This window comes from Gallinula chloropus (assembly GCF_964237585.1).
Source record: "Gallinula chloropus genome assembly, chromosome: 7".
Classification (NCBI taxonomy): domain Eukaryota; kingdom Metazoa; phylum Chordata; class Aves; order Gruiformes; family Rallidae; genus Gallinula; species Gallinula chloropus.
In genome coordinates this window covers 5754729-5856682 of record NC_140092.1, presented here as the reverse complement: position 1 = coordinate 5856682, position 101954 = coordinate 5754729, and the positions used below count along the sequence as shown (strand labels likewise).

The window sequence follows — 101954 nt, the reverse complement described above, 5'->3', positions numbered from 1 at the left end:
TCCAGCCTGGATGCAGACCACTGTCCCTCACTCTCTCCCCCTCTCTTATAAGAGAGTCCAGGCCCAGGAAACAGAGTCAGCACAATTATCTCTGGCCATACTGTAGTTCACAAACTGAATATTAACTCAAAGGGCCGTGAAATTCAGCATATGTTTATATTCTGAGGCCCTGGACAATGAGGAACGGGCATGTTCTCTCTTGTTATTTCTACCAGATGGGAGTGGTAACTTCCAGCAGAAGAAAGGTGCAACAGGCAGGAACATTACTCCCCTGTTATTACTGGGGCATGAATGTACCCATTTTGTATGACTTCATGATTCAGGTGTGAGAACATGACCTTGGAACTGCTCGTATTATAACAAACTCCTCCGTAAGCAACAAACTTCACCAGTGCTTCTGGAGGGTTTGAGTCTTTGGTGCGAAATTCCAACTCCAGCTGTAATGCTATGATACACCCTCTGTGCAAGAAACACAGGAGCCAAACACTGAGCTGTGCCAGGCAGCAAATGCAGCCATGTGCTGGCTTGGCCAGCTGCATAAGGCCGGTGCTTTGCCTTCCTTCTCTTCTCTCATGTGTAACAGCCTCTTTATGTTTGTTTGTTTGGTTTTTTAATCCTTTCCCAAAGGTGTATGAATTTAACACCCCAAGATTATCTGCAAATCTGATTAAGTAGGCCAGCGTGTTCAAAAGTCCTTGGGGGTGTAAAGGATGAATGGAAAAGGAAACGCCCGATACTGGATTGCTTAAGCCTCGTTCCCTTAGATAAAGAGATAAAAAAGATTATAGTGCAGGTGTGATGTAGATAACCCTCATCACATGATCACACCTTCCCACTTCTTTATCTGCTACTTTTATCAACCATTTTGCATCTTATTCCCAGGCATTACTACATCGAGGAATACTGGACTAAAGATGTACCCGTGCCTTTGCTTGAAGTATTTCTATCTGTTCGTGATTAATTGCTAACATCTATAATCCAGCCAGCCTTTACTTGGTGTCTGCAACACGGGTTTTGTACAGGAACAGTTTTCAGTCAGCAGGGTCTGCAGCATTTTCGATGTGTCTCATTGCCGGCATTAGTTTGGGGACATTAACTGCACATGGGCATGCTTGGTCGGTGGTTTTAGTACTGGTTTAGTACTGGTTTTAGTACACTGTTGGCTGACATGTACACCTTTTGCCAAACTGAGGTGTGATCTCAACTCTGCTCAGTGTTCCTACTTCTTTTGAAACGCCTCATGGGCTGATGAGTATGCAGCAGGCTGGCATTCCTGCTCCTTTTGTCTGGGATGTTAAATAAAGGGAAGCACTTAACTCTGCTTATCTGGCACAAGTGCTGCAAAAAGTTGGGTAGGGTTGCAGCCCAGTTTGGGAGACATCAACTGTGCCGACCCACAAACACCATTTACCCTCAGACACTATTGCTTCCTCACATCATCATCTCCTCAGTTTATTTGGGTGAAGCGAGTTTTCTTCTTTCTCTACTCTGCCCCGATGAGATGGTATCTGGACTATCGTGTCCAGTTCTGGGCCCCTCAGTTCAAGAAGGACATAGAACCCCTTGAAAGAGTCCAGGGCAGGGCCACCAAGATGATTAAGGGAGTGGAACACCTTCCTTACGAGGAAAGGTTGAGGGAGCTGGGTCTCTTTAGCTTGGAGGAGACTGAGGGGTGGCTTTATTTATGTTTATAAATATGTAAAGGGTGAGTCAGGAGGATGGAGCCAGGCTCTTCTCAGTGATGGCCGGGAACAGGACAAGGGGCCATGGGTGCAAGCTGGAGCATAGGAAGTTCCACGTGAATGTAAGGAGGAACTTTTCCATTGTGAGGGTGACGGAGCACTGGGACAGGCTGCCCAGGGAGGTTGTGGAGTCTCCTTCTCTGGAGACGTTCAAACCCGCCTGGATGTGTTCCTGAGTGATTCAGTCTGGAAGGGGGGGTTGGACCGGATGGCCTTTCCAGATCCTTTCCAACGCCTAACGCTCTGTGATTCTTCAGGCAAAGGCACAAGGCCATTTTTAACTCCTTCCTATTAAAGGCACAAAAGCCGCCCAGCCCTCGGCGCGCCGGGTGACCCGGTGGGCGCGGAGACCCGCTACCGCGGGACAGCGGCCGTGCCCGGGGCGCAGCCCGGGAGGAGCCCGCCCACGCCAGCCGGCCCTCCCGCAGCTCTGGGTAGCTTCCTGCAGCCCAGCATCCTGCAGGCCAGACCGCCGGGCGCTGCTCACCGCGCACAACCGCGGGGCAGCCACGCTCCGCCGGGCCCGGGCGGAGCTCCGGCCAGCTCCCCCGCCGCCGCTGAGGGGCAGCCGCTCTCCCGGCCGCCGCCTGCCCGCCCGCCCGCCCGCCCGCGGGGATCTGTGTGCCGAACTGCGCATGCGCGGGGAGTGGAGCCGGGCGGCGGCGCTGGCGGGGCGGCCGTGGTCACGTGGCTCCAGGTCGCTCTCCGCGGCGCGGCGCGCATGCGCGGGTGCGGTGTTACCGCCGTCGTTAGCGCCGCGGCTCTATGGGGAGAACATGGCTCCTTTCCCCGAGGAGGTGGATGTCTTCTCGGCTCCGCACTGGCGGATGAAGCAGCTCGTGGGGCTCTACTGCGACAAGGTAGCGGGTGGGGGTAGCCTCTGCCCCCCCTCCCCCGGGGCGGGAGGGAGTATTTCGGGAGTGCGCAGCTGTCAGCGCTCCGCCGCCCCGGCCCCGCCGGCAACTTCTCACAGCTGCCGCGGGGCTCCCGGGCGCGCCGCGAGGCAGCCGCCTGCCCTACCGCGTCCCGTCAGGTGCCTTCCGGGCCGGGCCCGGGCTCCCCTCGCCTCTCGGTGGCTGCGCGCCGGCCCCCGGCGGGGTGTCCCGCTCCCTTCTGCTTGGAGGACCGGCGGTTCCTCACGGGGACCACGCCTTCCCGGCGCCTTCCCTCTCTCCGGCCGTGGGAACGGGGGCCGCCGGCGCTCACCTCCCCGTCTGGCCGCTCCGGGGCTGGCGAGGGGGGGGCGGTGGCCAGCCGCGGCGGCGCAGCCACCCCCTGGGCCCCGGAGGGGCCGTGGCGCTGAGGGGGGCGGTGGGGGGGGGGCAGCCACCAAACCCTCTCGTTTTCTACTAATTAATCGGTGCCAAGCAAGGCGCTGGTGCTGTGCGTAGTGTTGGTACCAGTCTGCAAACGGCCGTGCCTGTGGTTTTATCTGGTGAGTAGGTTAAAGATACCCTGGGTAGGTTTGGGGTTTTTTTTCAAACGTGAAATTGGTGTATAACTTGTGTACAAAAGTAACTTTTATTCTTGCATCGGGGTGCTTAATAATCAGGGCTGCTGTGCCGCCTGAAATGCGAGCTTTGCTTAACAGCTTTGAGTGTATGCTGAAAAGAAGTAGTGCTTCCCGGGTCTGTTTGGAGAGCCAGATTGCCTGTCAGGCACTTAAAAGGAAGGTGAAGCTACATGAGAGACACTGTAATACTTTACTGCTACCAGGAGGATAAGGGAGTTCTCTTCCTTCCCCGTTTTTCACATGCCACCTTGTACTGCCCTGGGGCTCGCCAGATCCCTTTCTTTGAGCCTGTTCAGTTTGCTGATGGGGTAAAGAAAATGTGGGTTGTTTTTTGCTGGGTTAGCCAACTGGATGTGCTAAACAGAGGGGTCTGGGAGGAGGAGAAGGCGAGAACTGTAATTTAATTTTGCCTTTTATCTCTGAGTGCATTTGCTGTTAACTTTCTTCTTAATCTGTGGCAGCATGAAAACCAGTGATATCTGAACAGAGTGGATCTTCTGTGAAGGGAGGCAAACACCTGGGACTCTTCTCCCCCGGCAGCAGTGTTAGTGTGTTGTTGATAGCAGCTGAATACATTTTGTTTCTATCTCCACATGTTGTGGTCATCTGGGCTTGTTTTTTGTTTTTAGGGAGGCATTTCCCTCACTTTTACAGAGCCTCCCACAAAGTTTTGACCAAACTTACCATGACTTGATAAAAGTAGAACTGCATGGGCCAGGGAATGGTTGGTTTTCCTAAGTATTAACAAATTGAATTAAAACTATGAAGGTAATCTCTAATTTTCTAAAAAAAAATATACTTTCTTCCTTCTTTTGAAGAAGTGCAAGCAAGAATGAAAAAAGCAAGCTTTTTGAAAAGTATTCAGTCTTGCATCCTTTAACCCTGTTTCAGAACTTGGAGGCTGTGCCTGGCCTGCGACCTTTGTATTAGAGTAACACTGCTTTGCATCAGAAAAAACTCTCTGAACTGTGTTTGACTTTCCTTCTTGTGTGATTGAGGTGCTGTAATTAGATAAGACTGCAGTTCTTGCTTACATAGCAATTATAATCTGTAAAGCCATGTCTTTAAAAATGTAGTTTGTCCTTGAGGGGTCTTTAATTTTGTGAATTACAGGTTACCTGCTGTTCCTCCTGTTCCCTCTGACCTGTAGTATTGTTGCTGTGTGTTAGCTGCTGAATGTAGTAAACTCCACCAAATGCTAGTGAGGGTGGAGTGGATGTATCTGTGCTTTGCTCTTCAGGGGAACAACTATAATGTTACTGATGGGTGAAGTATGCAGGTACTTCCTTTAGAACAGAGAACACATTTTAACTTGTTCTTCCAGGACTTGCTGTGAGATGGGACAGTGAATTGGATGTTTAGATGCGTTAGGAAAGTTATCCTACTTCTTATTTAACTGTTGCTAGCAGAGATCTCACCACATGTTGGCTGGGTTCTTAGGTGGAGTTTTTACCTGTGTTGTTGTATCCGGATTTGGATAATAACAACTGAAATTCTGTTTTGCAAGAAAACCTGCAAAGTTACCACATCTATTGCCTGCTGTGATCCTTTAAGTCCTCCGAGCAGGTACCCCCTGTAGGCAGCGGAGTGCTACAGCAGGCAGTCTTCATAGTCACAACGCTTCTCCTAATGCCTGACGTCATCTTCGCTACAAATAGAGCGGATTCTGTTGTCCTGTCCCTAGCGAATCGTTCTTCGTTTTCAGGAAGACCTTGTGCAGGTTGCAGCCGTGTCCTCCATCTTACTTACCTGTTTTCTGGGCTAAGCAAACCTGACTCACTCTCTCTCCTCCACCGTGTGGGTCGGGCGCTCTGTACCTGGGTGTACTTGTTGCTCTCCTCAGAGCGGAGTGGCTGCTCTGTAACCGCTGAGGCTCTCTGACCGCCGCTGTTACAACTGCCTGCCTGTCTTGCTCCCATCAGCACTCCAAGTGAGTCATAGAAGGCTGTAAGCTGCCAGAAAACAGGTTGGTTTGTTTTTTTTCTGAAGCAGGGTAGTTTTTCTGCTGATGCAGTGCTGCCAGTAAGCACTGGTCAGATGAGTGCTGAAGCCAGTGTGAGGAGGAGGGTGGAACCATGATAGCCAGCAACTAGATTGGCTTAATAACTACTGTGAAACCTCTGCCTGATGACGTCTGTTTTCCTGATGTCTGTTGTGCAAAATAGGGTTTTGGATAGAGTAGAACAGATGTGTTTTGGATGATTTACTTGATGTGCATTTTTTTTTTAACAGCAGCATACTTGTTTTGTGCCTCTCTGAGGACTGATAATCGAATTTCCTATTTCTGGTTAAGACTCATGTCCCATACGTAGAAGTATGCACTTGTCTGGGTCACTGTGTGGGTTTCCAGCAGAGACTGTTTCTCTTGTTGCATTGTGATCTTGTAAAACACCACTGTGGTTTGGCTGGAAACACAGGTAGCTATGGCTTCGGAGCATTAGTTGCAAGTGCTTGAGCTACCTTGTGATTTTCTGTGGACTGTAGTAGCTTGTCAGGCAAAACAGTATCAAAAACCTTAATAGATACCATGTTCTATAGCAAAGATTGCCTCCCTCTCAAGTAGTTTAGTTATAAAAATGAAATCAGATTGTTTTTTGTTGTTGTTCTAAACTAATCTGTGCTGGCCGGTTGTTTTACTTATTAGCTTCAAGATCAAGGCTACTCAAGTAGCAGGCTCTAGTCTAGATGAGTACTGCTATTAAATTTTGGCAGGGCCTTCCCCAGAGACAAGACACCTGGTGTTGCTCTATGGGTTCTCAAACTTCCTGCTGTCTTGGGGAGTTAACTGCAGCTGAAGAGCATGTTTGCAAATCTTCCTGCTACAGAATCGTCCAGCAAACTTTAGGAAAAGGGGAAAAAAAACCCCTCATCCTCTTAGTTAATGCTGTAATGCAGTTACCAGTGATCCATGACTTGTTCTCACGCCTTTCTGTCCTTCTCCAAAACATAGTGGGAGATGCCCTACTGTGGCTGAGTAGATCTAAGACCTAGCTGCTGCTGGAAGGGTTAGTTGTTGATGATACCCTCAGTGCTTGTCTGGCCCTTTGAGCAGTTAGTTCTTCTAGTGCGTTGAAGCGAAAAATGATTTAGTAGAACAGGCTCACTAAGAGGTCAAACAAGCTCCAGAACCAGGTTGGCAGTATGAGAGGAGGGAAGAAGACTAAACCATTGGAGAAGTAAACAGCTGCTTTATTAGCTCAGCTTTATTGCGAAACGTTTGGGTGTTTGATCAAAATCATCTCAGGTCCTTCCTCTTGTTTGCCTGACTTAAGTCTACTGACCTCACTTTTCTACAAAAGATCTTTGCAGTTATTTTTGGTGGTTCAGTAATTGTTGGCTAGTTCTTCCAGGAAATTCAGACCAATTTTGTCATGTTCTGCTGACTTGAATGCATTGAACTTGTATACATATTTTAACTATTTTTTCTACCCTATATTTTGGTTCCTTGTTCAAAATTAATTGCCATAAGACTTTTTGCTAATTTTCTTCCTTATGAAGACTTGATCAAAGATATTTAATTTGCTGTTGTCATCTCTGCCCTTCTTGTCAAATAGTGGACTTCAAGTATCCATTTTCTTTTTATCTAAGTATATATAAACTTTTCCCCTGTTTTTCTGCATCTTCTGTCCTGATTGTTTGAAGTTTAAATGCTGTTCTGCTCACCCACAGTGGGAAGTTTTTGGTTACCTTTAGCACTCATTTAAAAACTTCTATGAAATTAAAAAACATTCCTCTGTCTTTCATAATAATGGTTTCTTTTGATAACTTGCACTTCTCTGTGTCTTTCTTCAGTAGCCATCTGTGGTGCTTCAGTTGTTTTCTCTTCCTTGCAAGCTTTGGCCTTGGAAAATGAGTTGTTTTCATGTGTTTAAATTTTGTGATCTTGCAGTAAGGATAGTGCAGATGAACCATTTTAGGAGTGAAAAATACTACTGAATTAAGTAGCACTAACATTGTAAAGCATTGGGCAGGGAGTTAGGTAGAAAATTCATGTACCATGAAGAATGTCTTTCTGTTTCTAATCAACAAATATTGATAAACTTTTGTTCTACTTTAGAAATCCTTTTTCAGTATTTTGGTGTGCTGCCATTCATTTTCCACTGCCATTTCAAATATGTAATTCATAGTATTTGGTTATTGCCAATTAACATTCTGGAGCAGTAAGCAGTTGCCTTCACCTATGTTTAGAATGAATAAACAGCTACTCAGGATGCTTAATGCTAATAAGTTTGCCCAGGGTGGGCTACGCTGTCACTGCAGGCCGGAGATGGAAGGAAATTCCTCCTTGATGGAAGGGAATTAAACCTCCTCCTTAGTGTCCAGAGGTAGGTGAGCCATTGGCTCTCCATGCCTCTGGGTATTAAATCAGACACTCTACCACCTGTCTTTCCATTTTAGCTTCTGGAGGATGTATTGTTCAGTAGCTCCTTGATGTACCTGTTGGGAAATAAGACCTCTCAATGAATTTTTCATGCGTAAGAATATTTTGAAGGTTAATCAAAGTAATAACGTCTTTTTAAACATCGACATTTTAAAGCAAATGCTTTTCAAGAAAAGTGACAAAGGAGGTCTAAAATGGAGGACAAACAGTGATAAAACATTTTTGGAGTTTAAGTGAGGCTCCTCAGACCTGCATAACAATTTTGCTTATATTTTTTTAGGACGCTTTTAGCTCTTGCTGCCACTGCAAACATTCTCACAATTTCCCGCCCCTCCCAGCAAAATACCACCTTTTTTTTCTTAACAGTCAGATGCTTTGGCCTTTTGTGACTTCTTTTTGGCCTTCATAAGAAAAAACTGAGGGTATTTTCTTATGCCAGAGACAGTAGCAGTGTTTGTTCCAGGTAATTGCCTAGAACCTATTTTTGCTCTTGATTTGTAGGAAGTTTTCTGTTTACCTTTTGCATGTTGCTCTCTTGTCCTCTCTTCCAGCCTGCTTTGGAGAGCAGTAATAACCCACCTTTGCCCTTCTCTGTTTTAAGCAACAGCAATTTGTTCTCTCCTCCTCTGTAGTGCAGGGGAAAAAAAAAAAGCTTTCTAAAAAGGTAGAGCCTGTAGTGTCTGTTGGTGTCGGTACAGGTTTTAAGTGGCTATTCTAGGATATGCTTTAACGGCTTAAATAGACCATGAGTTGTAATTCTTGAGGAACTTGGCTTTTTATTTGTTTTTGCAGTTCATGCCCAAGGTGGATTAAGCTGGAGTGGTGAATTTTTCCAGTGCCCACCTTCAGTTCTGCTAGGAAATTGCAGTGAGACTGCTGCAGAGGAGTGTTTTGGTGATGTTTGTGAGTTACTGCAGTGGGAGAGTGGAGAAGAGCCTTGTGGCTGCTGCTGTTTCACCCCTGGGACCTTAAATCTGTCCTGGCAGAAGGCCAAAAGACCAGGTTTTAGCAGGAAGCATCTGTGTCAGGATCCAAGACAGGAAAGAAGCCTTCTGTGGCAGCTAGAATGTGTGAGAGATGTGCTGCAACATCATTAGAAGTGTTTGTCATGCTTTCATTTAAGGCCTTTTCTTTCACAGCCTTACACTTCTTTTCTTTAATGTTTTGTTGGGTTCATCTCTGCAGGCCTGGTGACAGCCCATCTTCCCTGGTAGATAACTTCTTGTGGAAAGCATATGGGGGAGGAGGTTCAGCTGATTTACCAGTGCTTCCTGAGTTGTGCTTTCTGATGTGGTCCCTGAGGGGGTCTGACCCTCCTGGCTATTTCATCACTGAGAATCTTGATGCAGTCAGTCCCATGTTGTTTTGTCATTTTTTGAAACCCCTTAATGATTCAAAAACTGATCTACAGGTGCCAATTAGACAAAATTAATATATTGTGAGAGTGTGATATCAAAGAACCCAAACAAAAATGAAAATACAGGAGTTTGTTTCTACCTTCACTGTGCTTTTATGCCTGGTATTTATCAGCTTGACCGTAGCCTTTCAAAATACAGAGTACAAGATTTTACCTACCCTGTTGCCTGTACTCTTTGGTGGGGAAAAAACTCTACCTTAACTAGAGTCTTGCAACAGCCTTTCAAAAAGAAAGGGGAGGGGGGAACACAAACACTGTATTAACTCAAAGGCTAAGATGCAAAACAAATTATGAGATTACACAGAGAACAGGATTATATAGACAAGGTTTAGAGATGGGCGTTTGAAAAGTTTTGATTTCTTGTTGAGTTCTGCCAGATCCTGTCCTGCCTGCCTGCCTAATTACTGTTATTTTGGGTTGACCCACAGCCAAGAAAAGCACCCAGGGTAGAAAACCTGTAGTACTCCTCTGATTTAAGGCTTCATACATCCGAACAGCCAGAGTGTGAAGTAGTTTAGCTAATTCTCATATTGTTCACCTTCTATACCTCTATATAGAGATCAGCCAAGGAGCTGGTGATGCTGAGAGGGCAGTCAGCCATTTTTGCTAGGCTATCTTGGCACTATAGCTCTTCACTGGGGAACAGTATAAGATGAATTTACTGTGGATTCCTAACTAAGATGTTGCATGTAACTGTCTGGCTGTAAGGCTGGTGCACTGACCAGGGGAAGAAAAACCCACTGCAAATGCATGTCTCTTTACTGGGTCAGTACACCAAATGGATTCATCTCACAGCTGCATAATTTCTAATGCATATTTGAGGGAAGTGGTAGGAATGTACAGCTTGAAGCAGGGGCAGGGCTGCTGCTTCTGGTTGTTTCCTTCCATCCCCACGCCCTAATTTACAGCAGATTAAGCATAGCATGAAACTGCATGCTCTTGGTGTTGATGCAGGCACACCTTGTTATGCTCCCTCCATTTTCTTACTCATAAAAGTGAGATAATATCTCTGCACAGTCCAAGTTCTTGTCCTTTAAATCTTAGTGCTATTGCATATGCATAGGGATTATACCTAAAAATGTAAGAGTGAAAGGTTGTAGATGACTGCTGATGCCATGCTGCTTTTTTCTTCTTCCTAGTGCTATTCAATTCTAAAAACGTTAGCTTTTTTAAATCCAAGTGGCCTGACAGCTCCATCATGAATAATACTTTACAATTTTTTAATGAGTTAGTGTAGCAGTGCATTGTGAGAGGAATGGGTTTTGTGGCCCCTCCAGGTTTGTTGCTGACCCCCATGTCGTCAGGCCTGGGGAGGCTGGTGGAGACATGTTGGTGTGCAGTAACAGGAGAGCAGATGTCTGTGAGAACAGGAGCTTGCAAGAAAATCCATGAGGTAACAAACTGCAGGAATGCTGACAACTGCCTTAAAAACAAAGTAAGTGACTGTGTCATCTTAATCAATTATTAGCAATAGTGAGACGTTTGTAAGGCAGGTGAACAGAGCATCTAAACAACAGCAATGTACTGTAACTCCTGCACTGATACAGGAACCTGTATGAGCTCTGTGTGTGTTTCAGTAAAGGAGCTCAGCACTTCATCACATTGATCTGAGTTGAGTCCACAGAACTTTGGCTCCAGCAAGTTTTGAATGTGCTGAGTTAAGCAGTGATAGAAATCTAATCTGCACTGATCATCACGAATACTGTATCTTTATTTCACCTCCAGTCACTATCAGCTGCTTGTGTAGCTCTTACTGAACACAGTGGTTATACCCAGAAAGCAGAATATATAGAATATGTATCAAAATCTTACTTGTGATGATACATGAAAAGGAAGAAAAATTACATTTCTTTGTTTTTGTTTACATTCCAGACAGTTTTTAGTGCTAGTTGTTGAGAAGTTACAGGTGCTGTTGGGAGATACCTTCAGTTGAAATAGAGCAGCTTGTGAGTTTAGCCACTTCTAACTTACTTTGAGTAATTATTCCATTTTAATTCTGTGAAGTCTTTGGGCAGAGTGGAAAAATCAGTTTTGCCTTCCCTGTTCTCTTTCCTTGTGTTTTTGTTGTTTTCCAGCTTGTAGCTGGGAGTAGAGAGATACTTCTAACTGGGAAGGTTAGAACACTGCTTACTGCTGAGCTAGTCTGATAAGAGCAGCATACTTTTTCTTTATGCCTGTTTACTACTTTCTCCTTGCTGGTTAATAGTAGGCTTGGATACTTGTTAAGAAAGAAACAAACTTTTCCACTCATTAAGAAAGAAGCAAACTTTTCCACTCATTTATTGTGTTTTTGGCACAAATATTACAAAATAACTTTCAATTTACCTGCTGAAAACTTAACATTTCTGGAAAATTAATTTGCTTCCTGGAAGACACTTTTCCATGTTGGCAAATATGGAAAATGCTTCCAGAAACCAAATATTACTGTGTTTTGCTAGGTGATTTTAAGTAGCAGTCACGAGTTTTTTTTAATTTCTTCATATTTTGGATAGAAATATCTCTGTCTTCATCTATCAGGACATTTAGGTTTTTTTCCATGGAAGCACTAGAGCCACACAGGAGATGCAGGACTTGAACACACAATTACCTTCAATTGAGTATAATGAACATGAAGCACTGTATAAATAGCATTTACTGTTCATCTTGCTGGTACTGCTGTCTTGTTCTTGAAGCATGAAAATGAAATAATACTTTACAGTAAGGAAGGGTGTTTTTTTGCTATATCTCTCTCTGCTGTCACCTTGACCACGTTAATGGCTCTCTCAGTCCAGTGGAGTTGTGCACTCACCTAAAACTGGTATAAGATTGAAGTACAGAGATTTTTTTCAAGCATAGCTATTCTTTGTGTAATTTGAGGCTTAAAAAAGATGTCCGTAAAGTGATTTCTTAATTCAGAATTAGTATTTTCTTCCTTGGAAGGAAGGGTGGATTCCCTAGATCTTAAATCAATGGCAGAAAACTTGTGAGAGCTTCTTAATAAGTATAAGGTTAGTGCACGTGTCACTTCTAACCTAATTTTTTTAGTCATGGTTTTAAGTATTGTGTATGGCAAAACCTGCATGGACCAGATGAGTATGAAGAACTTCAGAGGGGAACAGCAGTTAGTGTGACTGTTGCCTTGTCATGCTGTTACTTGGAACCGATTTGGTGCATTTCGTGACCTCATGCTTTACTTCACTGCTGGCACCACAGTGACCCTTAAATCATTGATGTGCCTTCCCCAGTGCACATGGAATAAGGTTGATGTGTTCTGGCTTTTTTTTTTTTAAGAGTTTAATAAAGCTAGTACTGAGTTTAACAGCTCCTGGCTACTTTTAGAGTATCCCAGCATCAGCCAAAGGCCTCTGAAGTTTCTCAGAGTTTGCAATGGGATTGACTCTTTGTCGTTTCTCCTGTTGCTCAGGCTATTTGGATTTTGTAGAATTCTTAAATGTCACAGAATGTTAGGGGTTGGGAGGGAATTCAGAAGATCATCTAGTCCAACCCCCCTGCCAGAGCAGAGTCACCTAGACTGAATCACTCAGGAACACATCCAGGCAGGGTTTGAATGTTTCCAGAGAAGGAGACTCCACAGCCTCTCTGGGCAGCCTGTTCAGTGCTCTGTCACCCTCACATTGAAAAAGATTCTTCTTATGTTCACATGGAACCTCCTGTGCTCCAGCTTGAACCCATTGCCCCATGTCCTAACACGAGAAGAGCCTGGCTTTGTCTTCCTGACACTCACCCTTTACATATTTATAAACACCTCAGTCTCCTCCAAGCTAAAGAGACCCAGCTCCCTCAGTTTGTCCTCATGACAAAGGTGTTCCACTCCCTTAATCATCTTGGTGGCCCCGCCCTGGACTCTTTCAAGGGGCTCTATGCCCTTCTTGAACTGAGGGGCCCAGAACTGGACACAATATTCCAGATGTCTCATCAGGGCAGAGTAGAGGGGGAGAAGGACCTCTTTTGACCTATTAACCACACCCCTTCTAATACAACCCAGGATGCCACTGGCCTTCTTGGAAAATTGGCTGGCTCATGGTCTTCCTCCTGTCTACCAGGACCGCAGGTCCCTTTCCCCTGTGCTGCTCTGCAACAGATCTGTCACCAGGCTTCAGGAGGCACCATGACTGTTTCTCTTGTGGTGCCACTCCTCAGTTCAAGTTTGCATTCCAAACACAAAAGCAGTTGTGTTGTAACTTAAAATTGTTTAAATGTACTGTCTTCAAAAGTCTAGACCACCCCCAGGTATCTCTAACACCTGTGGCTGTGATAATCTGTTTGGTGTGGTGTGTTTCAAGCCTGCTCAGGGGTCACACATGTACTGTGGTTTATTTTTTTGACCAGCTGGCAAATATCCTTAATGTAATCCATTTTCCTCCCCTTGCCATTGTCTTGGGATTGTTCTTCAAAGTTTGGGATGTGGGAGGGTGGCTTTCTTTTTGCACTGCTAAACTCCTGCACTAGTTTTCCTTGGGGTAGAGCTGGTGAAAAGTGGACATCAGAGTGGAGCAGCTGCTGTCTGTTAATAGTCTTGGTCCCCTCTCATAAGACTTCATCAGTCCTGGTAATGAAATTACAGATCTGACCAAGTGATTTTGTTGCTAGGCTACCTGTCCTCTGAAAAGCCAGCTTTCCCTAGCTTAGGCTGACCTTTTTAGTGTACCGATCGCTGATTGAAGTACAGTCGTTAAACTTCAATATCCTCTCCAAAGTTCATAATCTCTTGGATATCTGCTGGAAGCCTCAGTAGCAGAGGTGAATATGCAAGCATTTCATTTTACAGTGGCTTCTATAACAATACACTTATACCCAGAACTCTTAAGATGGATGCACAAATGGATTCTGTGTTTATTCCAGGTTTGTGGATGATCATAGGTTCAACAGAAGTTTAAAGCGTGAAAAGCTTTTTGAGTCAGGAGGATGAGGAGGTGCTATTTTGTGTCAGAATCAATGTGTTGTTTTGGTCTGGTTTTGGGCTTTTCTTAACACAAAGGCAAAATATAACAGCTTTGTCCAACCTTCCTGTTGCACCTTTGGCCTTGTTTATATTTTTGTCAATCAGAATGCCAAGTGTTTGGGAGGAAAGGGGATTCAAGGGAAAAAGAGTCTCTGGGAACTGACTTCATGTATCTGTCCTTACGGGTAGAATGAATGATTTTGAGACAGTCCCTGATGAGGTGAAATGCTACCTTAGAAGCCAAACATCATTACTGAGGTCTGAATTACAAATGGGTGGAGGCGAGCAGGTTATCCTGAAGAGGTATTTCTGTTCCCATCTCCTGTGCTTGTTCAGACTTCTGCTGTTCAGTGTGGGAAGTCCAGCCTGTGGTTTCATCTTGTACCACTGCTCTGACTATTGCATTCTCTGAGCATAGCATAGGGCAGAAGAGATCTTCAGAATCAAGTCTCTTCCCGTTTGTGACACATCTGTCACAACGTGTGCCTCAAATCCTAACACATGAATTTTCTTCTGGCCTGTTAATAGTTGGCCTAAAAGCTACTGGGGGGGGAAAAAAACCCCTAACCTTTAACTTTGCCCTATTTTCTGTCACTGCTGAGGCTGAGTAAATGTTGGTTTTGTTCCATAATGACAGTCATTTTGTTCATATGTACAGCATGTAACGTACAACATGCACAGCTGACTTGGGGTTGTGTAAGCACTTGGCAGATGTCCAGCGTGTTTTGGTTATGTTGCTAGTAGCTGCCAGGAAGTGGCAATGCAGTGTCAGAGTGAATAAGTGTATTTATTTTATGATAGAAGCTTTGGATAGCTCAATTTATGGTTGTTTTCTATGTAGGTAAATATTATGTATGAGTGTATGTCTCATATTTCCATTTCTAGTAAACCCCTTAGCTTACAAAAACTATGGATGCTCCAGTGGTTTAAAAATTTAAATTAAATTTTAATTAAAATATTTTTTATTTTTAGAATGCTTGCTCATGTATATTGCTGGAGGCTATGATTCGTGAAGCTGCATGTGGAATAGAACATGATGGGGAAAAAATACTGTGTACATGATGGGGAAAAAAAAATCACCAAAGGAAAATGCAGTTTTAAAAATGTATTGTTGCTAATGCTGACTGTATGTATGCAAAACCAGCACTAACTTGTTACCTAGAAGTATGTGCTGTTGTGATTTATGGGTTCTTCCCTTGGAAACCTTATCTAACAGCCACTGTAGTTTGCATTCACTTGGTGATGTTCTTAGTGAATAACATGTCCCTAAAGGACATAGGCTCTGGGGCTGTGGTCATGGCTGCTTACTAAGGGGCTACAGTGTAGATCTGGGAAAGTGGCTGAGCCTTTCAGGTACCTGTTGGGCTGGGGGAGATGACATTGATTTTTATCAGGAAATCTCTCTACATCTGTTTATCTCAGGGTTTCACAAGATTGCTTTAGGTTCCTTAAATATGAGTTTGATTTCACTAGCTTATGGTGGAATGGGTTGGGTTGGAAAGGACCTTAAAGAGCATCTAGTTCCAAACCCCCTGCCGTGGGCAGGGACACCCTCCAGCAGCCCAGCCTGCCCAGAGCCCCATCCAACCTGGCCTTGAACGCTGCGAGGGAGGAGGCAGCCACAGCTGCTCTGGGCAGTCAGAGCTTTTCTTAATGCTAAAGCTGCAACTGCCTCCTTCTCTCAAGGATGATCTTCCTTTAATGAGTTGTCATGCTGCTTCACTGGTTTATTAAGCTCTTATTGTTTGTGTAGAATGAAGCAGTTGCCTTCAGAATTTGTGTGATCAAATATAACATGCTTTTCTTTATGAAGCACATTATTGCTTATATTAGGTTTTATTTAACTGCTGTAGTGACTAGTTTCCTGTAAAATTAATAAAACTTAGACCTTTTTTTCCTTAATCTGAGCCTGTGATAGGAAATGCAGTTACATAGTTACCACTGGAAATCAGAAAATTGTGCAGTTTAATTCCATTAGTTTACTTAAAACTCATTGGCAAAGCACTACACTGTTGGAAAATTGTTCTCTTAGGGTGTTTTGGGGAGTTAACAGAATTCCTAGTCTAAATGGTGTCCTGTTTTAATAATCTGTAAGAGGAAGCATATGTGAAATGACCATGTAGAATGGATTTCTGAAAGTTTCAAAACAAGTTTGAGGGTTGTATAGAGAATTTCTGTCAGTTCCTGTTAAATAGAAACAAATGGCAAATCAGTAAGGAAGATTAAAATAATTATGATTTCTGTCATAGTTCTATTAGTAGGGATATTATATCAGATCCATACATAAGTCCTATTAATAGGGATATTATATAAATGCTTCTTAATACGTAATCTTCACATGCCAATATTAATTCTGCCCACTTCTGGAATAAGTTTTATTAAATTATATATAATAATAATGAAATTATGGAAAAGTTACTATTCCAATGGAAGACTAGCTTGTGTATTGCTATCTATGCGCTTGAATCTCTGTTTTTTCTATTGTGCTTGAAGGTTGAAACGAAAAGCATTCTTTAATTTTTGATGGCTTTTGAGTTGTTCAAATTGCAAATTCATTTTTTTGCCAGTTTTCTTCATAAAACTGAAAGTTTTAAACTTTTATATGTTATGAGAGCTGTGAATAACAGGAGCCCAATACCTGTTCGAAGGATTTAACTTGGCATTGGTGCTATTTTAGTTTTTTTTAATGAGCTCTTCTCTTTTCTAGCTTTCCAAGACCAACTTCTCCAACAACAATGATTTTCGGGCTCTTCTGCAATCTCTTTATGCAACATTCAAGGAATTTAAAATGCACGAGCAGATTGAAAACGAGTGTATCATTGGTCTGCTGCAGCAGCGCAGCCGCACGGTGTACAACGTGCACTCGGACAACAAGCTCTCAGAGATGCTTAGCCTCTTTGAGAAAGGGTTAAAGAACGTGAAGGTAAGTAGACTGTAAGAAGGGCTTTGTGTCCAAAGGAAAATGGACACAAGTGATTAGGTATTAGTTAACCTCAGCTTGTCTTAATACTCTCTGTGTATAAACTGAGGAAGAAGAAACATTTGTGTGTTCTTGGTACAGTGGTGAAAACTTTCCAGTCAGAAGCACAAAGTCTTTTTCTGTTCATCATACGTGCCAAATTTCTAGTGAAAGTTCTCTGTGTTGTGGCATAATTGGAGGTGTTTTGGAGAGGCAGCGTGGAAATAGAAAGATTGCTCTGCTCATTGGTTATAACAGTTTCTGATTATAGAGATAATATTACTTATTAATTGGTTAGGAATCCTTGAGTATCGATTTTGTGGCACACAGCATTGTATTTTTGTAAAAAAAAAAGTGCAAAAAAAAGAGCTTTGCTTTATTCTGTGAGTCATGTACTCCTTCCAGTAATCGGTTCTTTGGTAATGCTGCTAATGTTTCAGTCCTCAGGAAATCCTGAATGTTACTCTCCAGTTGACTTTTTCACAACTTAAAGTTGTTAGATTCTTCTCCACTAGAATCCTACTTGAATTCTGTTCTGTCATTCCTCTGGGATACCCAGCTTGACTCCCCCTTCCTGTGCTCTGAGCTATAGTCTCCAGTAACAATTTTGTGTCCCATGTGACATTTCTGCTACACATGGTCCATATTTTCAGAAGAAAAATACTAAATATACTGTTGATTGATTCCATTTTGCTATTTAAGGCAGTTTTTAACCTGGAAATCCTGAAAATGTTTTTTTTTTTCCCTGTGCATATCCAAACTTTAAATTTTGTCTCATTTGCAGTAAGGAATCAGGAAAGAAAGGAAAGTGAAGGAGAGAGGAAATTTAACATTTAGCTTTGTTTTACACATTTTCTGTTAGGATGCTAGTGTTGCTCTGTTACTTAACTTACTGAGTTTGGAAAAAACATTTTTTTTCTGTCTTTAGATAATGTTAATGGTTTAACTTTTTTTTTTGAGAGTCTGGTTAGTTTAATTTAAACCAATACCATAAGCTTTTTTTCCTGCAATAGTCAGGGTTTCTTGATGTTATAGAAGTTTGAACAGAAAAACTTACAACACTTACTGTAAGAGCAAGGAGGAACTCAAGTGTGTTGTAACTGCTGGGCAGACTTCAGAACCAGCTTTTTATTACTGACACAGAGAACAAGCTACGTTTAAGTCAGTTACATCGAGTTCTTTCTGTTTCCAAAGTGAATGTCTGTAGAGCATGCCTGACTATAAATTCTGGTTATAATTTGGAAGCTAGAATTGTAGAGTAACTAATATAAAATGTTTGCAGTCTAAAAAAATGAGGTGGAACTGCTGTGTCCTGGAGTAATTCTTACGCAAAACATGCAAATACTCAGATTGGTCTCATACTTTGAGTGAGACTGCAGATTGGCAGAGCAGTCTTTGCTCCAAAGTAAATCTGTGATTAGACAAGTGAATTCATACCTAATAACAAAATGAATTGGACTCAGGCAGGAAGGGAATATGTTGTTCCACCTAGTGACAGGTCAGTACAGACTGTCATAAGTGAACGTGTTCTTACCATGAAATAGAGCAAACACAATGGGGAAGGCACAGTGGGCTTTACTTTGAAACACTGGTTTACTTAACAGTTCAATCCTTGAATAAATGGTGAGATTAGATAATAGTTAAATCTTTTCTTTCTTCTCAGAATGAATATGAACAGCTGAACTATGCGAAACAGCTGAAGGAGAGATTGGAAGCCTTTACCAGGGATTTCCTTCCTCATATGAAAGAGGAAGAGGAGGTAGGTAAAAATCGTCCTTGAACGTTGTGTTGATCTTCCTTGACATTTGGAATGTCTGAATAGAGACAAAGAGCTTAAAGGTTCAGGGTGGGTTTTATTTCTCATTTCTTTGTTTTTGTTGCTATGCTGATACCCATTCAGGACTGTGATGTCATTGTTTTGTTCTCTGACTGCAAAGTGGCGTGTTGAGAATCAGTGAACATATTGAAAATTTATGATGAAAATTGATGAAAATTTTGGTCCATTAAAAAATTTATAAGAAAAGTCCACTGGGGCTGGGATTTGTTTGCAGCAGGTAGTTACTTAAGAGGATGCGTAGCAAAACTTTAAGGGAAGAAGCTCTGTAAGCCAGTGCTTCGTGACTCAAGCTGACACTCCCAAACAGCCTCTGACCTATATTTTAAACATAGACTAGTACTGCCAGTCTGATGATTTATGGGTATCCAAAAACTGGGAAGCATATTCTCGAGAGAGTAAATCTTCTGAAGTTAGTCCAAGAGAAATCTTGTCTCGTGTTTTCCTACCTTGCCACTTTGCCTAACGTGTGAGTACATCGATAAGTTACATAGCTTAAGCAACTTGTAATCACTTCCCTTTTCTGTTGGGGAAAAAACAGTTAAGCAGCTTTCCTGAGACTGCAGTGATCCATTGGCAAGCAGGGGGTTGGAACTCCAAACTACTGTGGTCCTGTCTTTAGGTTCTCTTAATGCATGACGTGTTTTTCTTGGAGAGAGTTTTAAACAGGAAATTCTGTGTTAATAAGTCTCTGTAACGTTGTCAACTATCACTGTCAGCACCAGACTTATCAGAGTTTGTTCCTTTTTCCTCTGTGTTAGGTTTTTCAGCCAATGTTGATGGAATACTTCACTTACGAAGAATTGAAAGATATTAAGAAGAAAGTGATTGCACAGCACTGCTCACAGAAGGAGGCTGTGGAATTCAGAGGTCTTAGTAAGTGGAATCAAGCAGAAGAGCTTCAGAAGGTCTTTAAGTATTCTGTGGATGAGAAGGCAGATCAAGGTGAAGCATCTAATTTCACTTAAAGTAATGTTCAAACTGCAACTTTTATCTAAAAAGCCACAGCAGTGGCATACCTAATGTTAGGTACTAGCAGATAAAATGTGGAGATTTTTTTATAAAATGGGAATTTCTTCAAAACAGTCTTGTAACTTCAGGAACTCTACTGTGTAGATAGTACTTTACTGTTTACCTGTTCTCAACCTTCTTCCTCTCCCTTCCCTCCTGTGGTAATATTTGATATAATCAACAGGCATAAATGATAATTAACATCTAATTTCCTATTTCAATTGAAATCTTAACTTTTACTTGCAGATCTTGTATTAATTCTTGGTTTTCAGGGCTACTTTGTAAGCTCTTGTGTTGATGGTTTAATAACACAGAATGGTTAGCCAACTAGCCAACTGACAGTATTTCAAACTAAAAGCAACTCACCTTCCCCAACACCACTACCTGATTTCCCTGGCATTCTTGGGAATTGGAAAGGAATGCACTGTGTGTCTGGAGTGATGCAAGGGAATGAATCCATGCAGCATGGGAGTAGTCAGAGGAGAGGTGTGTTCTAAAAGTGGGTATTTAATGTGCACTCATCTGTAAGTGCCCTTTGGATGAAACTTAAGAAAAAACAAGTAACTACCAAAGCACACCTCAGCTTTGTTTTATGTCTCCTGAAGCAGCCTAAGTTGTCCATGTTTGTGGTTTTCATTCAACTAATAAAGAAGAGTTGATGCCCCAAAGAAGGGAATTAATGTACTGAAAGTGTAATACTGGAGTGTGAGAGTGGTGAGGAGAGCAAGCTCTCATGAACTGACATTGTGGTGTTGATAAGATGTGGTGCTCTCAGTAGAAAAACTTGAAAAAACTTTCTGTAATGAGATGATTGATTATTATTATTTTTTTTTTAATGAAACTTGACTTCTCTGAACTACTGAACTGGTCGTTTTCTGCCCTCCAGGTGAAACCTTCAGAAAAGATCATGATCCATGATGTGAAATGCTATTGAGTCTGAACAGATGAATGTGACAGAAGTAGCCTTACGGCGTTACTTGCTGTTGTCTAGCTGGAATAGCAGTTTGGGGACAGTAGTAACTCTACAATGGTGGTTTTCTAGACTTTAGGGAGAAGAATGTATTTGTCCTGCATCTGGGTTTATTTTGTTTTGGTTTTGGGTTTTTTTTTTAAATGGAAGTAGATAAACCAGCTTGCAGTCCTGTGCAATTTTAACTGCATTTTGGTCGGAAATTCTCTTTACCTGCAGTTACTTGCCAGGTCTATGAAAAAAATATATTGATTTATCAAGGGAAGTAACATTTAACTTTTTTTTGAAGTAGTAATAGATTATCACAGGATAAAGTTTACAGTATGCTCACTTCTGAAGCTTTTTTTCAAAGAAACTTGATCCTTGTCTCACTGTAAAATCTTACATACTTTGTGTCCTAACTTCAAAAGTAAATTTACTAATTTGTGGAATCTATTTCTTAGGCCCCCTGAAAACTATTTTAGAAATATTTTTTTCCTCAAGGAAATTGTCTTTAAACAAAACATTAAAATTTCTTAAAACAGCAATAAACCTCCACTAGCCATAGCACTGGATTTGGCATTTTATATGGTTTGCAGGTCTTTGTACTATGGGGAAAAAGGAGGGCTAATGCTTCCTACTGCTGTCCATTGAAGTATGAATTACAGTCATCAAATTTTAGCCTTTATATTTGCTATTGCTGTTCAGCCTGATTGGCTTGTAACTACTCAGGAGTTAAAATTAATTGTCTGTGCTAGCCCTTTAAATCAGAAATAAATACAAAGCAGCTGCAAAGAGTTAGGCAAGGACTTCTTGCTGTGTCCCAATCACAGAAAGGCTGAGCACTTTCACTGAGAGTGGTCCCAGTGGGTGGATTCTGTGGGCTAGCACTGTCTCCTGGGAGTGTGGTAAAGCAGGTGTATATATCATCTCTGTCATGAGGTGCTTTTTTAAAAGCATTTCATATATAGCAGATACTGCTTTCATCTTACTGTGGTGGGGTAGCAGCAGTTTACTTTTGTCCAGGGCTTTTTTGGACACTCTTTGGGGAGGCAGGGTTGGGAAAAAAAATCAGCAAATTGAGAAAGTAGAAAACAGAGAACTAAGCTTTTTTGTTTGTCTAAGGTGGTATTACACTGAAAGCTTTTTAAAGCTGAAGTAATACCTGGGTTTTTTTCAATTCCTTTGCCAAACAATTGTTTCAAATGTTTTTCAGATGTTTTTGTGGGTTTTTTTTCATTGCCCTAATCACTGTTGCTTAAAACTGTGAGGCTGTATTTCACTTAACACATGCTTTCTGTATTTCAGAAACTGAAGTAACAGGGCACACCACAAATATTACTAATCTTCCTCCTGAAGTAATGCTGACCATTTTCAGTTACCTTAACCCCCAAGAGTTATGTCAGTGTAGTCAAGTAAGCACTGAATGGTCACAGTTGGCTAAAACTGGATCTCTCTGGAAACATCTTTACCCTGTTCGCTGGGCCAGAGGTAAGTTAAATTTCATTCTTCCTTTGAAAGCATGTTGATGGTTAGAATTTCAGAGCCTATAGAAGAGAATCTATGGGCTGTCACATGCAGTGAACCTGACTGAGTATGCCTCTGTCAAGGGTAATGTCCTGAAATGTGGTTAAATGGTAAAAATCCCCAAAGCATGTTTCTATCTTGTAGAACTCAGAAACTAAAAGTTTTAGTTGTAGCTCATAAGTGTCTCTTGTACAGAAACTCATTAGTCTTACTGAGGTTTGTTTACTTGTATGAATGCTAGTATATATATTCATTAATACAACATCTTAATTTTAATTTAAAGATCTAAGGGATTTTGAATGATAAATGCTGCTGTTACACCTGTATCAGTAATGTTTTTATTTCATTAGGTTACTATGTAGAAATAAAATCTTTTTCTTTTCTTAATTCCTGATGAGTGTGCTCTCTTGAGAGGTCTGTCTTGTGCTTCAGGCATAACCACAGAATGGAAGGATAAAAAAAATGGAGTTCTAACATTGCCTCACAATCTATTTTTTCTATATTCAAAGAAAACTATATGAATGTTGGGGTTGGTATTGATTCGTTCCTGCAGTGTGGGCTGAATTTTTTCTATGACTTCCATTTCTCAAACTCTCCTGTTAATTAAAATTCCCTTGTTGAGTAATGTTTGCAAAAATACCTGTTCAGATAGACAAAATAGCCTGTACTCTGGTGGTGTCAGCTACAACTTCCCAGAGTATATTTGTAGCTTTAAGCATAGAGAAATACAAATAGAAACATTTATGTGGGTATTAAACAGTCTCTGGCCTATGATGTACAGGCTTCACAATTGCAATTGTAGTTGAGTAAAAAGGAGACCATCTGTACTGTATTTTAGGAGAAATCTAACAACATGTAACGTAAATTTTGAGACACATAAAAGCTAAAATTATCTTTTGGGCCAGACCTTTATGGCTTCCAGAAATCTCTACAATCAGAGGGGATTTAAGTGACTCTTAGGTCTGAATTAATATTTTGGTTGGATAAATCTTACAAAAAAAAAAACCCTAGATTTGTCCCTTAGCTGCAAATGAGAGTGGAGAGAAGAGGTTTCAGAGTTTCATTGGTTACACTTTCGTTTTAATCTGAAACCTACTTGCCTTGATACTTCAGTGGTATGCAAAATAGATAATTGGCAACTGCTTAAAATGTCTTTCTAAACCTGTTACTGGCACAACAGGAAGCGAGTTCGTGACGCACTGTCTGTCCTACTGCAGTAGTTTGTGCCCAAGTGCTCTAAACTGGATAGAAGCTTCTCAAATGGGATTTACTGCCAGAGGGCATAAAAAGAACATAAAACTACAGGCTTTAGTTAAACTAACTTTTTTTTTCTCTAATACAGAGAGAGCTTCTGAGGCTTTTTATGTATTAGATGGGTTAAAGTTGATGAGAAATGTTACTGAAGCCTTCTGCTTCAGTTGGCTGACAATCAATTAGTATTTCACTGTTACTGTGCTGCTTATTTAAGAAACCTTGTTCCTTTAGGTACCCTTCAACAGGGGCTGCTGTTGCTTTGGGGTTAGCAGGATCCCCTACTAGTGAGGTAGTAGGATAAGCTGTTCCTACATGTTCTCAGCATGTATGTGCTGAGAGAGGCAGCAGAATTGCTTATGTCAAGCCCCACACTAAAGTATACCCAAAGCAGAAATAAATTATGCCTGTGCAGTAACCCTTGGGGAGAGGGGATGCCCTACCAGCTAGAACAGTGTGTTCACCCAGATGTTCTAAAAGTGATTGCCTATTGATTTGGGTCATGCACACGCTGTAATTCAGTGTTGGATAGCTGTTGTAAGCAAGCTACTTTTGGGAATTGTGTTTCTTGATCCTGGAGTTGCCAAGTGCAATGACTAAAAGAAATTAACATAATATATCCTGGTTGAATGTATTTCCAGAGGAAAACGGAAAGGTGTTAAACCAACTGTTATACTAAAAGTTGATGGTTAATGTATCTGCCAGGAAGAACTTCAGCACCCACACAGTCCAAATATTACATAATAATTTCTTTTATTGTTTTCAATCGTATCGGTCCCTACCAAGGAAATAAGGACAACAGGCGTGTCTCAGGATAGCATAATAGGTGGTGAGTGCTGTAATGGTACCAGAACTATTCTGGGAATCTTTTGAAGCTTTACAATATAAATCAGGCAAGAATTATTTGAAGGGTCAGTCCAACCTTAGTTGAGATGAATGCAGAATTAATTTATAGCTTTAGGACAGGTCACTGTATACAGAGCAGCTTATCACTCCTTTCTGTAGTAACGAGAAGTTTATCTTTTCCTGTCCTTTTCCCCTTTTTTTTTTGTGGGGGGGAATTACTAGGTGATTGGTATAGCGGTCCTGCAGCAGATCTTGAGACAGAACCTGATGAGGAATGGGTGAAAAACAGAAAAGATGAAAGTCGTGCTTTTCAGGAATGGGATGAAGATGCTGATATAGATGAATCTGGTAGGTAGCTCTGATTTCTGGTGAGTTTTATTCTTTTTTTCTGAAGGTGCTGTAGCTATAAGAAAAAATGTATAAAATAGTGTCTTTTCTGTAAAATCAGTTTGAAGTACAGATTTTTTTCCATAGTTGGTTCCAGTACATTAAAAAAATGACAACTGTAACACGTTCTGTCTAAACTAAATGCTTACTAAGCCAAGTAGACCTATACTGGAAAAAGAGAACTTGGAAAGTTTTGTCTAGCAACTACTTAAAGTTCCTTAAAAAAATTCTTTTTTACTTCTTCTCATCCTGTTTCCCAGCTGGCTGATAAAAAGGAATGGGGAGGTGAAGGGCAGGAGAAGCAGGCAGCTGGCTATAATGAACTGAACTAATTATTCTAGAAGAGAGCAAACATGAGCACAAGTAGAAGAGGAGTTACAGGGATGTGTCTGAAGTTAGGAGGGAGCAGAGGCTAGGTTTCATCTGTTCAGGAAGTTCAGATGAATCATCTCACATCATAATGCATTCTAGTCTGAATATCAACTTTATCTTAAGTTGTTATATCATAGGATATGAAATGCTCTGTGCAATGTCTCAGTGTATAGGGTAAGTTGGTGGAAACTGTGGAAGCTGTCCTGAGCAGTACATAACCTGTAGTAAATATTTCTCCAAGTCCTTTAGTGGTAACTTTCTGTTTAGACTTACCATTTTTACTTGCTGTTGAAGTTTAACTTTTCAAGACTGTTAAAGCCAAGGAGATCTTTAAAAATGATCCTTAAGTAATATGTTGAGTGAAAGCTTTACGTATGCCTCATTAAGCTTTATTTATTTAGTTTCCACATAACTTGTTTGATGTAAGGTGGCAAGGTGAATTTCAAATCTTTCTCTTTTTGATTTTATTTTACAGAAGAAGCAGCTGAAGATTCACATGCCATTAATATAGCACAAATGGAAAAACGTTTACTTCATGGCTTAGTTCATAATGTCCTCCCACACGTAGGCTCCTCAGTGAAGACATTAGTGTTGGCCTACAGTTCTGCAGTATCTAGCAAAATGGTATGCAGTTTGAATCTGGCACTTCATAGTTATGGCTGTGCAGCCTCTAATTAATAATGGATGTGCCCAAGTTTAAAACACTAGGGCAGTGAAAATGAGTTGCAATTCAAGAGAATGTTAATTTGTATGTTGTCTTGTGATGCTGTGTGCAGCCTTACTGCCTTGTGTCTTTACTCTTCATTTTCTTTTCCAGGTTAGACAGATCTTGGAGCTTTGCCCCAACCTGGAATATTTGGATCTCACTCAAACTGATATTTCAGATTCTGCATTCGAAAGGTTAGATAATTGTTGTTTCCTTTAACAGATAAATAATCCAGCTTTTTGAGTGAGAAAAACATTCAAGCACATCTTGGTCCATTGCCTCTAGAGACTAATAGGGAAGCGTTCGGGATTCACACCTAATGAAGAGCTAAACCACAGCAGCAAGTGAATGAATTATAAGTGAAGAGAATAACTTCATAATGGCCATTTCAAATGCTCTGTCTTCACTACTGGATATGTATTATTAACCTGTCAGTGTGTAGCTATCTGTAACAATAATTGTGTTTTGCTGTGGTATTAACAACTTGAAATTTTCCCTGGATTTTGCATAGTCAGTCACACTCTTGATCTGATCGAGCTGGTAGTAGTGTTAGACACACTGCTATTCAAGGCACTGAGCGAATGCTATTTAAGGCTCTTATTCTAAGGCTTAGCTGTAGTAACTGTGGATTCCTGAGTCTCACTGGAACCTACAGCAATGCCACTGATGTCTGTGGGATAGTGCACGGATGCAGATCTTGCACCAGTGGGTCTTAATGTGGTACCTCAACTCAGTGGCTACTTCGAATTCTCTGTGTTAGCACAGAAAATGTTACCAGCACCCATGCTTGTAACAACACACTGCAACTTCTGCACCAGGTTTTGAAATAAATCCTTAGGGAATTTCTGTGGCTCAGAAACCAATCTTTGTGAGCTTTCTGTCAGTCTGTCATGAAGCTGCTCCACTTACTTCCAATTTGTAATTTCAGAAAAATTATTTTGGGTTGCTGTAAATAATCATTTATGGAAAATAAACAATAGTTAATATAACCTGTGGATAGGTTAAAATCACTCAAGCTACATACATTATTAGCTGTAAGACTACCAATGTTGTTGTAGATTTAATTTCTGTGTGAGTTGATAAGGCTGAAGGGGTGAGGTTTTGTCAATATAAAAATCTCCGATTTCATTGCCATCTCTAATCCTAGTCACTGTTATGGACTAATTAATGTTGTAAACAGAATGTGTTTCAGGAATCCAGCTGTCCTCTCTGAAAGAAATTGGAAATGACAGAAAGATATATGATCTGAGTACATTGATATTTCAATATGTGTAAACAGCCAGGGTTGAGAGAGTCAAATACTAGAAATCAGAACTGTTAAAATGCTTTGAGTATTACATGTCAGTTGTATTTTTTTGGGGGGTGAAATTTGCTAGTTTAGTAAGTTGGGGTTTTTTCCATCCTTCTGAGGAGTTGTGATGTCTAGTAACTCAGATGCCTCTTTAACTGCATTATATACAACAGAAGCTGTTTTTTGAAACTGTTGTCACGTATGCATTTGGTGTTTACAGTCTGATCTACTATATAAAGCCTTGTTCAGGCAAATTTGGACTTCTAAGTCTCAGTACATGGAACAAAACCCCAGGCTTACTCTTTTCAGATTTCTGTAGATGTAATTTTTTTAGGCATGTATACAGCATTCAGAGTATCACAGCTAACCTGTCAGGTATTTTCTTTAAATATTCTTTGAAATAATATATGTATTTTATTTCTGAAATACTCTTTTTTAATATCTAGCTTTGATACCTATTTCTGAACAAAAACTATAGTCTAGTTTTTGTTCAGAAAACCAAAACCAGCCTAACAAAAAAACCCCTCAACCAAACCAATATTTTTCCCTGATTTCAGTTGGTCTTCAGTTGGTTGTTGTCAAAATCTACGCCACCTTGATCTGTCTGGATGTGAAAAAATCACAGATGTGGCTATAGAGAGGATTTCCAGAGCCCTGGGCATCATATCAACTCACCACAACAGAGGGATCCTGAAAAGCTGCAGAAACAGGAATGCCAAGGCTTTGTGGAAGAACAGGGAGATTACGCTGCAGGCGGACAAGAAGTATCGTTTGCATGAAATCAGCAACGAAAGCCTCATCGAGGGAGGGGAGAGTAAGCAGCATTGGACTAGACCTGATGGCTCAGAAGACTTCAGCTCTGCCTACGTGTGGATGCTGGATGCAGAGGATTTAGCTGACATTGAAGATGCTGCAGAGTGGAGACACAGAAACGTCGAAGGATTTTGTCTTGTGGAACCCGCGTCGCATGTTAATTGCTCCGCCTCTTGCTACAGCAGAGACATTTATGGGTTAAGGACTAGAGGGTGGCAGCAGCACTGTGCTTCTACTGACTTCATTTACTGCGGTCACTCCTTTTGTTGTGCTGGGACAGCACTAAGAACTATTCGAGCACTTCCAGAGTCCTCTGCACTGTGTAAAAAACCACCAAGGACTAAGCAGTCAGAGCAAAAAGACTCTGTGTACTCTGGGAGTGAAAAAACAGATGAAGAGACTGCACGAATCCTTCAGTTTCTCAGTCTGTCTGGATGTTACCAGATCACAGACCGTGCTCTCAGGTGAGGAGATTGTTTTGAGCTATTTTTGCTGCCTTATGTGTTTTCTGATTTTATTTGTTGGGTCGTTCTGGGGTAAATCTGCCTAGTTTCAGTGGAAACACTTCTGTTGAAGAAACTCTGGTAAGTTTTAGGTGTTTTTTGAATTTAAAAATATTTATAGTATTAAAATATTTATAATATATATAGTATAGTAAAATATTTATATATAAAACTTTTGTGTAGTACTTGAAATATTTCTAGTACCAGACTTGAATGCTTTAGCTCTTCCTTTGGGTATTTTAAAAAAAAAATTAAAAAAATTCCTAGGTGTATCCTGAAGTCAGTTATTTTTGAATTTCTTGTTCTAGGTGGTATTAATGCTTGTGGATTTGATCTGTAGTGATTTCTTGTTAGGAAATTGTGCTGAATCTGTTTAGGGTTTGGGGTTTTTTTAGTGTATTATTATTATTATGCCTGTCACTATGCTTGAGATTTTATACCACTCGAGTAACATGTCATTTAACCTGCCTGGATAATGACATAATTTATGGACAGGCTGGCTGGATGGGCTGAGGCCAGCTGTGTGAGGTTCAACAAGGCTCGGTGCTGGGTCCTGCACTTGTCACAGCAACCCCCATGCAAGGCTACAGGCTTGGGGGTGTGTCTGGAAAGCTGCCTGATGGAAAAGGATCTGGGGGTGTTGGGCAACAGCCGACTGAATGTGAGCCAGCAGTGTACCCAGGTTGCCAAGAAATCCAAGAGCAGCCTGGCTAGTATCAGAAATGGTGTGGCCAGGACTATGACAGTGATCATCCCCGTGTACTTGGCACTGGTGAGGTTGTACCTTGAGTACTGTGTTCAGTTTTGGGGCACTTGCTGCAAGAAAGATGTGGAAGTGCTAGAGTGTGGTGAAAGAAAAGCAGTGAAGCTGGTGAAGACTTTAGAGCAAGTGTCTTGTTGTTCACCCCAGACAAAAGGAGGCTGAGGGGAGACCTTGTCACTCTATACAGCTATCTGAAAGGAGGTTGTAGTGAGGTGGGGGTTGGCGCCTCTTCCCAAGTAACAAGAGGAAATGGCCTCAAGTTGTGCCAGGGGAGGCTTAAATATTTGGAATATTCAGAAAAATTTTCTTCACTGGAAAGGTTATCAGGCACTGGAACAGGCTGCCCAAGGAGGTGGTTGAGTCACCATCCCCAGAGGTATTTAAAAGATGTGGTGCTTAGGGACGTGGTTTAGTGGTGGACATGGCAGTGCCAGGTTAATGCTTGGTCCTGATGGTCTTTTCCAACCTAAATGATTCTCTGATTCCACAATGATGTTCTGCACATACAAAATGATGTTCAATATAACTTCATGTAGCAATTAAAGGAAGAGGAAAAAATAGTTGACTTGAACATCACGATGGCTTCAAGAGTGATAAAATTTCCTGTGTGATAACACTTGCCATTGATGGTTTTGGACCATAATGAAAATGGGATGGTGCTGAAGTACTTGCTGCCTGTTCAGGTGTGCCAGCAGCACGTAAGGCTAGATAAAAGCTTCTTGGAGTGGGAAGGCTTCATGCCTACCTGTACTGTATACTGTAGGCAGGTGAGAGACAGCATGAGGTACTGCTGGCACTGATGTGCCACTCCAGAGACTTCATCACCCATTTGATGCTCAGAAATACCAGCTCTTCAGGTGTCTCCTGTAGTGGTTTGTCTGGTACTTAGTAACCCTGGTGAGTGAAAGAGTCTTGCCCAGAGTAAGCTTAGATAGCTGTGCTTCGTGTTTGAGCTTGTTGCTGTTCAAGTGGTGAACTGGTTCCTCTGCCGTGTTTGGCACTGGTGAAGCAGTGTGTGTAGTTCACATGTTACTGGGTGGCTTCTTCTCCTGACTCACTAATCTAGGACTAAAGGGAGGTTTGGTGACTGAGTCATGGGAATGCTTTGGTTATGGTGCCAGTTTCCCACTGGTGCTTTTGGATAAAAGACAGTGTTTCAGAGCTGAGTGTGTGCTGCAACAGTGCTTCTTGCTCTCATCAGGATAACCTGAGTCCCTTAAGAGAGAAAGTGAAGCCACCTAACAGAAACATTTGATAGAAATGTTAACAGACAGCTTTGTGGTCAGCAGTTCTACTCTGTCTGCTGGCAGGAGAAGGTTGTACAGTGATGTTCTGAAGGTATTTTTGGTTTGGATCTGTAGTGTGGTAATTCAAGCTGGTGGCTTTCTCAGGTGGGTGAGCCTGTTTGTGGTGGGACTTGGGCTGGCTGCCCCATGAGCTCAGAGGCAAGCAGCCTGACATGAAATGATTGCTCAGGTGTGAGGCTATTGCATCAGCAGCTAAACTCTTGCACTCAGAGGAAGAACAGGGAATTCTACTTGGATAACAAGGCGGTGTGGTGGTGGAGAGAGGCTCTGCTGCCAGCCCTAGGAAAATACAAATTTGGATTCCAAAATAATTTCAACAACAAAAAAAAGAGATGGTCAAACTTTTAGGAACGTAATACATCAGACTTGGGAGTGTGGTGTTTTCAGGGTGGTCTGAGGATTATACACCTTGGAAGAACTGTCAAAATCAGTGATGGTTTGGAGAATGCCATGGTGGTTCTTTGAGAGTCATACCTGGGGTCATTCAGAAACAGTGCTTAAGTCTGTCAGAAGGAATTGTTAGTTTGTCAAAATTGGCTTATTTTTCAGGTCTGTTATGCATCTTTGGGGTGATCCCCATTATTAGGGTATGAAACTGCTGTATTTAAAACTGCATGGTTGGCTAGAGGTGTTGGGGCTTTTGTTACAGGACGCAATTCAGTCTGACTTGGTGGTGCTGCAGAATACTTGTCCGTGGGGGGGCTGTTAACACCTCTGTTCTGTCTGTTAACAGGGCCCTGACTCTGGGAGGAGGACTGCCACATTTGGAACACCTTAACCTCTCTGGTTGTCTGACTGTAACTGGTGCAGGCCTGCAGGACTTGGTGTCTGCGTGCCCCTCTCTAAACGATGAACACTTTTACTACTGTGACAACATCAACGGTAATGTCGTTGCACGGAGACACGATGCGTTTCTGGGGGGTGGGGGGGTGATGTTTGCTTTAGAGACACTGCTGAACAAAACCCTCCAGAATGCCACACCTTTTCTTGGCTGTGAAGCACTGAGTTTCACAGACTAGTTATGTAGTGACAACTGTTAAGTCAGGTTTTCCTCATTTGTTCTTCTGGGGTGTTTTTCCTTGATGCAACTACTGTTCTGTGTTACCTAGAGAAGCATTTTTAGTCCATGTATCTCCTAATACAATTTAGTGTAAGTAATAAGGTTCAGAAAGGAGGTTTCCATATAACTAACACACACTTGCCCTCTTTATCTTCCCTGTAAACCACATTTTCTTTATAGTCGTAATTTCAGAGGCTTCGTTAGATTGGTACTGAAGTGGCGATTTTTAGGAAATAAATGATGTGTTTTGCTTTGCCATGCAAACCTCCCATATTTCAGTACTTCTGGTATAGGATACTTTTCATCCTACCATCAGGTGTCCTTATGGAAAAGGTAATTTGGTTTTTCTGGTTGTGCTTGGGTCACTACCTTCGGGATAGATCTGGATAAATGCATAAAATAGGCATTTAAGGTGCCAGCCTTGTCCGTGTTTACCACACTGGAATTCATTCTGTTATGTTAGGTCCAGTAAGCATTCATAGCATTAGAGATGGGACCCATGGTGTGACTTGTATTCTGTGTGTGAGTTTGAAACAGGTAAGTGCAACAGAGAGGAAGGGAAAAAGAGGATAATAAGAGCTCACAGGATGGTAAGAGCTAATTGTGTGTAAAACAAAATTATATTCCCTGGTAGTTTGTGGCTTTCAGCTGAATAATTTGCATCTATATTGAGATGCAGCCACACCAGGAACACAACATGCCAAAGCTTTGGTACTGCAAGCAAATCTGTACTGATGTTGGGGTCTTCAGTCCCCTGGAATTGATATATAATGATGTGCTTGGATTGGATCCCAATAGTAGAAGTGAAAGTATTAAACCATACTTTGCTTCTGTAAGTTTTGCAATTCCTTACATGCTTTTGACACTGCTGTTTCTTTGAGACACTTGCTGCTTCTTGTTTCCATTCAATCCAGACTACCACCTTAAAAAAATCCTTTAACATTGCAACCTGAAAAGTTTAAAGTTCCTTTTTAAAAACCCCTTCACTGACCTTCCTGCATTGTCTGGAGTTACAAGTTGTCTTCAAACACCACTTAAGAGCCTTTTTTTCCTTTTGCACCTGCTTCCTTGCTATTTTTCTTCTATTTTTGCTTCTGTCAGTAACACAGACTTGATGTTCTGGTTTGTCTTCAGACATTTGTTTCTCTCCTTGTCCCAAAAATACACTATGTCATCTTAGTACTAGCTAACAAAGCCTGAACGTCCTGCATGAGTCCTACTTTAAAGCTTGGCTGTTTCCTAATGCCCTCAAGAAATTATTTATATTTAAACAGAACACTTTAGGGGATTATTCTGCAGAGTTGATCTGATAAAGTTGATAAACTTCCTGTTTATTTCCCTCCTTTCTTCCCTCTGCCTGCTGGAAGCTGTGAGCCTATAAGCTCTGCTTGGTTCTATAAAGCATCACGTGTGCCTTGGGGCTCTCTACTCTCCTGTAGAGACAGAGCAGCAGGAGAGTGAGGCTGTGAGGGTCTGACTTGTCTAATCTGTTGAGGAATAGGAGCCTCTCAGAAGTTTGTGGCTGGTTTCTTTAAGAAAGAAGTCAAGTAAAAGCTTAGAGGGATGTCCTGGCAAAATCCTGAAACGGGAAATAACCTTTTCTAACTGCATCCCCTGCAGTTTATCTGGGTGCTGTCCCTTCTGTTTCTGCTCAAACTTCCATTTTAACAAGGGTGAAACTAATGCTTTACTTCACTCAGTGGGCAGCAGGTTTTGTGGCAGCTTGAAAGTGTTTCTCTGTGGTTTGGTATTTCTAAAGTAACTGTAGGAAAAGCAGCAGCTGTTCATTTAAATCAATACCTATCTGAAGCTGTTTGTTTTTACACGTATAGGCTGTGTTACTGACTGCTGTGCAAAGGTTACTGGTCTGTAAGGATGCAGGAATAACTTCATCATTTCTTTGCCCCCCAGCTTATCAGGGATTGGTTTTGGGAAGGAGATACCTTCTGGGATCATGTTGGAAAACCTGTCAGTCTGGCACAACAAAAAATGGAGCCAACAGCATGGAATTTAGCCATCTTTGAATAATAAAGATACTCCTTTGCCATCTGACACATAAGAGCTTTACTTTCTCCTACAGTATATTTTCAGATGATTTTTTTCTGTGATTGCTGAACCTAATTGGGGCCCCTACACACAGCTTCATTGGATTTTCTTTGTGGAGAGCTTGCTGGGCTTGTTTGGTGGGCGTTTTTGTAAGAAGTTTTCAGATTTTCATTGCAAGTGCTGCTCTAGCCATAGTTGCTTTACCGTTGTAGGAGGCTAAAACAGGGAAGACCAGCTCTAGTTGGTCAGACTGGGGTCTGTGACACAGTCTGTTACACAGGAGTGGTGTGATGCAGTTTTTATGAGCAGAGACCACAGATTTGTGCACGCTTCCAAATGTGTTTTCTGATTCTTTACTGTTAGTGTGGCTTCAGTTCTTGGTTTGTATTCTAGTGTGTTCAATCTCTACCTACGTTTTGCTCAGCTTCAGAGTCCTGGTGTTAGATTACCCTCAGCTGCAGCTGAAACCACATCTGTTAGTATGCACCCCTTCCAATTGCTGATTTTGTTTAATATCTAAACTATATTTAATTGTAAATCACACTGAACTTGAGTTTAATGTTTGAGTTACCCCTTGCCACTTAGAAGCTTCTATTTCCCACAGGCTGTTTTGTCCAGCTGTGTTCAGTCTCTCCTTACTGGGTTCTCAATTTAAAACTTGGAGTTCTGTCAGCTTCAAGATTAGAAAAATGGGGCTCCCTAACTTCTGTGGTGGTAGCTCTTTGCAGCTCTCAGGTACAATTCAGTTTCTAGAGTTCTTTATGTAGTCCTTAGGTGTTGTAATTAAAGAAATAGGGCATTAATGAAGTCAAGTTGTGGTATTTCTCACCATTCAGTCTTCTGGCATTTAGAGATCCATTTGATCTGCCTACTAGCAGTGGAGCCAAGACTCTGCAATCTCTGTTAAGATTTATGGATGCCCATGTGCAGATTTCTGTGGGAACCTCACAAGAGGTTGGTCCCTCTTAAGTTCTACAGGTAATCAAGGTGTTCTCATAAAGCTCTGCAAGTGTTGGGAATATTACTTTTGGATCTGAGCTTAATATATATATATGTGTGTGTATTTGAAAAGCTCATGCTGCACTTCATCACTCAGTAATGTCCCTGTGATGTATTACTGCCTTTGCTACTGTCAAGTACAGTGTGTAGTGTTTGATGAAGGAGCCTCTTGCTGGCAGTGGCTGTGACAAACAGGTATCTTTCCCTCCCTCCCTCCCTCCTCTGTTACTCCCAGCTCATTTGTGCTGCCTTCCCATGGCCATCATTCCTCTTCCTGCAGCTACTTGGTAAACTCCATCACGAACTGAGGTAGCTGAGAACCTTTAACTTTCATTTTTTATTATATTAATTACTATTTTTTAAATATTAGTATTGCTAGATGAGTCAGGGATCCATCTTGCTGTAGACAACATCAATGTTTCTGCTGCCACAGGCAAGAGCTGGAACAAGTGGCTAAGGGGATGTGGTGATGGCAGCCAGTTGTCCTGCCTGGAGTGTCTCTCACGATGGTCTTGGTCTGGGTTGTCATACATTCTTGGTGAAATGCCCAACTTCTCTGCAGGAAACTTTGACTCCTCTTTGTAATAAGGTGAAGTAATTGAATGGTTATGCTCCTTTCTTATGTTGGGAGATGTTTTTGTATGTACTTCATCTGCAAATGCTGAGAGCTGTCCATCAGGAGTAAGCAGACCTCCATCCCGGGTCACCTGAAGTGTTGGAGTAATCAGACTTGAATGCAAAGAGTATTAAAACAACCCAGTTCAGAAGTAACTAAACCAGTAACATAGACTGTGTCAGGTTAGATGAGAATCTTAATTGTGCTTTCCCAGGTTAACTGGCCCAAAAGGTGTTGCATGTAGGTACTTTGCTGCTAGGGCTCATGAAGCCTTCACAGGCAGCAGACACACACAGATAGCCCTCTGAAAGAGAGCACTGCAGTGATTGTCTGTCTCACTGGGGGCTATAAAGGAACAGGATACAGTTACCACATTGCTTAGCCTGGCACATCAGTGAGATGAGATGAATTGGAGACCTTGTACATAGAGTCCAAATCAAACAGAAGAGTACGTTTTTTGGCATGGTTAAAGAGGCCATTGAAGTTTAAACAGATAACTGCAAAACAAAGTCCATTCTAAACGAGGTCAGTAGCAGAGAGTGGGGAAATCAGAGATTGTGAAGCCAGAGGGGTGTGTGTAGCCAAAATAAGTTGTAGTAAAAATTCTATTAGGCTATCAAAAGCAAAGGCATTTGTGCTTTGCTTATCTGTATCAGACATAAAAAGAACAGGCTGAGGAGGGCTAGGGAGTAAATAACCTGTGATGGAGGAGATCAGTTGGCATGTCAGAGCACAAAGGAGTCATAACCAAACAGTTTTACTGTTAAAACAACCATTGATGACACTATTGCAAATGACAGGAATTGCCTGTACCTGCTAAGAAGGAATACAGGATGTGAGATTTCAGGATGGGAAGTTTGAACCCTGAATATTTCATTTCATCAGAGGCTGTAAAGAAAAGTTAGTGATGGTATGAGGATTAGAGGTGGGACAAGAAGTGCAGCCTAGGAAGAAGGGTGAGTTTCCACTGTGATGTGGTTAATGTCATTAGTACTTCAGTGCCTAATAAATTAGGAAACAAACCTGTGAACTTTTTAGATGATGTGGTTCACTTAAAAGTTTCTGAGATTAAGTTGCAGGAAGACAGGTTTAAATTTAAAACCTGAAAGCCAATTAAAGATGGAAAGAAATGGCAGAGCTTAAGGGCTGCTGTTCAGGATGGGTGGGAACTGGGGAGGTGACATCTCTCCCTGTTTCTCTCCCCCTTCCCCCAAGAGTTCTGAGCTGTGATCAGTCATAATCAGCATCTCCTTTGCTGCTGTGCAAACAGGAATCTGCCAAGTTGTTGAGTGGTGCTGAGCTGCCTCAAGTCACAGTGCAGGTGCTGGAGCACTCGTGTGCTTCGGTACCGCCGTGTGTATGGGGATAGGCTGGGTGGCTGGGGATGAGTTAAACATGATGGCATGACACTGAACTCAGAGGTGGAGGCTGCAGTGTGGAGGGAATGTTCAGGAAGCTGTTGGTGCTATTTCTGAGATCTTTCCTGTTTGCAGCAGCAGCCCCAGAAGCCACCAGTGTTATTGCATGATCAGGGTGTTAAGAACAAGATAGAGGTTGTTGCTGCATGGTCCTGGAAGCCTTGGGACACTCACATTTGGGGTACTGCGTGTGGTTTTGGTCTCCCTTTCTTGAGGAGTATATGGAATGGCAAAGGAAATAGAAGAGGCCTACTGAAGAGTTAGGGGACACTTGGAAGGCTGGAACATTTCAGTATGGAAATGAGAAGGCAGGTGGAAGGTGAGGTGAACGTGCAGCAGTGACTGTCCAGGCTCTGCAGTGCGAGAGCTCAGTGACAGGAGGAAGGGGATGTGCAGTGAACTTCTGGAACTTGGTCCCCTGGGGAACTGTGGAAGCAGTTAGTGGGTTTAAAATGAGACTAAACAAATGCACATATGGCTTAACCATTAGCAAATGCTAAAGGGGATGGACTCCAACATGCCTACTGCAACAGTTAGGGATGCTGGGGAGATAGGAAAGGGGTGCAGGAGGGGCCTGTATGGTCTACTTAGAGAACACTTACTGTTGCCAGTGATAAAGGCTGGGCTAGATGGACCATGGGTCAGACCTAGAGGGGTCATGTTTATGTTCCAGTTAAGGGCATGAAGAAGAACAAGAGAAGGATGGAAAACTCTATTGGAGTATACAGAGCATTCCCTTCCTTGGGATGTGGTGGTTCTGTATGCTTTGTCAACAAACATTTCACTGGAAATGTGACAGTTACTTCAATTCCTGATGCTCTGCCTAGCTGTGGTGGGGTAGGTCAGCTACTACTTAAAAACTGCTGCTGCACAGAACCAGCTGTTCAGAAGCACCAAGTCTCCCTTTTAAAGGACTTAGGAAGAAGATTTCAAACTCCAGCTTGTGGGTGACTGGGAGGATCAAAATTTAGTTCAGGTGAATGAAATGATTTGAAAAGGAAAATGAGTTTGACAAATGAATTGTTTACTATTTTGTGTACTGTAACCACTGCCCTTCATTATAACTTCAGGTTTGCTTTATTCAGTGTCATGCATGGTAGCTTAATTACCTTTTCTGAATATTGCTCATCAGCGTGTGGCATGAAGCAGAAAGTTGGTATCCAGACACCAGGTTCTTGGAGATTAATTGAATTATGACATGAGGTTATTGTTCTAGATGGACAAATACCCAAGTCAGACATAGCACGGTGCCTGAGTTCATTACATAATTTTGCTAGTCCTTTCTTAAATGTATTTAAAGCATTTTAACTCTATTTTGATTTGCCTCAAATACAAAGGGGTGGGGAGGGGATGAATGGGGGCTCACATTGTCCTGGTTAGGTCTTTTTTACCAGCTTGTTTTGGTTAACTCAGCAACGCTCTTCTAATTTATGTTGGGTGCCAGGTCAGCGACCGGGATGTAAATGCTCGTGTCACTGCAGCAGGCTTATGGCTGCAGGAGCCAGAGTCCTGTACTAATAAATTCAGTAGTTCCTTATCTCACCATCAGTTTAACACTTCGCATTAAAGGAGTGACAGTAAGCGAAGGTAAGTGGAGGTGGGTCAATTCACAGCCCTGGCTCATACTATCTGTGGTTGCACCTTTCTTTCTGAACGGCTCTGTTTTAGCCTTATGACTTCTGGGAACTGCAGCAAGAGATACTCAAGGTGACTTTTCAGGTTTTGAATTGCCAGTCAGCGTACATGAATCTAGCCAACTCTGAAGCCTTCATGGAGGAAAAAAAAGTTCCAGACTAAAAAAACTCTTTCCATCACAGTAGGAGTATTTTTGGAGATTATGGTTTCTTTGCTAATGCCAGGGAATTCATCAGGTGGACTCAATCTGGGCTGTAAACATAGATTGTGAAAATGTGCCTCAGCTGTGAGAGCTGGCCTGCCCTTCCTTCTCCAGTGGTGCTCATCGCACATCTGGGCCACTGTGACTGTGCTGGCTTGGTAGCACTAAGCTGTCAGAGCAAAATCTCTTGAGAAAGGCCTGTTCAGTCAAGGTTTCAGTGTTCTGGTCGTACCAGCGGCGTTCCAGGTATCACAGTGCTGGGCGAAGCGTAGCGTGCTCAAGGAAGAGACACCGTCTCCATGACCAGGTGATGAGAACTCTGAATGGCAGTGAGTGGCCTTTCCCCTTTTCACATCTGTTCTGTTTTTGTGCAGGTCCCCATGCCGAAACCGCCAGTGGATGCCAGAACTTGCAGTGTGGTTTTCGGGCCTGCTGCCGCTCTGGCGAGTGACCGCTGACTTCTGACCTTTCAGTCTACTTCATTTAGCTGAGCAGGCTTCCTCTCATGCACTTTACTTACAGTTCACATCTTGTGTTAACAACCCTGGGAGTGAGATCTGTTGATACTAGCCTGACCCTGCCCTCAACTTCAGAATCTTAATGATGAGTGTACTGTATACAGTGTTGTAACAATCTCACAGTCTCATTTGGTTTGAAGGGTGTTGGCTTTTGTTTTACTTAATTTGGGGAAGATGGGAAAACATTCAGAGGTGTGGGGCTTTTTTTTTTGGTTTTTTTTTTTGTTTTTTTTAATGCCACTTTCTTCCAACTTTGGCACTTAAATATACTTTACTGGATTATTTTGTGTTAAGTGAATGTTTTTATTTTGGATCCATAAGTACAATATAAAGCTCTGAAGAGCATTTGAATTGTATTGTTTGCATCTGGGTAACAAGTACAGATCTTTAGGAGCCTCGTTTCCCTCCTTTCCTCTCATCCTGAAGTAGTTCTTTCTATGGCAAAGTTAGGGAAATTCCCACCTTCCTTTTGCATTTGGTTTTGTATTTGGGCTTGAAAGACATACTCAAATAAAACATTCCCACCAACAAAAATATGTAGCAGTTGAATATGTGTGATTTGAAGGTGTGACATGCCATCAGGCTGCTGGTGTGGTTGCAGAGCTGTGAACCTTGCCATCTGTGTGGGGTGTGTGTGGGTGTGTGTTTCTTTCCAGGACTGTGTTAAGGTTCATCTTTGAAACTGCTTCAGGGGATGGCAGTTTTCATTCATATGAAATCCATGGAAGAGAACCATACCCCTTCCCTGTTGCTCTGATGTGTTGAGAAGACCCCTCATTGAGCAGTAATTAATTAGTAAGGTAGCTGAAGGAAGAGGGATATATATTTTTATCTGCATTAACAGTTAATGCCATTAGTTACACACTAATAAGCAAAGAGGATTATTTTTTTTAGCAAACTGTTCTTCTGATACAGCAACTTGCACATAAAGATTTCATACTCAGAAGTAATTTAATCAATTATCAAATTCTTGTATAAAATCAATGAGGTGCCACTTAAGGTTTTGATATAAATATTTATTAAATACTTTAAACTTTTAAAGATAATGTCATCTTACACCTCTAAATGGTGCTGGCATTGTACAAACAGTAAGTATGAAGTAGCAAAAGCAGCAGCCTCTTAAAAACTGAAGTGAGGCCCTCACTGATGTCTCCTTGGTACATGGGATTTATTCATGAGTGAATAGTTTTGGTCTTCATTCAGGAGCTTGGGTACTGGAAAACTGTAACCACTTATTTGGGGATGGAATAACAGTGTCTCAGATGAGGAAGAAGGGCTGTAGGTAAAAGACACTTGAGCTAAAGCCATGATTCCAGGAACTGAGTTTCACCTGAAAATAAGGCAGCCAAACTCCCATTTTACTCTGCAATGCTGCTAGATGTGCTAGATTTTCTGTACTACTAGAAAGTGCTGTATGAAAATCACCTCTTACACTAGAATTTTAAGCTGTCAGTCTCCTCAGCAGTAATAAGGGGGGGGGGGTGTGTGTGTGTCTTTGGTGGAAGTAGAGTGAATAAAGCTTCTCTGTTGGCAGCTACTAGAATAGAAATCAGGTTCTTGCTCTGTTCTTAAAATGCTTGGGATAGCTCAAGTGTGTAGAGGGGTAAATAAGATTGCTGCTCAGATGACTCCTTGAGGTATTCTGACTGGTCTCTGCTACCTGTTTCTCACAAGTGAAGCAACATAGATCCACACAGAGAGAACATTTTGAGGGTAAGCGTGAATATACACAGCTAGAGCAAATTCCACATTGGAAACATCAATGGTGTGAACTCCTGTGCTGTGTAAAGCTTCTATCAAAGGTCTGACTTCAGAAAATGGCATATGAATAGGAAATCCAGAGACCTGGGAGAAAGAAAGAGGAAAATACACATCAGGTAAGCAGAAAAGGTAAAGGCATCTGAATAAATACCCAGTCTTAGGAATCTGTGTTACTGTTTATGTGAATTTCTCTTTTCTATTGCTGGTCTGAGGAGATGCAAGAAAAAAGCCTGTGTTTTATTTTAACACCACCTCCCTATTTCATACACTCCAGGCAAAGGCCCTGCCCTTTCTCCTCTTTGGTCTGGGTCACATTCTAAGTGAAGATGTTTGGAAATCCACTAGAATAAAGTTCTATTATTGAACACAGACACCTAGCTTTGCTGCTTTTCTGCCTCTTAACTGGTTTTAATTCACTGTGTCCTGTCTGTGCTGGCTGGGGATGTGAGGTGCCAAACAGCTCCTGCCTGTAACAGGTTTTGAGTCTACCAAGAACCGAAACCTCATTTGAACAGGGCCAGTGCTGTGGTCCGTGCTGTTCCCAGGGCTGGGGGACCTCAGGACCTTCAGACCAGGCTGCTGCTGGCTGCAGTGAACACCTAAGTAAATCAGCTGCTTTAAAGAGGGGAGCAAATACTGGAAAGCAGAAGCAAAGCCAGTTGTTGTGTGGGCTCCAGCACCTGTACATAGGGTGTGTGTAGTGCTGCTTGGGAGCAGCACCAGATCCCCACTTGCCAGACTTGAAACTTGCTAATACCCAGGTCAGCCGTACCCTGTAATCTCCAAGCTGCTTCTGCAGCTCCGCCTGGTGCTCGTCTTCCATGTCGCTGCCCTGGTTTTGTTCCAGCAGCGGCAGAAAGTTGCGCAGGGCAGAGGTACAGTATCTGTTCCAGCGAGTCACATGCCTTGGCCTCCATTCAGTGATCTTCTCTTTGAGTATCTTTTCAATCCTGCAGTAACACACCTGTGGTTACAATGCCAGTATTTACCAGACACCTGAACCCTCCCTTGGCACACCTTGTACACACTGGGGACTACACCTGACCTGTTACATTCACCACTACCTAAAAGCTCAGAAAAGCAATGCCACTGTCATGGGCTTGTAACAGACTTAGAGGGGGCTTACAACCCCTTTTTGTCTACAACCCTCCTCCTCCTGCAGCACTTAGCACAGCTCAGGCACTGCTGTAGTTTCCTATCTGGTGCTCTCATTAGAAGAACAAAAACACAACCCCATGTTGTAGAGCTTTGGATTTAGACGGTTTATTTGGGGCTTTTTTTTTTATGCCCTTCTCTATTGCTGGCCCTCAAAGCAGGTTTTTAAGACCTCTGTACAAATATCCCAAATCAATCACCACTGAACAGGATTTATTTTGGAGATAGTATTACCTGCCCTGTAGTTCCACCGCAGCAGCCTTGTCTGAATGCACATAAACTAATTCTTCAGGCTAATAACAAACAGAAAGTTTAATTATTGAAAGCACACTCTCTTCTAGCTCTGCAGCACTAACTTCAGGAGTTACACACACGTGCACAATCTCTTATTCAGTAGAGCCATAATAAAAACAATAAGATGTCTGTGTGTGACACTGGGGCTTTTTATTTTCCCAGTAAACTTCAACTGTTTATTCCTTTGATAAACTATAAGAATTCCTGCTTGTTTACTAAGGATTTGTGTACAGCTACTTCTTTGCCTAGGGCCATGTTCAAGATTTCTCCCATTTACTTTATTGTTGTCATCAGATCTTACATGGATATTTAGAGGACAAAAGACATCCAATCACTCCATATAAAACAAATACTTTGGAAAAAAGCTTTGTAAAACCCATTGCTGTTACATAACTACTCTTAACCACAGAAGCCAAAAGAGGTTGGTCTGTGGTTCACTGTTCCAAGTTTGTGCTCTCTCACCCCCCCAGCTGAAGTTGGTAATAGAGGTTCATACCTGAACACTGCGGAGACCAGGGAAGGGCAAGGTTCTTGAAAAGAAAGACTTCCACAGTTTTGGTTTGCTGGTGTCAAAATTCATCCTTACTGGGGAATCATGTTCTTGAATATTAAACCAAACCTACAAGAAAGGAAGTTTGTTTTAACTTTCAGCATAAAATCACAGCATGGCCATAAGATACTACACACTACAGCAGCTGCCACTCTGAGTTCATATGAAGCAAGGCAAGCTTGTGTAGTCACAACTGACATGCAACTTCTGCATCCTCACACCAAAATGGACAGCACTGCTGTCATCTCTTGTGTGGCTGGAGTAAGCCCAGTGCATCTCTTCTCTCCAGCAGTTCCTGTTCAGCACTGCAGCCACTGTGCACTCTGGTGGTTTTCACACTTTCGGAGACTTCTGCAGCCCATGGCCTTGGGTTACAACGTCCTCTGTACTGTCCTGAGCTGCACTTCACCCCTCTGGTTCACTACACCAGCCTCTGAATTGTGATGAAATCCTTCCACCAGCATGGAGCAGCTGTGGTTGCTGCAGCCCAGCACACTGAGTTCAAGCTTACGATGCAGCACACAGAGCTCCTTTATAGTTCTGTCATCAAGAGGAACCCACGTCTTGGGACTCGGCTTCTTTACAGGCACTGAATTGGGTCTGTGTTTGAGCCTCATCTGAAACACAGAAGTACTGCAGGCATCTTGATCAAATCAACCTTTAAATCACTGCTAAAGCTGCAAAATGCACCAAGAATTAATATGTAAATGTACTAATTAATATGTAACCTTTTATAACTAATGGTTCTGGGTACAGCCTGATTTTCCCTGTTGGCTGTGACGTGGTATCACTCCACTGGCAGCAAAACTGCTCAGTCACAGGTGGGCTGGAATTAGTTGCCTGGAAAGATGTTGAGCTCTGCTGTGGGGATGGTCAGTGCCAAAGTCCTCAGTTGCTTCTTCCAGAAATCAAGAATTAAGTTACATTTTGTTTCTTCAACAGACTTGGTGCTACTTCAAAAAAACCCCAAACCAAGTGAACTGCTCTTAGAACACACCAGTGAAAGACAGCACTGACACTTTTAAAGTAGATACGCTTTAGAATATTAAATGCCCACCCAAGCCTTGCATTTAGGATGAAACCCCAGAAGAGACAAAGCCCTCTCCAGCTGTTTTCAACGCAGACACTAAAAAGCAAATGTCTGCTGTATCATGGTGCACAACGGAGCCTGACTCACTGTTTCCCTAAGGAAAAACCCGAGAGGCAAACTTAAACTCCAACTCTTAGTTGTCATCATTCAGATAAATCCTAGGGGGTTTTCCAAACTCACCTTCTGTCTCCCCTGTTTCAGACTTTCACACATCCCTCTGCCTGGCTCAGGCGTCCCCATTTCCATCCCCAGAAGTGGCACGCGTTGGCCTCCAGACAGGTCTGGGAGTGCTGCTGGCAGGAACCCGGCTCAGCTCTGCCCTGTGCCGCGTTGTTTTGGCTCACCCACCCAGAGCTGATCAGCTCTTGCCGTGTCTTTACCTCTCAGCCACAGGACAGGTGGCACACTCTGTGAACAGGCACTACTCTGACTTGTGTTTTAGAGCAAATAAACAGGAGGAGGACACCAGGCAAAACACCCCAGCACGGTTTTCGTGCCTTGTAACGCCCACTCTGCGCTTCGCACACCGGCCCGTCCCAGGCCACGCCTGCCCTTAGGGATGCACCTCAGGTGACTCCTTCCAATACACTTTGTTTTCCAGTTGCAATGCACCTGCCAACTGTAACCTCTACTGAGCTGCTACTCCTCAGCTAAGCAGTGGTAAATGGAACATACTCTTAGGCCATCCCAACTGGAAAACACGTAAGGAATCCCCCGTAATGACAATTACACGGATGGCTATCACCATCCACCTAAATGCTGACTTAAAGAAAATAAACATTCTTATTTAAAGTAGATGAAAAGCCTACCTAAGAAGAATAAAATCACTAACATGACAGCAGAAATACAGCTACATGGATGAACAAACAAGGCATAAGGTCAAGAAAAATCCCAAGTTTTACCTCTTTTATGTAGGGAAGTGGGTCCACTTACGTTATCAGAGCTGACCAGACAATACACGTTTTGTAAGGGGCAGAAAGTGTCGTACTGCCCATAAAAACATCCAGTACTGGGATTCCAAATGACATACTGACTTTGTTCCAACGTTAATACATACGCAGTTGGTCCCTAGGAAGAAAAAGAAGTATGAGATAGATGTTTTCAACTGGCTACAAAGCCAGTACAGTTTGTATTGTTTGGAATACTACATTTTTACTCTTAAGATTAATAGCACTTTTGGGGGCAAATTGGTTGGGAGAAATTACAGGTTTGTTGCAATTCAACCAAGGAACAGGTACATAATAATGTGCTGCCTGTTCCTCACGTGGCAGAGACATGTTATACATACACAGCCCTGAGCCATTCTTAAAATAGAGATTCTGCAAGTTGTCTTGGTTCAGCTACAAACTGATGCCAAATTCCATATAGAGGAATGTTTAACATGTGCCACTTCAATATCAGCATGCCTGCCATGGGCAATCCTGGAGTCAAGAGACAGCCACCTAGGCAGCATGCTGTGTGGCCCATCCCTTCTCTTTTCTTGTTAGCTCCCACATTTTCCAGGTACCTTGAAATACCTGGGATAATTCCCCTCTGTACAGCCTGCATAAGATGAAGGCTTTACTAAGGACTGCCATCTCCATCTGATTTGTAGGGGCAGGAATATACCCCAGTCCCTGTGGTATCTGAGAATGTGCTAAGAAACTAGTCTTGTCAGCCAAGCTCTGACAAGTTCTTGGTAATTAAGACGCTAATGGAGGAAATCTGCATTACAAACATTCTTTGCCATTTCTGCAAAGACCAGGATTGGCTACTTGGAAATCTGTGTGCTTCCCTGAGAACAAATTCACCTCCTCAGGGGCAAAAGGACCTCAATGTTTTAGTTCTTGGCCAGTGTAAGCCAGGCTGCTGCCACAGCAGGCTCCTGGGCAGAGCAGAGTGTGAACCTGCCTGCAGCACGGAAGGCAGATGAAGATTGACTGGTGAAGGCTGAACAGATCTGTCATTACAGGATAGCAGGAAACAATTCTATCCATTGGTGGGAACCAGAGACTTCAGAGAACAAGTTAACATCCAGTCCAAGTGAAAAAATCCTCTTACCTCAGGAATAGCATTGCCAATGATGAGCCAGGCTTTCTTCCCAATGCCAAGAAAATAGTTACACAAGAGCACAGCGTGTTCTTCCTCATCTCCCGCCAGAAGGTAAAGAAATTGCTAATTAAAATAAAAAAGCCTATGCAGTTATCAACTGTGTTTTCAACCTGGAATGTTCAATAATATTTCTTAACACTTCTACAGCAAGAAAGAGTCCTCTCAGATGTTTGGAACTGATCTTTATCACTTACTGGGCATGGCTTCAGCACACAGGATGGGGAGTGACTGCTGGGGAACTACATGAACAGATCTGAGATCTTACTACAAGAGCCAAGGTCTCTGGTCTTCTTTTGCAGAGAAGTTCTTAGATGGTAAAAACACCATCTCTGATTAACTTCATGCCTGCTGTTACTCTACAGATGATGGGATTTCTCTGTTGCTGCTAATATTACACGCTATGTTTTTTCTGTAGTTCCTTGGAACTGCAATGATTAGTTTTCAGTCTGAAGTCTCCACCAGTCAGCATCCTTTTGCTGTGCATGACCAGCCATTTTGGGTTATTTTATAACTGAAAAAATCCAGGAAAGGCTTGAAGCCCTAAACACTCTTAAGGTTAATCACTTGAAACTTACAAAGATAAAAATTTTGGCTCATATCAAGATGAGAAACTTTTCTCAAGCTTTAGTTCTCATTCAATAAATTGTTTATAAAGAAAATAAAACAGTCCTCAAAATAATAGAATCACAGGATAATTTAGGTCTGAAGGGACCTCAGGAGCTCATCTAGTAAGGTCTCCCCCCAAAAGCAGGGGCTGCTAGGATGTTACATCACATCCAAAAGGATAAAGGACTTCTGACTACTGAATTACTTACGTCTGATGTACTCCATAAATCACAAATTCCAGCAAATGACACACTATCTGGCAAAAAAGGAATCAGAGCAACATATCGAGCCACCAGTTCCTGCAAGAAAACAACACAGATCAAGTGACCCCTTCAATCCATGACACAGATAGATAACAATACTAGGATTACACCAGAAGTGAAGCATGGCACTGTTGCCACAAACATCAGTGGTGACACACTGACTGCTCTCATTACAGTAGCAGCAATCTCATTTCAGAACTTGTACCAAAGACTGATAGAATTTCATCCCACTGAGCTCTGGTATCATCCTTTTGTCTTTTAAAGGCTACTACTCATTAATATACCTTTTTTTTTCCCCTAGAGAAGACAAATAACCTTTCCCACCATCATTATGGGCAGACTTACTGCATATCACACCCTGCCATTACTACTTGGCTCGTGTCTCTAGTTTCACCTCTACAAGCAGCACAGCTATACAGCAAACACGACAAGGTTAGGTGCCCACGTGCCTGCATGTGCCCCCACATGAACACACACACTGTGAAATCACGTCCCAGAAACACCACTGCCTGTCCCAAGCACTTACTGCTGCTGTTCGAGAACTGTCTGGGACGGCATCGAGAAGCTCCTGTGGGGGGTTCAGAGGTGTGATGTATCTGGTAATGAAAACTGTTTTCCCACTCAGGTCAATTACAGTTGTTTGGCACTGGCGGCTTGGAAACCTTGATGTACATTCAGCTTCATACTTTTCTGCTGCCTGGAGTAACTTCTCATCTTCTTCGGTATCAAACTTCAAGAGAGAGCAGTATTTAGACAAAACCAGTTTTTTTTATAATTTGGACTTAAGTCTTTACTATGCCTGGCCTTATTTCCCCGTTTGCAGCATAAAATTCTTCCCTGACAGCATTTTAAACTCTCCTTGCAGTATATACTCGGGCTCACAGACACACAAGGCAAGTCAGGGTAACGGAGAAGCAGCCCTTTGCATTCACTTGTGAAGTCACGTAATGCCCTGCACCTCCAGCTGCCTCTATGAAAGCACTGAAACTGCACTGAAAGTTACAGCCAAGTAGAACTGCAGGGATGAGCGTGTAACGCTAGGTGTGAATTCAAAGGGAAGCTCTTAGGGTTCAGCACTAATCCTACATGCTGTTCACATCACACTCCATTTAAACCACAGCTGAGGTCACGCACAAAGTCCGGGTGATTGTTATAGAAGGAATACTGTGACAACTCTGCGCAATGCCAAAGTATTCCCAGAGATGGACCAAGGAATTTTTAGATAAATCCTTGTAATTCAGTCTAAAATTGTAATGCTTTTAGATCAGATTTCCTAGAAGTAAATCTAGGACTCAAAAAAAATCACGAGTTAATTATATAACAATGACAATTATTTGCTCATGTCACCTAACATCAAATTTTAAGAGTCTTTGGATCAGCTAAAATACCGTTTTACATCTCCTTACAAAACCTTTGGTATTTCTAGTGGGGCTGAGAATGAAGGCTCCTCCTTCACAATATCTGTGTTCAGAACAAACCACTTTGCCCTTTGTTATCCTTCTCAGACTAACCAGAGGTGGAGCAGCTGGGTAGGGCCCTGCAGCTACACCAGTGAGTCAGCAGGGAAGGCTCTCAGTGATACTCCCCTCAGCCATAACTAACAGCCAGTAAGTAGGGGTTCCGTCACGTTGTAACACTGGAGCAGTAACCCACTGCAAATGTTACAGGCAAAGAAGCCACAGCTAGGTCAGAGTGAAGTAACACAAGGTGTAAGAAGACTGCTAAAAGGCACAAAACCAAGCTACATCTTAAACAGGGAACAACAGGAAACTCTCAACTGGTTTAATTTGTTAATATTGTACCTTCTTAAGCATTTCATTCATCTTTATAGAGATTCAGGAAGGAAAGCAAGAAAGAGAGGAAAAACAGGTAAAGAAACAAACAAAAAGGTGTCATAAAATGAAACTAAAATTCAGCCTAGCATCCTAAAACAGTAGACAAGAATTTCAAATGACCTAACTGCAGAAGGAACAACCAGGAATAGGAACAAAGGTCAGCAAAAATATTCATTTTCCATCATTTCATACCAAACTCCTCCTATGCTAAGTATACGTGATGCATCTGGGGAGCTGCAGCACAGGGTGATTTCTATTTCAGTCACAGTTAGAATACACATGCGTGTCGCTTCAGTTGTGCTTTCATTCAGTACACACCACCTGAATCAGAGCAGGCTCTTAATGAATCTGGTCCTGCATTACAGAGTTGCCTCCAGCATGAAATGGAATTTTAGTGTTTTCTATTTATGTTGCCTTGAAAAAAAATGGATTAATTGAAGATCTCAGTAATTTGATTTGGGCTTAGTATTTAGTAAACAAATCCTCAGCTGATTGACATAACTCTTCAACAGTACTGGAGACAGGTTCTTCTATAAAGGGAGATCTGTTTCCTTAAAAATCAGTAATAATTTTTCCAGGCAACTAATTACTGTATGTGAAGATTAAGACTATGAAACTGCTGAGTAAGAGACCTGAATAAGGACTCACTGATTACAGATGCTTCAAGACTGTTAAGTTTATATTTATGCTTTCTAGTCCCAGTAATAATCTTATTCAAACTAATTAACCTTAAAAGGCATCCATGAATGTACATTATTGATTTTCTTTATTTTCAACAGTACTAAATTGTAACAATTCCCACAGTATTGCACAAGAGCAAGGAAATACTGGACTGGATATTTTCCAAGGCTGTAAGAGGAAAAAAGAGTTTTTAGAATGCATCATACAGCTTTCTCTTTAGTCTGAAAAAAGAGAAATTACATAACAATGCCTTTCTCTCCAGTTCCTGTTTGTCTTTAGTAAATGGCCAGTGTAGCACTGAACTGGAAAAGAATGAGCTGCTGCTGTTTGTGTGTGAAAAAAAAAATCGTTGTGTAAGGTTACACAGAACAGCAAGTGGTGTCTGTGTTTTAACTGTCTACTGCTGCTGTCAGCGTAAGGCACTGCTGGTTTAGTACAAGAACTAAAAACCCCAAACAACAGCTGCTCCTTAGAAATAATTATCTTCAAGATCTGGAGGCATGCATGGAGACATAAATAATAAATGCTGTGTTTGAACAGCAGAAACACAGAAGCAAGGAAATCCCATGTTTGCACCTGCCACCTCCTTTTCGCCCACTGTTCACAAATCCTCACACAAACACTTTGTTGTTTACAGAAGTAAATAGGAAAATTACATTCTCACAGGTAATGAATGCAAATTTACCTGCTCTTAACACTGGAACTAGATACCTGGTCAAAGTTACTCCTCATGTATTAAGTGTTCACCTAACTTGATGGTGTGTTCAGTTGAATTGAACTGAGCTGAAAGATTTGAAGTAGAACCCTCAGAATTTCTATTAATGTTTCTACACTTGTATCAATGTCCTTTGGCATGCTAAGTGTACCCATTTACATGCATCTCAAGAACTGCACCAGTGGAAACAAAAAGCCAGAGTGATGAGTAGCTGATTAGTTACCTTTTCTCTGACTGACTCTCCAGGAATGAGCTGTGGTTCAATGGTAATAAACAGTGTTATGTAGGAGCCCTCGCTCAGGTTCCGCACAGAATCGTAACCCCTCTCGATTCCCAGGCTCTTTTCTTTGCTGTAGCCAAGGAGGACTGGGGGGATATCCACCTTGAATGTCCCATCAATCTAAAACACAGAGAAATACTTCTCACCAGAAGCAAAAAAGCAAAACTTCCTTCTCAAATGTGTTTGCTACCTGTATTTAAACATTTTGTTCTGTTGATTTCATCATGAATCTGGATTGCAAAACAATAAAATGAGAGAATATGACATAAATACCCTTTAACTGTGGGGAAAACATGAGACTTCTTGTTGTTAAATGTATTAATTACAACTGGATATCAGATTCTCTTGCATATTATGGATACTAATATCTAATGTAATGGAAATCATACACACTAGTTCTTAAACAGCAATCTCCACATGGCACTATCTACCTGGAAAACAGCAAAATATGTGTTGCAGGACTGTGCTTCTGAAGCAGCATCACATCAAACAGGCTCTTGCCTGTGTTTGAGTGAGGTGGGAATGATGCTCAACACCTTCCACACAAAAGCATCTGATGCTTCTTGGGTATGACTGGAACCCTTCCCATTCAGCCAGCTTCCCCATGGAAGGGGAATAGACTCACCAGCCCTTCACTCCACCCTCTGCCACCACAAACAGAAGATAAGGGCTTTCTGAAAGGTTAAGACAAGAGATGGAACATCCCACCCATGCTTGGGCACGTCTCAACCACGGAAGCACATAGCTTTAAGAGAACAGTGAGAAAATTCACTTCCCAATTTGGGCAGAATTCAGGTGACTGCCATCAAGAATGGCATCTTCAGTGGACACAGAAGATGAACAGATGACTTGCTGAACTGGCCCATCAAACATTTAAGAAGAAAAGTAAGTTTTAATGAGAAGACTCTAAATAAATCATCCAGAATTTCTTCATCCTGTTCCACTACACTGCAGCAGGAATACTTCATTTGGTACTGAAACTTAACTGCACCTTGATATAACTGTTGGACTGATCCAGCTTTTCCACATCCTGCTCAAATGAAAAGAACCTCTAATGCTGGGAAGATCTATGCAGGTATCCATACTATGCTTAGGGAATCGTAATCTGCACTACCTCCTCAAAGAGAGTGCATCTGACAAATCTTGGAGCTACTCTGGCTCTGTATCAGAAAGACAGATAGACCAACAAGAACTATGAAGAACAAAGTTTGACATCAGTATCAATAATCTTCAATGATCGATCACAGGCTGTGTCCTTCACTGCGTATTGGTAAGCAGCCTGTTAGAACATCTAAGCCTGCCCATGAAGTCTCTCAGGACTGTGAGCAGACCTACTCCTCTGGTGAATTTCAGGCATTCAGCATTTCCATAAGAAGGGTACAGGATCTTATCTTGTTCTTTCCTGTTTGTTGACCTATAACAACGGTGGTCATGTTATGTTGCATTGTCTGCACAGGATACCCAGAGGCTCATGAAAAGGTGGCTAGACCTTCTAGCTGTTTAACTCTTCTCTGAAGTCAATGAAAGCTTTTCTATAAGGTACCACAACCTTCAAACACCTGAATACACTGATTTAAACATGAAGTTGAAGAATCCCACTCTATCTTGAATCCCATGAGAATTCCGTTATGCCTTGCAAACAGAGAATCCATCAGAAACACTTTGAACCTCAAGCAATGAACTTAAGTTAAATGAGAACTGTACAGACTTATCATCCTCTCAAAGAATCCAGGAGGCTCTTAAAGCCCTTAAGGTTCTGAGAAGTGCCTCACAGAGCCAGAGAAAGGCAAATTAATGTATCATTAAGTACACAACTATGTCAGAATCCTTATGAAGTAAGAAATTTAGACTTTTGTGGTATGGTGATTTGATCTATACATGAAAGTAACTGCCTGCAGAAAAAGAGTTCTATGGCAAGATTACAATATGATTGGACTACTGATTTTTCTTAACTGAAGTCCAGGATGGGTGCCTGGACAAAAAAATGCCTTTCCCCTGTGAAGAAATGCATGGTTTACTATCACTCCCATGACTAACTGTTGATACATCCTGAAGAAAACTTCTCAGGATAAGGGACCAGGAGATGCAGAAGTCAAAATCTGATCATTCATGAAAAGCCTTGACAAAGAAGAGTTAGGTCACATTTCCTGTCACCTATCTATGTGATCTTCCTATTCCTAGTTACTTATCTAGGCTGTGCAACACCAGAGATCTCAAAAGCCACTGACAATACCATCCAAAAAATTTGCATTTTAAACCTCATTACTGGAGGAAGCCAGGCTGCATGGTCACTGTAGATCTGTTTTGTCTATCTCTTCTCCCTTCAAAACGTTGAGCTCACTGATGAATACTCAGCAAAGTTGACAAAAAACCCCAGTGGTTTCAAAAGCATTTTCAAACAATTCCATAAAAACAGACTAACAGTACAGAGAACAAAGAAATCTGACATCCCCTTTCCATCCTCTAGTTCTGTATTTAAGGAATTTACTCCCAAGTTATTGATACTTACCCTTGCTTGAAAATATATCGTAGTAAAGGGAATTTTAACACATCCCAGCCAGTGCCTCTCCACACGAGTGTGAATTCCACTTCCTCTTTCACGATCATCCTATCAAGAAGTTGCCCAACGTAAGACTTGGTAAGACAGCTTCATTTCCTCTAATTCAATCAACACTTTAATAAGGCATTAATAAAAATTCTGTATTGTTTCAATAATTTACAGGAAGTTCAGTTACAAGCACGGCAGGGATTATCCTGCAGGCCCTTCAAGCATGCCAGATGCCAAACAAATAGAAGAATGCCATGACCTGGGGTAAAATGTACTCACGTTTCATGGTTCAACTCCTGTACAAGCTGCAATGGAGAACTCAAAAACATGATAAGGAATCTACTAGAGTCTTCTTAAAGTAAATTAAGCTGTGATCTTCCAATGAAATAATTTACTGGTATTTAAAGAAGCTTTCTGTAGGTAAAATTATATGAAAATCTAACTAAGCCCCGTGGAATGGAAGCATTTTTCATGTGCATTACCTATCAGGGAATTCTAAATCTAGTATGACCAGCCTACACATTATTTAAATAAAAAAGAAAAAAATTCTCTAAAAGCTAGTGGCATCCAAGTTTAAAGTCCTTCTTTAAATACCATTTCAGTTCTGAGGACAGTATTCTGTTCTCAGTGAAACGTGTGTGTTTATTTTTGGGCTGTATTTTTAAGAATGTTGAGTGCTGCTATTTTTGTTCATATTGAATTGACTGGGAAAGCTTTCACTAGTTTCAGTGCAGAAGGAATTATGCCAACACTGAGAGCTTACTAAAACTCCTTGCAATTTTTATTTAATTCTAAAATTAACACATGCAACAGAAAGATGTGGGCTTTCTTCACCAAACAGCTTGTAAGGATGGGTGAGACAGAGCATAAAAAGAGAGTTGTTAAAAAATACAGGAACAGGGATCATTCATCTGAAATTTAGTAAAAATCCTGATTAAGCTTCAGAAGATTAGAACTCAGACCACAGTTCATATGTTGCCTCTCAATTTTAGTATCTCCAGTGTCATTACAAATCAGTACAAGAGATGGCATACACATGTCCAACTCTAGCAGATTACATAGTGCAAGATTCATTTGTACAAAGTTAAACACTGTACAGACTGCTCCCTCTAACCATCCTGCAGTATTGACTAGATATTAAACTGTAAGGAATGACAAAATAGAGACAAAAGAGACACAGGAGGGTGAGAGCTATGACACTGAGAAGTCTGACTCTGTCAGCCTCGAAAAGCTCATGCTATTCTGTAATGTACACTTGTCCTTCAGTTATGAACTCACCTCTAACACATCATGGAGTACCTCATCAAAAATGTTAATGAAGACTTCATCCTTCACTGACTGCAAACTGTGGGTACTGTAGTCGCCATTAGGAGCTCTGAAAGGGTTAAATAAATAAGTGATTTGAACAGATGAGGAAAATTTAAAAAAACAACTTAATTCTCAAATTAATTTATTATTACTCAGAAATAATCTGATTTCATTTTGCCATACCTAAAGGGAAGCTCAAGTTCCTCATTCCAGTTGGGGTTTGGCCCCTCTGCTGTTGTTGTCCGGCAGACTGTTCGCTGAAACGAAACTTCTACAAAGGGACGGACTAAAACCTACAAAGAGAGGCCAAACCAAAGTCAACAGACCTCAATAAAAATTAACCAGAACATATTAAATTACACATTTTCATGTATCTATAAAACTAAATGTTTACTTTGCGGTGATCAGGCTGGTCCAGCCCAGATGAAACTTAAATAGACCTCAAATATTGCATTTTCCCAGCTGCTCAGCATTCATGAAGCTTTTAAAAAATATTATATATGCTAGCATTTCCAAAAGATTATGTGTGTTCAGAATACTTAGAGATTTACACATATACACCAGCAAAACCACATTTTCCCCTGAGAGTGGGAAAGCTACTGGCTATCTAGAGAGAAAGTAACTGAAAGAAAACATGATCCAGGCACCAGTGCAAAGTGCACTTGAATCTTCTTATCTGTAATCCAAGAAGCCTACTGCTACAATCCTGGTTGTCTCTCTAGCTGGTCCTTATTACAGATAAGCAAATCCTGATGGAAAAAACAAGCCCCTCATATGATTAAAAATGCCGTAATTAAGCGTTTCATTAGCGTTTAAATGCATGTGGCAGAACCTTTCTACTTTACAAGAAACAGTAATTTTGAAGGAACACATGGACAAACCCTGAAGGCCTTCCATCATCATTCAGAAGGATGCCTGAATTTAGCTCAAGTGGCAAGCAAATGTAGTTTGAAGTACTGGCCACAGGAACGGCTGTGCTGGCTTAGCTAGATGAAGAGTGCACCAGCCACCCTCCTCCCTGACTCTCAGGAACTGCTGTTCTGGCTGAAGAGCCCTAATATTTTTCAGGGTGCAGTCGCTTTGGCATCCTTATCACCCTTCTCTAAACCTTTTTCAGCTTTACTATCTTTTTGGAGACCAAGAAGCAGGCAAGTCAACCTTAGTAACATGGTATACTTCTGATGGTAAATGCTACTGGCTGTCAGAAAGAGGAATGCTCACAACTTCACATAAGAAAATGTTAGTTTTGTAATATACCTGGTTGAATGCCCAATCTGGGCTATCAGCTGGGCTCTGAGCTGAGGGAGAAGCTGCAAACATCTCATTAAAGGACCTTGAAGATTTGGATGGCTGTTGAAGCTTGCTACAAGAGGAAACAAACATCAACAAGAAGAAAAGACAGGGGACACATGACAAAATATGAATCCCTCACATTCCACATTAACCACACAGATTACTGAAAATACTTCTGATGTATCATGTTACCAGTTTAACCTTGGAAAGCTATTTATTTCATCAAATAGCACAAAAAGAATGCCAGAAAGGAGTAGTGAGTGTATAGCTCTTGTAAGTCTCATTGCAAAAGAGTGCTCTGTGCCTGAAGGCTCTCTTCTCTGAAGAGCTTATCAACCCCAGACTTTTTTATTTTTGCCTCCCCCGTATAGTTTCCTTGAACTACAGGTTTTTTCAGTTTAAGAAAATGAATCCCCACAGAATTCGTAAACAGTGTAGACTCTGTGGTATCCAGGCAAGGCTTTTACAACAAAATTAAACCCATATGTACATTGCACAATCAACCACTCATGAGTGAAATAAAATAAATGTTAATACATCTATTTTTATAGCGTTTCCACAGAACCTTTTGTGTAGTAACACCACAGCAGAGATTCCAAAAACATAACTACTCATGGAGAAAGCAGCTCAAAATAAGATATCATATAATGGAAAAAGACTGGAAGGGTTTTTAGTTCTTTTTGTAATACTGATAATGGATTGAAATTTTCATCTTTTCCTTTCTGTCAGCATTTCTAATACAAATTGTTTTTCTCCATATGAACTTATTCACAGAGATCCAAGAGAACCTTTTATTACAGTAAAGAGATAAAGCATGGTAAATTCTTTATGCACAGTAATTAGTCTGCTTGAAAACACCTCTGAGCTAGATGTAAGGTATTCTGGGAGAGAGAGAACACTGCAGGAACATATCGTTTCTGGAACTGAATAAGCCCACTCAGAACTCAAGTACTTTTACAGGACACAGCACCACGCAGTGCAAGCATTCCCCCTTGTCCTGCCATTGTCTATCCTTTAAAAAAGTTGAATCCCCTCCTGCTCATAAGTTCCCTTCAGGTACTGGAGGCTGCAATGAGGTCCCCCCGCAGCCTTCTCTTCTCCAGGCTGAACAAGCCCAGCTCCCCCAGCCTCTCTTCATAGGGGAGCTGCTCCAGCCCTCTGATCATCTCTGTGGCTCCTCTGAACCCTCTCCAACAGTTCCACATCCTTGTATTGGGGGCCCCAGATCTGGACACAGGACTCCAGATGGGGCCTCACAAGGGCAGAGTAGAGAGGGACAATCCCCTCCCTGTCCCTGCTGCCACCCCTCTTCTGATGGAGCCCAGGATACCACTGGCCTTGCGAGCTGCAAGAGCCACTGCTGGCTGGTCACCTATAAAATTAATCAGAGCCAAATTAGGCTCATCCCACTAACTTAAAGAGTTCACGAAGGAGAGGACCAATATGCTACGCTCAGGAGGCAAATACAATATCCCACAATGAGAACAGTATTTTTGTAATACTTATTTTGGGTATTTAATACAAATCTTATGAATTAAAATTGCCCTCAGTGTAACTAGCCAGCTTGCTTAATTTATCTAATATTACCAGAGTTGTAATGTGAAAGCTGTAAGTTATGAAGTTACGTTTCCTCAAGCAGATGAATAAAGTTTTTAGTAAAATGCTTCCTGAATTTAGCAGCTATTGATAGTCAATCATATTATTCTATTTACTTAGAAAACAGCAGTTACTGTGATTAATAAAAGCATAGAGGTATGAGGATCACAAAGACCAAAACACCACACATGGCTAATTCCAACACTAGTTACTTCAGCTGTCATGGAACCAGCTGCAACCAGAAAATGCAGCTGTTCTGTAAGCAGGCATGTAAACAGGCATGTAAACAAACCTACCTCATCACTGGTTTTCTCACCGGAATATCGTAAGCTCTAACGATGTTCACTAGCAGTTTTATGTCCCCATCTGACAAATTCTGTGCTGTAACCTTCTTCCTTTCCTTCCTTCTTGGCTTTAGTGGTCGTTTTGGCTCTGTCAGTTTAAAGAGGCTGAGTCCCAAAATACTAATAATCATGAAACAGATTTTTAGTCATTTCTGCATAGAACCCACAGGAGTGTTTCCATGACACACGTACAAATTAGGTACTAACAGCAACAAGAAATATGTGCTCCTGTTAGTACCACACAAAACCCTATCAAATGTCAAAATGTTTTAATTGTCCAGTACTCCATAACCCAGTTTTGTCATGCATTTCAGAAATTAGAACTTAAATGTACAAAAAGGGGTTTGGGGTTTTTTTTTGGGGGGGTGTTTCAAAACAAGGTAAGATACAAATAAGACAATTACACAGCTTCAAGCTAGATCTAAACTACAGTGCTATAAACAAGGTATCTAGCAGATGATGACAACCACTGTGTGGCATAGGCAAAAAAGCTAATTACACAGCTATGTACAACAAACTATAGAAAGGAAACAGAATGAATATTCCACAACATACCCTGGACCCTCAGAACTTACAACCCAAGGCAAAGCAGAACCAGTGGGGGAAAAAAAAAACAAAACACAAAAGCAAAACAGGAAAAGAATAAAAAGCAGGTATATTTTTTTACACATTACTGAGCAGACATTCCATAATCTACTTTAAAAACTGGTAGACAACAGTACTAGTTCCTTATCCAGAATTTTAAAAAAAATCACAGTAATTACTGTTAAAATAATAGAAAGCCATGAGTTACTGAAATATCTCACTAAGCAGATGCTTTAAACAGAGATGTATTTTAAATTCACTAACCATATACATTTGAAAATAGAATCCAATATGAATTAGTACTCCTAATAAGAAAGTATCAGTGAAACACTGGAGTTTAAACATCTCCAAAAGCTCACTATAGTCTTGTTTGGATTTTTCCATTCCATGATGTGATAACATGAACAAAAAAACCCAAATAGGATGAACTCTTTTGCAAGAGAGCAAATCTCTGTATCTCCAGCAGATGGGACTGTTTAGATTTATACTGCTGATTGAAAAGACTCTGACTGTCCTTTAAAGGTGTCACATGTCTAGTGAACACAAACAACTTCTACATGAAAGATAGTAATCTTTTCATTTCATAACTTGTTTGCATCTACAGATTTTAAGTGAGCATCACTAATTAAGCATGAACTATGCTGTAATGACTGATAAATGTCAAAAGCAACAAGAATGGAATTTGGAACAGAAATCTAAAGAGTGTGCTTAAATAATAAAACTAATAAAAGCAAAAAACAAGTAATTTCCAAACCCAGTAACATTTCTAGAAGTAAACAGCATATGATGACATCTGGTAACAGCAAATACATGAGAAGTAAAATAAAGAAAGTGACTGTTAAAAAATCTATTGCACATCATCTGCAAGGCATACACACTGAGTCAGTGAGCATCACCTATGGAACCCATGGTAGTGTTACTACCTTGGACACTTGTCTGATATTTGGAAATCACTCAATCTGTCACTGCCTTGGGCTCCGTTTCTGCCCAAACCAGACTTCTTAAGTTTTTAAGCACTATTTGTATCAATACACTGCCTGTACTGGCAGAGGCTTACACAGTGATTAGAAGTTTTTATATTACACTACACACTAAATAGCATCAGTTGGTCACATCAATACACTTTGCAAAGAAAGTTCAGAGACAGTTTTACATTCTTATTTTGATTTACAGCAAATAAAAATTGCTGCCTTACCCCAGGCTGGGAATCTCCTCTTCATTGACAAGGTCACAGAGAAGGAAATGGTGTTTTGCTATGAGGAAACGATTTATTACTGATTCTCGAACCTGAGCGTGGGGAGGGAGAAGAGACAAAAGTGCATTTTGAATTCACATTTACAGCAAATACTTGCAATTCTATTAAACACAGTGTCCTAATACACATTCCCTCCTCCCTCCCCCCCCTCCCCCCAGTTTTAAGAGAATCCCAGTCCAATGAAAATTTTCTTTCCACCAGATATTTCTCCAAAACAGGACATAAGCTTTATGAACATTTTATGAACACAATGATTCTCCAGAAACATACTGGGTAGCCAGATACATGGGCATACCATAGCATGCAATCAGGAAATGAAGCCTTATCTGCTTACAGCAGTAATTGACACCTCTTTTCATGTCCAAACAAGTTGTAGAAAAGGCCATAGAGAAATCTATATGGTCTTAGTTATAGGGATAAAGCAAAACTTCAGACTGCAGCACAAGGGATGAAGCCTGTATTACAAACACTGATTTCAAATAAACGTTTAAAATCCCTCACTCCTTTCCTTTCTATGCTCAGGTCACAGACCGAAGCAAAGGGATGAAAGTCTTCCCTCTTCTCCCAATAACTATGTGGAAGCAGACTGACAGAGCCTTTGTCCTTTTTGCCTAGCACTAATGCTGGCAATGCCTTTACACTAATAGCTGTGTTATTACAAGATCAGTTGCAGAACAGCAATAACAAACAGTTTCCTACAATACACCTCCCTTTGTAATTTAAAAAAAGTTTTAAAGTTAGGCTCATTATTCCTACGCTGTCTTTGCATTGAAGGGACAGGCACGTAAAGATCACATCTCAGAGTGAACTAAATTTCAGTTCTGTCAGGAGCAACCTAATTTTCAGGCACATCACATGATTTATAAACATGCAAAATATCCAGGTATTATTTTGGAAAAGGTTATTTGTATTTAGTCTAAAATAAAGGTACTATAATGTATGCTACTCTGTATTGAATAATTGTATAGTAGCACACTACATAAACCATATGTTTCAGTACACTCAAATAGCATGCAAAACATGGGGCTGGCACAGACATGACAGCTTTGTTAAAAGGTTGGGTTTTTTTCAGATTATCATACTGAATCTGGGCTTTGGCACTTGCCTGGAAGAATTAAAATACTCTTCATTGTCTGTTAGAAAGAATAGTAGACAATTTGCTTCGCCCCACATCAAATCAACTTTATCATCATATTACAGGTTTTGCTGGCTCAGCTATGATACACTTTCTGATCTTTTCAGGACTGGTAACAAACTGGTGGACATGTTTTGCACTTGGTATTTTGCAAAAATAACCTGGATTTGCAAATTTAACTTGGCTATGTGACAAATGTTTTCCTTTAATTTTTCCCCTAAGGATTAAAGAGAATGTCATCCTAGCTGAATAAACAGACTATAATAATAAAATTAAATCAAGATAAAGCAGAGAAGATATATTTCATCATGGTAACATCTTCTCTGCTTTAGGCTGCAGGACAAGGCACTCTGAGTATTGCATTAAATGATTTTTAACAGCAATTAGGGCCACTTTCATGGAGATAATTAAGTTCTTAGCATAGCAGCTTACAAGAAGGAAGACAGGGAGTATAGGGAAATCAGTGAATACCTGGGATACAACAGTACAAATGTCTAGGTCACTGGAGGAAAGAAAGAATGTACAGAACTGCTAGAAAAATCCAGAATGGCTGGTCATTTTGTACAGTGCATCTTTTTCAAGAACACTGAGTCATTCACAAACCTTCACTTGTTCAATTAGACCAGCTTCAAGCCTAACTTGGAATTTTAAGACATCTGTAGGTCATGTTTGAGATGAAGCAGTTTTTAGTACTCCTGGAAATAAAGCATCCAAGTACAGAAGCAACATATGGCCTAAAGAAATATGGTGGATCCATCTTTTTCACAGCTTACCTTCTGTAGATAGTTTGCAACAACTGCTCTGTGTGCATCTAGGTAATTTTTGCTGTCAATCACATCCCTCTCTTGCACTCTCTTCTCATAGTCCTAAAGATATTTACCAGAGTTGGTGATCTGATATATATATTCACTGCTTTATTACATACAAGAAAAATGGTAAATATTTCATTAATATTAACATAAGGATCACAGTAAACCAAAACAGGTGCCAGAGGTTTACAAAATGCTAATGTATACAGCAATAGCATTGCTACACGTGAGTAGCAACAATTCCATTAAGATTCATGTGGTTTAAATTACTGTGAATAACTTGAAGATTTCCCTCTCTTCTTTTAAAGCTGAACTTTGACCTCCTGCTGCAAAATGAAATTCCATTTGAACTGGAAAAGGCTTCTGTTACTGCAGCTGCAATAAGGAGAATCCTTTATAAACAGAAGTGATGCAGCATTCTCATGATTCTGTGATTCATGGAAGATGACTTCAAATCTGAACTGTGGTGTGATACATGTATCATGTTTTCATGTTGTTTAACACTGGAAGAAACTCTACCTGTGGGAAAGTTCATTGTGAAACAATTTTGGGGCTTTTTTAAAGTTTTAATCAAGAACTAAAGAGATTTAATAGCATAATAAAACCTTTTTCTCACAGTGTGAGGAACTGAAAGCTTTATCAGCAGCCAGAGTATGAAGATTTTGCTTTGCCTGAGGTGTGACAGAAGAGTCTAACAAAACACAACTCAGCCTAACCAAGGGGCTGAAATGAACGAACACTGGTTACTTCCACAAGAAAAGATCAGTGATAAGCACTTGGTTCTTGGGGAGAAGTATGTTGATGGAGTATTTCTCAGGGTTGTGGTTACTATTCTGGTAGACTACAATGAAAGCTGTATTGACAGATGCAACTTTTATCCACAAGCTTTGGAAACTGACTTGTAAATTTAGAAAAGGCCAGAGCTGATGCTCAGCTTCCAGGCAAAACACAAAGTCCAGAGGGTCCCCAGGGACTTGCAGCTTATTGGCAGTCTGTAAATCAGGTTGGCTTTAGAACTACACCTAGTTAGCATGCAGAAGTGACTCAGGAAAATCAACCTTTAGGTCATTGTGCTACTGTTGTATTTTTTTTCTATGATAAAGGCTCCAGGAAGAGCAGTCAGGGAATGCAGCGCTTCATTACTTCCACAATAAATCTTTACCTAACTTTTCCAGGGCACAGTAATTAATGTTGAACGACTTCAATTGGCAACAAAATAAAGTAAGAATAGCTCTTATGAGCCAGAAATCCTAACTTTTAGGCAGATCTAGTAATGACTAAGCTAGAAATCCAATAATGGGAGCTGAATGTCTAACTGGTACATGCATATGCATTGCTCCCTTCAGAAGACTTTGTACTGCAGTATGATTTAAGTACCATAGATTAATAATTAGTACTTACTAACTGTTAGAATTAAATAAACTTTCAGAAGAAACAGTAAAAGATCATAAACTTCTGACAAATCAAATAGATACAGACTGATTGGCCTCGACTTTGGTGTTGAACCCCACATTGAAACTCTTCCCATCTGACCCAAAACACTTGTGTCACTTCTGCCTGCCCAGGAGCATGGCATGGCTTGGGTTATCAGAAGCCAACAGCCTATGCTGCTGGGTTTGGTGGTAGAGAGAACAAACCCATTTGTACTGAGGAACACAACTAAAAAATATAAAGCAAAAGAAGTCTAAGATGATGAGAGAGGATGATTATAACAGAATCACTTGGTGAAACACCACAGTGGGGAAAAAATTCAATATTGAATGATAACATAAAAAGAGCAAAGTTACTCCATTAAATCAACTGGATCAGAAACACGTATCAAAGATGTGGCACATCTTTAAATGAAAGATACAAACCTAACAAAGTTTAAAAAAGAAAACTAATTATTTAAAAAACCCAGACATGATTGAATTAATACCTTTAAAAAAATGTAATCCAAAAGAAATGAAACAAAGGCATTTTTCAAATAAATTCATGTAAGAAGTAAGGATAAAGCAGCAATTTCCAGAATCTGAAATTTTTCTGATCCTGCTAAGGAATGAACACACTAAATTGCTCCTTAGCCACATGAATTGCTAAAGAGCAAAAGAATGCGTGACTTAACACTAATAATGGAGTTGAGATTAAAAATAATTGAAGTATGACCTAAATAAAAACCACACACACTGCATTTCAGTAAGGTAATTAAGAGGCAAGGACAGGGTAAGTTAATTGGAACAATGTACTAAACCAGAAATAACTGTAACATAGGCTGTTGTAAAACGCAAGACGGATTTCATTCTGGTTAGAGTCATTGCTTCCAGCAGTCTTCACAGAAAGGGCTCAAAGGTTAATCAGCCTAAGCCTGAATTATCTTTGCATTACCTTTCTATATTTGAAATCAACTTTTTTTATTAAATAAACCCAAAAAAAACCCCAAACCCAAACAACATATATTAGAACATGTGTCTACAGAAGTTGTTGTGCTGTTCTTTTTCTCCAGTTGCCTTGGAAAGAAGTTCTCTTCTTCACATTAAAATAACATGACAACTGAAAGTCAAGTATTATTGGCATTAAAACTAGAAAGAAGTGTTTAGGATAACGTGCTACCTGGAAGATTTTGTCACTGATTTCTCGATCATGTAAAGGGACTTGTCTGTAGTTTCGGAACTCTGCCACCTCCTCGTTTCTGAGCTGCAAGAGTCGGAATCTCTTTGATCTATTAAATTCCTTATCAGAAACGAAATTAAATTCTTGCTGCAACTGTTCCAATCTGAAGAAATCAGGAACTTGTGCCTCTCCACTTGTGGCAACCTAAATCAGTAAATAATATATTATTTTTTCATAGGAAGTGTCAAAAGTCTATAAAGTATCTTCGTTGTAAGTTTTAACATCCATATTGCAAGGATTTTCATTTTAAGCAAAAGCAAACTCACTGAGAGTGAGCCACAAAGTCTTTTAAAGTAGCTTTCGTTGAGCAAAGCATATGAGATTATACACGTAAGAACACAGTATCATTCTATTTGCTCCTAACATAAGCAAAACTTTAAAGAAACTGTAACATGGCAGAGTAACCAAGGAAGCTGTACTGTAAAGATGATTCCTTTACACAACATCAGCTATCTAAATAGCTCCTCAATCTGTTGTTTAGATAAGTCCCAACTTCTACAAAACACTAGATCTATTTGTGCAATTGACACTAACAAGCAACTTCCTATTCAGGACCACAGAAGCACACTGGGAATAACCCCGTGCTTCAAGGAAACAGCAAACTCAAAATCGGTAGTTTTGTTTTAATTTACAAATTAATCCAGTTGTATATTCCCTTATACCTATGTTTTACCACTAGAATACTACTAAATTGATTCGTAAGTATTTTCAATAGACATTTTGCTTTCTAACACTGACATAAGTATTTCCATTACAAATTCCAATGCTACTGCATCCCAGGCATACATGCAGATTGCCTGAGAAGGTGCTGGTGACTAGATGTTTCACAGTTCCATTAGCCCCACAGCTCTGAAAAAAAACACTTACCATGATCAGCTGCATCAGAGCTGCATTGTTTGGGTCATTTGGATCAAGTTTTGCATCTGCTGCCCATTTAGCTAGCTTCTTCATGTCAGTTAAGCCTGATGTACCAATGGATGCAATAGCATCAATGTTTTTTAAAGCACTGAAAGAAAGTGAATTGACAGAACTTATACCTAAACCACACATGACTTAGTAATATTAAAAAAGTATTTAGAGCAATCTTAGAAAGAACCAAAAAGCTCCCCACAACCAGAATTGTAAATTCCACTATGCAGTTCTCAGTTACAGCTATGCAACCAGGGGAATGATGAATTGCAAAGGAAAGTAAAGGGGAAATATGAAGGAACTGCTTACTGACATATTATAATACCCCTACACTAATCCATATTGCTGATTACTATAAGATGGTAAATTTCTTTACTGCATCGAAGTTCACATTAAACTTTTGACAATCCATACTGAAAAGAACTTCTCAGCTGTACTGTCCTTGCTTACACTATGTTTTAAATCCTGTCTTGACCCATCTCCTGGATGGCTCTCCCAGACCTGCACTACAGCCTTGGTCTCTGACACCTTTCCCTGCTGTTTCTGGATAGACCCTGGGGACCACTTTGTCCTCTCATCGTGTGGGGCTGCTGCCAGCACCCCGTCAAGTTCAGCTCCTGTGGGACTGCAAGACGGCTGGCAAAGGCACTGCCTGTGCTGGGACACCCTTGCAGCCTTCTCCCTTGAGGTGCAGCCCTGCTTTTGGGCCTGACAGTCCCTATGAGTGCCAGCTCCACTCCTTACTACAGGATCACAGAATTATAGAATGGCATGTGTTGGAAGGGAACCCAAGGATCATAGAACTCCAACCCCCCTGCCACAGGCAGGGCCACCAACCTCCAGGCCTGGAGCTACGCAGGGTTGCCCAGGGTCCCATCCAACCTGGCCTTGAACACCTCCAGGGACGGGGCATCCACCACCTCTCTGGGCAGCCTGCTCCAGCCCCTAACCACTCTCTCTGTAAAAAACTTCCCCCTAATATCTAATCTAAACCTTCCTTCCCTTTGGATGCTTCTGATTGCTTTCTGGTATTTACAGCAAGCAAGGAAGCATGGTAGGTAGCCTGGAGGCCATCTGCATACCATACTGACTTGTTGGCCAGGCACGTGGCATCTTCTCACAAAGGCCACCCTTGAAGTTCCCCCTACCAAAACATTTCCAGGTAAATCCAAGACACCAGGTCATGCCTGTGATCAGCCAAATACCACAGAAAGTGGATGTTGCCCCTTGTCTTGCTAGGGATGCTAATATGAGTCTTTGTTCTCTACTATCCTAATATTTTTAAGAAAGCTTTGAGAACTTAAGAATCTTTCTTGCACTTGGTTAGAATCAGCCAAATATCCAGCAGTTAATGGAGCAGTAGATAAGAGTGGTAAAATGAAGGTTATATCTTTAGGCACCAGTCTTGAACAAATGCACAATGAAAAGCTAATGGGCAGAAAAAAAATAACTTCAGGCACAAAAATCTTGACTCCAGCTTTCACAACAGACAATGGAAAGTCACTGAAGGTTGTTCATCTCAGGATAATTCAAACTTTTGTCTGAAATTCCCCATTTTTCCATTTACAAGAGTGATTAGTCTCCTGAGTTTAAAGCTAGCCTTTGGGAACGTTTTTCCTTATGCTTTAATCTTCTGCTACTGCAGTCTCATTGAAGTCATCAGGTTACTCATATACTGATCAGCAAATTATTCCAACGGCTGCAGCTTGGGTCAAAAATAGTAACAGTGATTTGAATGCCAAGGTCTAGCCTCAAAATAAATCAAATTTTCACAGAGTCTAATCAGCTGGGAGAGAGACTGAATCAGTGGTAATAAGTATGGGAAAACCATGAAGTTACCTGAGGTCGTTACCAAAGCAGATTTTATGTATCATCTCCTTGACTTTACTGGAATTATATAAAAGCAACAAAACAGACAAATAATCTACAAAGTTCCACTTGCAGCCAAAGGGGCAAATTAGACTGTTTTGAACAGAATAATATACTTATTTCTGCATTAGGCTTCTGGTGGAAAGAAAATAATGGAAGAGTATTATTCTGGAATAATAAGACAGATGAGAATTTTTCACTGATTAATTCACTTAACAGTGTCAAGCTCCCACACTTCTACTGCATTCATAGGATAATTTTTATCATTAATTACTGAAAAGGCATTTAAAGCATCTGTCCCAATAGCCTCCGCATTCTCTTCAGATAAGAAAGAGCTGGAGCTTCCATTCTTAGCACAATTACTGCAGGAAAGTTCCTTGCCAATATAAACAATTAGTCATAAAAGTGAATTAATCACCTAGAGTTTAACTTTAACATTGTCTGTAAAGAATATACTGGAAGATAAATTTCTAGCCAAAATCTATTTACTAAAAACGTGCACCTCAAGGTATCTTGGGTGACAGAGCACTGGGACAGGCTGCCCAGAGAGGTTGTGGAGTCTCCTCCTCTGGAGACATTCAAACCCCATCTGGATGTGTTCCTGTGTGATTCAGTCTAGGTGACCCTGCCCTGGCAGGGAGGTTGGAGTAGATGATCTTTTGAGGTCCCTTCCAACTCCTAATGTTCTGTGATTCTGTGATCTGCAGGGGGTTACTGAGCAAAGTAAAATATCTGAACTTAAGGAAAAAGATTATCAACATTCTTGATTATGAACATCTTCTTTGTGCATTTTTTCTTGTATTTTTGTTTTCTGTTTCTGTTTCATTGCTTTGTTCTTTTAAATACTAGTATAATCAGTTTCCCATGAATCACTGAAGATTCCTATCCTCTTACCTTGGAATGCCTGTGTTTTGCTGAGATACTGGAGGAGCTAAGGGGATTCCTTTTTCTCCAACTGTCCAAGAGACACTATTGGATACTTTCCCAGAGGTCATTAAAGTAATTTTGTTGCTACCATCAGCTTCAAATGAGAAGGGCACACCTATTAAGGGGAAAAAACCCCAAAGTAGTGTATTTATGCATTCAAACACAACATCCAAACATCTTTAAAATACTTCCTGAAAATAAGTAGTGAAATAACCTATGCTTTTTTATAGATGGGGCAATGCAAAAACAACTTGATTCCCCTGCACACTGCAGGGAAGGGCTCTGCTCTACAAAGGGAGTGAAAGATTCTATTCCACCTACAGAAAGGCTTTCCTTTCGGCCTTGAAAGCTATGCCAAAGGCTTTTTTCTTCTCTTCACACTATTTAATCTCTCTGGTAATTTTCAGATTCATCATACTGCTATTAATGAAATAGAGATTCAGAGTCAGAAGAATTATGCATGACTGAGAAGTCAGTCCTAGTACTTTGTGATATGCAGTTGTGTATACAGCCATAATGGGCAGTGACATTTATGCACACATTTGTTGTGATGATCTTTTTTAAACACATTTCTTTCCTTCACAGCTTTTTATCTATCCTTCTACTCTGGCTTGATCTGTATTTCAAATGTATGCAAGTCAGTCATCTCATAATACCATTCAAACCATTATGTGAACTTGGAAGTTCCATGTGCTACTATGTATTATTCTTGTTTCCTGTTCCCCCACCTCTTCCTTGTTTTATCTTTCTGATGACCCAAGGATAAAACATGTTGCAGGATGTCATCAAAGCAAGTAGGAAGACAAAAAAATTAATCTGCATAAAGACTTATACGGACAGTTCCTCAGCAATGTAAGACTTTAAAATCACTGGAGCTACCCTGATTAATACCATTTGCTTTCTTCTGCAGTGTCAGAGGCCTAATTACTGAAGCACAAAAGAAGCCCCAAACACCTTAGAGAGCTAGCAAAGCCCCACTAATATTACAAGCCAAGCAATAATCATACACATTTTTATGATATAGAGCTTAAAACTAATAAGAGACAAAAGTTTCACAGCAAACTTCATAAAATAGCCATGATCCTTGTAAGATTTAGTCACGGAGGCTGTAAACACCCTAACAACTTATTCTACATACCTGCCTGTTACAGAAAACCAAGAAATACTGAACTGACAAAGACCAAGAGTTCCTACCACTGCCAACCCCCTCATGGTCCAACACCACACGCTGACTGCTGCTGAACTCTATTTCCTCCATAGGAGCGCTGCCTGTCAGAACTGTAGTCTCAGGAACAGGTATGAACACTTCAGCCAACAAGGTGGTGCTGCTCATACCCGTTGTTTCGTAGATCTAGGAAAAAGCATGGTGACAGACATTGTAAGAAGATGTACACACGTATACAACAAGAAGTTGAAAACATATTGTAGGATATTTGGACAAAAGGTTTTACTATGACTTAAGCATGAAATAATTCATTGAAGGCAACTGCATTCATTTACTTTCTAAATTATCCAGTTAGCAGACATTTCAGCCATCACCAGCTATCTTGGCCAGAATCACAGAATCACAAGGTTGGAAAAGACCTTTGAAGATCACCAAGCCCAACCATTCCCATTCTAAGCTAAACCCTATCCCTAAGTACCTCATCTACCCTTTTTTTGAACACATCCAGGGAAGGTGACTCACTGGATTAATTCCTCTTTGAAGTGTATCTTCCTCACCTTTCTAATGCATCTGAGATTAGTACAACAAACTCCAGGCTTTAAAGAGCGTCACTATAGAACATGCAACTGCTTGGGACAGTTACTGGCATCAGGTGAAGGTGCCAGAGGGATTCTGCCTCATTAGTTCTCCCTCACCACAATAGGCAAGGTAAGGCTCACAGTCCCCATTCCAGCACTACTTCAGGCTGCTTCCCCCTCTTCTGGCCAATTGCATGCCCAGAGTGCTGTGATTTATTTCTCCATTCAGATGTTTTTCATCCAAGCCAACTTTCCCTTTCAATGTTTGTGTTATATAAACGGAGCAGATGAGGAGTATACAACCTTCTTTGAGCTATCTGTGAAAAGTTACCTGTAAGGACAAGTTATCTAACAGGAGAAGTAGGATCCTGATCCTGCTAAAAATGTATTGGCTGTGAAAAATACTCTTGTGAGTCATTCATTAATTCCTACTTGGAACAGGGATGGTGGTGGTTTGACTTTACTGCACTGCTGATGAAGCCAAGTGCAGTCATGGACATCACTATCAATGAATTTTTTTCTTGTTCCCCTCCTGAAAACGTTATGATGATTTTGCTGTGTAGACAATATCTTTTTAAGAATGCCATTTTGCAGTTTATCTGCAACATAAAGTATTTTTCCTAAAATTAAAAGGGTGCTCCACTAGCATACATGATCACATCTCCCAATTACTTAATTTCCCCCACGCAGTCCATAGCCATATATATACAGACACACACACATATATAAAGCACAGGCATCAAATAGCAGGAACGTTGAAAGTTTGTGACTAGAGAAGTCAGGGACAGGTACAAGACTAATGATTTACAAAGGGTATTTCATAGGTTCTTCAGGCTTTACACTACTACTATACAGCAAAATACAAGCATTCCAGGAATAACTACATTTCATACTATCTTTTTAAAAGTTACTATGATAAATCATTATTTACCTGTAGTTTCAAACTCTCTGGCCAGTTGAATATTTGCAAATTGAAAATCTGTCCAAAGTGAACTCTGAAATCTGAACTTATTGGTCGGGTAACAGTCCTTGATACTTCTTTGGAGTTGAAAAGGACTTTTATAAATGCAGAGCATTTCTTCACATCTTCTCGTCGCAAAACTTCTGCTCTGTAAATAGGTAAACCAAGCTGTCACAGGATTTTTAATAACACTTGTATTCTTTGGTTATTTTTTAATGAGAATCTGATTCCTCAAGGGAAACAGAAGTCACCTAAGTGTGCTTCTAAGAACATCACTACACAGGAACAATTTTAAAATAACTATTTAACAGTTGTTTTATCTTCTGATGAATGTAAAATGATTTAAAAATGAACAGGTAAAATTTTAGCTTCACTAAAGCTACCTCCAAACAAAATTCCCTTCTATTCTTTTCCTCCAAAGCACAACAAATTATATCAAATTGAGTAAAGATTTTGAAACTTTTAGTCTCTGGGAGCAGAACAGATGAACAATATTCCTTGATGAAGCCTATCTGCTGAGTAAGTACAACACAAAGCAGTTTTAAAATTACTAAAATCTGCTAGATATATGTTAAATTGCATATGTAAATGTGGAAAGTAACAGAAACAAGTAAACATACTTATTTTAACCCACAGTGAAATCTCTGGTTTACTACACCATTTCTTTATTTTATCTTTGTTGACACAGACCCAGTGTAAAGACTAGCTAGTGAGAGTGGTACTGCCAGAAGAGACACAGACTCTACACTAAAACCAGCTTTACAGATACACCACTGCGCTATACAGATGCTCAAAGAACATCAGCAGGTTCAAAGGGAAGGTGCAGAAGGGCATTCTCCAAGCCTAGTATCTACAAGGTTACATGTGTCTTAAAAAATATAATTATGTCAGCTTCAGAAGCAGAAGTTTCAACATTTTAAGCTAAACAGAATGGTGAGCACACACTTCTGAAGTTGTACAATCAATAAACAATAGCAGCAGAAAATCACTATAAAAGTATGTAACAACGAAGTCATTTGCAGCCCAACCTTTAGCTTACCGTGGACACAACTCAGTTGGAGTTATGCTTCCTGATAGGACAAGTTCAGGAATTAGAGCAGGCTCTCCAGGCTTCCTTCTGCAGTTGTCAGCTTTTTTCCTAACCTGCTGCTCTATTTCCTGGCTATTGGCCATTTTAGGAGGGATGGGTTTCACACGTTCCTCACCAAGATCATAATCTACTGATTCTTCTTCTTCATGAATATCTGTTTTCTTCTTTTTCTTCTTGGACTTCTGGATATGAAAATAACATTCTTCCTGAATTTGTTTCAATCAGTAGAGTTGTTTTTTTCTCTTGTTCTCTCGATTCACAAGTGATAAACATGTATGAAAAACGACTGTATGATTTTAAAATCACCACATAAAAGTAAGGTTTCTCTCACTATAGCACCACTTCAGATTCAGAATTCAGCAATGCATTCCATTCATATGCTTTGAAAACACAATGTACCTCAAACAAAGCATTTGCTTAACCTTCCCAACCAACTGAAGGAACAATGTATATACTGAACGTTCTGGCTAGCAGCTGAGTTACCATGTGCATTCTGTTAGGACTGAAGGAACAGGTAGTCACAGTTCTTTGAGAACTGTCTGCATACACATTGACAAAGTGAATGCACACCTGGAACAAGCTTTGGAGCACAAGGTTTTTAGCTTTAGCAGGTGTGGAATGCTCCCCTTTCTTCCTCCACACTAAACAGAACAAGCAAACAGCACAAGTAGCACCTTTCAGCCTCTCCTTAGGCAGAACTGCACTATTTATAGGCATAGAATCATAGAATGGTTTGGGATGGAAGGGACCTTAAAGATCATCAAGTTCCAACCCCCCTGTCATGGGGAGGGACACCTTTCACTACATCAGGCTGCTCACGGCCCCATCCAACCCAGCCTTGAATGTTCAGTTCTAAACAACTGCAAGCAAGTTCCTCCTTCCACAGACTTACAGATCACTTGGAAGTATAACTTGAATGGAAGGACCAGCTGCTTCACAATTTAATACATCATAAGCAAACAGGAGGAGTTGAGGAAACCAAACAGGTTTTCCTCACTCATGGAAGTATTCAGATAAACAACTTGTGCATGTTTTAATTAATAGATATTATTTCTTGGCTTGATTTTACAGTAGCCTTTTTGTTCCTATGTTTTCTTTTAAATATATCTAGTTTTACCTAGCTCTAATGTTTTCCTTAGATCCACTTGATGTATACTAGTGCTAAGACACCAAGAACAATGATTAACCAACCAAGTACTTTGTGTAAAATAAAGTAAGTGTGGAACCACAATTCCTTTGCAAAAAGGAAATGCATTTAATGGGAATGCTGCAAATTTGTTAAAGAAAGAACTGCTCAAGTGCTAAAAATCAATATCAGGAAGACAATGCCCCATAAAAACCTAACACATTTTGATTTTTTTAAATTAACAATTTACCAACATATTCTAAGTTGACAAAATGTATCCAAATACATTACAAAATTTATGCTTAACTATCTTAACTAACTACGCTCAACTATTATGCTTAACTGATTGGGTTATTTTCCCTCTGCATTAGAAGGACAAATTTTGAACAAATTTGGTAATAACTTTAATTTTTTGTGAAACAATGATTTAAACAAACCTGTGCCTTCTTCCAGGATTTCCACTCTTGTAGCTCAGCTTTATACTCCTCCATTTTCTTTTCATACTCCTCCATATATTCTTCTAGTAACTCATTTACCTCAGCCTGAATTTCTGCTTCATATTCTTTTTCATCTAATCTCTGATCAACTTCTTCCCTTCAAAACAGTAATTATCAACATATTGCAGAAATTAATATAAGGACTACAATTAAGCATATAAACTTATTATATAGCAAGACTACTACTCCACAAATTATTTTTGTTGTATCAAAAGTGTGCTGTATTTAAAAGTACTAGCAGATAGTTACTATCCAGAATTAATATAATTACTTTTTCTTTATTCATTTGCTATTATAAATTCCTTTCTGTTACAGTTATTAGTTGTTATTTTAACCTTCCTTCCTCCCCAAACTCAAAAATAGAAAAAAAATACAGTGGAAGGCTCAATCAGGGCCAGACACTTGTCAAATTTATCCTTTTGCACTCTTCCTATCAGAATTATATGCTCACAAATTAGTCTTATGAAAACTCCACTGCTGGCAAATGAAAGACAAAGTGCTATCAAAACATACCTCCTCAAGTAAAGCTTTATGGGTGTGTTAGTAAACTTCTGGAAGTCACGGAGGGATTTAATTTGTTTCCAAACTTTTATAATAGTTTTAAGCAACATTCTGTCTTTCTCTTGTTCAGCATCACGAAGCCTTCTGGTTTGCCTAGAAATATACATACATATGCACAAAAATCAATCAGAATTGTATAACTTAGTGGAACAATAGAGTAAAAACTTGCAATAATAAAAGCCAAGTGATGTGGGATTCAATTTGATTGATGACTGCAGTAGTTTAAATCCAAGAAGCATAAAACCCACACTTGAAGATGGCAGGATTTAATTTCTTCTGTACTTCAGTCTCTTGCATTTTGGGCAATCTGACTTCAGTTACAATTCATTCCCTAGGGATCCCAAAGTTTTCTGAAAGGCTTATCACAGCTGTACATCATTAAAAATACTTTGAAGTCCATTCACGTAAACAATAGCCCAAGAAACCTACACTGCTGCTATGAAGTAATGCTTATTACAATTAGATATTACAAAATATGTTCTAAACTTAACATGCTTTTAGCTCCAATAGTAAGGATGTGCAGAGATGAAGTAATGTAGTAATGTATGAGGTAATGCAAGTTCTTTGACAGCTCTACAAGATTCTTAACACAAAAAACCTAATAGTTCTTGGCTTTGTTTTTTCCCTTCAAAGTCAGTATTTTACATTTCCACCCTGTTTGTAAAAAAGCTAATGACCAACACACACTTCTGATGTCAGTGTCTATGCAGCACAAGCACAGACTTTCCAGTACTGTCTCAGTAGCTAAACTTGTCTAGTAAAAATAATATGATTAGAAAAAAATAAAAGATGTAAACAAACACATTACTACTACTAAAGTTCAGAGAATGTGGAAGCAGGGAGGCTGAATTAAGAGCTGGCAGTTGTACAGACAACAAAGACGAAATCCAGACTTTCTAGGAAGCAATATGAGTGACTTCTCCACTTCAATATCTAGCAGTTTATTACAGCAGAATATTACTTAACCATGAGGCTTAACGTTTTCTTCTTTGTCTACGAGATGAAGCTAGAAGATGAAGCTTAGATACATGAGGAGCATGCAGGTCAGTAATTACACTTATCTAACTTACTCGATTTGGAAGCGGGACGTTTCAGTAGAGAAGCACCTCTGCTGAAATACATCAGACAGAAGAGTCTGCAACCTGCCACAGCATACTTTGGCTTCCTCCTCAGCAAATGAGGACAGTAGGGCTAAAATTGCTCATTTGCCAATTCTCTACATTCAGACAACATTTCTTCCTCAAACTGATGGAAACCTACAGTTCTGATCTTCAAACAGCACAGAGTTTGCTGTCAGTTACGTGACCGCAGGGTGGAGGAAACAATTGGATTATTTTCTATGCTACACTTTCTTCATATCTCTAACTTCTCATGACAGCTACACTGACTATCAGGGAAATGCAATGTTAAATGGGACACAAGGCAGGTCTGACATTTCTACCAACATATGTGGTCCACGTTAGTATTAAACACCATGACAGTAAAAATCACTGAGCCCATCTGAGCCTCACATCTGTAACAGCTTCCAACAACAGAGCTGTAGCCAGAAATAATTACAGATGTGAAAAGTCCTAGAATAATCACAATACTTATGCAACACTGATACCACCAATTTCACCTGAGTGTCTCCTGATTGGTAACGGTGTGACACAAAAGTACTCAAAACTGAGAAAATCACTTAAGATACCTAGCAGAAATGGTCTGTCTAATCACCAACCATCAAGCAAGCCTCAGGGTTGCTGCCAAAATCCAAGAGACTCCTTCCCACAGTGAACCTGCCTGTTATTAGCCTCATGCTTTTCCTGATGAAAGGTCCCATCTCAAAAGGTACTGTATGGTAACCGCACATAAAAACTGCACGGTAAATGCACAACAGAAGATATTAATAAAAGCTACTCCTTTTTTCAATGGAAGAAAAAAGAATACATTATAGACTTCTAGATGTCCCACAGAGATACCAATGTATTACCAGAAAGCCTCCTTGAAAGATGAAAATCTGAAGAAACAATTTCCAAACTAAGAGCAGTGACTGGATGTGTAAGTGTAAGCAGAAGTACATTTCAAGGCTGAAATTGGAATTGTTATAACAAAAATTTATCATTTAAAATATATAGTTATAATTTAAAATCTATTATAATAAAATTACAATTTAAAATATACAATGTGATCCACTTCTGTTTATTGAAATTAATACATTATTGACTACTTTCAGATTTTTATTAAGTATCTGGCAGTGTAAAGGCTGGTCAGCATGGATTTCCAAAACAATTTCTATCATATTTCTTACACTTCACAGCTCAGCTCACCATCATTGATCTGTCAAAAATACTTTTACTACCAAACCAAAAACTGTAATACATTTTTACTGCCCAGTTACTGGCCAAGAACAATAACTGTAACATTGTAAAACAAAATTCTACCATTTTAGGTATATGTGCCCACTGGTAAAAACACAGTTAAGACACCTAAGAATGGGAAGTGTAATTATTTGTGTGGTGAGGAAGATCATGAAAACTAAGGGGTTTGTCTGTTAGAAAAACAATGCAAGTGACCTAATTTTTTTAAGAGCTTCATGCATCCAGCTGCTGCATGTAATTACAGTTATGCAAGACACACTACTTAGTAATTAATAAAATATAATTTAATTAGACCACTTTTGAAACAAAATTTCTGCCTAAGCTGTATTTTCTTTATAATTTCTTTTCCTTACCCTATCAGGAAGAACTCTTAAGCCCTCAAAATTTTTCTAGAGCTATTTACAGCAGAATGTAAGAGTCTGACAGGAATCATATTCTGTACCAGCATGGAAAGGAAAAAAGAAACACAGTTCTCAAAAGCAATGCTTTCATGACTCCATACTTACCTGATCTCAATTTTGTATTCAGGTATGCTCTGTTGTACCACAGGACTAGGAACAGCAGCATCACCACCTTCTATACTACACTGTACAGCATTCCTCAAAGCATGAAGCTTAAATAAATGAAAAACAATTAACAGATGGTTTGACTTTTAAAGAGGCATACAGTGTAACACACCTTGACATGAAAGAGCCAGTTACCACATTCAGAATCAATTCAGCTTTCTGCTATTTACAGGGTTTTGTAATGTCTGTGAGGTCCTGATTCTACAAGATGAAATTTTAATTATGATCCCTGGACATGAGGGAGATTTGGTGACTTTGACCACTGTGACAGATCTAAACAAGGGGACAAGAATGATCTAGGGTTTATTCTGAAAGATCAGTGATCAAAGGAGTAGGAAAAAAATAGAAGTTGAGTCTGAAAAAAAATCCACATTTTTTTGGCCACTAGGAAAAGCCACTAAAGGTAATACTAGAAAATCAATAAACAACAAAAATGAGGTGATCGTGGATGCGATGAATGCCCTACAGAAGCTGGACACCTGACAACAAAGCATTGAAGCACAACAGATTGCATGTAACAACTGGAAGAAGAGAAGGTCTAAGGAGGAGACAGAACTGGGACCAATGGTACAGCTCAAATGCATTTCTGGAGCCATACTGTCAAGAGAAGAAGCCACCTCCCTTCAATTAAGATTTGAAGTTAGGCATCAAACAATTACACAGAAGACAGAAACGTAGTTTAAGAGAATGTAAAAAACCTGTAAAGACAGTAGAATGTAAAGGACTGGTTAGGAGAAGACAGAAAAATAAGGAACAGCAGTCAGATAGGAACTAAAGTTTTAGGTATTATGTTACTGTAGTTCTCCTTAAGGATAACACTGAATGTGAAACCAGAACGGCTGATGGCACTGAGGAGACAAAAGCAACTCCATCCAAAGTAGCAGCCATAAAAAATTATAAATCAAGGACCAAAGATTTTTTTAAACAAAACTTTCCAACTGGAGAGACAATGTAACTGCAGAGGTGGAAGCATGCAGCTGAAAGCATACATGGGCAACCACAAGATGAAACTCACTGGTATAAAAAAGTTGAAAGAAATTTTGAAAGAAAGAATAACTGACACATAGAAAGCTGCTAGTACCATCTGGGGCACAGACAGCATATATCTCCTTATAAAAGGAGACAGAAAGTGCAGTTTCTTTAGCCTGCCAAAATGAGGACTGAAAGGTGATATATTTTAAGATATAAAGAACAAGCACCAGAAGTGGGTAAGTCCATAGGGACCAGGGCAAGGGGAAGGAGGAAGAAGAGTTGTTTGGGCTTAAAAAAAATTTAGTTGCAACAATCTGGCCATTAAATAATGGCTGTCAGAAGAGGCTGGGTTTTAAAACTGCCTATCAGTAGTAGGATGGTGTCCAAAATACCTAATTATCAATTATGAAAAATATATTACGCAGTTGCCTACAATACTGCCCAAGTATCCTGGAAACACTCAGGAAACCCCTTCCACACACAGGTTCCTGTAATGCAGGCACTGAGAACTGAAATATCCTATTTCACTGGAAAACTAAAGCAAAGCCTTCAAAAATAATGACATATAAAGTATACCAAAGAATTACTTTGAGACTGTCTGAAATATTTGTCCAGCATCAGAACTATAACCAAGGCTTTTCACCAAAATTCAGAACTATCTGTATAGCACCTACTGACCCTCACGATAGTGACACAAAGATGACCTCGCATACAATGATTGGTCATGTCATATCCTGAAGAATCGTTATCCTTTCAGACTGCAAAAGCATTTTAAAAAGCTTCAAACATATTCTTGCATGCCCTGATGAGACTAGATTTGTACCAACAATGCTTGGTGCTTGTGTACAAATTGGCACCAGAGAAGGCCACTACCATCCCTTCCAACGTACAGATGGAGGAAGGGTGACAGTACACAGAGGGTAAGCAACCCAGCCAAGGCCATCTACCAAGTCAGTAACAGAGTCAGGAGCAGAAGAGCCTATGCTTGCCTTGTGGTTTTTCCACATACTAAATGTGACAACAGTATGCATTTAAAACATAGCATCTGTCACAGATATACACCTGGAAACAGGTCATCAGCTTTTGTAGAATTTGGTGAAATGAAATTGTTTCCTTCTGCTTTCACCTGACAGCTGAAACTAAACTTCACTAACTTCCCTCCATCCATCTTCTGCTGTCTGCCTGTCGGAGCTGCTGTATGCAATCCCATGTAGTCTTATCCATCATTCACATTTGGGGTACTTTAAGGAATACTATGTAGAAACTATACTACAATAACACAGTATTATAACAATTATATTCCCTTTACATCAGAACCTGCATAGAGTTCATTTTAAATAGAAGATGAAAGGAAAGAATAATCTTAAAAATGAAGTTCTGCACTGAACACAAAGAACCTAGGTGAAATACATAGGTTTTGCCTTTCCACAAAATAGCATTCATTACATACAATTAGCATTTAATTGCTTTGCTCTGATGAAACAAACTCAGCTTTTAGCTTAAAGAAGCACATCATTATGTCAATAAGCCATGACGACATAACAGAAATACCTTGTCTGTGAGAAGCTTGGTAAGATTCTTCTGTTTTCTTGCTAAATACTGATCATATAACTGAGCCAATTTAGCTGCTAACACGTGCTCACGGCTAAAACAGGGATGATGAGAGAATATCAGTCCAGAGATATCAATATCCAACTGAAAAGGTCCCTGAAAATCTGCAGGTCCAACCAGATACTGATTGGCAGCTGTCATTTTTATTGCCTGAAAGAAAAAAAAAAAAAAGAGTAATATTGATTTATAAGTCCTGACAAAAGCTGTGACAGAAAATCATCCATTTAGCACTGTCTACATCTATCTGCTGAGCCTTGGTACTGCAAAGGCTTCTGTGATAACCACTTTACTTTATTGGTAAGTGGGTGTCATAAAGCCACCGTGGGTATTCCACACCACAGAATTCTGATAGCCCATACAAGGCTGAAATGAGAAGTCCTCTGCCTGCACTGCAGGTTTTGCTGAGCAATGAAGACAACAGAGCTGAATCGGAAAAAGAAAAGCCTGCTACTTTCCTTCTAACCTGTTTCTGTAGTACTGCTTTATGTCCTCTTAGAACTGAACTCCAAGATACCAACAGTCCAGCTCTGAGAGCAGCTTTCCTTGTAGATCATTTGGATTGTGCAGATGAAATATGTTATTTCCTTCCCCATTCCAACGACAGCAAAATTCACACCTACAAAGCCCAGTGAAAGCTTCAGCAACAAGGCTTAAAGAGTCTGTTGCAACTGAAAGGCAAATCACAGTAACCTTATATCCTCAGGTTACTGAAATCAGAAGAGAATAAGCAGTGTTTCCTGCCTGACTACTGCTGCACCTCTCTTCGAATTCTTCAGGAGATTCATCAGAGATACTCTGGTACCATCTTTTATGCTGGTTATGTAGTATTTGCTGCAACCCATCCGTATGGGTGGAAAAGGGAGGACTGAGAAGGGAATTCAGCTATTGCATACCTCTTTTACAGGTATAAATGGCAATGAATCACACTTAAGCCTACCTGATCCTTTCACATTCAGTTTCTCATCAAGATGTTCAATATGACATTATCATAAGAATGGAAGCTTTGAATTCCTTGTGCTATATTGCTGCTCATAAAGGACCCCTAAGCCTAATGTCTCACTTTCAATGGTGATTTGAATCTACATGTCACGATTCACATAACAGTTGATAGTTTTGAAGCATAAGCTTTACTAAGGTCTAAGCAGTAACCTGTTTCCTGTATGCAGAAACACCCTGCACAGTGGTCCTGGAGGCATCCTGAGAATTGATTATTTGTAATCATCAATTAAAGGGCAACATTCAAATCTGTATCAACAGCATCAGCAGAAACACTTGTGTGGCCCAAAAAAACCAACTTACTTCAGCATCTAAAAAGTCAACATAAAAGTCAACTTAAAGCTTGCAGAACAGTATTAATTGAAACTTATTTTGATTTGTACTGACTGCACACTGCAACTGCTGCTTGCCATGAGAGGTGTGTTATGGTGAAATACCAAAGAAAGGTGTCATCTGATGCAACATAACTCAAAATTAGTTGTTTTCTACATGAACGACCTATGTGCAAAGACTTAACTTTGGGAACTTTCATCACACATCATGCACACACCCTTCAATAATTTCTCTCAAGCTGCAGAGAGCACCTCTGTCCTGATCACCAAGTCTGCCTGGGAGGAGCTTTATCTATACACCAATATAGGAGCTACCCTACTGTGGCATAAGCATTTCTAAGGATACTTCACAGAGGCCTTGGTGATTCATACACTTGAAGCAGTTTGTCACAGACTGTCACTTCACTGTATTTTAAACAGGAGTATCAACTAAATCCTTATACACTTGAAAAGGTAAAGCACACTTGTTCCAGTTGTGGAGCCCCAAAAAGAAGTACTCACAATTTTTAGCACAAAACCTTTCAGCTCAGCAGGGTTTCTGCTGCAGAAGAACTGGGATACTTGTCTTAGGAAGTGCATATATGAAATAGGCCTACCTTTCTATACACTGTTTCAAGTTCTGGTGCAATGCCTTCGTCCAGTGAGAATACTGGAGGCCTAGTAGAAGACTGTTTAATCGGATTAGGCAACGCTAAGATTTTGCCATCGTCACCAAACCATTCTTTCCCCTACAAATAAAAACATACTTTTACATTGTTTCTTACTCTTTATAGAAAAAAAACTTGCAACATTGTAATTCTTATGAAAAAAAATTATGGAAAAGATGACTGTGAATTGTTTGAGACAGAATTAACTTTTCTAAAACACCAAAACGAAAACTTCAACTATTACTACAGGTAAGTTTTGAAATCAAAAGACTGAGAGCTTCCTCAAACTTTAAATATACTGAATTTTTTCCTTAAACATTGTGTTACAGAAAGACAAAGACAAAAAATAAATCATCCCTTACATCACTTAAATGTTAAGTGTTCTATTTTATTAAATGACTAAAACGGAAAGGATTGTAATGTTTTACACAAGACTGCTACCACATCTTCAAATTGGATTATAAAAATCATAAAGCAAAGAATTAAAGAACTAAATGGCAGTTCAGAGAAATCATTTATCAAAGCATCTCAACTTTTCTAGTTCACAACCTGAACTAATTAAACAGCATTTATGAAAGCAGATGAGGTAAGTATCTTACACACCAACTGCTATCTATGGCTTCACATAGAATCGTTTTGGCTTGAAATGACCCATCAAGTCCAACTGTAAACCTGACACTGCCAAGTCCACCACTAATTCACGTCCCTCAGCACCACATCTATAGGTGTTTTAAATACCTCCAGTGATGGTGACTCAACCACTTTCCTGGGCAGCCTGTTCCAGTGCCCAACAACCCTTTCAGTGAATAGTTTTTTCCTAATACCCAAACCAAACCTCAAGACATATTAAACATTGTGCTAATTCATCCCTCTGCTCTCGGGACCTGGATTCAAGAATAGCTTAAAACTGTGGCTGCTGAAAGATGCTGGCCTGCCCTCTCATTCCCACACCTGGCTTTAGCTGACCCTAGAACTAAACACTTACATTTTAACATGATGAAGCAAACCACAAAACTAACCAAGCTGAAGCTGCCCAGTTCAAAGTTTTAGTTCAAAATATTCTCAAGCTAATTCAGGAAAGCACCTTGGCTAGCCCACAAAGAATTCATAGAATCATAATAAAACATAAAAGGCAACTGCTGTATAGTGGTTTAAATCTATATGACACTATACACACTTTAGTATGTATAGGAAGATAATATAACAGGATAAAATACATCCTAGTCACCTTCACAGGTGTTTCCATACTACTTTCTTAAAGTCTAGAAGGATTGTAAAACCCCCTCCAAATATTTAGTTCCCCTTACAGTCCAATCAGTAAATTTCTAAAAGTCTATTACTTCATATTGGATTCAGAGGACACAGTCATTCCATATTGCCTCCTTCTGTTATGATCTTTTAGTAAACAGCTACAGTGCCCAGCTCTTGCACACATCTTTACACATACCACTAGATCTCAAAGCATTTTATTTTTAAAAAAAATAATTAAATTACTCCTCTTGTAGTGGCAACTCAGCTTTGGCACAGACAAGTGAAGTGATTTCTTCCCCAGCAGGCTACAAGCAGAGCCAGGAAAAGACACCAGTTTTCTAAGACCCAGACTAATGCTCTGGCTACTGGGATGCACTAAAAGTCACACTACTACAAAATTTCACATCTCCTGATGAATGATACTGCTAAACATGTTAAAGATCATATTACCATGACCACCTGCCTACTTAACTATAACAAAATAAAATACTGATAAATAAATGGTTTTAAAAAAAACCTAAGGAGGTAGTGGTAACTTACTTGTTCTTGTCTGAGTATTCTGTTTTCTAAAATATTTTGATTAGACTGTGATACAAAGGGCCTTTCTCCTGTGTAAAGACCCTCATCCTCAAGGTACCTAGGCTGCATGTTTCCAGGTATCTTCTCAGAAGCAGGCACTAATGAGAAATTAAACAGAAAACCATGTAAAATAACTGAAGTTCTAGTTTATTAATTCTCTAAGAGCCTATGCCATTCTTAAAATGAATGGTACTGTATATTAAGCATGCTGTGAGAAATATTTTCTGAAATGCAAAAAAAAAGAAATATAACCAAAACAGACACTTTTCTTAATCAGGATAGATCCACGTTTTAAATCTATCATAAAACTGGCATAAGTCTCCTAAAAAGAAGAGGTATAAAAAAAAACCCCAAAACTAGAGGTACCCAGTGTCAAGTATTTTGACATCGCATTGCAAGCTGTGCTGTTATCATTCTGGTACAGACCACCAAGACACTCATTTCTGCTTCTTCCACTGCAAATATTAAATAACAAGTGATATCACAAAGCAACTTTTTAGGACCTTGCAGTTCTATGGGAATAAGGAAAACAGTTCAGAGACATGACCAATGTTGACTAACTTTCTCCTAATTCACAAATTCAGAATTTGGGAAGAAGGCTCCTTGAATCACAAAATTCATCATGTTTCCAGGAGACTCTTGACAAACTTGCTGCACAGAAAGAAACTGCAGGTGTGGCCAAGTGAAGAAACAGTGTAAGTTATGATGTACAGAATGTGTGTACCCAGTAACCATTGCACATGTTAAAAAACATACTAGCTAAACCCCAGAGAGAGAGGGACCAGCCACCTCTCATTTAGTGTAGAGAGCACTAAGGTAATTACGCCAGAGCAACTAATGCGCCCTGAGTTCACTTGTTAGCACACCAGCTGGTGACCTGCTGAGGTGTGCATGTTCCTCATTAATCCATTTTGTCAGGACTTCTCAGACTTAACTGGATGATCAGTGTCAGAAAACCTCAATTAAATCTCTCCCTACTGCCAGAGACTGTTCAATACAAGATTTTTCAGCAGGTCAAAACTGAAATACGAAGCTATGCAAGATCAAGCTATGCAAAATCCAGGAACAAAACGTGTAAGCACCATCTTCATACCTGCTAGCATGCTGGGAGTGAAGAGGAATTCTTTTTCCTTCTCCACTTGCTTAGAGTAGCTTTCACAAGCAGCAGGTTTCACTACTAGTAAATCTTCGGCTGTCTGCCCTATAATGAATAAATCATCTTTAACTAGGCGTGCATCTTCATCCTGTAGTTTAAGTGCAAATGTCTCTGTTAGCCCATCTATACTTTAGAAAGCATATTTTCAGAATTAAGGAAAAAAAGTTGCCATTTTGTATTAGATTATTAAAATTTATTCAAGAACTCTGCATAAAAATACGAATATAATTCTATAGCTCACACCGTTTCATCCTCCTCTTGTTCACCCTCGTGGGTTTCTACACATTCTTCTGCCTCCTCCTCTTCATTCAATTCATCCCTTTTCCTTTCTCCTGCCTTTACACTCTCTGGTTCAGGATCAAAACTAAAGGTAAAGAAATTATATGCTTCTTCAGCAGAAGGAAAATCATTCTGGAACTAAAAAAGATGACAAAGATACTTTAATATGACAGTTATAAGAAGTTTAGGGTAAGTAAAGCTATCTTTCCATTAATAATAGCAATTGCAGCATGTATAAAGTAATTATTCTGTGACAGTGTTTACCTCAATGAGAACTCACTCAAATGCTGACTGAAATTTTTAAGTTATAATTAAAGCTAGACTATTATTTTATTAAATGCATCTTTTATTTTAAAAAGTCAAAAAGGCTCAATTTTAACCAGCTTACTGTTTTAAGCATAAAAAACTTGTGAATGAGAAATTCCAAATTTTAAATTATGGCCACAATGTAGATACCCAGGTGGATGACATGAAGAGAAATTCCTAATGGCATTTTGCCACTGAAGGACCCAGCCCCCTTTAGTGTTAGGATGAATCTTCTAATAGAAGAATAAACAGTATCAATATATTAATCTGGTTTAGCTGTCAACTGGTGGCATCCAATAAAAAGGACTTAAACAGAAGACACATTTTTCTTCCAAGCTCCAGTAATTGTGTCCAGATAGATTTACCTGATTATTTTTCTTAATCAAATAACCCAAAGCTACTTTGTATTTGATGATGTTTCCCTTTTTATGCTTAAAATTGTTGGCACGTACTGTTTGTGAATTTTTAAAGTAAAACCCTCTCCACTCCCTAAGACTGAAAACAGAACCATGAAGTTTTAAGTAAAATGAACATCAGTTATTGAAATGAAGGGATTGGTACTTACTGTTGACTTTTGCTTAAGCTTCTTCACAGAATCACGGAACTTTATTTTTGATGGTAAGTGGGATTCATCCTCTTGCATCTCCCTAAGTTTATCATTAGCAGACTGCATAGAAATATATCTATGTAAGTTACAGCACACACTTACTGATCAAAAAAAAAACAACAAAAAAGACAAATATCTGAATACAGAGCTTAGATACTACATTTTCACAGGAAAAAAGAAACACTGTCACTGGTAACAGTTGTACCCTTTTAAAATAAGTCTCAGTACACCTAATTATTACTTAACTCCTTCCTCCCCCGGGTCAAGAAACAGACTGCAGAGTACCAAGAAATGCTTCATTTAGCTGACTTTATTCTCCTCTGATGAGGTCATTGTTTCTGCATTCACAAACACAGGCAACCACACGCTGGTCTCCGCAAGGGGGAGAAAGGGGGCAGCAGTGTGAAATCTTCCTGTGCACAAGTGAGAGGCTAACAGCTGTCACAAGCCAGGCAGCAGCAGCAGCAGTGGTGATGCTGAGACACTGCTGCCCAGCAAAGGGAATCAGTGAGCGTCCTTAGCTTCTCATACAGCCCCAGCTGCAATCAGAAAAACCCTTTTTTGGTGTTATTCAAAAAGGCAGTGTCCCTTGCTTGGGTACTTAAATACAAACATGATTATCTGTTTTGTTCTCTCTCAAACAATTATTGCTGTGTTACTTTAAAACCTCATGGCTGACACTCCTCTACCTTTTCAGCAAAGGAGGTAGCACTGTTACCCATTTCCAGTTTTCTACAGCCTTATCTGTCCCTCCCCACAGATCCCTGTAAACATCACTTGTTAGGAGGCTGCTTCAGCAGGTTCATTTAAGCACTTCAAAGTGATCTTCAACAACACCACATCTAACGTTCTGTTTGGTTTTCCCCCTTGTGGCCTGAACTCTTAAAGAAAGGTATTTCTCCAGTTCACATCTATTCAACCTAAACTTCAAAAGAATAGCAGCAAAAAGAAAGTCTCAAACCCTGACAATCTGATGGCCACTTGATTAGCAACAAAATACTTCACATGTAGGGAAGGAAGCAAGTACAGGAACCAAAACCAGCATGTAGAAGGTTTCAGATATACTTCATACATTTAATAAGGGTATCACTTCTAGAGTTTCCCAATACAAGCATACTAAAAGAATACTACTTAAATGAAAGCTGACAGTTACTTTTTATAAGAAAACATTGCCAAAAGGCTTCCCACAACCTATATGACTAGGTAAATGTCCCCTAGATAACCAGTTTTGCCAACTGATACTGTTTTGAATTCCAGATAAAAACATTACTGCTATATGCTATAATTTCCTGGGCATGAAGGTTCTCTGGAACATATTTTTCACAGGCAAGTAACCTCTTTGTGAATTCTGAATAATAGCTGGGTGAAAGTTCAGCACAGACACAGCTTTTGTTATTTTTTTGATATAGAATTCATTTCCTAACAAAAAACATGCTTATACTAAAAAAAAAATCTGAATATAAAATAGTGACAAGGAAATATAATACAATAAAATGACAAAGTTAAATCCAGACTTTAGCAATTGCACTTGGCAAATGTATCTAAAGCTGTAATACAGTGGTCCTATCGGTGACAGTAATTTTTAAATATTTCAAGGCATCTTAAGCAACAAAAGTCATGAATCTGTAAATGACAGAAGTTTCACATGATGTCTATACTACAATGAAAACAAATTATTATTATTAAATATGTATGCTGAATGAAATAATCAGAAAGGTTCTTTGCCAGCTACTAATTCAAACAATAGTATAATCTTCATAGAGTCATAGAATGGCTGGGGTTGGAAGGAACCTCAAAGATCATCTGGTTTCAAAAGCCCTTTGCCATAGGCAGGGACACGCTCCACTAGACTAGGGTGCCCAAAGCCCCATCCAACCTGGCCTTGACCCCAAAGCTGGACACAGTACTCCAGGGGGACATCTCATAAAAGCAGATCAGAGAGGCAGAATCACATCCCCTGACCTGCTGGTCACACCTTTCAGATTTTGATTCCATTAATATAAATGAAATTGATCTTCTAGACTATACGTAGCCTTTGATTTACTTTGTGTTTCACATTCACTTTCTCCTTGTGGAGCAGCAAGACCCAATGCCCCTTCTTACCACTTTATCCAATCTGACTTCTGTTTTCCTTTCTCTGGTGCTTTTTGAATGCCTCGGTCGTGGACTGATGTCTTCTTGCAATAAAGTATTTTCTGGTTTTGACTAAGCAAACAAACAAAACCACTGCTTAGCTATAATAGAAATACAATAAGGTCAAAGCTATAGTAATTCCCAGGAAGTCAACAACCCATGCAAGTTTGTGCTAGGGACAGAATCTTTTAACTACATAACCAGCTTCAGTGATTTTACAGACCTAAATGTCAATACCCCTTTACAAGCTCCACAGCAAACTTAACAGGGAAACCCAGTGATCTTAAAATAGTGTAAGAATTTTGACATGACCACAGACAGATCTTGTAATGGTTGTATCACTTCAATTATAAAACAATGATAAATTTTGTATTATCACAAATTAAATATAAACTTAGAAAAAAAAGAAGATACATCAATAGCAGTTATAGCAGTGGGTGGTACTTTTAAGACTGAAGTCAATCAAACAGGGCTGCTGAAGGATTCTCACCTTCACCCCTCTTAGTCTCTCTGTCCCTCTCTCCCTAACAGGAAGTTCTGCAGTGTCTGTCCTTGATGTAGAAGGAACAGGTGGCAAGTCTGAAACAGAGAAAACACAGTAACATGTTTAAAGTTTTTTTCTTAGAAGATATTAAAAATAAGTAAAATAAAACCATATATACCACAGAAAGTCCATGTTGCAACAGACAGAACTTGCAGGAGAAAACGTGGAGGAATGAAATGGTTTTTTTATTCAATTTAGACCTTACAGACAATCATTTAAATGCCTTTAGCTGCAATTGATCGACCTCTCATTATAGACTATGAACCTCCTTTAGCAAAACATATATACACTTTTTTCTGTTAAAGGCACATAAAGAATTACTTGGGATTTTATAAACTGTCAGCAAGAGCTGTCTACTTCTAATTTAGCATGGTGGTATGCCCTAAATCCTGATACAGGTGTGATCAGAACAGTAAAGAATTTAGAGATTGGTTCCCTTTTCAGCTTAGAGCGACCTGTTTTTTGCAGTGACCTGTTTTTTGTGCTATAGCTCTAGGACAATCAAGGGAGGTCCCGTGTATGACTGTCAGCATCATCAACAAACTTCTCATTTCACCCACAAGCTACTCTCAACTCTACTTGTGCCACCCCTCATGAATCAACATATCTCCTCCTCCAAGTTCAAGATAAGTCCATCCCCACACTCAGAAAGTCAAGCGAGATCCACAGGAAGCAACATCGATGAACTAGCTCAACTCAACTTGTAAGCAGAAATAGAAGAGGTGTAAACAGGGAGGGTGACCTAGCAGGAATACTATGACACTGTCCAACATCCAGGGATGTGCTTAGGAAAGCCAGAGCCAACCTGGACTTAACCCTGGCAGTGGATGTAATTGCCAACTGTACCCTGGGCAGTATTAAAAACGTGACCCGCAGGTTGAGTGAGGTGATTCTGCTCTGGTGAGACCCTACCTGGAGTACTGCGTCCTGCTCTGAGATCCCCAGTACAAGAAAGACATGGAGCTGTTGCAGTGAGTTCAGAGGAGGGTCACAAAAGCCATCAGGGGGCTGGAACACCTCTCCTGTAAGGACAGGCTGAGAGAATTGGGCTTGTTCAGCATGGAGCAGAGAAGGCTCCAGGGAGACCATACAGCAGCCTTCTAGTACCTAAATTTGTTCTACAGGAAAGGTGGAGAGAGGCTGTTTAGAAGGGCATGGAGCAATACGAAAAGGGGGAATGGCTTTAAGCTGAGGGAGGGTAGATTTAGATTTGATATTAGGATGAAATTCTTCATTACGAGGGTGGTGAGGCACTGGCACGGGTTGTCTAGAGAAGCTGTGGCTGCCCCCTCCCTGGCAGTGTTCAGGGACAGGTTGGATGGAGATTTGGGCAACCTGGGACAGTGGAGGCTGTCCCTGTCCCTGGCATGGGGATTGGAACCAGATGATCTTTGAGGTTCCTTCCAACCCAGGCCATTCTGTGGTTCTATAAAGAGAAAAACTGTGAGTCATCAGCACAGATTTACGAAGGGGAAAAACTTCTGTCTGACAAATGAGGTAACTTTGCATGATGATATAAATGGGTTGGTGGATGAAGGGAAAATCAGTGGATGTTGTCACACTGTTTCCTGTAACACCCTTGTAGCAACACTAATAAAATATGAACTACATAAGTACACAGACTGAAAATTGGCTGAACTGTTGGGCTCAATAGTGGGATCAGTAGTGCTAAGTCCAGCTGGAAGTCATCACTAGAACTGTTCCCCTGGGCTTGATTTCAAGCAAAAATACAAATCCACACCTAAATGCAGCCTCCAACCCCAAGAATTCATCAAAACTCTGCATCCTTTGGGATCAAGTATTCTGTGCTGGTCCTGTGAAACATACAAACCCATTTTAAATCAGTGACATATATCTAGATAGTGAATACCAGCTTTTGACACTGACTTGGGTAATCATGTGATTATGGAAAACGACAATTACTGTTTGTTGCAGCTTTTAAATTGCTGCTCCCCAAAAGCCCATGTTTGTGTTCCATAATTAAAGCTGAATGAGAATGTGTCTTTAATAACCAAACTCATCAGGGCCTCTTTTTCCCTTGAAGGACTGATGGAATTCCTCCATATCTTCCACATTATCAGATCCTGTTAGATTATGATTTCTTCAGGTAGATTCAGTAAACATTAGTAGAGTGACCCTCTCCTGCATTCCCCAATACCTAAATAAAAAGAATAATTATTTAGTTGTTCACAGACAAGCTAGACTCTTTGGGTCAGAAATACAAGGGAGTGGACACCTACATCCTCTCATATAAACACAGATGTAAAATATTTTAAGTGTACAATTTAATGAGATTGGATGTGTAAGTACAATAAGAACACTTCCAGCACTTTTCTGTATCAAACACAATTATGGCTGTCTTGTGCATGGTATTTTGGGAAGGTACCCATCTCCTTCTCTTGGACTACACCACCACTGCAAAAGAAACAAGATCATCCTCTTCATAAAAGTTTCCAGGATATCTTTAGCTGAAAACAAGGGTTTTATATACCTAATAACTCAATGCCATCACTTAATATTTTTTCTTTTTGGAAGACCCAATTCATTTCTTCATTAACAAGACTGATTCTAGCTACATAAATTGCCTCCCCATCAGCACAGACCTCTTTGGTCTTCACTGGAGCCCTGGAGTTCACCTAAGAGACTCTCAGGACCTCACTAAAATTTTGATATATACAGTATTAAGTTTTAAAGAGAAATGCTTTATAACCCTTCTTATATGTGGAATCCTCAGATCCTATTTTTCTCTCCTGAACTTTTGCAAGTAGCTTTTATTTCCATGAGTGTCATTGTTCCACACGGAACACACCGGCCCTTTCAAAGGCTGGAAGTGGATTAGCAGGAGGAAACTGTAGCTCTCTGCACATATGTGCTTTTTAGCATATGTTTTTTTTCCTTTATTATTTAATCTGTGAATACATGAAGTTCTAGATAAATAATTTTTCTAGTCTTCTCCCCTTATAGAATTACATTACTTGGCAGTTCATTGAGCCAAACATTGATTTGTTCTGTGCCCTTATAAAAGAACATTGTTTGCCAAGGTCTAAGTAAAGGGTGATTTCAGGTTTATACAAGGCATTAAATTCATGAAAAGGAGATAAAATAGCAAAGTTTAAGGGCTTAGGAGTGGTAATGTCACATAACATATATCACATTATGCCAGATTCAATATTACACCAGGAGCTTTACTGGTGGCAGAAGACACAGTATGTTGAATACATAACTTAAACATTTAAAGGCTACCAACTATACCAAAGTCAAAGCACAATCTCATTTCTAGAGCGATCTTAAATCCACTGTCATTTAGAAAATTACATTAAAGACAAACCCCACTGATACTGCATCTACTCAGAAACAGCAAAAGATTTGGAATATTCCTAATTCAAATGACACAATTTACTGTCTGCAGCTGTAAAAGGAAGCATTCATCCTACCTGGAAACTCCCAAAAGATAGAACAAGGCACAAAATGATTACCACTACCATGAGACAAAGAAGGAATTGCAACATCCTTGCAGGGTGTCCACCACTGAATGGGCTGCAGCAAGGGCTTAAAGAACTACCAGCAATTCTGACAAGTGATGGAGAACAGGCAAGCTCCACAAGCCTCCTTATTTCAGAACTGAGAAAGAGCAAACTGCAGAAGCATACACAAGTCAACCTTCAACTCTACCAAAAAAGACTCAGCCTATTTGTAAACATGTAAAAGACTGAAATAATAAGCAGCAGAAAGCCTAGATTAGCCACAATCAAAACCTATCAAGCCAATTTAATGGCCTTCAACGTGTATTTTACATACTTTTTCCACTATTCATGAGTAAGTATCTCAACTTTTACATCTACAAGCCTGCCCTGTAGAAAGCATCTCTCACTAGGAAAGACTTTGATGAAATGATAGGGGAGATGGGGAAAAGGGAGGACATGCAACTCACTGGAAAACCACATTTAAAAAGACTGCAAGTCCCAGTTAATAAATTCAAGCCCCATATGGAGCAGGTATTTTCAGGATCTGTGTCAATCTAATGCCTTTAGAAACATTTATTAATGGTTTGAATGGTGGAATAATGTCTATCTATGTATAAATCCATACAGGCAAGAACTGTCAGAAGTCACATTTGCTCAAAAATGGATTTTGAAGAGTTTTTTGAATGGAACAAAAACTTCATCTTTTACAACTTCAAGCCCACGAAAGATCACACACAGAAAGGCTCTCTGTGTCTCCTGGAGATGGAAACGATGGACTTCAATTGCAGGAAGGTGGTTGCACACTGGAATGTTTTAACTTTTGGGGTATTCTACCATTGGAATCGAGCCCAATGATACCAATGGAATCTTCACTGGTGCCTACTTCTAAGTTGAAAAACCCAAAATAAAACAATAACAAAACCCTTAAACATCACTAACAAAAACCTCCACAACCCCCCCCCAAACAAACAAACAACAAAAAACCCAAACAATCAAAAAAACAACCCACCAAGACCAGGTGTCAAGACTTAAACAGAACTGAAACGATCTAAGGTGAGAAGTTGGTCTGAGTTACTTTTTGATTTCCCTCCTGTGACTTTTTTCTACCATTGTATTCTGTATAGTTAGCAAGTAAAAAATCAATTTTATTTCACTGGAACAAACACTTCATTCCCATTCCATTCTGATAAATGAAAACTGGAAAGCACCAGGTTAGAATCTGCTTTAGATTTTCTGAAATAATTCACAATTGCTTGTAAATGCTTCTGGACAAACCAGGTTAAAGTAAATAGCATAAACATTTAAAATCAGTGCAGAGGCATCTGCCACTTCTTTAACTGCCTTTTAAAGCATCAAAACTGATGCTCCATATGCAGAATTGTTTATGGATTAATCAGTTCCTTGCAACAACAGGGGAATTATCCTTTCTATACATAATGAAAAACATTTTAAGGCTTTAATAGTTGCAGTAAAATTAATTCAATGCATCAATTACTGTGGGATCCTGTGGTTCCTCAAAAAAAGGACCACATAAACTGTGCTACTTTATTACTCCATCCATATACTTTTGTTCAGTTTATGTGAATGGGCTCTACAGCCAGCTAATTTTTTCTCAATTTCAGATTTATCTTTTTAAGTTAAAGTATGACTGATACCCATGAGAGCATTACTTTGCAGCATCACCATTACAGGCCTGTATCAGAAAATTTCACAGCACATTTCACATCAGAAATATCATTATCCTACAATGGCTCTGTATTTCACTTTGGACAGATCTCATAAGCTTGCTGGATTGAAAGACAAACTGAGAACCAGTCCTGCCCACTGTCACATAGCTCAAGGAAATAAAAGCCCTCAGATTCAGCCTGAGGTCTGGGGAGTCACTTCAACTCTGCAAGGAGACCCTTCCCCCTTGGCCAGGATGCTGGCTGAGGTAATGGATGGAGAACCCTTACCTGGAGTACAGGGTGAGTATTTCATATGCTGCAAGTTTGCCATTGCAGGTGATTGGCTAACACCCATGTAGTTGTGACAGTGTGTTCCATGAACCTGCTGTGGATGGAATAGTGAACACTGTGACTTGCCTGCAGGCAGCGACTGTGAGTTTTGTGACTCCGTTGCAGGTCGTGATACTGCACTTTGTGACCCTGGTGTGGTTTTAATAGTGTTTTGGGTATCTCCTGTGGTTGTGGTTAAGTGTAGTAGTACTTCTAAACAGTGATAGTGCATTCTTCCCTTGTATCCATAAAACCTGCGTGCAGTGTTTAACTAATAACCCTGCAGTCAAGTGGTTTATGTCACATCAGGGTGTTTGAGACCGCACCTGGAATGATGTGTCCAGTTCTGGGCCCCTCAGTTCAAGGAGGACACAGAACTCCTTGAAATGGTCCAGGGCAGGGCCACCAAGATGATTAAGGGAGTGGAACACCTTCATCATGAGGACAAGCTGAGGGAGCTGGGTCTCTTTAGCTTGGAGGAGAAGAGACTGAGGGGTGACCTTCTTAATGTTTATAAATATGTAAAGGGCAAGAGTCAGGAGGATGGAGCCAGGCTCTTCTCAGTGATGGCCAGCAACAGGACAAGGGGCAACGGGTGCAAGCTGGAGCATAGGAAGTTCCATGTGAATTTAAGGAGGAACTTTTTCACTGTGAGGGTGACAGAGCACTGGGACAGGCTGCCCAGGGAGGCTGTGGAGTCTCCTTCTTTGGAGTCATTCAAACCCCGTCTGGATGTGTTCCTGAGTGATTTAGTCTGGGCGATCCTGCTCTGGCAGGGGGTTTGGACTAGATGATCTTTTGAGGTCCCTTCCAACTCCTAATGCTCTGTGATTCTGTGAACATGAAAATACCATCTGACATGTTTCTCCCTTGATTTCACCTGCATTTGGGAGGATCTCAAACCCACACAAGAGATCAAACAGATGTCTCTACCACTTCAAAGCTCTCTATGCTGACACAGACCCAGACTGCTGTAAGTATCACCACAGATACTTGCCTAGTAAAGGCAGCAAAAAAAAAAAAATGTTTTACCTTGGGGCAACACAATAGCAAATGTCAGTGTCAGCACACTGAAAAGCTTAACATATAGAAGATAGAAATGTATTTATAAATCTGTCAGACTGAATGCTAAGGGCAGTGGGGGGAATGAAGTAAACTTTGGACAGAAGTGTGAAGACTTCAGCTCAAGGTTCAGTCTTTCTCAAATTTTAAGATGCATTTAGAAAAAAACAAACAGATGGATAAATTATACTACAATTAAGTAAACCAACGCTGCATTCTATTCAGACTACCAGAGGCAGTACTTTTCACTTGATCATATAAAATTAGCAGAATTCCAGGGATTTTAGAAACAGCAACAAGTAAGAGAGCAAAATACTTAAGAACACAAAATATTTATCGCATAAGGGAACCAATGGCTAGTTTTCTTCTCAGAGCACTGCTGTGCTCTTGTGTTTATTCTTGGAAAATAAGCTTCTGTAAAAGAAAACCATCACTAGAGGGTGGCTCTTTATTTCCCACAGGCAATCGACTCTGAATACTCTGCACTCCATCTGTCAACAGCACATCACTTGCTAGCACAGGCTGGCACAGTCAGTCTCTAATAAATTCGAAAGAAAAGCACAGAGACCTTGAAAGAGCTGGAAACGTCCCTAAATTGTAGATGCCTGTAACAAATACCACATTTTGCTAAAACGAGTTCAAGGACAACACATAGATTATTTGGTAAGCCTTGATACTGATGATAAACTAGGCATGTTTATACTTCACTGGGCTTTCATTTCATTGACTTTTTGATAGTCTGTTCTTAATTATCTTACATCCATCCTACTCAGGCAAACCCATAAAACCACGCAGCAAGGATTCACAACATCAACGCCATCCAAAGTATTCCACGGGAATACTGCGGAGAGGTTCAGCCAAAGAAACTGACGATTGTTTTGAGCACCAACAGGCTCCATCCTCCCCAAGCCTCCTACTACCAGGCGTTCGCGCCTCAGGGCTTCCCGCTGCACCGCCCCCCTGCAGCCTCCCGCCTCCCGAGCGGATTCAAGGAACCCTAGGGCTGGGAGGGACCCCCCTGCCAAAGAGGGGATCACACGAGGCAGGCAAGGCAGCCCCACAACCAAGCCGTACGGGCCTCGTAAGCACGAGTAACATTCCAAGCACGAAAGGCGAGGTTCGCTTGCCCAGCGGAGCGCGGCGCGGCTCCGGCCGGCCACACGCAGCCCTGCCTCCGCCCGCCCTGACGCGGCGGATGGCAAGCCAGCTGAAGGGAGCTCTTCAGAGGGCGGCACCCTCCTCCCCTTACACGCGGGCCCCGCAGCAGATTTTTCCGCCTCAGAGCCGAAGGCAACCCCAACGCGAAACGCTCAGCCAAGCACCCCCGCGCTGCCGCTCCGGCTCCGGGAGAGCTCCGGCTCAACGCCACGCTCGGCCCGGCGGCAGTTCGCCCCGCCCCCGACACCGCCCCGTCCGTTGGGGAGTCACTCACCGCGCACTCGGCGAGGCGCGGCGCGGGGCCGCTCTGCTGCCATGCTGGCGCGGCTCCTTTCCTCTTCCCGCGGCTCGGCGGGACCCGCAGCCTCCGGCAGCTGTAGCGAGGCAGAAAGGGCAAAGGGCGACGCATGAGCGAGGGGAGCCGGGACGGGGCAAGACGCGGGGCCAAACACTTAACGGCCGCCGCCGGTGGGACCACGACCCTGAGGGGGAGGGCGCATGCGTGCCGCCGAGTGGGGCTGGCTGCGCGTGCGCGGCAGCCCTGGCGGCCCGCGGAGGGCTGCCCTGAGGGGCGCAGGTGTGTGGGGGGCGCAGGTGTGTGTGGGGGGCGGGAGGGTGGCGGCAGACCCTTACCCGTTTGTTTCTCCCATCCCTGCGAGTGGTCAGGCTCCTTCTCGGCCTCTCCGCCGGGGCGGGGTCCTCGTCCAGGAGCTCCTCCTGTCAGAGAAAGTGAGCTGTGCCGCGGGCTGGGGGCCGGCTTTCCCCCAGGCATGTTTGTCTGAGTACGCGTTCCCCTGGTGCCCTTGGCAGGCTGCAGCCCTGGCACTAGGGTTAGATCACGCCCAGCAAGCTCCGAGCTTGCTGACGGCTCTAAAGCATCTTGCCTTCTCACTGTGGCGTCTTGCCCTCTCTCTGTGCCATGAGGAGACAAACAGTATGTTTGCAGTTCAGGGTTTGGGGTTATTTTGGCGTAGCACCAGGCACAGTTTAAACATGATCAGTTCAGAAGCATTTCTGCAGATGAGAAAAGAGGATCATAGAATCATAGACTGGCATGGGTTGGAAGGGACTCCAAGGATCATAGAGCTCCAAACCCCCTGCCACAGGCAGGGACACCAACCTCCAGTCTGGATGCCCTGGGTCCCATCCAATCTGGCCTTGAACACTTCCAGGGACGGGGCATCCACCCCCTCTCTGGGCAGCCTGTTCCAGCCCCTCACCACTCACTCTATAAAAAAATTCCCCCTAATATCTAAACCTTCTTTTAACTTTAATCCATTCCCCCTTGTCCTGCCATTATCTATCCTTTTAAGAAGTTGATTCCCCTTCTGTTTCTCTGCTCCCTTCAGGTACTGGAAGGCTGCAGTGAGGTCCCCCCACAGCCTTCTCTTCTCCAGGCTGAACAAGCCCAGCTCCCCCAGCCTCTCTTCATAGGGGAGGTGTTCCAGCCCTCTGATCATCTCCGTGGCTCCTCTGAACCCTCTCCAACAGTTCTACATCTTTCCTGTATTGTGGGACCCAGACCTGGACACAGGACTCCAGATGGGGCCTCACGAGGGCAGAGAGGGACAATCACCTGTCCCTGCTGACCACCCCTCTTCTGATGGAAGGATAGCTATCTGGTACTCAAGACTAGATACATTTAAACAATAACCTGCAGATAATTTAATAAAATAAATGTTGGATCAATATGAAATAGAGTACAAAACACATTAAAGGTGCCTATTTTACAGCAAATGTTACCTGTGGTTGCAATGTATTTACACAGAAATTAATAATTACGTTAACCTGCATTAACTAGAGTGGTAAGACTGCCCTAGGGTAGGAAGATCTTGCAAGACGCTCTTGACTTATGTATTTCTCTTTTCACAGTTCCATGTCCAAAAGATACCTATTACTCTCCATGAAAAGGGGTCACACACCAATTTTATTTCACCTAACCAGACACTAACCTCCGTGATAATCATCTGGGATTCTTCACTGTGGTTCATCTGGCCAGTGGCTGACACCTGTCTGTCAGAAGCAATGCGAGAATTACTCATGAGAGAGATGCTTTAATATGTACATGATACTTTCTGTGTAACCTTTGCACCCTGAGCACTCAAATGACATACCATTTAACATGTACCCTTAGCACTTAAAAAACAAAACCAATTTTTTTTTCAGAATAGCATTAAAATATACATCTGTTTATTTCATTATTCCACATAATAGTGAATAACATGGTCCTGTACACACTGTGTGGAGACTCTGGTTACTTTTTTGGTTTAATTAATGACCCACCTACAGTCCATAAAGTCAGCTGCAAGATTCAGATCACAGAGGCATGTTCAGTGCCTTTCCCCCCCCCCTGCTTTCAGCATTGGGCTTGATTGGGTTTTCACCTTTACCAAACCTGGAACACACCAAATGACTTCAGCTTTGTATATGCTAGAATGTTGCTGTATTTGATTACAAGCATTTAGGAAATGTAAAATTTTGCGTCTGTCCAACTCAGTTCATTGCTACTATTACTGCAGATTCCTCTCTTGCTTTGCCTTCAGGAAAGCAACCTCAACTGTACATAGTCCCTGCACAAAGCTTGCACCATTGTAGCCACACCAGCACCAAGTGCTGATGTACTGAGCTAACAGGTAAAGTCACTTGCAAAAGCGTAATTTATTCTGGATATCAAAATCCCCATGAAACAATTCCTGGGAATAAAATGTGGGGTTTTTTTTCCCTGTCTGACTGAAGCTCCTATAGCAAGAGGGCTGAGGTCAGTCTTTGTTTCCCCCACCACTTCTTTGTACTGAGTGTGTACAGGCTTCTGCATACCAGCCTCAAAAACTGCTTCCAACCCAGACTAAATACTAAGAGTGATCTTGCATATTCCTTTTTATCTCCTAGATGATATTTAGAAGCAGAGGAGGAGCTACTTGGTTATCTCCTCCATAAGGATTAACCCTAACCAGCTACTAGCACCAAGGATTTTCAGGTTTCTAAATAAGTCTCAACTGGCTCAAGGAGCTGAACTCACCATAAACAACTGGTTTCCTTAGACAAGCATGACTGTCTCCCAAACCACCCGTGCATGCACCACAGCACCAATTCCCTCAGGAAGTATCTTGCACTGGGGCTAAGGATGTACCCAAAAGTAGCAACATTTCCTTGCTGCAAGCAAAGTTCATCAAATACCTCTTCACAGCATAAAAAAATACAGCACTGCAAGATGCAGCTGCATTTTTATTACTTGGCACAAAAACATCCTCTTCATATCGGGCTTTATGTATCAAACAGTCTTTCCTAAGGACACATAAACTTTCTCACATCACTGGTAACATAGCAGAAGGGCCTTATGGTGGCTTTCTTTAACAATTCCCTAGCATTTCTTGAAGTTAAGTACTACAGCAGGCACATTAAAGTGTTATAAACAGCCAAATGCAAGAACTATAAAGCTCTCCATTAGCTCAGAGACTGTTTCCAAAGCACTTAAAGCTGACAACAGAAACACAGTGGAGTTTCTCTCACTCCTCTTAAAATAAACCCAAACCAAACCAAAACAAAAAACCCAAAATAAAAAATGCCTAGAAAAAAACCCATGAGGATTTTTGATTCTTAAATCAGTCAGTGAGTGCTTTCAGAACACAGTGATACTGAAACAGACCTGAAGGAAAATGTTTGCTTCCTACCTGAGTTTTCTTATACAACAGCTTTAAGAACAGACAAGTACCAAACAAAACACTCCCCCTAGCAACAAAGCCTCAGCTATGCTTTTTAAAGAGGAAGAGTCAGATTCTCCTCCTTAAACCACTGAAACAGTTCCGGAAGACTTTTTTTTTTTTTTTTTTTTTGGAAACAATTTCTTTTACAGTAAAAGGGAAAGTCACACAGAAAGCATGGGGAGGATGAAGTGTTTCACTCACTGCAGTGACTTGGAAAAAATGATGTTTATGGTATGTTTTTGCAGGACCAAGAATGTTTATTTCAGACTGAAATACAGTAGTCACTCCCCCTAACTTTGCTGAACTGTTGGACTTAAATTTTGTGTGCTGCTTCTGGAACTAGAGGAGAGGCACAGACTCTTCCTGAGATGTGTATGATTTCTGAGCAGTGATTCCTGATTCGATCACTTGATTATGTCTCACTGTCTCTGTTGACTAAAGGGAGATGCTAAACTTTTAATTCGGATTATATGCCAAAATTCCAGCAAGTAAAAAATAAATTAGATTAATTTCACTCTGAAAAAAGTATCATGGCATCACTCATGTGGAGATAAATCCTTGAACTGGACAGTTACTACCCAGTTGTTTTCCAAGTGCTGTTTTCTGTTTTCCAATGCATTTAAGTATTAGCTGAAGCTCTATCAAGGGCACAATGGTGCATTAGGCTTTACAGATGACCTTTACAAATCAGCATAAGCTTCTCAGCCTGTCATTTGAAGGAAAAACAAAGGGAAACATAACAGAGTAAAAAAGGAATCCTCTCCCAGCAGCTGTAATTTGCAAAACCAGGCTTTTGGCCTCCCTTGAATTGGAAAATGCACCAGTGAATGCGCCGAGTCTGGGGAAGGTGGATCACAAAACCAAAGTAAAAAGTAAGACAAATCGTAACTTTTTAACTGGAATACTTCCATAGCAGAAAAGAAGAAGGATGTGAAGGCTTCATTAGGGTTGTCCTAGAGCTTGGTTAAAGGGAAATATAATCTGTAAACCTTGCTTAGAGAAGCAGTGGAGGGATAGGCTAATTGCTTGTTAAATGCTCAGAATGAGCTTATGGAGATACTATGAATGGCAGAAATGTCAGTGCCATCAGATAGTTTGTAGAAATGTGGATTGTCTTACATACAATTCCTACTTTTTACAGGCTCAAAGCAGATGACAGTATTCTTATCCAATGTAGAGAGGGGCCTTTTCTGCTGCACAGAACTGTAAACAAATGTCTTCTGTTAACGTGTGTAATAGTATCTTCAGTACAACCAGAATGGACAATATTGCTGCCATGAAATGTAGCTGTTATTAGACCTATTTATAATTGTCTCCCTATAACATCTGAAGGACTGTTACTGCAGAGTTTCAGTGGCTGGTATGGCATGAAAAGGGATGGCTAAATTGTTTCGTGTTTCCAAATACTGTTGTAAGAAGTAGGTTGTGGGAAGAAGTAAACAATCACCATAGGTAGAGAGGCTGGGAGTATGCATTTATAATGGCTAAAAGAGGAGCTGTCACAGCTAGAAGACACCTGACGTGACAACAGCTTTCGAGAATGGGAAAGGAGTGGAATCAGAAGACAGGTTTCTCAGGATAACATATATGGTACAGAGTCTGTTACCTGCTAAGTCTCACCCCGAGTGGGAGCATGAAAATCATCCCGTGGCTGAACCTTCATCCAAAGTTTTGGCAACTGCTGAGGTTCAACATCTTTTGCTATTAAGTCTGTGTCCCAACAATTTATTGCAGTCTCAGAAACAGTTGTACAAAGAGTTCAAACAGTGCACACATGCGAACAGCATTATGTAAGGAACAGTACTATAATACCCTAAAGGAGCAGTGGGGGACCTTCACGGAACAAGATGGAAAGCTGCTTAAAAACACATGTCAGTACAATGACTCTGCTCACAGGAGACATACAGAACTCGAACCGCATGTTTCCTGAGGCAGAGAACAACTCATTTGTCTTGGTCAGCATCATAAAAACAAAGGCAAGCCCAATGCCTTTGATTTCACTGGACAGCAGATTTAATGCTCCAAATAGGATGATGTGAGCAGCTCTACTTTGTTATATGTAACACTGTCACACTCAGGCATCACTTTGTCAGTGATGGTAAAGATGGCTTTTAGCACAGGCAGAGGAGATAGCAGCTTGTAGAGTCACACTGTGCAGGCTGTCCAGAAGCAGGCAGGCTAAGGGATCATGGACCCCAAGTTCAGCAGTAAAACTGTTTTTAAATGAATAGTGCACAATGAGCAATTGAGTTTATTCTCATGGGCTTTGAGGATAATGTGTCATTCAGATTGCCATACAAGACTCTTTTTACCTGCATAGAATCCAAGCCAAAACTTGTAAAAACAAATTAAAACAGAAGCAAACTTGCAAATCTTACAAGCCATGTTCAACATTTACAGAGCAAGAGTACGTGTTGCTGTGTTCTTTGGATCAGTGTTTCGAGTACTGTGTGCAGCTCTCCAGCAATCCCCATTTCACGGAGGTTACAAACAAGGCAGAACAAACTCTGCTCATCTTGATTATTTGAAACCAATCACACCTTGCTCCCACATGAGAGAAACCACAAATAAGGTTTCCTGAAATTTGTCACACACGGTTCAGAAATCCTTGTTCACGTACCAGAACATCTTGACAAGTGTGGGTGAACGCGGGTGGCGCGTGGAAGGGCGTCAGTGGCAGACAAGTTTTCAGATGATTA

The 101954-nt window shown here is 40.7% G+C and overlaps 2 protein-coding genes across 2 annotated transcripts; one reads left to right on the top strand and one right to left on the bottom strand.

Moving 5' to 3' along the window:
* Positions 1 to 2473: 2473 nt before the first annotated feature.
* Positions 2474 to 39536, top strand: FBXL5 (F-box and leucine rich repeat protein 5). Its single transcript, XM_084267054.1, has 11 exons — positions 2474 to 2602; positions 16703 to 16918; positions 18618 to 18713; positions 19550 to 19733; positions 22057 to 22239; positions 24595 to 24720; positions 25607 to 25755; positions 25949 to 26031; positions 27686 to 28405; positions 31248 to 31396; positions 38865 to 39536. The coding sequence occupies exons 1-11, from the start codon at positions 2519 to 2521 to the stop codon at positions 38939 to 38941; spliced, it is 2067 nt and encodes a 688-aa protein (XP_084123180.1). The 5' UTR covers positions 2474 to 2518; the 3' UTR covers positions 38942 to 39536.
* A 977-nt stretch (positions 39537 to 40513) lies between these two features.
* CC2D2A (coiled-coil and C2 domain containing 2A) lies at positions 40514 to 96323 on the bottom strand (the record flags this gene model as incomplete). The annotated part of the gene is made up of 35 exons (XM_084266753.1): positions 40514 to 40853; positions 41542 to 41719; positions 42159 to 42217; positions 42715 to 42837; positions 44792 to 44926; positions 45899 to 46012; positions 46765 to 46854; positions 47345 to 47548; positions 50273 to 50449; positions 52839 to 52937; positions 54156 to 54252; positions 54369 to 54478; positions 55443 to 55548; positions 57371 to 57538; positions 59199 to 59290; positions 61167 to 61259; positions 63792 to 63995; positions 64719 to 64857; positions 67524 to 67671; positions 68751 to 68907; positions 70231 to 70408; positions 71300 to 71532; positions 72914 to 73070; positions 73487 to 73627; positions 76398 to 76504; positions 78981 to 79190; positions 80965 to 81096; positions 82807 to 82943; positions 83939 to 84089; positions 84245 to 84418; positions 85152 to 85253; positions 87297 to 87398; positions 87817 to 87905; positions 95826 to 96002; positions 96185 to 96323. 35 exons carry the CDS (start codon positions 96321 to 96323, stop codon positions 40665 to 40667), a joined length of 4911 nt encoding a protein of 1636 aa, XP_084122879.1. The 3' UTR covers positions 40514 to 40664.
* Between the last annotated feature and the right edge of the window lie 5631 nt (positions 96324 to 101954).

What these genes read in the sequence shown, in the direction of transcription:
- FBXL5 (XM_084267054.1), top strand. Translation starts at nt 2,519, where the DNA reads ATGGCTCCTTTCCCCGAGGAGGTGGATGTCTTCTCGGCTCCGCACTGG. An exon ending in AAGGGTTAAAGAACGTGAAG is followed by an intron (nt 16,919 to 18,617) that starts GTAAGTAGACTG and finishes CTTTCTTCTCAG; the next exon opens with AATGAATATGAACAGCTGAA. An exon ending in TGCTGATATAGATGAATCTG is followed by an intron (nt 24,721 to 25,606) that starts GTAGGTAGCTCT and finishes TTTATTTTACAG; the next exon opens with AAGAAGCAGCTGAAGATTCA.